This window comes from Phyllostomus discolor, chromosome 5, assembly GCF_004126475.2.
Source record: "Phyllostomus discolor isolate MPI-MPIP mPhyDis1 chromosome 5, mPhyDis1.pri.v3, whole genome shotgun sequence".
NCBI classification, from domain to species: domain Eukaryota; kingdom Metazoa; phylum Chordata; class Mammalia; order Chiroptera; family Phyllostomidae; genus Phyllostomus; species Phyllostomus discolor.
In genome coordinates, this window is record NC_040907.2 from 968996 (window position 1) to 1103851 (window position 134856).

A 134856-nucleotide genomic window follows, 5' to 3' on the forward strand; every position below is an offset into this window, starting at 1 on the left:
GTCCAGGGCCACCCGAGGGACGCCAGACTGTGAGAGGCACAGGGACAGGCACTGCCTGCGGCTGTCCGGCAGCACGGCCCTTGCCGGGGCCACCCACATGTGGCGCCGTCCCCTCTGGGCCTCCAGCGCCTCCCGGCAGGGCACCAGGCTGACCCGCTCCCTGGCCAGGCCGCTGCTGTGGCCTCTGAGCCCTTGCCCAGGCTACAGGGAGGTGAAGGGGCAAGGCTGGTCTGTCTCCACACCAGCCACCGGGGCCCCTGGTGGCCTGGGTCCTGGGGGGCGGGCTGCTGGGACGCCTGGGGTGAGGGGGCCGGGTCTGTCCTGGGGCATCGGGCAGCAGCGGGCTGGGGTGAGGGTCCCAGCATGTGAGCACCTACTCAGACCAGGTGGGGGACCCGCAGCCTGACTTCCCAGAGTGACCCCGCGAGGGGAGTGTCCCTGTGCCCATGTGACGGACAGGAACCGGAGGGCCACAGAGCGGAGGTGACTTGCCCGGGGCGGTGCGAACTCAGACGGCTGGCACCGTGGTGAGGGTGAAGGTGCCAATGAGGACGGGCGGACTTTCGTGAGCATTTGTGAGGCACGAGGCGCGCACACCAGTGTGGGATGGGGGGCGAAGTCCTCCCGGAGTGGCCCAGCCACGGCGAGGCCGGGAGGTGGGTGAGGGTTGGAGTTTGAACTTGGGTCGGAGGTGGCCTTTCTCCTTCAGGAGTAGCCGGGGGGAAGTGGGCTGGGGGCAGGGGGGGGGTGTGCTGAGCCCAGGCAGGGGCCCGGGGTGCTCCGTGAGGGGGTGCATGGCGCCACTGGGTCCCCAGGAGAGCTGGGGCGCCTGGGGAGGGGCGGCTGCTTCTCCCCAGCAGGCGCAAACCCAGGCAGCCTGCAGGGAGGGGCACAGAGGTGGTCGGAGCCGAGCTGCAGGCGGGGCTGGCCTGGGACGGGACAGCGGGTGCGGCGGCTTTGTGGCGGCCTTGGGGAGCAGAGTGTGGGAAACGCAGCCGCTCACCTCCCCCTGTGGGGGTGCTGGGGGGCGGCCCACCGAGGCCAGGAGGAGCCCCGGCCTCCACCCCCAGCCCAGCTTCAGCCTTAGCTCCCCACTAAGTCCTGGGGCTCTTGTACCTCCCTCCGCCCCACTGCGGGGCCCTGTCCCCGGCGGCAGCACCTGGGCTGAGGGAGATGGAGGCGTGAGGGCAGACATTGGGGCTGTGGGGTCCCCGACACACAGGAGGGAATCTGGGGTGCAGACGGAGCCCACCCCGACCGGGACGCTCTCCTGACATCGGCCAGGGAGGTGGGGGTGACGCCCCAAATGCTGACAGTCTTGGGGGTACGCATTTAGTTAGCTGTCCTCATGTCTGTATTTTCCCGATTTTCCTGGGCTTAGGCACACTGACGTTTTTTCAGAAGGGCACTGGATTTGGGGGATGGCAGGGGAGTTGGGGCGGCCACGGGAGGCCTCCCCGGGGAGGGGACAGAGAGGGGGCGTGTCCCCAGAGCAGAGAGGACCTCGGGGTGCAGGCCTGGCGGGGGGCTGGAGCGGGCGCCTGGGTCCCGAGTCTTGCTGGAGGCGGTTCCCTGCGTGTGTGCTCACGGATGGGTGCCTGTGTGCGTGCCTGTGTGTGCCCATGCGTGTGCAGCTGCACGCTCGCGGCCTCGAGTGTGCCCGGAGCTCCGAGGGCCCCGTGTGCTGCCCCGCAGGCGTCCTCGTCGGGGCGGCCCTGCCTGCCGCCCGGTGGTCCGGCCCCCCTGCCCCTGCCCCGGGCCTGCACCGCACTGGGCCCCTTCCAGGAGCAGGTGGGGCCCGGCCCCAGGGTGAGTGGGCAGGGAAAGGTCCTAACAGCAGCCCTTGTCCGTGCTGGCCCGGGTGGGGGTGGGGGCAGGGGCCAGTCCCTGCCCAGTGCCACACTGTGACCCCCCCGGGCTGCCAGCCACACTCAGGCAGGACACATCCACCCCATTTCACAGGTGATGAGACTGCCGTGCGCGGGAGGGAAGCAACTTTCCCACAGGCCCGTGGCCTCCACCCAGGGTCCCTGCTGGTCAGTCAGCAGCAGAGCCGGAAGGGGCCTGGGGGCTCAGGGGGTGGGGGGCCTCAGTGCTCGGACCAGCCCTCCTCCCCCCCAGCGTTATGCCGGACTCCGCAGGGTCGGGGGGGGGGGAGCGGCAGTTCCCTCAGAGCCAGACCGAGGCCCTAAGGAAAGACCTCACAGGCCACGGCAGCGCGGGGGCCGGGTCCTTCCCCAACCCTGCCCGGTGACCTCTCGGCAGAGGCCAGGCTGCAGGGAGCTGGCCGCAACCCTCCCCCCGGGGCAGCTGGGCCTGGCCGTCTGCGTGCTGCTGGCGGGCTCCTGCCGGCAGACGGACCCCTCTCAGCCCCAAGCACACCAGTACCCCCAGGGGGGTCTGCTCCTCCTGCTTCCAGAGTGTCCCCCACGTGAGGGTGTGGAGGGCGGGGCACCTGGGGGGGGCCTGGGTCTCCAGGTGGGACTCCGCCTGCCTCCCCGGAGGCAGGGGCTGCCCCCTTCACTCGGGCTAAAGGAAGGCCGGGGTCCCTGAGCGCCATCAGCTCTGGCCTCTGGGCGCCCGGGTGGTCACCACCAGCCCCGCCCGGGGCACAGAGGAGGACACGGAGGCTGTGAGAGGGGAGGCCAGGCCCAGGGCCACCGTCAGCCAGACAGCCGGGGGGGGGGGGGGTTCCTCCAGCTCCCCCTCCCCACGGTCAGAGGAAGCCTGAGCCCAGGGCGGGAGGTGGGGCAGTTTCGCCTCCTGCACATGCCTCCTCTCCACCTGCCCAGTCAACTCCTGCCTCAGTTTCCCCTCTGGCACCCTGAGGCCCAGAGCCCCCTGCGCGGGGGTCAGCCGCTCGGCTCCCAACGGGCAGCTGCTGTGTGTTCTCCGGGCTGGGGGCCCCACGACCACCTCCCGGGGCCTCCTCTCCCCCATGTGAGGTGGGCGGTTCCCAGACCCCCTCTAATTTCCAGGGGCGCTGTCCAGAGCCACCACCAACACACACAGTGTCGCCCCGCTGGGCTGGGCTGGGTGGCTCAGGGCCTCCCCTGCCCCCACCCCGGCACGCGGCGGGCGGGGCTGGCACGGGCGGGACACAGCTGGACCCTTGGAGTTTCCCCTCTGAGCAGGCTCCCACAGGGAGGCGGGGGGAGGGGGGAGGCAGGCCCTCGGGCGTGGTGGCAAGGGGCAGTCGGGGCGGAGGCTGGGCTCTGGCCTCCCTCTCTGCCAAACACGTGCTGAGCCTCTCTGTGCCCGAGTTCACCTGTGTGAGACGGGACTTTCCTGCCAAGGTCACCTTACGGAGGGACTGGCTCCAGGCGGTGGAGGCGGCAGAGGGTGGCCGGAGAGCAGCTGGGTCATTGCTGAGAAGAGAACAGAGTCCCCCAACGGGCCTGCTCGGCCCCGCCCAGAAGGGACCCCCACTGCCGGGGCCGACTGCTCGGGGCCGCCTGGGATCCTCCCTGGAAATGGGGCCGGTGGACTGAGTCAGGGGACAGGGCCCTCCACACCCCCCCGTCTGCACCCCAACCTCTCCTGCCGCCTGGGGGAGCCCCCAGGGCTCCGCTCAGGAAGGGCTGTGTGTGCGTCCCCAAGGAGGCGCCAGCCGGGGTTCAGGCGCCCCATTTTCCAGGCCGGCTGGGTGGGCCTCAGGTCACACTCCTGCTGACCAGTCTGATTCTGTGACTGGGGGGGCCTGGCCCCTCCCCCAGAAGCTGCCCTTGGGGGGTCACCCAGCCTGGGAGGGCAGCCTCACCCCTCACTCACAAGGCCCTGGAGAGGGGGCCGTGCCCCCATTTCCTCGCCGCCGGGAGGCTCTGCCCTGGGACCCGGCTGCGGGGTGTGGCAGGGTGCCCTCCAAAGTGAGGTGACCCAGGGGCCACAGTCCCCCCTCACCACCGCCACCGGCTCCCATGGAGGAGTCCCCAGGCTGGACTGAGAAACCCAGCTTTTGTGGATCAAACCAGGCCCCACGTTCCCGGACTCCGGAGTAGCCGGGCACAGACCCTGGGCCAGGACAGCCCCTGCCCCGAGCCTCGGTTTCTCCGGTGGGTGGCCAGGGGAATGCGCAGCCTCACCCGCCCACGTGGCCGCGCCCCTCCCGCCCCAGCCCCACCCCGCCCGCGCGGCGGGGCAGGGCCGGGTCGCCCCCGGAGCTGGTTAAAAACCCCGCGGTGTCAGAGAGCAGCCCGTTCCCAACCTCTGAGGGCAGACAAGCCCTTTATCGCTCTATTATAGCGCGGAGCCAGATGGTCTTTTGGGAGGCGCCCCCCGCTCCGCGCCCCCCGCGGCCGCCCGCATTCATTCAGAGGCAGAGCCCGGCACTAACGCCGCGGGCCCCAGGCACGCTTCCGCGGCCCCCCTGCGCCCAGCGTGGGAACGGCCTGCGCGCGGCCACAGCCCCGCCTCGGGGCGCTCCCGCCCCCTCCCCCCGAGAGTCTCCCCACCGGGTGGCCTCTCCGTGCCTCAGTTTCCTTATCTGTGAACCGGGGGCAGGCCAGTGCCCCCTGCTGGGTGTGAGGGAGCGGAGGCCTGAACGCGGAGCCGCGGCGGTGGGCCTGCTCCGCGCGCCCCAGAGCGGCTGTCACGTTTCCAAAGGGCTGAAACAAATGCGCGAGGAAGAAGAATCTTTTGTGATTTCATCATGGAAACGCGATGAAATTCCGACGTCGGTGCCCATAAACGTTAATGCGAGGCGACGGGAACACAGCCCGGCTTCCTCCCTGCGGGGGGCGGGGTGGGGGGGGCTGCTTCCTGACGGGAGGCAGAGCCGGATGGGGGCGCCGCGGCCTGCGATCCGAAAACACCCTAAAATATTTACTGTCGGGCTCTTTCCGGAAAACGCTTGCCCACTGCAGCCTCGGGCGGGCGGGCGGGGAGAGCGGGCTCTGTGAGCTGCGTGAACTGCCGCCCTAACCCCCCGCCCCCAGCCGGGGGCCTTGCCCACCCACCCTTCTCAGCTGGGGCTACTGGGGGAGCAAACAGGCCCACGTGCGCCCAAGGCCAAGCTGCCTGCGGGGGTCGAGCCCAGGCTGCGCTCTGGGGTAAGGACAGATGGATGGGGCGGCTGCCCCTCCCCCAGAAGGGTGGTCGCCGAACCGAACCCCGGGCTAGCCACCTGTGCTTCCCCCAGGGCCCAGGGGGCCTCCCCTTCCGCGCCGTCAGGGTCTGCGCCCCCAGAGCAGGCTGCGTTTCCGCCCCCGGGGAAGACCAGCGCTGCCCTGAAATCACCGGCTCCCCTCCCCCGCTGCCCACCGCCTGCCCCTCCTGCTCGCGGGGGGTCTGGTCTGGTCTGGTCTGGCGGGTGCCTTCCTCCCTCCACCCAACCGCAGGCCTGCCCAAGGCTTCGGCTTCCCGTCTGCTTGTCCAGGGGTTGGCCTGGCTGACCCCTCGCTGTCCGCTCAGGGCCTTGGCGGCTCCCCAAACCAGCATGGGGTGGGCGCACCCCGCTTTCTTGAGGGGCGGTAATGTGGGACAGCAGCAGCCCACGGGCAGAGGGCTGGGGGGCGGTTGGCAGTCGCTAGAGTGCGGGAGCAGGAGAGGGCAGAGCGCCCGCCCTGGGGGAAGGTCCCGGAAGCATGGGCTGGGGCAGAGGCACCTGTCCTCCCTGGGGGTGGCTCTGGAGGTCCCTCCTCTGACCCACGGTGCGGATACAGAGTGCCTGTGACCCCCAGGCTTGGCTCCCCGATCCTGTGACGGCTGACCGGGGTGACGCACCCAGCTCTTCGGGGCCCACTGCTTCCCGCTGCCCACGCCCCACACTCGGGCAGCCCCCAGCCGCCCTGGGGGGAGAGTGAGCACAGCCCCCTTGGGCCTCCGCTTCTCTGAGTGTTGGGTGGGGGCGGGACCCTGGCTGGTCTCCCTGGACCCATGGGCTCTGTCAGTCAGTGCCACACAGAGGGGCCGGCCCAGGGGTGCGGGACTCCCCCCAGGCGCGGCCTCAGAGCCCTGCCCCCCCCAGCCCGGAGGCGAACTCGGGCCTCTCAGGGTGGCTTCCCACACCCCGCCCCCGCCCCTTCCCGAGGGCATTCACCCCGCACAAAAGGTGCGTGCCGGTGACAGGCTCATTGGAGGGGCCGCGGTCTTTGTGTGGAGCTGCGGCCCAGAGGCCATCTGGGGACCAGTCCTCCCGGCGGGGCGGGGCTCCCCAGGTGGCCTTTGAAGGTTGGGTTCTGGACGCCACAGCAGCTCCCCAGCAACGCCGGACAGGCGCACATCTGGCCCCGCCAGTGCCGTCCGTTCCCACAGCCCCCCCTGTCCCCTGCACGCCCTGCCCTGACGAGGGGACAAAGGGGACTGCCTGCCTCCTGCTCCTCCCACCCCCCGCCCTGCTGCCCCCTGCCCCGCACCGGCTTGGGACTGCAGCCCCTGGGTGCCCACCGGAGACCCTCTGCAGGCAGCCTGGCCCCGTGGGTGGGACTGTGGGCTCAGTGGCTGGGCTCCCCCGGCCTCAGTTTCTACCTCCGTGAACCCAGGCTCACACCAGCCCGTCCCGGGCACGTGCCGAGGACCAGGGACAAGGGAGCGACCGCAGGCAGAGCGCGCAGGCCGCCCCAGCACGCCGCTGCTGGCAGGCCCCACCCAGGCGCTGCCCGTCTGCGGGTTCCTGAGAGCTGGCCGGCGCCGCAGGGACCGGATGGCTGCCTGGGGCCCGAGCGCATCAGAGACCCTGTGACCTCTGCCCGCGGCTCGGTGTGGGCCCGACCCCTGCCCCGCGTGCGGGGGTGGGTGTGGCCCCGCTGTCCACTCAGAATTCTGAGCGGGTCTAGGGGAAGGCCCTGCTCAGCTCGCGTGCAGCAGGTGCTCAGGAAGTGTGTGGGCCCCGCCCACCCTCCCCAGCCAGGCCTCCCGAGCACCCCAAGTCTGGCCTCAGCCCCGGACCTGGCTGGGGTCAGCCCAGCCCCGTGAGTTGCGGGGAACGGCTGTGGGTCCCCAGCAAGCCCTTCCACTGACCAGCCCCTGAAGGGCCAGGGGCTGGACAACCAGGAGGGGCAGACGGGAGGGGCAACGTGGGCAGGGCCCCCCTGGAAGCCCCGCTTGCCCTGGGGGCAGCTCCGAGTCCAGGCAGCTGGACTCTGGGGGCCGGGAGCAGGGCGACGAGGGTCTCTCGGCTCAGGGGACCCTTCCTGGCCCGGGGCTCGGCAGACAGGGCCTCCGCAGAGGCGCCCCCGCCCCCGCCCCACTGGGGGGATGTCCTTGAGAGGGTGTCCTGCCGGCCAGGGCGAGATAATCCGGCTTTTGAGAGGCTGTGAGAGGCTGCTCGGAGACTTTCCCACAGCCCCACATAAAGGGCCGCCAGCTGCTCACCCACAAAGGGCTCCCAGCCATTCAGGGCAGGGCGGCTGGCGGGGAGCAGGGGCCCAGCGCGCCCTACCTGGCCACCCCCAAGCAGGGCCTACGGCCACGGGGGCGGCCCCTGCCCAGGGACCGCTGCGGGCCCGGGAGGCCCCCAGGCCGGGCACTCGGGAGCAGTCTCGGGCAGCGGCCGGGGCCAGCCACTGGCCTTCTCCCTGTTGGCCCGAGGCTGGCCTAGTTCTGGGTCCCTCACCCGTCCCGGGTGCCTGGGGGAAGGGCCTGGGGTGGGGGGACCCTTCTCATTCTCGCTTTCCCCTCTCCCTCCTCCCCACCACATGTCCTGGCACGCTGGGGGGGGGTGCGAGTCCGGCTCCCAAGCCTGGCCCTGCTCTGCTTACCCCACCACCACCAAGTGCTCCCCTTTACTTCCGTGTCCCCCACCCCCAGCAGCCCGTCCCTTCTGTCACCCCGCACAGCAGGAGGGCCGCTCCCTGGGCTGCTGGTGGCGGAGCCCCTCGGGGCAGCTGTCCAAAAGCGCTGGATCCTGGGGAGCGGGGGGGGGGGGGGGGCATTAGGACCCTGCCCCAGGGCACCTGTGGTGATGACTTACAACACAAAGACCAATCTGGGGAAGGGAGGAGGAGGTCAGGGGGGGCTTCCTGGAGGAGGTGGAGGCTGAAGCCTGGCTTTTCAGACAGCCAGGCGGAGGGTGGGGGATGATCGGGGTCAGCGACCCCGGCCCGTAGGGCGTGGACCCCTCTCTGCAGCCCCAGCGGTAAACCCCCCTTCCCCCATGTCGTGTCTCCATGAGGCTTCCACGGCCCGGGCTGACCCTGCGGCCTCTTCTGCCACCAGGGAGGACAGCCAGGCCGGGCCACTCGCTGGGAGCGCTCTCTGGGTGGTGGGGAGCACCGGCCAGTGTGAGGACTCGGAGGGGCCCAGAGGAGGGACCAGGTGTGGCTCAGGGGGACAGGCCAGGGGAGGCCCAGTGGGGACAGGTGTCCTGTGCCCAGAGCACAGGAGGCAAACCCCAGGCCCGAGGGCCGGATGCGGCCCTCCACCTGGTTTTATCCAGCCCGGCACCTTGTAATTCTACCCGGCAGCGGCGCCGAGCTCACGCTGAACTGTTAAGGAGTAATTACATTTATACAGTCCTGAAATCCCATTCGACCCTTCGAAGACAACCGTGAGGCTGATGTGACCCCCGGAGAAAATGAGTCTGACAGCCCTGGCCTAGAGGGCAAGGTGGGGCGTCAGGGAGGGAACTCCTTGGATGCTCGGTGGGCAGGGATGGCCACTTCCTCTGGCCTCTGCATTCTGGGCCTCTGGGGGGATCTGAGAGCAGAGCTCGGGGGCAGGGCACATTCCACCCGCCGACCCCACTTGTCCCCGGCGCCCCTCCCCACCTGCTGGGGGCGCGGGCGCGTCTTTACCCCGGCCCCGCGGCGCCTGCCAGGGAGTCGCTCTTTGTCCGGCCCCGGCCGCTGATTGGCTGCTGAGCGTGGGAAAGCGCGCGCACCCGCGGCCCCACCGCCCCGGGCCGCATAAAGGCGCAGCCGCCACCCCTCGCTGCCGCCGCCTTCTGGCGGCAGTCTCGGCGGTGGGCCCGGCTTCGTCCCGGGTTCCTGCCCCTGCCCACCCCGATGTGGAGATGGATCGGGGTTGCAGCAGCCGCAGCAGCAGCCGCAGCAGCAGCCGCAGCGCAGGGGGTGGGGCGCGCGGGGTCCCGGCAGGGTCCGTGCGGACGCCCCTCGCCACTTCTCTGCTCTCCCTCCTGTCTCAAGTTCTCGGGGCGCCAGCCCAGCTCTGAGCTGAGAAAGGGGCATTGTGGAGATGGAGGTGGCACTGTCCCCGGTGAGCGCAGCGCCGGGCCAGGCGGGGTGTCCCCTGCGGGGCAGGGTCCGGCGCGCTCTCGGCCCTGGGCTGACCCGTGAAGCTCCGCTCTGTCCCTGCCGCCCTGACCCCCGCCCCGCCCTCCGTGAGCACCTCGGAGGGACTTCCGGAAGGCGGAACTCTCCCTGCGCCCGGTGGGGATGGAGACCCCGGCCCAGCTGCCCGAAGACGACTTTCTGCCGCCCAACAGTAGCGAGCCCCCCGCCCCCGCCCGCTGGGGCTTGGGTGCCGGCCCCGGTGGTGGCGACTCTGCCAGGCCTGGGCCCTGGCTCCGCGCGCCTCCTGCATTAGGGGCCTCGTTCGCCTCCCATTTCGCGCCCAACGCAGGGCCAGCGCCCAGCAGCCCAGCCTGTGGACAGGGCTCCCACCTTGCAGGAGGGCCCTCGGGGCAAGGGTTTTGTGTGTTGCAAAGGCTGTTGGTGGGTGAGGTGGCCGCTGGCAGAGCGAGTGGGCAGCACCCCCGGGGGCCAGGCCGGCAGTGGGGTCTCTGCCCCTGCCAGGCTAGGAGAGGGCAGGGGGACGCTGAGTTTTTTTTGAAGGACCTGGCCGAGTGCTGGGCCCCAGGGTGGCTGCGGGGCCTCGGTGGCACCCAAGGGTGATGCAAGCGGACCCATCAGTGATGGATGTGTGGGGGGCACATGTTGTGTGTGCCTCAGAGCTGGACCCCAGTGGGGCTGGAATGAAGGTGCTGGCCGGCAGCTTCCCCCTAGGTCTCCACCCCCGGCCCCCACGGCTGGCTGCCACCTCTGAGACTCAGGGTCCCTGCCCAGGGTACAAATGGGGCCCTGTGACAAGTGGGACCCTGGCCCTGCTGGCCTCTTCCCTGGTCACGGCCCGGCCACCTGGCCCCCACTAACAGGGAGGCCTCGGGGATTTGGAGGCCAAGACGGGCCGCCGGGAGCCTCTGTGGTGGCCAGCTCCTGCCCTGGGTCCTGCGTCCTCGGTTCACAGCTGAGGAACCACGGCCAGCCGTGCTGTGCCTCACCCGGCACGGCCTCAGGGATGTGCCAAGGACCACAGAGGCAGGGGAGGGCTGGTGCCCCCGGGCAGTGGGGTCAGGCCTGGGCCTCCGTCGCCCCTCCCAGCCCCCGCCGGGACTGCTCAGTGTGGACCAAACAGAGCAAGGAGAGGCCCCCCCACCCGGCGCTGCTCTTCCTGGTCCCCCAAATCTCACCCCAGTGGACTCCCCCAGACAAGCACTTTCTTGGATGAGGCCTCCGATCCAGAGGACCCTTGATCTGGGGCCCAGCGGCATGCCTCACTGAAGCAGGACTGGTGGGGGAGCAGCCTGCCCCTGCCTGGGGCAAGGCGGGGGCAACTGTAAAGGGGGCGGGACCCCAAACCCATGCCCCACCCCTCCCTGATGCTGTGCAGGCCGCGCCCGAGCCTGGAGAGGAGAGGAGAGCACAGGGTCTTGGGTTTGCTGCCCCCTGGTGGCCAGCAGGAGGAGGGCCTGCCTGGCCTGCCTCCAGGCCTGCCCCAGCCTCAAGGGCGCCCACGCGTTGGCGGGGTGCGGGGGTGGGGGTGGGGGTGGGGGTGGGGAATGCCCAGGTGTGGGCGGCTGCGTCGGGGAAAGCACCTGGGGAGAAGCTGAGACCCTGCTGGGAAGTTGCCGTCTGGGGAAGCACAGAGACAGACCAGAGACAGGCACAGGTCGTCCGAGGGCAATGACCCCGGCAGCCTGCTGCTCCTGGGGCCCGGGGCTGCCCCCCTGAGTGGTGCCCCTCCGAGCCCCCTTCACACGTAGGGTTCTCGTTACCCGGTCAGCTTGGCCTCTCACGTCCAGGCCGGTGAGGGCAGGGTAGGGAGTCCTCCCTCCCATCCCCCGGGGTTGCCGAGGAGCCGCGTGGGCGGAGGCCCTGGGTGGCAGCCACACTTGGGCCACCACCCTGCTCAGGGCGGGGTGGGGGAGGGCACCCAGCATCCGCCCTGTCCTGGGGGAAGGGTTCCCGGGGCCTGCGGCGCCTCCCGAGTCTGGGGGTGTGCCCAGGGGCGCCGGCCTGTCGCATCTCCGGGCCGCACTGGAAGAGGGAGAGTTGTCTTGGGACCCACGGTAAACACATTATGTCACACAATCACAAAGCAGCCCCGTGGCGTTCTAAGTGAGTTTTTGAGCAGGTGCTGGGCCGCACTCACAGACGCCTGGAGCCCTCCCTCCCCGGCCTGCAGGCTGCTGGGGACCCCCTGTCGTTTGGGGTGACCTGAACGGCCTTCACCCCGCAGGCCCCACGCTCTGGTGGGCCGGCCGCCTTGCCGCCGAATGTGAGTAGCCAGTTCCTGGTGCTTCTCGTGTTATTTTTCGGTCGAGCTTTTTCCTTTTTTCTGAGATACTTCACAGGTTCCTGTGAGAAACAGCGCGGAAGGGCCCTGTGCGCCCTTCCCCAGCCTCCCGGGGGCGCTGGCCTGACCCCTGACCAAGACAGAGCGTGTCCCATCACCACAAGGGTCCCCGCCACCCCCGGCTGTCCGTTAAACAGGTTTTTAAAAAAGTTGTGAAAAAAACTTGCCCTGACTGGGGTGGCTCGGTGGGTTCGGCGTCATCCTGTCAAGCAAAAGCTCAGCGGTTCGATTCTCAGTCAGGGCATAGGCCTGGGATGCAGGCTGGGTCCCCAGTAGGGGGCGCTCGAGAGGCAACCACGCATCAATGCTTCTCTCCCTCTCTTCCCCTCTCTAAAAATAAATAAAATCTTTTCAAAAAATTGTGGTACAACCTACAGAACGGGTTGACCGCCGCACCTGCTTGAGGGCGGCCGTAAGCTCCTTCCCACGGCGGAGCAGCCATTCCAGCAACCTGCTCCTCTCCCCCAGGTGAGACCCGGGCCCGTCAAACACTGACTCCTCACTCCCCGCCCCTCCCCCAGCCCCGGGCACCTCTCTGCGGACCTGCCCCCCCCCCGCCCCCCAGGGGCCTCCCGGGAGAGCAGTCACACAACACCTGCCCTTTCTGTCTGGTTGATTTCACTCGGCACGACGTCCCCCAGCTGCGCCCACCTGGGGTCGGGTGTCGCGGCCTCGTCCCTCTCTGCAGGTGAGCGCTGCCCGCTGTCTGTGGGTGTCGCCTTTGGCATGCCCACCCGTGGGCTCTCAGGCCGCTGTGGGTCCTGCTGCTGGGAGCAGGGGGGGGTCCTTGTCCAGCAGGGGGCCCCTGGGGGCAGGAGCTGGGCCTGATTCATTTCTGAGCGGTGGCCCAGGGCTGAGGGGCGAGGAGCAGGACGCAGGGGACCCAGGGAGGAAGCGGGGACCGTTCCCCACTGCTTGCAGCAGACGGGAACGACTGAGGCAACTTCTGGGGAAATCACGGGTCCCGTGGGGCTGGCCCCGTGGCTCAGCCTTTACCAGCAGTGAACATTGATACGTTTCTGGATTAGCCTTTTTCTTATAGAAGTAAAACGTGGGCTATAAAAACCCCACAAAACGCCAAGGGGAATCAGTCAGAAAGTGGAAGCTGGCTTGTGATGCCCCCCCCCGCCCCGCCCCACCCCCCACACATCACAGGCTGAGCCTCTCTGTCCCTTTCCATGTCCTTGGGCTGCCCTGTCCTCCCGGCTGGGGTGTGCAAGTCCCCGCCTGTGTGTGTGGGGGGGTCTCAGGTCTGCTTGCAAGTCACTCCTAGTGACCTCACCTGAAGTCCCCAAGCTGCCGCCGATGCCGTGCAGCCAGGGCACACCTGCGTCTGTGAAGTTGGGGTGCTCGCCCGTCCCGGGGGCGGCACTGCAGGCCCAGGGGTCCTGGTGATGGACAGGTGCCGTCGGTCCCGGGGGTTAGGGGACCGGGCCGTGCTCCCGAGCGAGGGAGGCCAGGAGCCGGGGGAGCCCGTGGTAGGGAGCTGAGCCCGTGTACCGGGGATGCAGCCGCACGGGGGGCTGCAGCTGTGTGGGCGACACGGGGGGCGAGGAGTCCCCATGCGAGGTGGGGCAGGGGGGGTCCAGGGGCTGTGGCCTGACGGTCTCTGTGTTTTCACTGAGTTCATGCCTGGTCAGCGTGTCCTCGACGCCGTGGGTCCCCCGTGGAAGTCCTCCCATTTCGCTCTTCTTTTTCGGAATGAACTTTGGCCCTAACCTGTCCTTCTATTTCACGTAAATTCAAAAAGTCACCTTGCCTTGAACAGTGGGGCTGAGTGGGTTGGGTGTTGTTCCACAAAGCGGAAGGTCAGGGGTTTGACTCCTGGTCAGGGCGCGTGCCTGGGTTGCGGGGCCAGGTCCCTGGCGGGTGGTGTGCGAGGGGCAGCCCCAGAAGTTTCTCTCCCCCTCTTTCTTCCTCCCTCCCCCTCTCCTTAAAAATGAATGAATTAAGTCTTCAAAACCTATCTTTTTTTTAAAAAATTTCTTCCATTTTTTACATTTTTCCAGCCTTTTTTTTTGAGATATAATTACCATATATCATTGTACACATTTTTTTTAAAGATTTTATTTATTTGTTTTTAGAGAGGGAAGGGAGGGAGATAGAGAGAGAGAGAGAGAGAAACATTAATGTGCGGTTGCTGGGGGCTGTGGCCTACAACCCAGGCATGTGCCCTGGCTGGGAATCGAACCTGTGATGCTTTGGTTCGCAGCCCAAGCTCAATCCACTGAGCTACGCCAGCCAGGGCTTGTTTCCTGGTTTTTAATGCCGTGTGCTTGCTTTTCTACATGGCCCATTCCCACCCTATGTTTGAAAATACTGACCCTCTGTCCTGTGGCCCTGCTACATGAATTTAGTAGTTCACATGGCTTTTGAGTACATTTCTGAGGGCTTTTCTGCACATACACGGTCACGTTGTCTGCAAAGAAGTGAAATGTGTCTCCTTCCTTTCCAACGTCTATTCCTTCCATTTCTTTTTCTTGCTTTATTGTCATGGAAACGCAGGTTCAGATGCCTGTCGCTGCGAAAGCCAATACTCCCGAGACAGGTGCTGATGTACGGGAAAGGTGGGGGACTCCCATCTCCTGGAAGTCGGGGGACTCGAGTCTCGGAGCCCAGCCCCCCTCTCAGTGCCGCAGAGGTGCTTGTCTGTAAGGAGGGAGAGGGACAGAACAGACAGACGAAGGGAGGGGTTGCAAAGTTCTCTGCGTGCAGACGGGCACGGTCCCCTCCTCGGAGGCAGGTGACAGTCCTGTGAGTGTCATCCGGGTTTAGCCAACCCGGCTCCAGGGTTTCAGGCCAGTGCCTCCCCTGGAGCCGGAACACCGGCCGGAGGGTGTCCGTGCCTCCTGAAGTCCGTTCCCTGGATTTCTGTAGAACATGCTGCCCGGTACAAGCAGCTGCACATGAGTCCGAGTCAGCCCTTACGGAGACAATGTCAAAAGCAGGGTGCGGCGGGCTCCGGTGCTCCACTGGGGCCCTTTCCTGCTGCTACACTGTTGCGTTGTCCAGGAGCTCCAGCGCAAGGCTGAGTGGAAGCGGTGCAGGCGGGCATGCTTGATCGCTTCTGATCTTGGGGGAAAAGCACGCAAATCTTCACCACGACGTAGGAGGTTAGCTGTGGGCTTTTCTAGATGCTTCTGCAGACTGGGGGAGCTCTTTTTTTTTGCATAGGCCCCGTGTCTCTGGACCCTTGTCACGTCCAACCCCCATCTCTTTACTTTTAACCTACTCGTACCTTCAGTCGGTTTCTGGAGGTCAGCCTGCAGCTGGGTCTGGGTTTTGTATCCAGATGACAATTGGTGCAGGCACTTGGAGTATTTCGACAATTTACCTTCAATGTAACTTTCTGTATGGTTGGGAAGGGGCGGACCGCCTTGCTGGTTCTCGGCTGCTCCCTACTCCTGGTCGCTCCCTGTCCTGTCTTACCCCGGAGTGCATTTCTCTAGCGTTTTGTTTCGCCTGCATTATGGGCGCATGAGCTGCGCATCTTGGCTTTGGTTCTTCAGCGTTGCCGCGGGGCCCTCAGCAGGCATCCGTCCACGCCGTTCCAGCCCGTCTTCACACAGTGGGAGGCCACCGCGCAGGAGAGCCCTACAGTGTGCATGCGCGTGCCCCTTCCCGTCGCTGCTTTGGCTGTCACCGTCACGACTTTGGCTCCTGCACACTCCAAACACCACGACACACGACGATGCTCGCTTTAAGCTTTCCACGGGTTTCAAAATACGTTTTTGAAGTGAGAAAGAGATGACTCACGTTTACTCATGCACTCACCGTTCCACTTTCGCATTCCTTGGGGTGGAGGCAGGTTTCCTCCGGCGCCGATTTCCCGGCGCTCGAAGACAGCCTGTCATCATTTCCCACGATGCGCGTCTGCCGGTGGCGAATCGTCTGAGCTTTCGTTTCACGTCGTGCAATCCCGTCCTCAGTCTTTGTTCTGCTTTCCCTCTGGACAGACAGTTTCGCTGCGTACGGAGTCCTAAGCTGAAGTTTTCTCTCGGCGTCTCGTACGCCCGTGCCCACATCTTCCGGCAAGCACCCGCCCGGGCCGCACGCGGCTCCCGGGAGCCCCACCGTCGCACCCCGTCCACGCGGCTGCGTCCCCTCAGCCCGGCCGAGCTCTGCTCGCTACCCCCGTGCCCCCGGGGTCCGGGTCTGACTCCCCTCGCCGTGCGCCCCTCTCTGCTCATTTTTCCTGGGGCCCGTCGGCCTTCTTGCGTCTGTGGGTTTATAGTTCCTTCGCGTCTAGAGACGTTTCCTCTATTACTTCTTCAAACGTCGTTTCTGTTCTTGACTTTCTCTTTCTCTTTTTAGAAAGAACACTGCAAGTACATCTGTGTTCACCAGGGGGCTTGGAGACCCTGTTCGCTTCCCTTCACCCCTTTTTTCCCTCGGACCCCCACTTAGGGTCGTTTCTATCACCAAACCTTCATGTCCATTGACACCTCGTCGAAGCACCTGACCTGTCGTTAACCCTCCCTTTACGGCTGAGGTGTGTCCTTACTTGGGGGCCACAAGTTCTCACTCACAACCCTGAGCCCCAGCACTTCAGCACATGACTGTGTTTGGAGCCAGGGCGTTAAGAGGGGTCACCAAGGTCCAGCGAGGCCGTGTGGGTGGGCTTTAGCGCACTCTGACCGGCATCTGTTAAGGACAGGACTGTGGACGCCAGCGGCAGGCTCGTCGCTGGCGACGGGAGCCACGGGCAGCGGGCCCGAGTGAGGACGCAGAGGCCAGGGGAGGAGTCCCAGGGCCCAGAAGACCACCCCTGCCGGCCCCTGCAGCTTGGCCTCCCTGCCCGAAGAGCCGTGGAGTGTGAGGCTTGTGGGGCGTAACCCACCCCGTCTGTGGTTCTCTGTGGAGGCGGCCCACCCACCCACCCACCCGCCCGCGCTGCCTGCATTCCGCGTGAGATTCCCTAACGTCCCATTTGGTTCTTTTCTCGTATCTTCCGTTTTCCTCGTCACGTTTGTGTGTTTTCCTTAAAAAAGGAAACAGATGGAATGGATTTGGGGTCCTCGTCTGGTGACCCCATCATTGCTGTTCTTTGGAGGTCTGCGTCCCCCGGCTGGTGTTTTCCACGGCCGTGTTTTCCCGCCGCGTGGCGCGTTGGTGGTTTTGGACGGGGCGCTGGACGCTGCGTCTTTGCCCCCCTCGCTTTCCGGACGTTTTCCTTCCTTCGGTCGTTCGTTCTTCAGGGCGTCGCCGCTCGGCTGCAGGCGGTGCACCGCGGCCTTCCGGGGGCCTGTTCCCGAGCCTCGCTGGGACAGGTCTAGACCAGCCTCACGCCGCCGACCCCGCGGGGCCCTGCTGCCGAGGCGCGGCCTCTGGCGTCGGCGGGACGCCCGAGTGGCCCGCGGGGACGCCCGCCCGTGGCTGCTGGGCACCCAGCCGCCTCCCAGCCCCGAGACCCCGCCTGCTCGCCGCCTGCTGCTCCGAGCTGGCCGCCGAGACACGCACAACTTGTTTTCCGCGGGACACAAGCTGTTAACCGCCTGCAGGCTTCTGGAACTTCCCGTCTCTACGGCTTCCTCTTTACTGGAAGTCAGCCCCGGATTCCTGTCTGCGGCAGCTGTCCCCTGTGGACACATCTGTGCCCTCGGGGCTGCCAGCCCACCCGGCACCCCTCCCCGCCCCGCAGCGCGGCCGTGCCTCCCTGCTGAGCCGGCCCGACCCGGGCCTCCGTCGCCCGCAGCCGTGTGGCCCCACCCTCGCCCTCGGGGTCCCGGAGGTCCCTGCTGCCGCGTCTCTGAGGAAGGCCGACTCACTCACGGTCTTTCAGTTCCCGGCGTTCGCGAGAGGGGCGGAGTCCGGCAGTCTGCTCCGCCGGCCGGAGGGGACCGGTTCCCTGTCGGCGACCAAGTCTTAGGTTGTTTCCAGCATCCTGTGTTCCCGTAAAGACGCCGCTCTCCCGGGCGCTCGGACGAGGGCATCTGTGCACGCCGTTCCTCGCGGGACTTCCTGGGCGATTCCTGGGTAAACTGGCCCGCGGTCCCACTTCTTTTTTTTTAAGATTTTATTTATTTATTTTTAGAGAGGGAAGGGAGGGAGGGAGAGAGGAATATCCATGTGCGGTTGCTGGGGGTCATGGCCTGCAACCCAGGCATGTGCCCTGACTGGGAATCGAACCTGCGACATTTTGGTTCGCAGCCCGGGCTCAATCCACTGAGCTACGCCAGCCAGGGCGGTCTTTACTTCTAAAGTGCCTGCCTGCCAGGAAGCCTGCCCCCCGCACGGCCAGCCCCTCCCACTCTCGGTCAGGGGACCGGCTCGGCGTGCCACCCTGGCCCTGTTGGGCCTACTGTGCGCCCACCTCCACCCGAGGACGCTTCTTCCTTGGACCTTCCTCCCAGGTCCTCCGTGGGCCTGCCCACCCTCTCGCCCTCTCTGCCGGCCGGCCCCACTGCTTCCCCGCCCCCCATTCCCGGACTCCCTGCCCTGCGCGGCTGGTGGCCTCCCCGGTGGCGTTGCCACCTTGGAGGCAGGAGGCCCCCCGGTGCTCTGAGGCACCCACGCTGCGGTGGCTGGAGGCTCTCCCTGGGTGCTAGCCCCGCTCCGAGGCCCGGGGAGCCCTGTGCCGCCAGCGGTCGTCTGGAACGCTGCTCATTGGGAGCTGAGGCGAGGGAGGCGGCGGTTCTGAGCGGTGGCCGAGGGCTGTGAGTCCAGGCCAGGGCCCGGCACCTGCGAATGCGGCCTGGGCGCGAGCCGCCTGGTCCCTGGGACCACGGGAGCCGTTGGGACGCGTAGTGGCCGGGGAGAATGTTGTGCAGGGCTCCGAGATAGAGGGAGGGAGGAGAGCCCCAACCCCCAGGGACACAAAGGGGCTGGTGTGGCTGGGGCCGCGGGGCCGGAGGGGGCAGACTGGGGGGGTCCCCACGGGTGCTGGGAGAGGGGCCCAGGCAGCTGGTTTACGGGTGGAAAAGGCCCCCAGGTGCTGCCGGTGAGACAGCAGGGGGTGCCAGCAGGCCCTGTGTTGCCCCGGGAGGCCTGCCTGTGGCCGCTTGCTCTCGGCAACCTTCTGTGATAAGACAGGGTTACAAAATGTCCTTTCCCCACGTGACATTCTGCAAAAAAACCTTGATCTTCAGTAAAATGGGAACCAGGATGGTTGCACAAGAATTATTCTCCAGGCCCTCCGTGAGAAAAGGGCAACACTAGCCACGGGAAGCGTCTCGTGACCACCGCAACCACCCGTCCGGGTCCCGTGACCGTCCGGAGTCCGCTGACCTCATCCTTGCCCTGCAGCCCCAGGCGCCTCCCACCCCCAGGACCTTTCGAGAAGCCATCCCGGTGACCCCTGGGGCGTGCCACTTCTGCGGGCCGATGTCCTGTGCGCGAGCTCCGGTCGACGGCCGCCCCCTCCTGGGTCTGTGGTGAGGTTAGTGCTCAGACCTGCGGCTCGAGGACCTGAGTTGTTCCAGGTCTGACTGCACCCGGGCAGTGGAGCTGGGGGCTGGAGGGGCGGGCGTGGTGCCGGGGTGCTGGGCAGGGGGGAGGATGAGGGGCGGCTGGAGGTTGCTCCCAGGCCTGGAGGGGCCACCGTGTGTGTGCATGCAGGGAACCTGGGGCAGGGAACACGCCTGCCCCCCAGGGTCCCGATTTCGGGGGAGGAGGGCTCTTCCCGGGGCAGGGAGACTGCAGGTGGCGGTTTGGGAGTGGAGAGTGCTGGGGAGCCCTCAGCTTGGGGCCCTGGGGAGCTGTCTGAGTTAGCCACCCACACCCTGGTCTGCTGGGAGGAGCTGGTCTCGGTGGCGTGGAAGCCTGGGTGTTCCCCCCCACCCCCCTCCCGGGAGCAGGCTCCGGTTAGAGCAGGCGCCTGCCAGCCGGCCGTCCTCGGACCCACGTCCCCCCAGACCCCGACTCCTCTCTCTTCTGTCCCCTGGCCTCTCTGTCCACCCCTGCTCCACTCCATGAGACCTGGAGACAGGGCCCAGAAGGCACCTGAGCTGTCCTGTCTCCGTGCCCTGCCGGTCCTCCCCCTGGCTTCTCGGCGGTCCGCCTGCGTGACCCCGGGAGCCCCCTCCTCTAACTCCGGCCCGCCCTGTCCACCCTGTCCCCAGCCTGACAGCTGCACAGGGTTCTGTGCCGGGGACGCCCCTGGCGGCTCCAGCTTCCCTCCAGCTGTGGGCCTCGGCCTGCGCCAGCTGTGTCCCCTCCACACCCCACCAGGAGTGGACCTGAAACGCTTGTGACCACATAGCTCAATGCACGTGTGTCCTGCAGCCCATCAGGGCTGGCCGGGCTCCCGGGGGTCCGGGCAGACGGAATGAAGTTCGAGGAGCCGTCGGGGTTTCCGATGTGCCTTTGCTCCGGGTGGGGTGGTCCGCACATGCCCACAAGCCGCATGTCCCCCCACGGGAAGTCCCGACTCCCTTGTGTGCTGAGTGCACGCGAAGCTGTCAGGCCGCCAGAAGCACTGCATGACAGAGCGCGGTTCTGCGTGAGCGGGCCCGAGCCCAAGGCCATGGGGACGCTGCTAAGTCACAGCTGCCTGGTCGGACCCCGTTTCCCCTGCAGCATGCTCCTCAGAGAGGGGCCTTTCCCACTCTGTCCCCCCACCGGGCTCCTATTCACCCTTCAGAGCCCCGTGTGGCTTGTGCTGCCCACTGGGTGAGCCCTCGCCACAGGACTCTGTCCCCAGGCGGGCGAGGACCCGGCCGCCTGGCCTCTGAGCCCACGGCCTAGCCCAAGGCTCCCACGGAGCTGGGGCAGCTGAGTAGCCATAACTCCAGCAGAGGAGGGGGCCTTGGGCAGCCACCAGGACACCCCGCCTCTCACCCTCCAGGGTGGGGCTTGTTGAGCCCTGGGGCTTTCGTGGTCTCCATCCCACCCTCATGGTCCTGGGAATCTCACTGTCACAACGACAGAGGACGTGTGGTCAGGGGCTTCCAGGGGGCCCACGTGGAGAGGTCTTGCCAGGGAGGTGACCGGGACGCTGGCACAGCCTCTGCTCAGAGGGAGTGGGCTGGGACTGGGAGAGGATCTGGAGAGGACAGCAGGGTGGTGGGGGTGGGGCCCGGGCAGGCTCCGCCCTCCGGGGGTCCTTCTCCAGCTGCACCAGAGCCGGGGCCTGGACACCCAGCCTCAGAGGGTGGGCTTGTGGTCCCGGCCAGGCGCAGCCTCAGTTTCCCCTCTGCACTGGTGGGAGGTGGGCACCGGAGGCCCTCTGAGGCCCCCACCTGGCTCTCCCTTAAGCCCCTGGGGCCTCTGGGCGCAGAGGGTGGTTGGGTCGGCAGAGGGGTGAAGAGGTTCCGGGGTCCCAGTGCCCAGGGACACCAGAGGGCCCCAGAAGGAGAGGCCCCAGAATGTGGGCTCCACCGCCCCCCCCACCCCTGGGAAAGATGGGGAGGAGGAGCCCCATGGAGCTTCAGAGAGACATGGAGCCCTCTGGGGGCACTCCCCCCTCCTGCCCTGCCTGGGGTCCGAGCTGAGGGACGTGGCAGCGTCACACAGGCAGCGGTGGCTCTGGCTGCTTCCGCTGGCTTCTGCTGAGTCCGGCCCAGACCAAGGCCTGGCCTGAGAAGACACCTGCTGAGTGGGCAGGCGAGCAGATGAGGGGACGAGTGAGTGAGTGAGTGAGTGAGGGAGTGAGTGAAGAAGTGAGTGAATGGACAAATGAATGAATGAATGAACAAGTGAGTGAGTGAGTGAGTGGAGAAATAATGAGGGAACAAGTGAGTGAGTGGGTGAGTGGGTGAGTGGGTGAGCGAGTGGGTGAATGAGTGAGTGAGTGAGTGGGTGAGTGAGCGGCCGAGTGGCCCATGCAGAGATCTGAATCCAGGTCTTCGTCCCCCCCAACCCCGGGGACACAAAGCTCCCGTCCCCAGGGTCCGCCTCTAGGGCCCCGCGCTGACAGACTGACAGACGGGGGAGGGACCGGACCCCGGACCGGAGATCTGGCTGGGGGTGGGGACAGGTGTTACATCCTGCAATCAGAGGAGGCCTCCCAGCAGAGGCGGGGCTTCGGCAAAGACCCAGCAGGAGGGCTCCCGGGGGGGCCACTCCTCCCTCCCCACTGCGGCCTGACTCAGCTCCAGCGCTCACGCCCCTGAGGCTTGATGTCGGGGTGTGGAGGGAGGAGGAGGGTGGGGCGCGGGGAGGCCAGGAGTCAGCACGGCCGCCCTCCACTCAGGACGACACTCACTGATGCCTGTGGGTGAGTCCTGCTGCTAGCCGTGCCTCGGTTTCCCCGCCTGCCCAGGGTGGGGCGGGTGGAATGCCCTTTGAGGCTGTGTCCGGTGGGAGGGGTGCGAGGAGAGTCGCTGGGTGTGGGTCCTCGGGGCCCTGCCGGGGGAGGAAGCAGGCCCTCCTCCCCCGGACCCCTCTGGCCTGCTCACCCTGGCCAGCGTCCCAGGAGTTGGGAGGCGAGTGGGGGCCTGGCAGGGAGTGGTGGGGGGTCCCAGCACCCCAGAGCCTGTTCTGGGCCCTGCCCCCAGGGCTGCGGGCTGCTGGGGTTTCAGGATCATCGCACAGCATCCCCTTGGGTGTCCTGGGGCTCCAGGGACTGTGCAGACGGGGACCCCCTTGCCCTTTATTGGAAACCCCCTTGACCTGCGGGCAGAGAAATGGGGGGGGCCCTCTACCAGGCCCTCGGGGTGGGGACAGGAACCCATGCTGCTGGGACGCTTGCAGGTGCTCCCAAAGCCCCGAGTCCCACCCGACCCCCACCCCGGGGGCCTCTGAGCACTGGGGTCCGGGTGGCTGCGCTGGCCGTCCTGGGGGGTGGCGGCCGGCAGTGGACCCGGCCTCCGACACTCACAGCTCTGCCAGTGGGACGTGTGGCCCACCCCACTCCCGTTAAAGCACCCAGGCTCCCCTTGCCAGGGTCCCCAGAAATGGAATTAAGTAGCGGCTCCGAGGACGTTGGGCCCAGGGGGGCCCCAGCTCAGCCTGGGCTGGGGCGTGCAGGCATCTGCTACGGACAGGTGGCTCCTGGGCCTGATAGTGGCCCTCCCGGGGCCTGTCTGTAGGGCGGGTCGCCCGCATCGGGGGCTGGCCTGGTCTGATTAGACCGAAGCCGTCACACTTGATCAGGTTTGCAGCCCCGCAGACGAAAGAGGCACACGAACCAGGGACATGGGTGCGACGCGGCTGCTGAGGGGCTGGGGCCAGACTCCTCTAGTCAGTCCCCATTGGGGGCGCTGGGGGTGGGGGCTCGGGGCTGGGCTGCCTCCCTGGAACCCCCAGCGTGCCCCCTGGGTGTGTGGGGCCTCCCACTGCAGGCCTGCCCACACACGCCCCGGCTCCGGGGGCGGCCCTGGTGCTGGGAAGGCCGGGAGGGGAGCTCCCCTGGGGGACTCGGGGTTCGCTCAAGGGGAGGCTCCGGGCCGGGCCCCCTTCCGTCTCTCTTCTCTGTTGTTCAAGGGTCTCCACTCCCCCCTCGACGTTCCCCCGCCCCACCTCCATCCGCCCTCCTTCGGCTTTGCCCGTGGGTCCCCGATAAATGTTCCTGACGACCCTTCCCCCTCTTCCCCCCGTCACCCCCCCCCCTCCCCCCCCCTCCCCTCCCCTCCCCTCCCCTCCCCTCCCCCTCTGGTCACTGTCAGTGAGTCTTTTTTTTTTGTTTTAATTTTACTTATTTATTTTTAGAGAAGGAAGGGAGGGAGAGAGAGAGAGAGAGAAACATCAATGTGCGGTTGCTGGGGGCTGTGGCCTGCAACCCAGGCATGTGCCCTGACTGGGAATCGAACCTGCGACGCTTTGGTTCGCAGCCCGCGCTCCATCCACTGAGCTCTGCCAGCCGGGGCTTGTCAGCGGGTTCTTAATTTCCACGTCTCTGCTTATGTTTTGCTCATAAGCAGCTTAGGTCCCACTTATAGGTGAGATCGTACGGTGTTTGCCCCTCACCTCCTGGCTGCTTTCACTTCGCACAGCGCTCTCCAGCTCCGGGGCAGGGTGGCCCCGCCCCGCCCCGCCCTGCCCCGCCCCGCCCCTCCAGGGACAGGTGGGACTGTGAACGAACGGACGTGGCGGGAGACCCCAGGTGCTCCAGGGTGACAAGTGCCCCTCCCCTGGTGGGGGCGCCGGGCTCCAGTGTTTGGGGAGAGTGGCCATACGAGAGTTGGGCACCGCTGGACAGGGCCCAGCGGCCCCAGGTAGAGGTGGACGCAGAAGGACAGAGGACTCCGTCCAGTGGGGGAGCTGCGGATCAGCACCCTGGGGAACCGCAGAGCGACGAGGGACATGCAGATGTGCTTTGGGGGGGCACCCACGTCTACTGGAAACTCAGGGGGCAGCACGTGGGCAGGAGCGGGGCTGGGGAACTTCTCCCCCGGGCTCATGTCTTCCCACGAGCAGGAGCACGAGGAGGGAGCTGTGCTAGTTCCGCCCCTGCCCCAGCTCCTCCCCACCCCCACAGCCCCCCCAGCCCCCTGCTTCCCCGCCCCACCCCCTTCCTCACACACATCACATCCCCCCTTGTCCTGAGAGCCCAGCCCTCCTTGAATTTCAGCCTGACTCTGCCGCGGGGCCAGACCCAGAGGGTTTAGGCTTTTACGTGGCCTTTAAGTCTGACGAGCACATTGTGAGCCAGAGATCCTGGCAGCAGCTGCTTTCACTTTCTGTTCAAATCAAGCGGGAAGGAGGGAAAGGAGAAAGGTCATGGTACTGCTTCTCCTCTCAGGGGTCCTCAGACCGACGTCGGGGAATGAGGGGCCTTAAGGAGGGACATGGACCTTGTACAAGCCTGGGAGCTGCCCCGCTGGAGCCTGGAGCCCACGGCTGATGCCCTGCGTCTCGTGAGTCACCCTGAGCCCCACCCCCACCCCTGCCGCCACACTGCCCCCAGAGCCCCAGGCCTGCCCGGCCTCGGCGCCTGCCCGGAGCCCTGTCCCCGCTCCCTCGCTGAGCCCTGTCACACGGGACAGTGTCCCCCCCGCAGCCCACCCCTCTTGGGCCGTCCCTGCGTCTGACGCTCAGTTCCCTGACCCGGGGGCCGAGGGGACAGGCAGCAAAGCCATGTCCCTCCTCCTAGGAACTTTCCTCTGCGGACCGCCCACCCCCCTCGCCCCGCCTTACTCAGGCGCTAAAGGTGAGCGGCCAGCCCCCCCCCCCCCCCCCCGGGGTGAGCCCACTGGCATGAGTGTCTGGGCAGGAGCCCTGCGGGGGCTGGTCTTCGCCCGAGGCGGGCAGCCAGGCGCAAGCCGCAAGCCGAGTGCTAGTCCACTTGTGTGCGGAGCGCCGCCCCCCCCCCCCCCCCCCCCCCCCCGCCCCGGGCCTGCGTGGCTTCTGGGGGGATGAACTGGAATGTTTCCTTTTGAAGATTTGTATCCGTTTTTTAAGTCAGAGAAACGGGAGGGAGGGACAGGAACTTGGAGGCACTAACAACTGGTTGCCTCTCGCTCGCCCCCTACCGGGCCTGTACCCTGACCGGATGTTTACGCGGGTGTTCGCATCCTGACCGGATGCTCGGCTGTTCGTTCGCACCCTGGGCAGGGAGGCTGCCGCCCTCCTTGGCTGTGTGGTTTCTGGGTCAACCCCGAGGTCACCCCTTGGGACAGGATGGTGCCCTCATAGCCAAGGCCTCGGAGAGCCTGCGTCCCTGCTCTGCCCCCAGGGCCCCACGGTCCAGCACAGACAGGCCTGCAGGAGGCCTGGAGGTCGTTTGGGCCGGGGGAGCTCTGGCCGTCCCGTGGGTGGAGGGTGGGGTACCCACCCTAGTGAGCAGAGGGCTACGAGGCCAGAGATGGGGTGGCCCACCCCAGCTCTTGGGGCCGCCCAGGGACCCAGACGGGCAGCTCCCTGAGCCTGTCCTGGGACCCCCGCCTGCCGCCCCGGGGGGGTGAGGCTGCTGGCGCCTGTGTCCCTGAGGGGGAGGCTGAGGCCCCCGCCGCCCAGGTGGCACCTCTGCCCCAGCACCTCGTCCATCTCCCACAGGCCACGGTCCTCGTTTTCCTGGTGTGTCCCCACTACGCCCTGGTGATGGCCTCGTGTAAACTGGATGAGTACCCGGTGTGGGACTACTGTTGCCCCAAGTGCCGGCCAGGTGGGTGCAGCCCTGCGGGACCCTGTGTGAGGGCCGGGACCCCCCCCCCCCCCGCCCCGTTGCCAGCACCCAGCATCATGGGAGGCACGAAGGCCCCGCAGGGGCAGAGAAGGGCATCGGGGACGCCTGACCCCAGGGTGCCCCTGCAGCTTCCCCTTCCCACCTGAGACCCTCTGCTGGCGGCACAGGGGGCGTGGGCGGGGGGGTGAGGGGGCTGCCGCCCACGCATGGCCAGAGGACTGGGTCTCGGAGTGAGGCCTCGGAGGCCAAAGCAGGCTCGCATTCTTGCAGAACACGCTCGCTCCTCCCCGCCCCACTCCCTGAGGCCTGGGGAGCTGCCCGGGGGCACCTGGGGGGTCACGCCTGCCCGGCGCCCGAGGGCCGTCCCCGTCCTCAGCTCCTCAGCGCCTGGCCTCCCCGGGCTGCAGGTTACCGGGTGAAGGAGGCCTGCAGGAACTCCAAGGCCACGCTGTGCGTGCCCTGCGCTGCCGGGACCTTCACTGCCCACCTGAACGGCCTGGACGAGTGTCTACAGTGTCGGGTCTGTGACCCAGGTGAGCGCGCCGGCCTGGCCACCGCCGTGCCCGGCCCCCGAATCCGCCAGCCCGGCCCTCGAGTGGCTGCCGGGCCGCCTCCCTCTCCCAGGAGCGCTCCCTGCTGGGGGTCCTTCAGGGGCCCCTCGGGGCCACACCCGCGTCCTTCTTCTGAGAGGGGCCGGGCAGCCACCCCTGCCCTCCTATCGCCCTGGCCCTCCAGAACTCAGGGGCCTGTCCCCTTCCAAGGGCCCCTGGCCTGGGGCAGACCGCCACCCACGGGGCCTGGTGCCGGGCCTCCCCCGCTGCGGTACAGGCTCTCAGGACCCTGAGCCCCCGCACCCAGCCTGGGGTCCCTCCTCAGGCTGGGCCCTGGACCCTGGCCCTTCTCCCTGGCCCCTGGAGGAAGGCCAGGACGAGAGCAGAGGCCGTACGTAACTCGCTGGGGTTCAGCGAGGTACGGGCAGCGCACGCTGCAACCATGGGCCCCTCAAGGGCACGCCGGGCTGCACTGAGCTGGGGTCAGAGGGCACGGCGCTGCCCTTCAGGAGGACGCCCCTGCCCCACCTCGGGCCCAGGGGCTCTCACCGTCCCGCCGCTGCCGTGCCACTAGCCTGGGAGCAGGCCGAGGACCTGACCGAAGGGCGGCCTTTGGGTGGATGGACCGGGGCTGGGGCGGGCCCCAGGCTGCGCCCCATCACACACCGGTTCCCACTGTTGGGGACCGGGCTGGGAGGTCTCGGTCTCCCCAAGACCCCTGGACCCTGTTGAGGAGGCCCTCCGGCCATTGCCCCTGCTGTGGGCCTTCCCTGGCCTGCCGCCGGCCTCGGGGGCCCTGGGCCCCCCTTCGGGGCTCATGCTCTGCATGCGGACCTCCCAGGGCATGTTCCGGCCGAGCCTGGGGCACACCTGGCCGGGCCCCTGCAGGGAGCCCCGTTGCCTGGGGTCCCAACCCCCCCTCAGAGCCCAGGCGGCAGCCCCCCACCTGCAGGCGCCCTCCAGCCCTCCGCTGCGTTTCCTCTGGGCCGGGCCCCGCTGGCAGCCCGCGGCCGCCCTGAGCTCCTTCTCCGGGCACAGACATGGGCCTGGTGACCAGGAAGAGGTGCTCCAGCACCGCGAACACTGAGTGCGGCTGCGCCCGGGGCCACTTCTGCGTGTCCCAGGACACCGACCAGTGTGCCGAGTGCAGGCCCCACAGCGTCTGCGGGCCGGGCCAGCAGGTGCAGGACGGCAGGTGAGCCCCAGCCCCGCCGCGGAGACCGGCCCCGCCCAGGGCTCCGGGGGCCCCCGGGAGCCCCCGCCGACCTTCTCCTCTCTCAGGCACCGAGCACCAGGACACGGTGTGTGAGGACTGCCCGCCCGGCACCTTCTCTCCCAACGGGACCCTGGCGGCGTGCCAGCCCTGGACCCAGTAGGTGACCCTGGGGTGGCCTCGGAGGGGGCGTCTCGGTGCTCCCCTGGGAGATCAGGGCCCTCCCCCAGCGGACGCGGGGCCCGAGCTGCTCTCGCTCTTAAATCCGGCAGTTGCCCCACAACCGGCACCTTGTAGGGCCAGGAGCCCAGGGGTGCTGCCCCCAGGGACCCGAAGCCCTGCGGTCTGGGGTGTCCCCCGGGTCAGGTTCAGGGGCTTCCCTGCCACCCTGGTGTCTGGGAGGTATGTCGGGGGGTGCCCATGGTGAGGGCTGCGCCCCCTGCGGTGGGAGGTCCTGGATGCCCCAGTCTCTGGGGGGAGGCTGGGGGGGCCGGGTGCGTCTGCCCCGGGGCAGGGACCGGGGCCCTCTGTCTCCACGCTGCCCGTCTCCCTCTTGTCCCCACTCCCTCAGTCTGTCCCTTTGCGTCCACCCACCCCCCCTCCCCCCGCAGGCACACTTCTCTATGTCCTTCTCCTGACCTCCCTTGTCCCTTTCTCAGGTCTGTCCTCTTGTCTGTGGCACTGGTTTCGACAGCCTTCCATCCCCGACACCAGCTCTGTCTTCACCTTCTGTCACCTCCGCTGCTGTCCCTCTCTCCTGTGGACTGTGTCTGTGCCCCCTCGGCTGTCCTGCCTCTTCCTCCCGCACCCCACCCCGCGTCCCCGCAGCCGCGGGACGTGGAGGGTGCCACAGACCTGGGGTCCCCCCAGAGCTGCTCCCTCACCAGCCCCCCGCCCCGCCCGGGGCCGCTGCCTTCGTGGGTGAGTCCCGGCGAGCATCGGCCGTGGAGGGACCCGAGCCCGCCGCCCCACGTCCCCGCTGCTCCGCTCCCCTCCCCTAGGTGCAGCGGCCTGCTTGAGAGGCAAGTGGAGCCTGGGACCCGCAGCGCAGATGCCAGGTGCTCCTCCTGGGCACTGTGGCTCGTCCTGCTCCTGCCCCTCGTCCTCTGCGTGGCGCCCACAGCCGTCTGGCTCACAAGGAGGCATCTCCACGGTGAGCGGCAGCCCCCGGTCCTCTCGGGGTGCAGGTCCCTGGCCTTGTTTCCCAAACTGGAGGGCTGGCAGGGAGGGTGTGACATCTCCTCTGTGGAGCCCTGTGCCACACTGGTGGCCCACACTGCCTTGGACCCCGGAGTAGGGGCACCGATGTCCCGCCTGCCCTCAGGGGACAGAGAAGCTCGGGGATGGGCTGGGAGGCCCGAGGGTCCTTTGTCCCCTCCCTCACCGCTGTCCCCCCACCCCTGCCCTGGACGCAGAGCTCTGTGCCAGGCCCGGAGCCTGAGCAGGCAGGGGGAGCAGGCACCGAGCAGAGACGGGCCCAGGGGGAGGTGGGTGGGTGTGGGGGCTGCTCTCAAGTCCGCCCTGGGTCCCCACCTGGGAGATGTCAGGGCCCAGACTCTGAGCCACTGGCCAGTGACCTTTCTTGTCCGGTCCCCGGCCCCTGCTCCCCTGTGCTCAGCCAGCTCCCTGGCTGATGGCCGCACTGGGCTGAGTTAGGGACCGGGTCTGGCCGCCGGGACGTGGCAGGGTGCCCTGTCTTTCACCAGCAGTGGCCCCCCCAGAGACAGGCGGGGGCCGGGACCCGGGGCCGCACTGGTCTCGCCTGTCTGCCAGAGGCTCAGTGTCCCGGGCAAGTGCTCGGAGGGAACCAGGACTCTCGGTCCCCCAGCTGTGTGGCTCCTCCTGACACACGTGTCTCTTTGGCAGGAGGACCCACCCAGAAGTGCTGCCTCTGTCAGGTAGTGCTGCTCGTCCCCACGCTGGTGGTGGCATCGCCGGGCGGCCTGGGGTCCCCATTCGCTGCGGGTGCCGAGTCCTCAGCGAGCAGGCTCTAACTCGGGGGGCGGGGCCCCAGCTCCTCCTGCTGGCCACCCAACGGGCGAGCACCCCGGGGCAGGGGGCGGGGGTCTGGGCCGGCCACAGGGTCTGCAGCGGAAGGTACCTTGCAGGGCAACAGACAGCAGGCCGAAGAAAACGCCGCCGCAGCGGTCCAAACCCTGGGGGTCACCGAGGTCCTGCCTGATGTCACCACGGTGGCCGTGGAGGAGACGGCCTCCATGTTCCCCAAGACAGACCCGACCGCCGACCAATAGCCGCAGGGCGCAGCCACTTGAGCGACCCCCCAGGGCCTGCTGAAGCCGCTGGTCCTCGGGCGCTGAGCGCCGGCCGTGGGGCCTCGGGGATGAACTGCAGGGAGGCCAGCCCTGGCCAGGAGTGGGGGGTGCCTGCTGTAGCCCAGGGACGCTGGGGTGCACGGTGGCCCGCCCACCACTCTCCTGAGGGGCCCTGAGCCCTCCCCTCGCCCCTGCACCCTTCCGACGCCCCCACGGACACTCTTGGCGCCCCACTGACCTGCCCCTAGCCCCGTGACCCCCAGCTGCTCAGCCGTAGGGCTGGCCTGCGGGCACCCCCTGGGGGTGTGGCTGGACACAGCGGGCTGTGCGTGGGTTACCACAGGAATATCACACCTGGGATGTGTTAGGAAGTTAAGGTGTGTTCTGTTTTTCTAATTGGCCAACAAAAGCTGGTACCTGCTTTGGGAGTGTGTAGCCCCGCCCCTGCCAGACCTCCGGAGAAGCCCCGGGAGGGGAGGGGAGGGCGCGGCGCGGGCGGAGGAGGGGCTCTGAGGCTGCGCGCGCCCCCGCGCTCCTGCGAGATCCTCCAGTGATTCTCTCACCCGCGCAGCGGCATTCCCTGGACGGGGGCCTTCCTCACGTGGCCACGCGCTCATGCGTGTGTTGATACCGCCACGGCCTCCTGGTTTTCCGTGTCATTCCCTGGGTCCCAGCCCATGACTCCTGTTGGCTCTGCTGCTGAAACGTCCCTGACGTTTCCTGTGGGGTCCCCTCTCCTCCGGCTTCTTTGGCTGTGTCCCCGTGATGTCCCGCGCCCCAGCTCCTGGGCCAGCGTCCCTCCCGCCAGCCCGGCGGTTTCCCCGGAGGACGGTGTTGAGGAAACTGCCTTCGTGGGCTGGGCGGGCCCACGGTCACTAGGGGGTCGTCTCCACCTCTGTGGCGGCCTCACGGGCAGCACCGCGTGTCCATCCGCCGGCTTTGCTTCCCTTTTCGTGGGCGGAGCCTGCGTTCTCGGGTCCCTGTGGCCGCCCCCCAGAGCTCAGGCCTTCAGCACGGGAGCGCCAGGGGCCGGAAGACAGGCCTGGGGTGCGGGTGACGAGGGTCAGTGGGGTCCCGGGGGAGCCCGGCCTGGAGGGGTCGGGCCGGCCCTTGTGTCTGGTGGGGGCCCATGGCTTCCCAGGAGAAGGTGTCCTCCGTCCCGCCACTGGGTTTGGAAGGGTGGTCAGAGACTTGGACAGAACGGGCGGGTGTGCCCGAGGGAACTCCACCGCGACAACCCTCACGTGCCCCTGCCGGGGGTGGGGGTGGGGTTTTGGCCCAGTTTTGGGCCAAAACTGGGCCAAACCCCCCACCCCCCACCTGCCCTCAGGGACACACTGTGCCTCCCCACCTCACAGGTACAGCACCCACCTCCCAGGCCCCTTCCTCGGGTACCCTCTGGTTAGAGTGGGTCCAGGTGACCCTCTCGGCCTCCCCGCCAGGCACTCCTGGTTTGGGCCCTGATGACCGCAGTGGCCTCCTGGGGGGCCTTGCCCACTCCCTGCAGGACCCAGCCCTCCTCCTCAGCCGTTATTGAAAGCTCAGGGCAGCTGGCTGGCGTAGCTCAGTGGACTGAGCGCGGGCTGCGAACCAAAGTGCCTCAGGTTCGATTCCCAGCCAGGGTACATGCCTGGGTTGCGGGCCACGGCCCCCAGCAACTGCACATGGGTGTTTCTCTTTCTCTCTCTCTTTCTCCCTCCCGTCCCTCTCTAAAAATAAATAAATATTTTTTTTAAGAGGCACTTTTATTAAAAAAAAAAAAGCTTGGGGCAGGCGAGGGTGTCCGCTGGTGGTCCGGCCCGTCCGCTGGCTCCCAGGTCCACTGACCCCAAGCCCAGCTCCTGGCTGTGGCTCCAGGGTCCCCTCCCCCGGCTCTGACCTTGGCTCCGTCCTGCTAGTAGCTCTCCTCCGGAATGTGCGGTCCCTGAGGGCTAAGGGCCACCCTTTGGGGACATCCTTACCACTGCCGAGACCCCTGCACAAAGACCTAGGGTGGGGGTGCTTGTCAGGAGTGCCCCTCCCTCCCAGGAGCACCCTGCCGCCTCCTCCCTTGACGGCTGTCTTGCCGGAGGCCGCTGGCGGTCAGCGGTGGATCGCGGCGCAGGGGCGGACAGAACGAGCGCTCGCCCTCCAGGCAGGCAGCCCACCCGCGAGCGGCCCGGAAGCACGAGAAAGCGGATTTCTTGGAAGCGTTTACTCCGCTCGAGTCCGAAGCTCGTGGACTTGGGGTGGCGACGCGCTTTCAGTGGGGGCTCAATGCGTGTGCGGGGCTGAGGTGGGTGGCGCGTGCTCTCGCGGCAGCTGGGCGTGGGGCGGGGCCCCCTCACCCTTGGGTGTCCGGGGCGGGACCCCTGCTCCAGGCCCCGCACGGTGCTGGCCCTCCCGGTGCGGGGTGCAGGCAGGTCCCCATGGCCGCACAGTCTCTGGCCGCACCGTCTCCGGGCGTCGGGGATGCCTGGGACCGCGGGTGGGCGAGGGCCGCGCTGCGGCTCGGCCTCGGCTACCAGACGCGGCACCGCACCTCGGGGTGCATGGGGGTGCCGCGGGCACAGTGGAACGTTTTGGCGAAGGCGGCCAGGTTCTGCAGGGAGCCCAGCACCCTGTGGGCAGAGGGAGGGGCCTGAGGCTGCCAGCCATGCGGAGGAGTGAAGGAGTGAGGGAGCGAGGGCGCGAGGGCGCGGGGACCGCTTGCCTGTACTTTAGGGGACTGTGGACATCGGTCTTGATGGACTGGACCGCGAACTCCGGCCGGTAGGACCCGCACCACACCTGTGAGCGCAGGAGGGACAGGCTGCGGGGCTGGGGCAGAGGAGGCCCCGGGGGCTGGGTGTTGGAGCAGGGGCTAGGGGGGACCTGGCCCGGAGGGCGGGGCCGGGAGAGTGGGCGGGGCCAGGAGCCAGCCGTTCCCTCCCCCGCCCTCCTCCGCCTCCTCTCAGTTCTTCCCGCCTTCAGCCCCCCTCCCAGCCTTTCGTCCTGGAAGCCTTCCAGGTCAGTTAGCTCCGGTTCTCCCTGGCTTGCCCGCCCACGGTGTACCCCCCCTCCACCGTGGGTGCCCTCGAAGATGGGAGAGGGGAGCCACTTTGGGGGCGGGTGGGAAGGGGCTTCGTGGCTCCCACCTGGGCGTAGCTGATGAAGAAGATCTGGTCGAAGGTCAGGTCCAGTCCTGGCAGCTGCCGGTCCCTGCCGCCTTCTGCCCTCCACTTGAGGTAAGCCTGCGGGCACCGACCGGGGCTGGGCACCGGCTGGGGGCTGGGCCTGCGCGTGCCCCCCGCCCGCAGCGCCGCGCTGCCTGGCCAGAACGAAGGTCTGGCTCCAAGGCCTGCCCTGGCGCGGGCCCCGCCTCTGCCGCGTAGGGCCCTGCGCGCACCCCAGGGAGGGGCCTCGCACCTTCACGACGCGGTGGCCAGCCGGTCGCCCACACAGGCCAAGCTCTGCGGAGGCGCCGCCTGGACGGGCTCCCGACGCCCACAGGGCGCCAGGATGTACGTGGGCTCGGCTCGGGCAGGGGGCAGGTCCTGTCGGCCTGAGGGCCCCGCCCGCGCCTCCGGGACCCACCTTGTACGCCTGCCGCACCCCTCCGTTGTCAGCGATGTTCTCCCCGAGGGTGCTGAACCCGTTCACCTGCGCGCGGGAGACAGGACGGCGGGCAGCGGCTGGGCGCCCCGCCCCTCCCCGGCCCTCCCCGCCCCTCCCTGGCGCAGCGGCGCCCCTGGCGGCGGCGGCTCACGTTCTGCTGCTCCGCCAGGTCCCAGGAGTAGTTCCCGTACTGGTAGACCATGCACTCCGACCGCGCCTGGAAGTGCTGCGCCGAGAAGTTGCTCCACCAGTCCAGCATGTTGCCGCTCTTGTCGAAGTTCCGGCCTGGGGGCGGGGCGCAGGGCGGGCGGAACGTGGGGCCGCGCCGCTGCAGCCTGGGCCGCCCCTGCGTGTCCGCCGGGGCCCCAGCGTCGGAGCCCGCGTTCGTGAGCAGCGGATGGGCCCCGAAGGGCACCGGCCTTCTCTGAGGGGTTGGCGCACATGGTCACGGGACAAGGGCTCAGGCCCTGGGGGGGAGGGGCTTCGGTGGCCTCCCGCGCCGCCCTCGAGGTCAGGGCATGGAGTCTCGGGTGGATCCCAGGGCCCCAGGGGTGCTGTGGCCCAGTGAGCCCCGGCACTGGGGGGGCGTGGTCCCAGGACACGGGGCTGCCCTCGTAAGGTGCCCACAGTCAAGCTGTCTCCCTGGGCTGTGGGTGTAGACCCCGTGCTTGGTGACCGGCCACCAGAATCAGGCAGGGGGCGCCGCCCAGAGGAAGGAGGTCAGCGTGGAGGCTGCTGGCTGCCCTGGGCTGGCGCCGGGCTGGCTCCATCCTGGGCCGGGACTGGGAGCTCCGGCATGCCCTGGGCAGTGTCGCTGTCCGTGGTTCACGGGCCCAGGGAGGGGTGGCAAGCGCGGCGGGTCAGGCCCTCCATCCCTCTGCCTCCGGCCAGGGGCCCAGCCTGCCGTCGGAGCCCCCTCTGCCACCGTAGCTCCCCTGGGGGCCTGGCAAGGCCCTTCCCGTCCTCAGAGCTCCCGCCCGACCACACAGGGGGTGGGCCAGGAGAGCCCCAGGGCCCCCCGCCGGGATCCCAAGGCGCAGTCCCCTTCTGGACCTGCTCCGTGGGGGGGGCTGCGGACTCGGGCTGCGGCTCTGACCCCACTGAGCCCCTTACCGTTGTCGTCGAAGCCGTGGGTGATCTCGTGCCCGATCACCATCCCAATTCCCCCGAAGTTCAAGGCCTGGGGCTGCTCCTTGCTGAAGAAGGGGGGCTGCAGGATCCCCGCGGGGAACACTGGGGGGGGCGTGGCGAGGGAGGGGCGGGGACAGAGGAGGAGCTGTGAGCAAGCCCACCCGCTGTGTGCCCGGACCCCTGGGGTCCTGTCCTCTGCTCCCGCAGCCCGGGAGGTAGGGGTCGTGCCTCGCACCCACTTCACAGACGGGAACTCCGAGGCTCGGAGCCCAAGGGCAGCGCTAGGGCGTGGCGGGTCCAAGACCCAGGTCCAGGCGCCCCACACCTTTCCCTGCTGTGCTGTCCCCTGACACCCTCCCCTCCCTGACACCCACACGGGGGACAGCGTGAGGTTCCCACAGGCGGGACGGATGGCACCTTCCTGTCCTCAGAGATGGGGGTGCGTTGCCCGCGGGAGGAAGGGCCAGCCATCCCTGGAGCTCATCTCTGGCGTCAGAGGGAGGAGGGGGGCGGGGGCGGGTCTTACCGATCTGGTTCCGGTTCGGAGAGTAGAACGCGTTGACCACGGCGGCCCCGATGATCCAGCTGGGAGAAGTGAGCTGGTCGCTCGCGGTCCTCGCCCCCAGCGACCCTCCCTCTGGGCCACCCCTGGGCCGGCCAGAGCCCACCCCGAGGGCCCAGGTCGCAGCGGCGCGCACCCACTGCCCACGGCCAGGGCCCGGCCAGTCCAGACCGGACGTCTGGTGCCTCCCTCGGCCCAGCCCGCGAAAGCCGCGGTGGCCCTGAGTCGGTGTCCCCGCTCACAGGTTCTGGTCCACCTTCTTCCGCAGCTTCTTGAGGCTGCGCTGGGCCCCGGCCTTGAGGTTCTGCAGGCCGTTCTCAAAGTACCGGTGCTCTGAAAAGTCCAGCTGTGGGCATGGGGCCGGGGGCGGTGTCACTGCGGGCCGGCGGGCTGGGGCGGGGCGTCGGGGGGCGGGGCGTCGGGGGGGCGGGGCCTCGAGCGGGGAGTCCGGGGTGCGGGGACTGGTCACGGGACTGGCAGGGCGGTCTTGTGTGTGGCCTCCAGGATCCGGGTGCAGAGAGATGACGGGGTGGGGGGCACCCCTGGCTCTGCACACTGAGGTGTCTCTGAGCAAGCCCCTTTGTCCCCGGGGCCTCGGTTTCCCCTCCTGTAATGGGGTGATGCCGCAGCTGCACCCCCCCCCCAGGTGGCTCATTATTGACAGAGCCGCCCCTTCCCACCCGGGGTGATCAAGGGCCCGTGGGCCACAGGGTGGGCTCACGGGCAGATGGGGCTGAGCGAGGAGATTGGGGGGGGCTTTCGAGGGCCCCCTGGCTGGGGCGGGGCCCACCTTGGAGTACTCCTCGTCCAGGCGTCTGTTCCCCTTGTCCAGAATGTAGTCGGGGTACCCAATCTGCACCCTGATGCTCATGGCCTGGCGAAGAGGGGGGCATGTCTGCCCGCAGTGGGCACCCTGGCTCGGCCCTGGCCGTGTGCGTGAGGGACGAGGGACTGGTCCCTGCTGGTGGGCTGTGGGGGGGTTAGCGGAGCCGGAGCGAGGACCGGCTCAGCCCAGGCCAAGCTCTGCGCCCAGCAGCCGGCTGGGGGCCCTGGTGCCGCTCGGCTGGTGTCACACTGGCGCACAGCGGCTCCTGGCGGGTGCCTCCCTCCTGGGCGCCCTGCTCCCCGAGGCCTTGGTCTCCTCACCTGCTTTTGGGGTGCTGGGGCGTCTCCCAGGCCTGCCTCTGCCCACAGGCCCCTCCCGAGCCTGCCACCCCCAGCCTCACTGTGCTTGCTGCATCCTGAGCTCACCAGGGGTCACCACCTGGCCCGCCCCCGGCAGCCCCTCCTGCCTGCCTGCCTGCCAGCCAGCCCGGACCTCCGCCCTCTGGCCTCCCGCCCACCTTCTCCTGGGCCTTCTGCTTAGTGGCCTTGTCCATCCAGCTCAGCTCGTCCAGGGTCTCCACAAACGCTGCCTGCACCTTGTCGACCAGCTCTCGGACCTGGGGGGGGGGGCACGGCCCACGCTCGGCTGACGGGCCCGGGGGCCGCCGCAGGGCTCTGGTCCGAAGCCTGGCCCAGCCGCTGTCTGCTCCGGAGGTGGTGTGGGGGGCGGCCCTCCTGGGACAGGGTCCCTACTGCTGTACTTCGTCCTGGGGGTGCCCGGGGCCCCTCACCCCTGAACACACAGAACCCTTTCCCAGGCAGCCTGGGGGGGGTCAATGCCCGGCTGGGGGCCGCAAGCCCCCCGGCCTCCCCCAGCAGGCACCAGGGCAAACATGTTGCTCCCAACCCCCCCCCCATGCACCCGAGCTGCTGGGGAGCCCGCAGGGCCCCCTCCCTGAGGGCGCTCAGTTACCCCGCCCCCTGGTGGCTGCCCCCCTCAGCCCCTCAGGGCTGTGTCCCCGTGGGTGCTGCGTGGGGTCCGTGGCCGCAGCGGCCGCCGGGCACCCACCACGTCCTTGCTGTCCCGGGAGAAGGCCCGCTGCACGTAGAGGGAGCCCACGGCGCTCTCCATGTTGCTGTTGACGTAGCTGACGCACTCGCGCCAGCGCGCCTCCTCCTTGGTCTTGCCGTACAGTGCCTGGCGGGCATCCGTGCACGCACTCACTCACTCACTCCTCCCTTCCTTCGTTCACCCCGCTGCCCTTGCTAGCATCCGCTTCCCCGTGCTTGGCCTCGGCGTGCCCCCGGCCGGCGGAGGACGCTGGGCCACCTCAGAGACTCCCCTTGAATGTGGGGCACGGGTGCAGGGAGGGTGGGGGGTGCAGCTTCGGGGGAGGGGCTCCAACCCAGGCAGGGAGTTGGGGGGTGGGGGCCCCGCCCAGCCCCAAGCTCCTCATCCCCTGTCCTTGCCACCCTGGCCAGGCCCTGTGGCCCCGGACTCTGCCCTGTGGGACGGCAGCCCCGCCCCCAGGCCGGCAATGACCCCGGACTGGCCCTGGGGACCACGCCTGCTCAGCTGCCGCCGGCTCTTCCGTGTTTCTTATCACCTGAGTGGTGACGAGGGCATCTGCCCGTCTGTCCCCGGGGGCGCGGGGGCGGGAGATGGAGGAAACACGCCTCCTTCAGACTCCTGGCCGCAGTCCCGGCGGGCCCGGGGCGTGGAGCCGTGCCGCTGCCCTTGCTGGGACTGGGGGGTCCGCTGCCCCCAAAGAAGCCAGTGGGGCCGTCTGCCTCTCCTCAGAGCTCGAGGCTGGGCTCCATCCCTCCTGGGGGCTCGTCTCCGGCCCAACGAGCCCACGCAGGGGCGCGACCGGCCCCGACCACCGGGTCCCTGTGGCAGCGGAAGGCTCCGCCCCGCCCACCGCTCTGCAGAGACAGCCGGAGTACTCCCCCCACTCCGGGGTCCCCCCTGTCCCGTGCCAGTGCGGACACCTCCCCCATTCGTCTCTCCGTCCTCAGCACCTCTCTGTGGCCCTGTACACCGAGTGACGTTGCTGCCTCCCCTCTGACCCCACCCCCCCTTGAGTCACTGTCCCAGAGCAGTCGCCGTGGCCACAGGGCCGCCGAGGGTCTCCCGCCTCTATTACCACCCCCCCCCCCACCAGGCAGCCTGAGCGGCCACAGCAGGACCAGCCTCTGCCCATAGACCTGGGCTCTGCCTGGGCCTGAGGCCCGAGGGCAGCCCGGCCTCCCTCCCCGACCTCATGTGCTGCCCCAGAGGGCCGGGGCCGCCCCACTGCCTCCTTCTGCCCCCTGGGAGCCTGCCCTGTCCCTCCTCTCTCAGCTCTTCTGTGCCCCGAGGTCTCCATGGCCCGCCGAGGACAGCCCGCCCTGCCCTCCGGTCAGATTTGTGGGCTCTGAGACCGCACACCTCCAGCTCGCTCGCTGCCCGCGGCCCCGCTGCCCCGCTGCCCCGCTGCCCCAGGTGGGTGGGCGCCTGCCCGGCCTCCTCCGGGGCTCTGACCCCGAGACCTCAGCCCCAGCAGCAGGGGCTCGGTATCATAAACGGACTGCGCGGGGGTGGCGGGTGGGCTCCGGCCTGGGCCGCGGCCGACGGCGCGGGGCCTCGCGCACCTTACGGTAGTTGGTGCGGGCGTCCTTGTACCGCTGGCTCAGGCTGCTGATGCGGTCCAGCACCAGGCGCCAGACCAGGTAGTTCTGCATGGTCCTGCGGGCGGGGCGGAGGGCGGACGGGCGGTGGGAAACCCCCAGAACACCCCCAGACACTCGAGGGGGAGCCCGTACCTCTAACGTCTTAACGGGAGGCTCCACTGGCCATTAACCCCCCCCCCCGCTGTGCCCCCTCACTCCGCAAGGCTCTGCGGGCACAGTCCTGAGTGGAGGGGCTGTGGGGTGGGGACGGGGCAGGGGCACCGATGGGGAGCCCCCGGGGGCCTTCCCCGGGCTTCACCTGGCTGAGAAGGCACCGATGATGCCCTCCAGGTTCTGGAGGTAGGGGGCCCCGTAGACCACCACCTCTTCGTCCGGGAGCAGCTTGACCCTGACCGAGGACAGCACGGACTGTATGAAGAGGGTCCAGTTAAATCCCTGCGGGGGAGAGCGGCAGAGCTGGGCACCCGGGCCCCCAGCCTCCACCCGAGAACAGCCGAGAAGCCGGCGCAGGCCCTCAGAGTCGGGACAGAGGCGGTGACCACGCCACAGGCCCGCGGACGGTGACAGGGAGGAGGTCACGCCGTTACGTTTGAAAACCCGAGTGTGACGCAGGGCGTCCTGGAAGAATGCAGCTTAGCAAAGGCGACTAAGGAAGAAATGGAAAACGTAAGTGTGTCGCACGCAGTAAACCCACGTCGCCTGTGCCCTTGGCACCAGGCTGGGTGTCCCGGCCCGTTCAGTGAGACAGGACGCAGGCAAAGTGGGCGGGGCTCCAACGGGAAGAAGACAGACGGTGCTCTGAGGGCGTGGTTGCGGGTGCAGGACCCACACCCCGGGGGGGCCCTTGAGGTGCCGGGACCATGCGTGCATCGGGTGGACCCTCCGTACGCGTCACTGGTGTCTGTGGGTGCCAGTGGCGGAGCAGCCGCGTCACCCGACGACACCACTCACAGTGACCTGAGACACTCCGGGAGCGAATCTCGGGAAAGGTGGGGAAGGCCTCGCCACGGGAAACTCTGAAGCCCACGGAGAGGCGGGGCAGGACACGCAAACACACGGAAACACCCGTCAGGTCTGTGGGCTGGGAGACTCCACGGTAAGGAGGCCCGCTTCCCCCAAACGGATGCCGGGAGTCAAAGCAGCCCCCCGTCCAAACTCCGCAGGCCCGGCGGGGGGCTGGCGGCCGACTAGAGTCCTGTAGGAAAGTGCCCCGGACCGAGAGCGGTCCAGGGGACTCGGAGGGACAGGGGAGCTGGACGAGCTGTGTCCCACAGGGAATCATCCGGAGCGGTGTCGGCGGGTAGCTGGGGTCGGCACAAGCCAGGCAAAGGCCCCCGGGGAACAGAACACGCTCAGACACACACGCGGGAGCGCGCACACAGGCGGACACGCCACCTGACACACACGGGCGTTTGGTTTTAAGCACAGATGGCCGCAGAGTGGTGCTGGGGGGGGGTTCTTTCCAATAAAGGGCGCCCTGTCACCCGTCACCCAGCCATCGGCACGGAAGGAGACAGACGGATTCTACGCTGCTCTCTGTAAAAATGAGCTCAGGGCCCACTGCAGACCTGGGCCATCCCAGCAGGGGGGACACAGATTTCTCAAGCGAAACACGAAGGACACCAGCTGAGAAGAACGGGGGGGGGGGGCTGTCTGTGAGAAGTCAACTAACTGGACTGTTCTAAACTCCGGCCTGGGGTGTGTCCCAGCCTCCTCCCTCCGGCTGTGGTTCTGGCCCAGCGCACGCCCTCTGCGCTCCGGCCTGGCGGCGGCCGCGGGCAACAACCAGAACGGCACCTCTGCCCCCAGGTCTGCAGGGGGAGGCCCCTCCCGGGCTCAGCCCCTGGCGAGGGCGGGGCCCACCCGAGGGTCCAGCGTGGAGCCCCCCAGTCAGGGGCGGGCAGGGCCCTGCGGGGGGTCCGAGGGGGGCTGTGGAGGGGTCTCCTCAGCCCGATCAAGTCAGCAAACCCCCCCAGCTCGTGCCCTGCTCAGAGAAAGGGTTGTCACAGCAGCCCCCGCAGGGGTGCAGCGGCTCCCCCTGCAGGCAGCCTGGCCGAGCCCTGCTGCCCCGTGGGGGATGTCCCTGTGTGGACGACCGGTCACACGGGCCCCGCTCAGGCTGCGCAGCATCTCTGAGGCTTAAATGGGAGAAGCAGGAGCCGGGGGGCCTGAGTTGGGTCTGTGTCCCCCCTCCTGCCAGGGCCAGGCACCACGGGGCGCCCCCTCCACCCCCCTCCCCCGCCCCCCGCCCGGCCGCACCTTCAGGTGGAACCTGTCCTGCAGCTGCCGCACCTCCATCCTGTTGTACAGGGCGGTCACGTCGTGCCTCTCCTCCTGGGGGGCTGTGGCCTGCACGGGGCGGGCGGGGGGCAGGTGGCGACGTCGGGGTGACGGCCGGGGCCCAGGCGTGCCCCCTCCCCCATGTCCCCCCCGGGGGGGCCCGGCCTCACGTTCGCCAGCTGCGTCTCCAGCTTCAGCACCTGCGCCATGTCCTCCTGCACCAGGTGGCTGTCCTCAGGGAGGCCCGAGTCCCTGCGCAGCATGTCGGCCACCGCCACCATGAACTGCAGGTAGGCTCCGCGCACCTGGGCCGAGGGACTCGGGGTGGAGTCGGGTGGCCCAGGCCCCCTTGGTCCCCACGGGGCTCTCTGTGGGGCGGGGGTGGGCCCGTGACCCGGAGCGGGCTCCCGGATGCCTGTTGGCCAGCGAGCCACGGTGGCACGGAGGGGCACTGCCAACTGTCACGCCCTCCCAGGCCAGGGCCTCGGCTGTCGCCCACACTCCCGACAGGCCTGCCCACGGGTGGCCGTGCCCAGACAGCTTGGGGCTGAGCGCCCCACGGCCCCCCTTGCAGTTGCGCCCCTGTCCCGAGCGTCCACAGCCCCGGAGGCCCACACTGCGGGGCTGCCTGGCCGGCGTGCAGCAGGGGCTGGGTGAAGGTCAGGGGCCAGCATGAAGGGTGGGGCTGCCCTAGCCACGCTCGCCTCAGCCTGGGGATCAGGAAGGGGGCCCCAAGGACGCATGCCCACCCAGCTGGCTTCCCCTGTGCCCACCGTGACGGGCTCTCTGCATTGCGGGCAGGACCCCGGGGCTCCGCAGCCGCCGGGCCTGATCCGGGCTGCCGGGTGGGAGCCCTTCCCCGTGGCCCTGGGCCTGCTGCTCAGAGGGGCCCCACGGCCTCCCTCCACGGCTCCCTCTTCGGGCCACACTCGTCTTTCTTCGTGACCACCTGTGGCTGCCGTGGCCACATCGGGCCTGGCCTCTCAGCACTCTGCTCCGTGTCCTTCCCTCCCGGTCTCCCCGTCCCGCTGGCCCTGGCCTGGCCCACCTTCCCAGTGTGCGGCTCCTTGCTCCCTCCGGGGCCCCTCCCGGGCAGGAGCAGAGCAGCCGGGGGGCAGCCCCCTACAGCAGACAGCGGTGTGGTGGGCCTGCCGGGCTGTGCCCCTCTGGGCTGCGGGGCTGAGCTTATACCTGAGCTTAGGGAGACCCCTGACCACGGCGGCAAAGCTTGTCCCCCGCCCACAGCTCTGGCCACCACCTGTGCATGTGCTCACACAGGCTGGCTCTGGGGACAAGGGCCCAGCAGACGTGGGGGGGAGCTGGGCCTCCGGTGGACCAGAGGGGCTAGCAGCAGGGGGCCGGGCCCGACTCACCTTCTCGTTGCCGCCCTTCTGCATGTAGTACTCTCGGGACGGCATGCCCAGGGTGGGCTGGTCTATCTGGAGACACAGCGGGTGTGAGCCGGGGCCGGGCGCCGGGGCTCCCCACAGCCTGGTCTCCCTCCCCATGCCCCAGAAGCGGGGCGCTGCTGGGGGCCCTGCTCGCTGAGGGGCTGGCAGAGGGCTGCCGGGGCCAGGCTGCAGAGTGGGCCGAGGGGGGGGTGTGTGTCTGCCGCCCTCGTCCTCCCACGGGGTCTCTCCGGCCTCCGGCCAAGGCCAGCAGTGGCTCTCCGAGGTCAGGCCTGCGGCCCAGGGGCCAAAGGACTAACAGCTGGTCCTGACGACCCGCCCAGCACACGGGCCTCGGATCCGGACTCGGGTCATTGGCCCCCAAACCTCGGACCTGGACCAGAGCAGGGCCCTCGGACACACCCTGGGTTCATGCACTGCTCGGGCCCCGGCCCTGGCCGCCCCCCCACTGTGCTGTGAGCGGCCCCCCCCCCCCGCCAGGTGCGGGCGCCGCCGCCCGGCCCCGCCCCCCTCCGCGCGGCTCCTACGTAGATGATGTGTCGGCTGGAGTTCTGGTCGTCGCTCCAGACGAAGAGGTCGACGAGGATGCGCTTGTTGAACTGCGAGTTCATCACGGCCAGCTGCCGCTCCAGCGCCCAGCCGGGGCCTGGGGAGCCGGGGCCCGCGCTGGAGACCGCCCGGGCCTGCGGGTCCCGGCCCAGCCGCTCGGCGCCCCGTGGGCCCTGGTCCCCTAAGCCCAGACCTTGTGGGTGCGGGGTACGCCTGTGTGGCTCGTGTGTGGGCCTGCGGGCTGGGGGGTGTGGGGGGCACACTGGGGCCCGGGGAGCAGCAGTGAGTGCCGGGGTCTGCCAGCCCTGGGTGTGCCCTGCGCCTGCCCCCAGAGCTGGGAGCCCTGGGTCCCGGGGCCCGGGTCTGGGAGACCAGTCATTCCCAGGGGTCTCCTGAGCGGGAGGGGACAGCCCCAGGGAGCCCCCAGCCCCCAGCCCGGAAGGCCTCGGCTCCGAGGGGCCCCAGGCCCAGGGACCCCTGCCGGGGCGAGCTGCCCGGGCCCCGGCCTCACCTACAGTGTCGTTCCACCTGTCCATGGCCACCGGCCAGCCTCCCACCGCCTCCAGGACGTCCAGCAGGGGCTGGGAGTCTCGCTTCTCTATGATGCCTGGGGGACGAGGGAGTGGGGGGTCACCCGCCCAGACGCCGGCCGGCGCTGAGCCCCCCCCCCCCCCCAGGCTCCGCAGTGCAGGGCACGGAAGGTTCTGGGAACAGCGGAGACAGGATGAGGGTGTGGAAGGGGGCTCGGGGGCCCCCAGACAAGGAGTCTGGGAAGGGAGGACAGGCCTGGGAGCTGCAAACCGGCCAGCGGTGGTGGGCGAGCCCGTCTGAGGGGGGCCTGTGGCCAGGGGCGGGCAGGGCTCAGAGCCGCCCCGGGGGCCCTTCCTGGGGCAGACGGAACATGCTGGACGGGTGGTGAAGCGCCACTGTTCCCGGCAGGGAGGAGCCGGCGGGAAGCTCGGGACAGCGTGGCCCAGAGATGAGGCGAAGGCGGGGACCAGGGTGTGGGGACGCAGGGAGACACCCACGTGGAAATGTGGGGGAGCTGGGTGAGTGGTGGGGGTGAGCTCGGGGTGGGGAAAGGGCCGGGCGGCTGGGCCTCCCGAGAGCAGGCAGCTCGGTGTCTGCAGGGTAGGTCAGGGGCACCCCCGGCTCTGGCTGGCCCTGTTGGAAGCTGGGACAGAACTCAGGGAGTGGACAGTGACCGACAGGGCCCTGCGGGGTGGCTGCCCAAGACAACAGACTGGCCCCCCCCCCCCCACCCAGCAGAGCCTCGGGTGTGCACGTGTGGTCCGGCCCCTGTCCCTCTGCACAGGCCGCCTCAGGCCAGGAGCCCCTGCAGGTGGGGGGGAGCTCAGGAAGTCCCTTCCCGGTGGGGCCCGGCCAGGCCTGGCTAACAGACCCTCAGCTTCCACAAGGACGGGGGATGAGCCTGTGCCTTGGGGGCAGGCGGGGGGCTCAAGGAAGCACCCCCACACGGCCAGGGTCCCAGTGAGAAAGCAACCCACCCCCAGGAGACCCGGGGACACAGCTGGCCCTGCACCCCGGCGCCTCTGCCCTGAGGGCCGGGTCTGCGAGCCCCCGAGCAGGGGGTCCAGGGGAGACGGGACGAAGGTGCCCAGATGTGTGAGTCCTCGTGCTGGGAACCGGAGCGCTGAGAAAGCTCGCAGTGAGCCCCGAAACACACACTGACACGCACACACACAGCAACACACATGGGCGCACACAGAGACATGTATCTGTACACAGTCAGGCACACATAGGCATGGGCACACACCCACACACATGTACATGCACAGGTGTGCACATATACACACATGCACACAAACACACATGTATGCACACAAACACATGGCAAACACAGGCACACACACACATGGTTGCACATCTACACACATGTACCTACACACACGCTTAGACACACATACATTCTTGCCCAGGCCCGTCTGCACCCCCATTGCAGAGCCCAGTGAGCAGGAGCCCTGCTGCACCCCCTCCGTGTCGGGCCAGTGCCCCCCCCCCACTGTCCCCAGGTGCTGGTGGACCGTCCAGTCCGCCTCCTGCCATTGGGCTGGTGTGGCCGCAATCCCCTACCCCTGGCGGCCGCTCCTGGGAGGTTTCCGTCCACGCCCCCACCGGCTCCTGGGACACAAGGCCCCACTGGCCCACTTGGTCCCGGGAGTCGAGTCCTCACCCCCCAGCCCCCTGCAAAGCCCTGTGCTGGTGGTCCCGCAGCTGTCAGGAGGGCCCAAGTAGCCCACCTCTCCAGCACCAGCAGGTGCGAGGGGGACCTTCTCCTGCAACACACACCCACGTGCACACACACACACATGTACAGACACGTGCACACACATGCACATACAGGGGTAGACCCCCAAACACCGGAACTGATGTATAAGAATTGTGTGTTTATTCTCACATGTTTAACCTTCAGTCAGGGGCAAAGTCCTCTCCATCTGACGGAATACACCTGCTCAGGACGGTTTGAAAGCTCTGATTTGGATGCCTTTCAGTGCTTCTGCTATTTTTTGTTTCACCTCCTCTATGTTGGCAAAACAGTTCCCTCTGAGGACTTTTCATTCCGGAAACAAAAAGAAGCTGCTGGGGGCCGGACTGGGTGAACGGGAGGGTGGGGCTCGGGGGTCCTGCCGACTTTGGTCAAAGGCTGCTGAGCACTCAGTGCAGTGTGGGCAGGTGCGCTGGTAAACCACCCACCACGAGGGGGCAAATGCGTTGGAAAAGTCTTAAAAAAAAAACCACTCACTGAAGCCAAACGCAGCCTCTCACAACGACGCCAGCTGGTGCGGACACAGGTGGGTCCCTAGAGCACTCGCCTAGAGGGGGAAGCCTGGACTACAAGGGCCCTCCCTGGGAGAAAATTCTGGGGTTTTGGGGTCCCCCCTTGTACACACACACACACACACGTGGGCACAAATGCACGCACAGACACACTCTCATGTATACCTAGATGCATACACACACAGGCATATGCACGGACACACACACACACACACACTTTTCCGGGGGCTCCCAGCCCGGCCTCTCCCTGTCTTCCCCTTGCCTGAGCAGAGCGAGGCCTGTGCTGGGGTCAGGGTGTGAGCAGGGTCATGGTCAGCTGGCAGGAAGTCCATGCCCCTCGGGAAGCCGGGGGGCAGTGGCCAGGTGGCGGTGGGGGCACGGCCTTAGCCCCTCAGGCCTGAGTCCCGAGGGGCACCCGTGTCCCTGTGCGATGCTGCAGGGGTGGGGCCCCTGGAGCTCAGGTGGGAGCTGGCGGGGCGGGTGGGGGTGCCCGCCCCCACTCACTCTCATTCATGCAGGAGCGGTACAGCGTCTTGGCCTTCTGCACGGCCGGCCGGTCCTCGGTGGTGGCGTTCTCCAGTACCCCTGTGGGCCCAGAGGGAAGCTGGGGAGGCCTGAGGAGGATGTTGCGGGGCGGGGGGGGGGGGCGGGTCATGGGTCCTCACGCTCCCGCCACCCTCAGTGACAGGTGGTCCCCGCGCCCCCGCTGGCCCGTTATCCCAGGGCATCCCTGCCTCCCTGGGGGCGGGGGGGCCCCACAGCCGACCCCGAGGGGGGCGGGCGCCCACCTTTGAGGGTGACCTCCAGGTCATCCCGCAGGATGTCGAAGACGCTGTACCGGGAGTTGGTCTCCGGGACGACCTGGCGTCGCAGCCAGCCCCCGCAGGCATACTGGTAGAAGTCATCGCAGGGCTCCTGGGACGGGTCCATGTTCTGCAGGATCCTGGCGGCTGCCGTGCCCGGGGCGGGGAGGGAGGGGGGAGACCAGCCGTGGGCCCCCAGCACGGTGGGCACCTTCTCTGAGCCTCAGGGGGTTCACCCTCCAGAGCCACCTTGCAGCAGCCACACGGCCTTGACCCCCCACGACGGCCCCCATCCCTCTATTCCCTGCTCTTGGATTTCGGGGAGCCCGCACTCCAGGCAGAGCCCACTTCCTCGGCCCACCCGCCGCGGAGGCAGGGCCAGGGTCTGCCCTCTGTCCCAGTGGCAGCCCCTCCCGGGGCTGTTCCTGGAGCCGGAGCCGGGCTGGTGTCGCCGTCGCCGGCAGCCACAGGGCAGGGCAGGGCAGGGCGGAGGAAGGCCAGGAGGGCGGGGGCGCACCTGCTATCACGCAGCCGGGGCTGGTGCAGATCTCGTCCTGCTGGGGCACTTTGATGGCTGTGGGCAAGGAGCAGTGTGAGCCCCAGAGAGGCAGCGAGCCGGTGGGGCACGGGGGGGGGGGGGGGGGGGGGCAGGGGGGAGGGGCCCGGCCTCCACACCACCTCCAGTCCCTGAGCGTGGTCCGGCCGGGCACCCTGAGGACAAGTCCAGAGGGCAGCCGCCCGTCCTCCCTGGGGCCTTGAGGCCTTGAGTGGGGGAGGGTCTCGTTCCGGGGGACCCCTTCCCCCACAGCTGCCCCAGACCCCAGGGCTGAAGCCGGCCATGATGCCTTCCTGCCGGCCTGCCCGGCCAGCTCTCCCCCATCAGGGGCCAGCTCCTCCAGGCAGCCCGCCCTGGCCCCCAGATCTGACCCCCCCACCCCGTCCGGCTGGTTGTATCACCGTGTCCCTGCCGGGCCTCAGGGGCAGCACCCAGGCTTGGGGTCAGCTGACTCCGGCTGGTTCCCAGCACTCGGGGAGCCTCCTGTCCCCTGCCCCTGTCCTCTGCAGGTCCCCGCACTGCCCACACACCCTGGGCCTGCAGTGGACACGGCCCGGCCGTGGGCTGCCCGCCCGTCCGCCCAGGGCAGGCGTGCCTGGTGTGGAGGGCGAGACTACCTCGGGGTTCTCGCGCTACGGGGGTCTCCTCTTCCCGGGAGGAGCACAGCCGGCTGAGCAGGGGCGGCAGCTGCTTCCCTGGGGAGAAACACGGTGCTTGCTCCACCCCCGGCCGCCTGGGGGGTGCTGGGAGGGCGCTGCCCTTCTGCTCGGTGCTGGCGCCCTGCGGTGCTCCCGGGGCTCCCTGCACGGGGCCACCGCCCTCCCCTTCACCGTGAGGGCTCACCCCCAGGGGCCCGGCACACGGGGGCCCCAGCGGAACTCATCTCTGAGTGGGAGGGGCATGCAGGCTTCCCCCGCTTGCCAGCCCCAGGCCCAGGCCGCGCCCCCTGGGTGCCACCATCAGCCAGGCTCAGGCTGGGGTCCTGAGGCGGGACCCCCCTTCCCTTGGACTTCCTCTTCTGCCCACCCCCGCAGTCCTGAGCCGCCACCACGCAAGGTGGGCCGCCCTGGGGGTCCCGTTGGACCCAGTGGCCGCTCAGCTCCAGTCCCTCCGCCTTCACTGTTCCAAGCCCAAAGCTGCCCCTGCTCCCGGGGAGCGGGGCTGGGCCAGGTCAGGGCTGCGGGCGGGCGGGGCTGGGTCCGGGGCCAGCCCTGGGCACACCGGCTTCACAGGGGCGGGCAGCCCTGGAGATGCTGGGCACTCCCGGGTGGGGCGGGGGGCTCTCCCTCTGCCAGCCACCGCTCTGTCATCCATCAGCCCTGTCCGCGCGCCCGTCCGACAGCTTCCCCCGTCCGCGCACTCGTCCGGCTGGTGGCTGTACGCCGGCCAGTGCTGGGCCCCGGGGATCCCGAGGGGTCCCCCCCGGGCCTGCCCTTGGGGAGCAGCAGCGCCGCGGGAGCGGGAGCGAGAGCTCCCTGCTGCGTGTGTGTGTGGGTGGGAGAGGGTGAACCTGAACTTCAGAGAGGACCGTCCACAGACCAGAAGTGGACGTGCAGGGGTAAAGGGCCTGGGTCCCGGCTGCCCCGCGGTGCCTGCCCACCTCAGTAGCCCAGAGCCTTGGGACAAGGGGCTAGATCGGGGCCTCAGCGGGCCACCCCCTCGGGGACAGAGGGACCGGCCCTCCCGGGACAGCAGGCCCCGTGGCTGCTTTCGCTCGACCAGGCCAGCGCAGGGGGAGGTGCCGGCCTCCGCCAGACGGGCAGTGGGGCTGGGGGCTGGGGGCTGGGCGCAGCCCGCGGCGCCGGCACGTGGATGGCGTGCGGTCACGAGGGGGCGGCTCCGGAACGCTGGGAGAAGCCCCGCACGGGAGGGGCGGGCGGGCAGACGTGACTGACGCCCAGGAAGGAACCCCAGCAGCCCCGAGGCTCGGCGAGCGGACGCCAGAGCCCGAGAGCCTGGCGTTCAAGTCCCGGCTGATGGCGTGAAGGGCTCTGGAAGGGCGGGTGGAGGCCTCCGCAGGGCGGCGGCCCGTTTAGCAGACGGACGGAAACTGTGCGAGTCTGCGTGTGCCTTCAGCGTGAGAAGCGGAGGAGACCCTTTCCAAGCTAACGGCACACGCACACGCATCCCGACAAACCACCCAGGCCGGAGAGGTCAGTGCCCCGCACCGGCACGCCTGCCCCTCCCTGCCGTCTGCCCCCCGCCCCACGGCCCCCCGGGTGGGGACGGTCCCGGTCCCGGGGCGAGTGTTCAGACTACGGCTCGAGGCGCCGTGGGCTCTGGGGTAAATGTTTCTGGGGTCCACACGGCCCTTTTCACGGGCACGACCTGCCGTGTCTCCTGATCTCGGACGCTGGGCCCCTCGCCGCCTGCCTCTTCCCGGTGACAAATCCGTCGGGACGGAGGGCGCCACACCCGAGTCGCCGGGGGTGGGGGGGTGGGGGGTGGGTGGGCGGGAGACGGACGGAGTGCAGACTTCCGGCCCCACACTCCTGAAAAAGATGTGTTACAGGGTGCAGCCAAGAGGGGGGACCCCAAATAGGCATTTGAAATGGGGTCCAGAACTCAAGGTGTCCAGGAGATTTTAAGGTGTCTCCACCCCTTCCCCCACAGGTGTGAGTTGGGGGAAGGGGCACACAGAGCAAGAACATGCAGGGCAGCTTTGCAGCTAATCCATGGCGTGGTCATTTAGCACACCTATAGCCTTTGGCTGGTCACTTAGATATGCTAATAGCTATGGCCAGGCTCAAGGCCAGGGGGATGGAAAAGGACCTTCCCACCAAGATGGGACTGGGGGGCAGGTCCCCTGAGTTACAGTGCCTGCGTGGGAGCTGGGAGAAGATTGGCTCCATGACATGGGGTGACACCTGCCCAGACCCACGATGGCGACCAGAAAAGCTGGAGAAGACAGCAGATTGAGGGCAAGTGTGCCCAAGTGTAGGAGGAGTCGGAAATGGGGCTGCAGAGGAAGATTGGCGCGGGGATTCGAACCCAGACACGGCAGCCATTGAGGGGAGAACCATGCAGCCTGGACAGAGTGGGGACTCCCGTGGCCCTGAGAGAGAGGACCATGTGCCTGTGCCAGAGTGGGGACCCCCGCAGCTTTAGAAGGGGGAACCACCACCTGGTTTTAGCAGAGATCCCGGCGACTCAGCTGAGGGTGCCGGGAACCCAGGGAGGTCTCCCAGTCGAGAGGGAGTTCTAACTGGGAAGAACCAGAGGACTGCCTGAGCCATGGACTTCTATTTCCTTCCCTGAGATACGGTATTCTGGACTGGGCAAAGGGGGGAAGGAAGGAAGGACTGTGTTTGTTTGTGGGTGTTTTTAGGGACTTTAGGATTTTTGATAAACACATTAGGTCCCTACTTTAAGTTTATATAGCGTTAAATAAACATTTCCTTTCCTTTTCACCAATCTCTGGCATTGAGAGACGTCTTTCCTCAGGCAGCGGACATAACGGACCCGGGGGCTTCTTTCAATAATAGTGTATCGTCCCAGGCCCCCCCTTGTTGTTCTGTAACAGATGGAGCTATGCAACCTCCGAGCGAGCCCAGGGAAAAGGGCGTGAGAAACAGCAGCGCGGGCCGCAAGGAGGCCGGAGGAGAGGTCTGAGAAGCGGCCAGAACACGGCAGGGAAGACGGCCGTTTCTGGCGTCGCGGGGGATGCACACAGACCGAACCCTCCGGGTCGCACAGTGAGACCGCACCCCACCAGCCACCGCTGTTGCAAGAGCCGCTACATCGATCGCTAAAGACACAAAGTTGCGACAGAGAGGCTGGGAAAAACATAGGAAGCAGATGCTCGTGCACATTCGCGCCCTCTGTTCTCTCAGACCGAGGAGAGCTGAACGCAAATCAGAACGCAGGGCCACGAGCAGTGTGAAGGTAGAGCCAGCACATAATTACACGTATCGGAAGGCAGGCTAATGTCGAATTTGTATTCACATAAGGGTGTAACCCTAGAGGAGGTAAATCGATACTCAACTACAAGGAAAACGGACAGTTCTCTGGTGCAGCGTTTCAGCACACACACACCTCAACTGTTAAAAGACCCAGACGATGCCAAAAGCACACAGCAGCTTTGATGCATCTGATGGGTGTGTTCGTGTCTACGTCCCCGCCTCGTCGAGGTCGTGTTTGAAACCGAGCGCGGGCGGGCCCTGCAGTGAGACCCAGCGGGTGGCCAAGAACCCATATCCTATAAATCATGGTTCCTGACGACAAAGCAATTACGTTAGAAACCAGTGTAAAAGGGTAACTAAAAGAATCTCTATGCATTTGGAAGTGAAAACAGGACATTTCTAAATAACTCATGAGTCGATAAAAACAAATCACGGTGGAAATAAAGCGTAGACATGAAGAATAACAACCCCTCCCAGAAAACACTTGCAGCAGGAGCCCAGGCTGGGCTGCGCTCAGCTGGGGGTTGGTTCTGGGTCCGTGGGCCCAGGAGTCCCGATGGGGGGACCCTGGCCGACCCTGCGCTTGTGTTTATGGGACGGCCGGGAAGGGGAGGCAGCCCGGGCAGGGACAGTGCCCCTCGCTGGAGCGGGCTTCGCTGCTCCTCACTATGGAGGAGAAGCCGGGTCCCCGGGCGCCCACAGCTTGTTCCCCGGAAGCCTTGAAGCCAGGTGAGCAGGCTGGGGAGCCCTGAGCAGGGGTGCTCTGGGGTTTGGGCTCCTCGGGGGCTCTGTGCACCGAGCGACCCTCCCCCTGCCCCTCCCACACCCATGGAGGTGGCAGTGCCCGGCCACCCTGGCAGGAGAGCAGGAGGGGCTGGACCGCAGCGGCTGCAGCGGGTGGGGCCCCCAGCAGCCCCCAGCGGGGAGGCCCACCACATTCACGCGCTGAGCCTGCTTCTGGTTCTCAGGTGCAGCCTCGCCGGGGGTGGGCTTATGCTGGGGTGGCCCCGCAACAGACGGTGCAGGTGGCACTGCCTAGTGGGGGAACATTCTAGCACGAAGGCTGTGGTGCCCAGTGTTGAGAGGGATGAGCTCCTCTCCTGCGGGTCTCCTGAGCCTGTGGGAGGGGCCCGCAGCACCTGCCTGCCATGCCCGCCCGGTGCACGGGCCCCCGGGGGTGCAGCGGGGGCCTGGCGGGCTGCCTGGTGCCCTGGTGCAGGCACCTGAGCCCCTGCCTTGCCCCCTGACTTGAGAGGCGGACAGTCCCTGCCTCTCGAGGCTGGGGAGGGGACTGCAGGAGGGGGCCGCCCCTCCCATCTCTCCGGGCCCCCAGCCCGGTGCCTTCCCAGCAGCTTCCAACAACGCAGCCTGTCAGTCTGGGCAGCCACGGGCCCCCTGTCTTCCTGGGGCCTTCCTGGGGCACGGGGAGGAGGGGCCCGGCGGGTTCTTCCGCAGCGAGGCCGTGGGGGCAGCAGGAGATGCTGCGGGTCCCCAAGCGGGAGTTCGGGCTCCTGCTGCCGGGCCGGCCGGGAACTGCGGTGTGCGGCGGGCGGCGCCGGGCGGGCACGGGGCCGAGGGAGAGGCGGGGACCCGGTCTGCGCATCTCGGCGTCCCGCAGAGGCCGGCGGGCTCAGAGCCCACGGAGCCAGCCGCGCTCCAGCCCGCTCCGGGGCAGAGCCTGTGGGAAGGCGCCCAGGCTCCCCGCAGGTCAGTGGCCCCTCGCTGGGGTCGCAGCGCCGCCCTGCAGCCTCGGCGCCCCCTGCAGACCTCCGCCTGGCCCCCTGGAGGAGGCTGCCCCCCCCCCCCCCGCCCAAGCCCCCGCCCGGGTGGGCAGCACGCACACCCCTCAGAGGGAAGTGGGGGGGGACCTGGGCCTGGGGAGGGGGCCGTACTCACCCCGGCTGTGGGCATAGAGGAGGCCCAGGGCCACCAGGGCGCCCGTCCCCAGGAGTAGCAGGAGCAGCAGGCTCCCCTCCAGGAAGCTGGGGCGCCTCCGCCTGGGCCTGCCGGCCATCTCCACCGTCCCCACCGGGTGTTCGAGCTGCCCCATCGCCGAGTCTCTGGGCAAGAACAGTGCACGGCTGAGCAAGCCCAAGGCCAAGGGCAGGGGCGGTGCCCACCCAGGGCAGGGGCGGCACGGCGTGGAGCTTCTGAGGCCCTGCCTGAGGCTGGGAGGGCCCGGCGCTGGCTGGGAGCAGGTGCCAGGGCTTTTCGGGGAGCTCAGCCCTTCTCTCCATTGCCAAGTGCGTGCCCTCGCCCTGGCCCCCATGCCACAGGCTGCCCATGCCCTCCTGGGCCGGTGTCTCTGAGTGCCCGGGCCCTGGGGTGGGGGGACGCCCAGCCTGCTGGCCCTGATGGCAGCCTCTTCTGCAGGTTGGCCTCTCCCAGTCCCGGGTCTGGCAGGGGCTGGTCTGAAGACCCCCCATCCCCCCACCCACTGCTCACAGCTCGGGGTCCACATGGTGGGTCCAGGAGGCCCACCGCCCTGAGCAGGCCGGGGGGCTGCTGCAGAGAAACCTGCCAGGGCCACTCACACCCATGGGCACACCCACACACTCATTCTAGCTCAGTCACCTGAGTGTGCGATGAGAGCACGTGTGCTCCGTGTACATGCATGAGTGTGCGTGCAAGCACATGCATGCGTGTGTGCGTGCACCCCCTTTGCAGGGAGCTTCCAGTCGCCAAGACCCCCAGTGCCGACACCGAGGGCCGGTCTGACCTCTGCCCTGGCTCACGGGGAATCTCAGACGGGCTCCCACCCTTCTGGGTGTCCCCTGCCCCCTGCCCCGGCGTGAGGGGAGAGGCCAGGCCCGCACAGATCTCAGGACCCCGGGTCCCTATCACCTCCCACATGCCCCCCGCCGCCCTCTCCACCCAGACCCGCTGCCACCTTTAACCCCTACACTGGGCCCTCAGTGAGGTCCCCCCGGGGTTCGGTCTCAGTGCAGTCGGCCCCTGCACCCCTGCTCCCCAGGCTTATTTCTGTTTTACCGCCAGACCTCCACCCTATTTGTGTCCACTTCCGCCTGCCCCTCGGGGACGTCGGCACCACAAAGCAGGGACGTCTCCTGGGGCCCTGCTGCCTCGGCACCGGTCAGCATCTTTGACTGGACGGACGGTGAGTGAACCCGTGCGTTGGGCGGTGGGACCGCTCTGGGCCGTGGCTGAGCATCTGAGTCTGGGGCTCCGGTCCCACCAGTGACCGGGGGGTGGGTAGGGGTGGACCGGGACGAGGACTTCCCTGCCTCACTCTGAGGAGCCGCATGGCCCGTCCTGTTCACTCCGGGGCAGTGACAGCCTTCGGGCCCGGGGCTGTTGCAGTCACAAACACGGGGTCCTTACGGGATGGGCCCTGGGCCTGGGAGCTTCCTGCCCCAGGTATAGGTGAAGCTGCGCAGGAAATGCCCCGCCTGCCCTGGGCAACGGGCTCAGGGCTCGGAGGGCGCTCTTGGGGGCTGCTGGGAGGGCTGGTCCGGTGGGCAGGGCCCCCCTCAGCTCACCCACCGTCCCGCCGCTCAGAACGGCCGTCCACACGGGCAGGGCGGGGTCAGGAGGGCCTGGAGTTCGAGTGAGCAGGGCCGGGCGGGTGGGCTTCCAGGCGCAGGAGGCAGTGGCTTCGGGGTCGGTCAGGCCTGGTGGCTGCCAGGCCCCTTTGTGATGCAGGGGCCTCCGGAGTTCCGAGTTCCGACCGGCCGGTGTGGGGGTGGGGCCGAGGGCAGTTCCCGGGTGCCCCGGCTCCCTGCTACGTGGGTGGGTGTCCCCTCCACGGACTCTGGCCCTGACTCCTGGCCCTCCCTGCCTCTGCTCCTCCACCCCTCCATCCAAAGGGGCTGCAGAGACTGCTGGGAAGGAAGGTCAGCCCCTTCTCCCACACTGCCCACCTGGCTGACAGGTGGGGGGATCAGCACCCGAGCACCGGGTGGGCGGTGGGTTGGCGAGGGCTCCATCTCAGGCCTCCTTTCCTGTCGGTCCCCCAGGGAGGTTCCGGGGGCCTCGCCCGGGGCGTGACGGGTGCGGGCAGAGCGGCCGGCGGGGGGGCCCAGACCAGAGACACCCACGTTTGGTGGTGTGGGCCATGCTGCCTCCCTCGGCCCCTGGGGTCTTGAAGCTCGCTCCGCCACCCCGGCTGGGAGGCAGGGCGGGGGCTTGGGCTGGGCGAGCAGCCAGTGCTGCGGGATGAGACTCAGCTGCCCCAGCCCCGCCGATGGGGGCCGGGGGCCCGGGGCCCAGGCAGAGCAGGTTCCGGTCCGAGCTCGGACTTCCCTTCTTCACGCCTGACGGGGCTTCCAGCCCGGCTCTGCTTGTGTCAGAACCCCACGGGATGAGTGGTCCCCTCCCAGACCCCCGGGACTCTCCGAGGGTCTCTGGTGGGCCCAGGCCCCCGACTGGGTTCTTCTTTCTGAAAACTCGGGGGGCCCCATCACCGCTTGCGAAGGGGACGCTGCCTCCCGTCTCCCCGAGACTGAACTCCTCCCTTACGTGCCAAGTGAGCCCTCGCCCAGGGATCCCAAGACGGCCCAGACACCCGCCCCCACCCCAGTGGGACAGAGCCCCGGGCCCACGGCCCCTCTCTCCCCCCTCGACCTCCCGTGTGACCCCAGATGGGCCCCGCCCCCTCCAGGGCCTGTGTGGACCAGCCCTGCTCCCCCGAGCTCCCGCTGAACCGCGTGCTGGCGTCCAGTGGACCTTAAGGACCGGCCCAGCCGGCCCAGCCACGACCCTTGTCCCACTCGGGGACGTGTCCGCGGTGCTTGGCTGGTGGCGCAGGCCCGGAAGAGTGCCCCGCGCCCTCCTGGCGGGGAGCACCCCTGTCAACCAGTCAGGACCTCACAGCAGTGTCTCTGTGCTCTTCCCCGCCTTAAAAAAACAGGTTTATTCTCTAGGGAAGGGGGAGGGAGAGAAACCTGGGTCGCTGCCTCTCCTACGCTCCCCGATCAGGGACCTGGCCCACAACCCGGCGCTGCTTTGCTCCGAGGGCCGTCACCCACCGGCCGAGCCGCGGCGGCCAGGGTGCTTCTGCTCGCCGCCGGCTCGTCTGTTTCTCGGCACCTTTGAACGCCCGCATTTTGGACTGATTTATTAGCTCCTCCATTTCCCTGCTCCCATGTACTGACTTCCGCCATTCTTACTAATTCCCGCCTTTGGATTTCCTTCGTTTTCCGTCTTTTCCTTACTCCTCAGGCCGGGCATGCACGTCACCGCGTCGGCCTGGGCTGCTGCGTCGTGTGCATCCTGGCCGGAGCCCGAGCCGGGGCCGAGGCTGTGCCCCGGGCATCGCACCCCCAGACAGTTTTGTCACGACTGTGTTTCCGGAACCACAGTGCCAGATTGATTCCTCTTGAATCCAAGAGTTGTTTCGTGTTTGGGGGTGGGAAAAAAACCCTCATTGCCTGGAGGCTGGTGACGCATCCTCCGGACCCGCCCCAGCATTCTGCTCCGACCCCCCGCGGGGCCTGCCGGGCTTTGCCCACTGAGTGCCCGGTGTGGGGCTGGGGCTGTGGTCGGCTGTGGCCTCCACCTGCAGTGGGCTGGGGGGGAGCACCCCAGGCAGGCTGGGCCTGGGGCAGCACAGGACTTGCTCAGGGAGCCGGGGGGTGGGCTCCCCTGCAGGGTCCTCAGGCTGTCGTCTGCTGAGGAACCCGCCGCACGCTGGGTGTGGCTCCCAGTCACCCCCCAAGTTGACGGTGAGTGTGCGCTAATTGCTGGACCTTTCCAGCCCCCACTTCCCAAGTGGGACGAGGCTACTTTGGGGAGAAGAAAGCAGGAAATGCGTGAAAGCCTTTCGGGACCGCCACAGGCGCCACTGAGCTGGTGAGCTTGTTGGGAAGCGGTCGGCACCATCTTCCTGGCTTCTGCCCCCACACCCCCGCCCTGAGCCAGGGGTAGGACACCTGTGAGCAGGCTGGTCCCCAGCAGTGGGGGCAGAGCTGAGGCCAGGTCGCCAGGCTTCGAGGGGAGGGCTGCCCTCCAGCAGGACACTTCCAGTCCTGGGTCTTGCCGTCCTCCAGGTGGTCAGGGAGGAGCTGGGAGCGGGAGGCAGGTCGGGGGCCGCTCAGGAGCACGGGCGAGTCTGTGGAGCACCAGGTCCTGGGACTCGGACCAGGGCAGCCCCAGGGACACTCCTGCAGGCCGTGTTCCAGGCCGTGGTGGCAGTGGGGTGTCGGGGTCACTGCAGGGTGGTCTTGGAACCCTCCCAGCAGGGAGGGGGCACGGGAAAGTGAGGCCTGGCTACCTGCTTTCAGGGCAGACCCCAAGGCCAGGCCCAGGCCGAAGGAGAATGGTGACACAGGCGTAACAGAGCAGTGACAGGCAGTGCTGCCCCTTGTCGGGAGGCGCCCCTGGGTGGGGGGGCTGGGCAGGGCGGCTCTGATGTGGCCCTCCCTGAGTGGAGAGGTGGGGGCAGGGAGCCCTGAGGTGGGTGGCGGGGCAGCAGGTGCAAATGCAGGCAGGCGATGACGCCACCGGACTAGGTCTATTTCCTGGAGCTTGGAGGCTGGGCCTTCTCCTCCGACCTCGACCCCTGGGCCAGCCCCCACCTCACGGCCTTGGAGAGGACTTATCCACAGGAGCCACTGCGGGAAGGGCCGCAGGTCCAGGATTTCAGTGGCCTGTCCAGCATGGCTCATTCACAAACCCGAGAAAACCCTGTGACCGTGCTCTGGCCTCGGCCTCTGTGAGGCAACCCCGCGGCCACGGGCAGGACTGCACCCCTCGCTCCGCCCCGACCCCCGGCCGCCCCCAGCCCGAGAGGGTTTCCAAGCAAACTGAGGGCAAGTTTAATCCACGGCGGGCAGGGGGTGTGTGTACGTGCACCCTTTACACCCCCACAGCTTTGCCGGAAGAGCCAAAGAGAAGCCCAGCCTTTCTGCTCATTAATGGGGTGGTCTCTCCCTCTCTCTCTCTCTGCTTGGCAGGGGCGGGGCCCCATCGTCCCCAGGGCCGCAGTGGTGGGTTTGGGCCCTGGGCCCCCCAGGAGAACGGCTTCATCAAGGTTGAGGGGTCTCAGCAGGCAGGCCCCAGCTGGGGAGTTCTGTCCTTGGGGGCCCCACCTGAGGCTTAGGCCAGGATCAAAGACAGCTTCATGCCCCCTCTCCCCAGGGCCACCTGGGGCTGACCTCAGTCCTGTCCAGCCTGCTGGCCCCACGCCAGGGCCACGAGGACCCAGCTTTGGGGATCAGGACGCCGCTGCAGTGAGGGGTCCTGGGCCTCCCTGGACAGTCGCTCCAGGCCAGTGGGACTCCCTTCGCTCTGCTTCCCAGGGCTGGCTGGCCACCGCGGAGCCACCCACCCTGGGGCTGGGAGTGTGGGAGGGCGGGGTGACCACCCCATGCTTTGGGGGACAGTGACAAGGGGGCCCTGTGTCTGGGCCTGGCGAGCGTGGGGTCAGTGGAGCCGGCAGCCCGAGGCCGCCTCCCTGCGGATCCTGGCCTTCAGCCGCTTCAGGCCGCTGTGCTCGGGGTCGAGCAGGAGCCCACCCTCAGCCGCCGCCCAGGCCTCGGCGTACCGCTGGCCCTGCAGGCAGCGCTGCCCCTGGCGCAGCAGTGCCTGGGCGGCGGGGGCCCGGCCTGGCTGCGCCCACAGGCTGTGTTGGGCCGGGGTGGGCGCCAGCCTGAGGGCCTGGGAGAAGGCCCCGGCGGCCCCAGCCTCGTCCCCCAGGCTTAGGAGCAGGCGGCCCCTGGAGCACAAGTCCTCTGCCCTCATCGGGAGGTCACCACCCCCTGCATCCTCCCGGAGCACGAGGTCCAGGTCTCTGAGTGCCCGGCCGAACTCCTGCAGCTCCGCCAGGCAGGTGGCCCGCAGGCGCAGGTGGCAGGCACTGCCGCCACCGGCCAGGACAGCCAGCGAGCAGTAGCCCAGCGCCCGCCGGGGCTGCCCTGCGGTCAGGAGGCTGCGGGCTTCCTGGACGGCGGCCTGCGGAGGGGGCAGAGGAAGGGAGCGCAGGTCAGCCCGGAATGTCACAGCCCCTCCCTGGCCCTGCACAACCTGCTTCTGGCTTCTGCGGAGGAGCTGCCCGAACGCTCTGGGCTGGGGGCACCTCCACCCGGCCTGCTCTGAGTGTCTGCCCGGCCCACCTCCCCACTGCCACCCCACCGGGGCGCGCACGTCACACCAGGCAGGCCTCGGTGGAACTCGCGGACATGGTGGTAGAGGTCCTGGGCCTGCAACCCTGCTGGCCCGGAAATTGTGCATGCCCCTGGGGGTCCTCCTCACTCCCCTCTCCCTCCCTGACCTGCTGCTGTTCTCACCTGGGCACCCTCTTCCCTGCGCTCCCCTCCTGAGCCCCCTGCCCTGCAGGCCCCTTTAATGGGCCTCCCCCACTGCCCACCCTCCCGGGGAAGCCCGGCTGCCCCTGGGGACAGTGGCAGGCACTGCATCTGCCCAGCCCGGTCCTTGCACCCCTCCGCGGCCCGACTCGTGTCAGGAAGCACGAGTGGGCTTCTCGCTATGGCCCTGCAGAGCGGGGACCCCCACAGGTGGGGACAGGCTGCCCCCGCGAGCCCCGGGGCCTCGTCGGCTGCCTGCCCTCCGGACTCACTGTCCCTCCCTGAGCGTGGCCGCAGCCCGGCCTGCCCCTGGGTAACTCGGCCCGTGGGTAACTCCGCCGGCCTCCTAGGGATCCTGCCTGCCCCCGTGGCCCCCACCGGAGAATAAAGCACATCAGGAGCCCCCCTGAACCGCCGTCCCGCCCGCCCTTTTCTCGATGCGGTCTGGTTGTTGTGCCGACGCCCCCTCCGCGCCCTGTCCCCAGGGGAGGCACGGGGCGCCCCGACACTCGGCGGGGACGCTTGTCGGGGAGCACAAACGCCGGGTTGGGACGCAGACGTGAGCGCCTGGCTGGGGGAGGGAGGCCTGGCTGGGGCAATGTCCGTGGCGTCGCTGCTAGGGCGCCTCCCCGCCAGACCCACAGCGCCCAGCTCGCCCTAAGCCGCGCGACGCTAGCCCGCGGCCCCGCCTCTCCGGGCCGGGCCGCTACGGGGGCGCAGCGCCCTCCCGACAGGCTCCGCGCGGCCCCCGCTCAGGGGAGGTCCCACCAGCCTTGCGCAGGCGCAGTACCGCCACCGGAAGCGGGGCGCGACCACTTCCGACTCCTTTCCCGGAAGGCTTCAGTCATTGGACAACTCGCGGGTTGCTCCTCCCCTACCCCCAGCGGCTGAAGTCGGCCTCCAGCGCGCCCCGCGCAGCCCCTCTCTGCCAAGAGACGTCCCTCTCGGCGTTCTTGGTGCGCGTGACACCGGCTCACTCTGGCTCCCTCGGCCCCCGGTGGCAGCGCCCCCCCGCAGGACCCATTGCCCTTTGCGTGTAGCCAACTCTGTTAAGCCAACCCCCGTTGAAACACCTAGAGCTGTGTCTCCCCCCTGCAGACCCTGCGTGCTGGGGCCCACGAGAGCCCTGGATGCTGCAGGCCACACGGGCGCGAACCCCGCGTCCTCCGACCCCAAAGCATGCTCTGCCCTTGGGCTCCCTCCCTCCCTGCATGGGCTCAATTCAGCCGCGCCGGGGAGCGCAGTGTTGGTGCCCATCCTGCGCCCCAGGCCAGGGGAGGGGCCGCGGTGGTCAGACTGGACCAGGACACGCTGCCCTCGGCGCGGGCCCCCCAGCTCCCGCGAGATGGCTCCAGGAGAGCTTAGGCCGAAAGCTTCTCCCACCCCAGCCCCCACGCCCCATCAGCTGCACCCTGAGCTCTGCCCTCCGTTCAGGCCGGGCCTTGGCCTGTCTCTCCCCACCATGGCTTCGCCTCCAGCGCGCCCGCCCTCGGTGCGCCACGGCCCTGTCCTAGGGCCTCTGCAGCTCGGACACTCTCTGCAGTGAACCTCTGCTGTCTCCCCTGAGATTTGAGGGTCGCGGGGCGGGGCTGTGGCTCCACCCAGCACCTGCTGGAAGGTGCTCCGGCCTTCTTGTCAGATCAAGAGTGGAATGACAAAATCAGCTTGCAGAAGAGGCGGTGAGCCCGGCCTGACGTCCCTTTGAAGGCCCCTCTGGGCTCCGCACCTGCCCTCTCACTGGGAGGGACCCATCTCTCCTGGCCTGCCCTTGGGGTGGGGCGGGCTTCCTGCAGGAGCAAGGTGCTCCCGGCTGGCTCTGCCTGGCTCTGAGGGGGGGTCCCCTCCCTCTCCCCTACTCAAGACACTTGCTCCTCATGCAGAGAAGCCAGAAAATTTGGGGAGTGGTCAGGGCTGGAGAGGGCGAGCCTGGGTGCCCCCTGCTCACACACCCACCCAGCCCACCGCCACCTGGAATCAGCACCCAGGGGATGCAAAGCAGCCCAAGTCCCTGGGGTGCTGGGGAGGGCTGGCATGGGGCTCCCAGGGGGGCACAGGCACCTGGGCCAGGCTCTGCCGCTCCGAGGCCTCCAGGAGACGCAGCAGGAAGCCGAGGTCCTCAGCGTCCGTCTCCGCCAGGCACTGCAGGTCCCGGGAAGCAACTGGCACGTCTCCCTTCTTGAGCCGGAGCAGGCCGCGCCGGGCCCGGGCCGCCTCCGATGGCGGGTTGGGGTGTGGGGCTTCTTGTAGGCGGGCTCCAGCCTCCTCGTAGTGGCCTGTCGGGGATCCGGGAAGGGCAGTCAGGGTGGCTCTGCGGCAGGGATGCAAAGAAGTGGTACTCAGCGGCCACGGCACCAGGGAGCCTGCCACAACCTGTCCCGCTCCGTGCTGGCTTGGGGAGCAGTGGGCCGACAGAGGGGCTGGGCGCCGGGAGGAAAGCCAGGAGCAGAGGGGCCTGGTGACACCACGCTGGTCACGTGGACTTGCCTGCTACCAGCAGCCCCGTCTCGGGGTGGGGGGGTGTCACCGGAGTCCATGACCCCCAGGCCGAGCAGCATGGCTCTGAGCCCCTCACCGTGGTCATCACACGGCTCTGCTCTTTCCTGGGCGGCCTGGGGAGCAGGACAGGAGGGGACAGGAGCCGGGGAGGCCTGGGTCCGGGCACCTCTGAGGACTGGAAGGTGAGGACGGCAGGCAGGGGACATACAGGCCACACAGAGACCTTCCCTTTCAAGTACGTGCGGATGCACGTTCAGACCGTTTCAGGAGCGGCTGGCGTTTGGGCGCCTGTGGGTGTAAGGCGGCCCCACCTGCTCAGGGCCTGGGCCCCGGGGGTACCCGGTCCTCTGGGGCTACCGTGGAGGCCTGAGAAATGGGCCGCAGGAAGCCCCATTTCTCCCCCCTGCGGGCAAAGCCACACAGGTGCCCGGGAGCTGCAGACGTGCCGAGCACACCAGGCCCACTCGGGGACTGGGTCCCAGGAACGGGATTCAGGTGGACGGGACCGTGGAAGCCCCCGAGTCTAGGGTCTCTCTCCTGTTTTACAGAACAGACTCCGGGGCTGGGGGAGCTGGGACGGACACCGGTGCCCACGCCGGGCTGCTGCGCACCCATCGCGGTGAGCACGTCCACCAGCAGGAGGTGCCCCCTCAGCTGCCCCGCCTCAATTCGGATCAGGGCCTCCCCCACGGCGAGGAGGCCCTGCGCGTCGCTGTCACCGATGGGGGCCCCGGCGTCCAGCCGCTGGCTCAGGAGGTCCCGGCAGCGGGACGACAGGCCCCGGGCGATGAGGGCCTGGGCCTCTGGCTTCAGGGAGCGGATCTCGGGGACCCCCGTGCGCGCGTCCAGCTGCAGGGCCAAGAGGGCGTCGTCCACAGCCTCCTGCAAGGGCAGAGCGCAGAGTGGGTGGCGGAAGGGGTCCCAGGGGGCGCTTGTCCTCCCAGGGGACACTGGGAGGGGTGGGCAGTCCAGTCCCTTCTCTCTCGCAGCTGGGGTGGGTGGGTATCAGCCAGAATGAGGTGCTCCTGGCCGGGTCCCATTTCGGCTTAATGGGCTTGTCTCCGCAAAGCACGTTGCTTGCCAGGCACAGGCAGGGGTGTCCAGGGCCTGGGCTCTGACCCCAGGTGTGCCCAGGCTGGGACACACGCGGGGCTGCTAGCACCCTTGGGGGAAGCGGATGCCCTGAAGGGCAGGAGCAGGAGCCGCCCGAGGTGCCCCCGCGCCGTTTCCCTGGCTCCCCAGGGCTGCAGCCCTGCAGCGAGTGCGAGAGCCCGGCGGGCAGGCTGCCTCCGCGCCGCTCTCTCGCCCAGCGGAGCTGCAGGCGGACGGCCAAGTGCAGTCGCTTGCCAGTGACCTTGCTCTTGGCTGAGAAGTGGCTTGTCGCTGGGCTGTGGCTGCCTCTGGGCATGTCTCCTCCGAGATAAACACCTGCTCCCGGCCCCTGGCGGAGGACCCCTCCCGCCCGGCCCTGCCCTGGCCCCGGCACACTGATGATCCGGAGCCACAGGCCCTGTGTGGACAGGGCAGGGTGGCAGCCAGGGGAGCTCGTGATTTTCAGCTGAGGGCCCCATGGGAGCCCTGAGGGTTGGCACGTGTCCCTGTGCCGACGGAGGCTGGGAGGCCCAGGACCCCTCAGGTGACAGGGAGGGACTCTGAAACTGGGGCTGTGAAGGGTGTTCTCACGGTTAGGACGGCCTGACCCCCTGCTCCCTCTCTTCTTGGGGGTCGAGAAGGAAGGCGGCACCCCCCCAGAGCACCCCCCTGCTCTGCCCGCCCTGGGCGGGCCGGTACCTGCCGCCGGTCCAGGGCCAGGTGCAGGAGCGCACGGCCACACAGGGCCCGCACGTTCCCGGGCTCGGCCCGCAGCAGGGAGTCGAGGTCGAACAGGGCCGTCTTCCTCTGGCCCAGGAACCCGTAGCACCGGGCTCGGGCGAGCAGGGACTCACTGGCCTGGCCCCCTGGGGGGGAGGGAGGGCTGGGTCAGGACCGAGCGCCGACCTCGGGCGGGCACAGCGCATCTGTCTGCATCCAGTGTGGACGGCGCCCCTCCTGGTGCCCCGTGGGGGAGAGAGACCCAGAGGGTGTGCCAGCTGCGGGGCCCCCTCACGGAGCTCACAGACCCCTGGGCACCAAGACAGCGAGCAGCAGCGGCGGCGCCTGGGGGGGCCGGTGGGCAGCAGAAGGGGCTTCGAGAGAAGGGGCGTGTCCCCTGCAGCCGCGTCTGAGGGGAGGGGCCGGGAGCAGGAAGGGCCCCCGGGGTGGGCATGGAGCGGCCACGAGCGTGAAGGTGCCAGGAGGGTGGGGAGGGGCCCCCCGAATCCTGGGCACAGGAGTCCGATCCCCAAAGAGGCCGCCACCACCGTGCTGCTGCTTCCACACGTGTGTCCAGTGACAGGCACGGAAAACGCCGTTCCGGGTCCTGCAGGACACGCGGGGTGTGTCCCCTTCCCAGCTAACGTGCGTGGGGTGTGAACTCACACCGGCGGCCACCCCCGGCTGTCCAAGAACCAGCGCACCTAACCCTCGCTCCCAACCCACTCGGGAGCCCCCATCACCCCCCTCGGAGGGGAGGCGCCCCGAAAGTGCACAGCCTGAAGTCTGCTGGCATCCTGATCCCAAGTCTGGGCCAAGTCCCGGGCACCCCAGGAGCTCACTGTGCCCCCTTGGGCGTGCACCTCCCCTTGTCACCCTGCGGGCCCCTGGCCGGCACCCTGTCCGGTGAGGCCGGTGGGTTGGCTGGGAGAGCGGGGAGGCCGGGCGCACACTCGGGGAGACACGCCCACCGCTTCCAGGGGGGGCTTGCGGAAGCTGAGCCCTAACCTCCCGGGCTGGGCCGGGGGGAGGTGAGCAAAGCCGGCAGAGGAGCCTCAGCTGGCCCCCCCGCCCTCAGGGCCCGGGTGTGCTGAGGCCCCCGCAGGCTCCTCTCCTGGGCTTCAGCCAGGGCCTCAGTGCAAAACGCCCCCCCCCCACCCCCGGGCGCACGGCCCTGGGACCCTCGAACCAAAGGCGGGCTTGGGCACCCTTGGCCCCACCCCTGGCTGGGCAGAGGCTCCCGGTGCTGCACGCCCCCGGCACAGGACGGGGGACCCGTGGGCGGGCGGGCAGGCAGCCCCCACCTGCAGCGAAGATGGCCAGAGAGAGGTAGGCGATGGCCTCCCGGGTGTGAGCCTCGCCCTCGGCCCCGCCTGGCTGCGCCCGCAGGATGGCCAGGGCCCGAGCGTGGCAGTGGCCCCGCAGCAGCTGCCGGTCCTCCGGGCGGAAGACGTCCAGGGTGGGCTGGAGACAGGTCGTGTCCCCGGACTGGACGACCTTCTTCACCAGCTGCAGGGGGCAGGGGGGTCACGGCAGTTCCTCCCCGCACCCCAGTCCTTTCCACCCCTCTGTTCCAGGCCTGGCTCACGGGGGCGTGGCCAAGGAGGGCACAGCCCACAGGGGGCTGGGCTGGGGGGGGTGTGTTCTGCAGGAAAGTGGGAGGCGTGGCCCACAAGGGGCGTGGCTCAGACTGGGAGAGGAGGGCCTGTCTCCAGTGTGGAGCCCGGGAAAGCTGGGGGTCCGGGGGTGTGGGCGCCCTTTAGGGCTGCTCCTCTCCCTTGTGTTGGGGGGGCGGTTTGGGGTGTCCCAGTGTTCCTGATCTGCACCCCGTCCTCTGTACATGGGAGACAGGAGCAAAAGTCCTGGGACCAATGCCTGTGCAGGAGCAAGACACCCGACAGACATGACCCTGGAGCTCAGAGCAGCTCCACTCCAGAGAGGTCCGATGGCGCTCCTGCTGGCTGCCCGCTGGGGACACGGGTCCGAAACCACCCTTCCTTCCCCCTCGCATCGCCCGGGGCAGGGGGGCCAGACACCCGAGGTCAGAGTGGAGGGAGGATGCCCACAGGCCGCACAGCCGCTGCCCCAAGCCCCGAGTTCTCCCCTGGACGGTAACCTTCTGACCACGTCCTAGCAGGAAGCTCCTGCGACACCCAGAGGAGGTGGAACTCTGCTTTTCCTGAGAGCAGGGCACTCTCAGAGGGAGACGAGCAGGGCCTGAGGCCCGGGGGGCCCTCCCTTGTCCCCCCACCAGCTGTCCCAGGGCAGGGTCCCGTCAAAGCCGGGTTACGAGGTCACTCGGGAGATTTGGGGCGAAGCTCCACCTGCATCGGACTCTTGGCCGCTTTTCCTCACGACACGACACAGCAAATGTGGGAGACCTACTGCGTGCGGGAGGCCTGCTGGGGCCTGCTGGGGCCACCTCCTGCAGCCAGCTCCTGCGCCGACCCGCAGGACCAGGGCACGGGTGCGCGGCCCGGGGCCGGGACCAGCTGGGCCTGCTGCCGAGTCCAGGCTGTGGGTGCAGAGCCGGGGCCCCGCCCTCACCTGGTGGGCGTCGTAGGAGAAGCCCCTCCGCAGCTGCAGCAGGGCCAGCCGCGCCAGCACGGGGGCCGCCGGGGGCCTCCGGGACAGGACCACCAGCAGCACCTTGTGGGCGTCGTCCGGGCGGCCCAGGCGGTACAGGGCGTCGGCCGCCAGCAGGCGCGAAGCCTCGTCCTCTGCGTCCAGCTCCATCAGGAGCGCGGCCAGCTGGTGCACGCCCTGGGCGTTCCTGCCGAGAGAGCAGCCGGCGGAGCGGGGGCCCCTTCCCCACGCCCCTCCCCCGCTCCCCATCCCGGTGGGCCGGCTCCGGGCCAGTCCCGGCCCACGCTCCTGGGCCAGGGTGCTGCCTTCCCGCCGAGATGCGGGGGCCGGGGCGCTGCTGGAAGGACCCTCAGCCCTCCCCCATCCGCCCGCCACCCTGTGGGGCAGGCGTCTCGGGGAGGGCAGGATGGAGGCTGCGTGTGGACCCCAGCCGACCCTGCCTGACTCTCCGTTTCTGCAAAAACAAGGTGGCAAAGGTGTGCGCCAGCGGGCTCGGGGGTGCGTGTTAGGCAGAGAGCTAGGAGACAAACGGGGTGCCCTCCCAGTGCCCCCAGAAAGGGAGGCGGACTGCCCCTGGGGGAAGGGGTGGGCAGCCTGGCATGTGAAGACCCCCAGAGAGAGCGAGCGAATGTACAGGGGCTCCCACGAGAAAATGCCTCCCCACCAGCAGATCACAGGGATGCAAATCAGGCAGCCGGGGCAGCGGAGGAAGTGTGTGCGAGTGTGAGTGTGCGCGCGCGTGTGGTGACATCAAACACAGCCCCTGGAGGCCCCGCGCGGGGCCTGTAGCTCAGAGCAGCCGCGGAGCCGCCGCAGGGCTGGCGGAAAGTTTGCAGAGGAAACCGCGGGCTGGGCGTGGGCCCGGACGGGCGGGCGGGCAGCTCTCAAATTCCGGGGCCTCCCGGGGCCACATTCGCTGACCCAGGCGCGCCCCCTCGGCCTCCGGGGTAAGGGCAGACCTCGGGGGCGACGGGACACCACTAGGGGGCGTGACAGCGAAGGGCAGAGCTGCGGGGCCACGGTGTGGTCCGGGGCCACGGGGACACGAGGCCCGGCTGGCGGCACAGGACACGTGTGCAGTCCACCGAGGGGGGAGCCCAGCGGTCCGAGCAGCACACTCAGCACACGTCCCTTTGCGAACCAGGTTCACCCGCGCACCGAGAGCCAGCTAGCGGGTGCCTGACGGTGGGGTGATGGGTAGCTTTTACTTTCCCGTTTCCGCGCTCGAGTTCCTAATTTCCTCTGAGTCAGCCCTTAGTGCGTCGTCACAGGTAAGGACTGAGCTCTGGGCCCGGCGCTAAATCCGCCACCGATGACTCAGAGAAACCACCCGCTGCTCCCTGCCTCGGCTCACGCATCCGCAAGACCCAGGACACACACCTGGCCACCGCGCAGGAGCCCAGAGCGACGCAGCCCAGGACAGCGCACGCACGCGGGGGTAGTGTTTACCCTTCTGGCGCCGCCGCCATCGCCGGGCTGTCCGCGTCCGCCGCCCGCCTCCGGCGGCCCTGCGCGCCCGCGGGCCCCGGGCCGGGCCTCCGCTGCAGCATCCTGCGGCCCTCTTCCCGCAGCACGGTCAGCAGCAGCCCGCGCTGGTTCCAGGGCACGTAGGCCTTGGCGACGAGCAGGGCCTCGTCAGGCCGCAAGCGGCAGGCGGTGACGTAGTCCAGCGCGCCCAGGAACGCGCTGCCCGCCAGCACGCGCAGCAGCCCGCGGCCGCACAGTGCACGCACACAGCCGCCCGGGTGCGGCGGCCCTTGCTCCACCACCTCCTGGAAGTCCTCCCGGGCACACCGCGCGTCGCCGGTGTGTAGCGCGCAGAAGCCTCGAAGCGCCAGCAGAGGCGCGCGGTCCCCGGCGAGTTCGCTGGCACGATCTTTGGGGCGCGTGGGCCGCAGCAGGCGCTCGCACAGCGCCCGGGCGCCCGCCGCATCCCCGGCCAGCAGCAGGCACTCGGCCAGGCGGGCTCCCAGTGCCGGGCGCGTCCCGGGCGGCGCCACGCGCAGCAGCACACGCAGAGCGCGGGTCACCGGGGCCAGCAGCTCGCGGTCCGAGTCCTCGCGGAGCTCGGGGCGGCTCCGCACGGCCTCCTGGAAGTGGGCAAACCCCACATCCGCCACTTCCTGCGCCTGGACCCTCACGCGCTCCCGGTCCTCTGCGGAGAGCACGGCCTCGAACTGCCTCCGCGCCCCCGACGGGCTCTCGCGGAAGGCCTCGTGCAGGTCGCGAAGCAGGTCCTGGGCCCCGCTGTCCAGGAAGAAGGCGGCAGCGGCGCGGGTGACCAGCAGGGCAGCCAGGCGCTCACCTGGGGCAGAGAACAGAGGACCTGTGGGGCTGGGTGCTGCTGGGGTGCCCGCGGTAGCGCCCTAGCCCTCCGGCGCTTTGGACCTTCCAAAGCGCATCTCCCAGGACTTGGCGGCCCCAGGAGGAGCCGGGCAGGAGGCCGGGAGCTGGTTGGTGCTGGAGCAGCATGGGAAGCAGGCAGGACAGCGCGTGTGTGTTTGGGGGTGGGGGTGGGGCAGCTGCCCTGGAGGCCCCCACAGCCCTGTCCTCTCAGTTTGGGTCCAGTGCCGGTCTCCGGCTCTGCCAGCATGGAGATTTAGTTACAACACCTCCTCCCCAGCCCCCAGCCCCCGGCCTTTTAGTCATAAACCCGAGGGCCGAGCTCCTCCTCCCCCCACCAGCCCCAGGCCAGAGCCGAGGCCCCACGGGGTGACCTGCGGGGGGCGGCCGACAGTGAGATCCCCCGTCTGTTCCTCTCTGGGCTGCGTGGGGACCCCACGCTTCCCTCTCCAAAGCAGAGACCTCGAGGTCCAGCCCAGGGAAGGCAGGGCCGCTGGCCAGACAGGGGCACTCGGGCCACCTCCTGTGCCCCCGTTTCCTCTTCTGCTCTGAAATGGGGCGCTCGCTCCTGCGCCCGCAGCCGCACCCGCTGGACGACTCCGTGCTGTCCCCGGCACGAGGCCCCGCACACTCCCCTTCTGTGAGTCCTCGTGGGTGAGCTCAGCGGCCTCTGCCGCCCCCAACAGGCCGCGGAGTGTTGCATTTGCTGCTGTGCTTTTCCACTCCGGAGTTTCTTCAGAGTTCCCACTACTTGCTGAGACTCCCCGTCTGCTCATTCATGACGACCACGTTTTCCTTCGGTCCTCGCGTGTATCATGCACAGTTCCTTCAAGGTCCTCCGTGTGCCGACTCCGGCCCGCGGATCATCTCGAGGTCGGTCTCCGGCGACTTTCTCTCCGGACTGTGGCTCACATCTCCTTTTCCCCGTTCTTGGCCCGTCTGCACTTCTTACAACTGCACCCCAGACGCCGGGCTGATGCCTGGCAGAGCCCGGGCCCAGCTGCATGCCTCTGAGGAGAGCAGAACGTGGCTTCAGCAGGCGGGCGAGGGGGCAGAGTCACGCCGGCAGCTGGGGCGTCCGTGAGGTGCTTGTGGTCAGTCTCCAGCTTCTGCATTTTCAACCCCCCGGTCCCTCCCTGGTCTGCACAGCTCGGTGGTCAGCTGAGGACGGAAGTGGGTTCAACTTTGGGTTTCACCCCGACCGTGGCTTCCTCCTCTCTAGGACTTTCCCTTCTACCTTGCCAGCCCCTCCCCCCAGCCCTGCACCCTGAGCTGGGACACCCTGAGCTGGGGCAGCGCACGCCGGTGAAGCTGCCGTGTCCTGCTTCACATGCGTGGACCCCGGAGTGAGGGGTTCCCTCAGCAAAAAGCTGCAGACATGGGAACCTCACCTCCGCAGCCCCCGAGGGTCCAAGGCCGACGTCCGGTTCCTGGCTGCATTGGCTCGCCGGCCCGTGCCTGCGCACGGCTGCCTGTAGGTTCTGTCCCGACCTCATCACCGCCGTCTGCGGGCACCCGGTCTGGTCCGGCTGCTCGGCACGGCGGCTGCACCCAGCCTCCTCTGGGGTCAGGCCTGCAGGTGTTGGCCGTCTGGGGGGACGTGACATGCTCCGCCCGTGTTGGTTTGGTTTTCATTTCCCTGATTGCTGGTGAGGCTCGTGTGTTTAAAAATAGGTCCCCTCCCAGTCTGGTGGGGAGCAGGGGTATCTCGCTTTCATTTGCATTTGTATCGTTACTAGGATGTTGGAGGTTTCCCGCACGGTCGTTAGCCATCTGTACTTGCTCTGCAGGGCCATCCGTGGGCCCCAAGGGTTACTGTTTGCCTGTTGCCACGCAGGGATTCTTCAAATACTCCGGTTATGAATTTCTTGCCCATTGTATACTTTGCAAATATTCTTTCTTTGTTGTGGCTTGTCCTTTCATTTTCTGTAGTTATGGGCCAAACAGAAGGCTAAGATTTTTAATTGCATCACATGCCTCAAATTTCCCTTCCTTCTTTCTACTTTTCTTTTGTGTGTTAATGAGCCCAGCTGCTCACAGAGGTCCCGTGGCTATTTTCTTCCACTTTCATTCCCGCAAACCTCAGCTGCCGACACGGTCCCTGTGGACACCCCTTTTCTGCGCGGTTTGAAGTGGGGTATCGGCCCCCGGCCACTGAACCAAGGTCCTCCCCTCTCCCTGCAGGTCTGCGGTGCCCACGCTCGCATATCAACTTCCCGGTGGCTCTGCTTCTGGCAGTTTGTTTTCTTGGCCCTTCTGGCTCCCCCTTGAGTCTGCACTGGTCAGTGCAGCTCTGCACCAACTGGTAGAGCACACCCTTGCAGCACCGCCTTCTGCTCCGTCTCCTCCCCCTCTCCGTCCCCCCTTCCCCCTCTCCTCCCCTCCTCCCCCTCTCCTTCCCCCTTCCCCCTCCCCTCCCCTCCTCCCCCTCTCCTTCCCCCTTCGCCCCTCTCTCCTCCCCTCCCCTCCCCTCTCCTTCCCCCCTCCCCCCCTCCTTCTTCATCTTGTCTGTTACTGGTCCTTTGCTTTTCTATTATACTATCAAGTCTTTCTGACCATAGACATCTAATATCTCTCTACCTATATAATTATTTTTTATTGTCTTTTAGTAAAGTTTTACAATTTTCTTCATAAAAATCATTTGATTCTGAAATCAATTATTCTCTATTGCTAGAGTAAATGGTAGGTATTTAACCAACACAATTTGTAGTTCTTGCTGGTGTCTATAAATGTAAGTGCTTTTTGTATAGGCTGTTAAATTCTGTTCCTGTATTTGATACATTTTTATTGTTTCTCTTGGGGTTTCTATAAAGCTACTTACGTTGTGTGGAATAATAACTTTGTTCCTTCTTTTCTGTCATTACCTGTTTTTCTCCCTTCTTATCTTATTGCATTGGCCAGCATCTCCAGCATAATGAGGGATAAATGGGAGAGCAGGCAGCCACCTCATTCTTGGTTTTTAATGGAAGGCTTCTAAAATATCACCATTAAGTATTATGTTTTTGGTAGTTTTTTTCAAAGTTATTTTAACCTGGCTGGCATAGCTCAGTGGATTGAGTGCGGGCTGCGAACCAAAGCGTCGCAGGTTCGATTCCCAGTCAGGGCACCTGCCTGGGTTGCAGGCCATGGCCCCCAGTAACTGCACACTGATGTTTCTCTCTCTCTCTCTCTTTCTCCCTCCCTTCCCTCTCTAAAAAAAATAATAAATAAATCTTTAAAAAAGTTACTTTAAAAAGATTTTATTAGAGAGATGGGAAGGGAGAGACAAACATCAATGTGTGGGTGCCTCTCACACACCCCCAACTGGGGGTCCGACCCACAACCCAGGCATGTGCCCTGACTGGGGATCAAACCGGCGACCCTTTGGTTCACAGGCTGGTGCTCAATCCACTGAGCCACACCAGCCAGGGCTAAGTACAAATTCTTAACGAACAGTAGCTGTGGGCAATGGGCAGTACCGGGAAGTCACAGTGGAAGGGCACGCATGCGGCTCCCGCACCAGCGTGTTTTCGACACCGATGGCCTTTCTGTGTGGTTGTTAATGCAGAACGCTGAGCCCACGGGGGGTGGCTGCCCGGGGGCTCTGGGAGGGTAAGTGCTCGGGAAACCGAGGCGCACGTGGGCTCACGGGCCGCGAGACTTGAGCTGAAGCTCCTCGGACTCTGCATCTCGTCCCGCGTGTCCGCTTTCGGAGAGGGGCAGTGCGCTTCCCACACACAGGGAGGGTGTCCGGGGTTTCTGAGGGCTTTCGCTTGGCAGCCTAAGGCTCGAATGCGTTTGTTATGGGAATCGACATTCGTAAGAGGCGTGTGACGGGAAGCTTCTTTGTTTCCGTTGTGAGCCACACTTGTGCTGCTGGTGGTGACAGGGGACTCCCTGTGGCACAGATGACTCAGGTCCAGGGGACGCCGTAACCCCCAGGGGAGGGGCTCCTGCCCAGGTCAGAGCCGGGTCAGGACAGACAGGCTTCCGGGCAGCCTCCCCTCTTGGGGGGCGGGGCACTGTTTTTTTTTTTTCTTTAGCACACTTGTCTGAGGCTGCAGCTCTTTGGGGGGCTCTGGACTTCTGCAGGGTCTCTACTGGTCAGTAAAGTGGAAGACCCCCACCCCGGGAGTCACACCGAGTGCCCCCTACCTCCTGCCGTGGCACTGGCCCCTGCTCAGCAGTGACAGCACACTGCTTTTTGGGCAGGGAGGGTCCCTGCTCTTCCACGAGCTCAGGATTCTTTGTGGTTCTGCCGAGCGTTTTTATTTTATACCTTTTACAGTGGGAGGCTTTTAGGGTGTCCGGCCCAGCATATTTCCAAAAACAACCTGCCCACTCACTTTTCTGTCCTCTCCGGGCCCCTCCTGCACTGGGGCACCCCCTCCCCCCAAGGCTCACGGCACAGACACCCCTGTCCGGGCCTCAGGGACCCCCAGAGGTGGCTCCCGCACACGGCACCGCTCTGTGTCCTGCCGATGCCCCCGCCAGCGCCCTGCGGGCTCCCGAGTTCCCTCCTCCTTCCTGCCCCCCATCCCCTTTGCTGGGCCCTCTTCTGGGGGGCAGTGTGACAGGCGGTGAGGAGCACCCAGGGGGCCAGATTCCAGCCCACCGTGATCACCCCGTGTGGCCTCGGCAGCCGCGTGGGCCCCGGGGGTGCGGCCGCTCCCGCTCCGAGGGCCGCTGAGGAGACTCCACGAGAACGCGGCGTGTCCAGCCCCCGGCAGGGGCTCTGCCCGCTGCTCGTGGGTGGCGAGCGGCCCCTCACCCTCACGCCCGCACCTGGGAGCGTCCCGCTGTCCCGCGCCCTCCGTCTAGACGCCTGACTCTAAGCATCTTCTTCTCTGAGCGGACGGTTCCGTACCCCTTCCTCAGACCGGGCGTCCTCTCGGCGCCAGGCCCGCGTGCCCGGCGGCCCAATAACATCCACCCGCCCGGCGCAAGGGCCCTCCCTCGGAGCGCCTGCGGGGGGCACCGTTTCAAGGGTGTGGTGTGCACATTTCTTCTTCTTCCTCTTCTTCCTCTTCTTCTTCTTCTTCTTCCTCTTCCTCTTCCTCTTCTTCTTCTTCTCCTTCTCCTTCTCCTCCTCCTTCTCCTTCTCTTTCTTCTTCTTTCTCTCCCTCTCTCTCCCTTTTTAAAACCCAAAATGCGTTGATTGGGGTGGTTCCCCACTCATCCTGACTTGGGGTGCTTTCAGCGCTGCTTCCTTTTGAAGGGGCACCCCTCGGTCAGCCTGCGGCTGGCTCCTCCTGTGGGTGACGGAGGACAAGGGTGCGGCCGGCACACGAGTCCGGCACCCGTGCAGGGCGAGTTTACGGCATCCGGGGCACTTCCCGTCCCCGAGGCCCGGACTGGGGTTCGTGTCCCCTCCTCTCCTCTCCTGCGGAGGGACGCAGGGGGTGCTTTGAGAGAGGCACGGTGCCGTGGGGAGGGCGTCACTGCTGGAAAGCTCTCTCTCTTTCTCTCTCATTCTTTTTACACACACAAGTCCTTGCTTTACTAACCCCGCCAGCAGACCCCGCGGGGTCACCGCCGAGGGTCACCTCTGGGGCGCCGACTCTGTTCCTGACGCCTGCTCTGCCCGCGGGGCCGGGGGGCGTGCACGCCGGAGCCTGGGCTCGTTTTCCCTCGCGTGGCCCCAGGACGTGACAAAGCCAGCGGCCTGGCCGCCACCCGGCGGGGTTCTGACTCAGAACACGGAGAGGATGTCTGGTGGGGCCCGCAGGTTGGGGCGAGTTCCCCCGCGTTTCCGTCCCGGGCACCACTGCCTCCCCGGGCTGGGCGACGTCGGCCCCCCTTCGTTTATGCTGGGGTCGCCCGTGGCCACGAACTCCCCCGCCGAACCGTCACTGTGTCACCCCCGATGGGGACGGCCCTCCGGCAGGTGGGGAGGACAAACGTGTGATGCACCTTTCATGGAACCCCCACAGCCAGGCGGAGGGGTGGGCGTGGCCGAGGAGAGGCGGCTGGAGAGGCCCCTCAGCTGGGACCGGCTCCCAGTGTCCGAGGCAGGCTGGGGTGTGGCTCCGGGGGGCTCTGGGCGCCCACCCGGCTAGCTGCCCCAGCCCCAGGACCAGGACCCGGCACAGGGGCCGGGCAGGAGCAGCGCCTCACACGGGGTGTGTGCGTGTGAGCCCCGGCACCCCCGTCTCCCCGCCTGCCGCTCCCCTGCGCTCTGCATCCCAGCTGCTAGAGGTGAACCCTCAGAACCCTTCCTGACCTTCCCCCAAACCCCGTCCCCGTCTCGGCCCTTAAATCCCACCCCAGTCTCACTGTTTCTGGTCCAGTGACGGAGCCTCAGGCCCGCCGTTGGGCTCCAGCGCTTCCCCCTCAGCCCTCCACCGCGTCTCTCCTTCCCGCCTCCCGGCCCGGCCCTCCGGGCCCCCTCCTGGTCGCCCAGGAGGCTGGGTTCTCCCCTGGCTCCCGGGGCACCTGCCGCCCCCAGCAGCTGGGGGAGACTGTGCACAGGGAGCTCGGAGCACCTCACACTGCGGTTTCAGCCCCCACCCCCACCCCCCATCCCCAGCTCTCGCTCCTCTGAGGGTAAACTCGGAGGGTGTTCCCGGTCAGGAGGACTTAGCCACGGCTCCGGTCTCCGGGGCCTCCGGTCACCCGCCACCCCTCCTGCCACCCCAGCTCCATTCAACGCCACGGACATGCCAGGCTCTTTCTCCTCCAGCCTCCCGGCACTTTCGGTGTCTGCTGTCTGAATCCTCGTCACAGCTGAAACAACACCTCCTCCCAGAAGCCCTCCCTGACTGTCTGGCTAGAGGCACGCCTTGCGTGTCACATTTCCCAAAGCACTTGTTTTGTTTGCGTCCTTTCTCGGGGGCTCTGTCCGGGCAGGGCTTGTCCTCCTGGTCCCCGCGGTGTCCCCGGCCTCAGCACGGCCCCCCGTCCCCACCACAGGCAAGACCTAACTGTGCCGTCAGGGGCGGCTGGAGCGACTTTCCCCCTGACCTGACCCCCGGGAGACGCGGCCCGCACCCCTACCTTGGGGTCCGCCGCCGGTGGGGTCGGACTCGAGGGCCCGGCTGCACGCCGCCTGGCAGTCTTCATACCGGCCGCTGCGGAGCAGAGCTTCGGGGGACAGGGCGCTGCCCCAGCAGCCCCCGGGGTCCAGGGCCGCTAGGAGCCTCTGGCAGTCGGAGTCCCGCTGCCAGGCGCTGCCCCTGGCCGGCCGGCTCCCCGAGATGTGGCCCTGCAGGACGCCGACCAGCGCGGGGAGGTAGGGCTGCTGGTGGGCCAGGACGAAGGCCACCGTGCGCTCGGGCCTGGAGGCGAAGGCCTGAAGGTAGTCGGCCAGGCCGGCGTCCACCTGCTCCCCGGACAGGACCCAGGCCAGGGCGCGGGTCAGCCGCAGCTCCAGGGCCTGCTGGGAGTGCGCGTCCAGCAGGGCGCCGCACCGCCGCACCACCTCCCCGTGGCACCCGTGGGCCAGCAGCCCGGCCAGGGGGTGCAGGACGGCGGCCGGGTGGTCCGGGCACAGGGTGGCCAGGAAGGCGGAGGCCAGGGTCCCCGTCAGGGACACCACGGCCATGCCGTCCCAGTGGATGGCCGGGATCTGGCTGTCCCCTCGGCACCAGGCCTCCAGGGTGGCCACCACGGGCGCCCCCCGAGCCTCGGCCAGGGCGGCTCGGACGCTGCGCACGGCGGAGGGGGCGTGGCAGCTGAAGGCAGCCAGGTAGAAGGCGGTGGCCAGCGGCGGCTCCCCCAGGGCCAGGTGCCGGTCGCCCTCCCGGCAGAGGCAGGCCACGAGCTCCTGGGCCGACATCACGCCCGTGCCGCCGACGGGCCCACGTCCGGTCCGCACGGGCACCTGCGGCGGGGTGGGGCGGGGAGCGTGGTCAGGGCTTGGACCGCGGGCAGCCCCTCGGCCCTGCAGCCCCCCGGCCCTGCAGCCCCCAGCCCTGCTTCGGAGCAGCCCCTGGCCCCGCCCCACTGAGACCCCTGTGCCAGCGTGGAGCCCGGTTGAGGGAGAGCAGGGTGTGCACTCAGCTGTGAGGGTGAGTGTGCTCGGTGGGCGGTCTCCCTGGGCTGGGGGTGTTGACCCGGCTCTGCCTGGCCAGGCTCCCAGCCCACCTTAGCCTCTGGGCCTCAGCCCCCTCCTCTGCAGAGCCGGACGGGCCGCTGCCCAGCAGCTGACACGCTCCACAGGATGCCCGGACCACCCCCTGCCCCTGGCGGCACAGCCCCTCAGGAAGGCGGAACCCCCGGACCCCCTGATCAACTGGGGTCACACAAGCATCCCCTGGCCTTGTCAGCACTGACCCCACAGACCTGCCCAGCCTTGGGGCCACACCCCCGCCCCACTGCCTCACCTGTGCAGTGTGGGCGGGAGCGGGTGCTGGGTCGCTGAGGGGCACCTGCAGGCTCTTGGGTGGTGGCGAGGAGCCACGTGCCCAGGCCGGGTTGGTTCTGAGCTGGGGGACCAGCCCTGTCGTGCCCTCTGCCCTCCCACACCCCGAAGAAGTAGCTCCCGCGCCAACAGCCCCGCCCCTCGCATCTCCCAAAGTGCCCGCGGACCAGCCCGCACCCCGCCAGCGCTGACAGCCAGACTCCCGCACGAGCACACGGGCTCACGTGCTCACACACGCACATACTCACACGTGCACGCACAGGGTCGCTGGCTTGCACAGGGCGCACAGGGAGGGCAAAGGCTCACGCGCCCCAAGCTGGCTGGTGGTGGGCGGAGCAGGGGCGGGCGCGTCCCTCTAGAGGGTCCGCGGGCTGGGCTCCCAGGTGCTGCCTGCGCGGCGGGCTGCGGTGGCCGGTGCGTTTCCCTGGAGAGCGTCAACACCCGCCACCCGCGGCTCAGCGGCGCCCCCAGCGGCCGGGCGCCCCGGCCGGCCCCACCTTTCGGCCCGCCCCAGCCGGCCCTCGGCCCCGCCCCCTGGCCGGCTCCCCGGCTCCCCGGCTCCCCAGCCTCAGCGCGGGGCGGGTCCAGGCTCCGCGCAGCTTTGGAACCGATTTGGGGGGCTCAGAGTGCGGGGGCCACTGGACGCCAGGGTGGGGCTGACTGCGCTGTAGGGCGCCCCCTCTCCCCACACCCTCGCTGTCCTCACCGAGGACGAAGTAGCAGGGGGGCGGGTGGGGTTCGCCTGGGCCTCTGCTGCCCCCGGAGCTCCGCCGGGCTGCTCAGGGCGCTTTCTGCCGGCCTCCTGAAGGCTGCTGCCAGGGGGAGCGCCCCCAGGCCGCCGGCCACCCGCGTTACTCGGGTCTTCCCAGCCGCGCTGCGCCCTCCCCACAGGCTCCCCCCCTCCCCGCTCCGGGAGGGCAGGCCGCACCCCCTGCCTTTCCAGCCCTTTCTGGCCAGCTTCCTCCCTCTGGCCCCGTTCTCTCCGTGGGGCGGGGCCCAGAAGGCGGCTCCGAGGAGGGGGTGACATGAGCCTGCAGGCTGGGGTCACCTCGCCTGTAGGTGAGGAGGGGGCTGCCGCGTCAGGTGGTATTTTAGGAACCCTGCACCCGCCCCCCAAGAGCAGGAGGAAAGGTCCCTTCACAGGAGCTGCCCCGGGGGCCCCTGGGGAGGGGGTGGCAAGTCCCCGGGGAGATGGTGCTGCTTTGGGCAAGGGCGCCTCCCTGCTCGGGGCGCCAAGGGCCCTGGTACCCGCAGGGACCTGCAGGGACCCAGGCGGGTGCCCACGGCGGGGGCGTGGGTGCAGCAAGGCAGGCGTGGGGGCGCTGGGAGTGCGGGCGCTGCGTCTCCGCGGGCCTTCCTGGGGCCGGGTCTCCTGGGACGCGGCCCCGTGGCCTGTCGGGGGTCTGGGTCAAGGTCGGGCTCAGCAGGCCCGTGTGGTCAGCAGCGCCTGGTCCTCCTGCCCGGCTCCTGGCCTGCGCTGCAGCCCCTCGGCCTTCGCGGGGGCGCCGCGCCCGAGCGGTGGACGCAGCGGGGACAATTTATTAAGAGATGGCCCGTTGCTTTGATGACGCTCATTTTAATTACCCGAATGAGGCCCAGCGGAGCGGTAATGGAGCGGGCTGTCACCCAGCTGCGGGAAGGGCCTGGGGCAGGCGGCAGGGCTGCCTGGCACTCGCAGCCACCTTAGCCCGATGAGTCCCCGGAGCCTCTGCCCGGCACGCGGGGCCGAGGACCCGCAGGCACCGGCCAGATGAGCCCGGCGGTCCTGGCACGTCATGAGCTGTGGTCGCAGCCCCCGCCTGGACACAGGTGACCGACAGCAGGGCACCTGCTTGTGCCGTGGGGGTCGGGGCGCAGGACCCCGAGCGGCTGCGGTGGGCGCTGACATGCCTGCCCGGCGAGGCCCGGATTTGGAGGGGGGCCGCCTTCCCTCCCCCACAGCGGGAGGCTCCCCCGCTTCTGCCGGGTGTGGGCCCTTGCCCTCCACACTGCCGTGCTCGCCACAGCCTGGACGGGATGGGACGGGGCAGGCGGCGTCCTGGTGGGAGGTTCGTGGCAAGCGCACAGCTGCCCAGCGTGAGGGGCAGGCGGAGTCCCCTGTGCAGGGCGTGTCAGGTTCCGCCGGACACACTTGGGCTGAGGCCCCTCCTGCCGTGCCTCGGCCGAGTGGGAGCCGGGCCGGCGGAGCCAGGGGAACAGGGGTGCACACAGGAGTGTTTCTGGGGCCCCGGAGGCCGTTCCTTGTGCTCCGGGTGGTCTGCCTGCCTGTGGACGTGGTCACACCTGGCTGGGCTCAGGGGGGGACCCCCGAAACAGCAAGGGCACGGGGTCCCCGCTGCAGAGGCCAAGATGCTCCCCGCCCCCCCGCCCCCCCCACCCCCCCGACTCTGGAAAGAGGGCTCCCAGCGCCGGCATGAGCGCTCTCGTTGGACATGGAAGGCGTTTACGAGAGTGGCCGGTCGGCAGTGGCCTTGTAGCGACCTTACACTTCTGTGGGTTCCCCCTAGCTCGAGGTGCGGGGGGCAGGCTGCTCCTGGGCCCCGTCCACAGGCGCACTGAGCTGGGTGGCCCCCCCCCCCGCCTGGGCCAGGGAGCTCCTGCCGCGTCGTCACGACCCCTCAAGGGCTCCCCAGGGGGACCAAGGCCGTCGCAGGGGTGCCGCCCCCTGCCCACGGCCGGCCTCCTGCCCTCCAGACTCCCAAGGGCCGCTCCAGGCCGGCCCCACCCCGGCGCCAGGTCCAGAAACCAAGGCGTGGCTGCGAGGTGAGGCCCCTGCCTCCAGACCCTGCAGCCGCCACGGCCCCGGGCGGCCAGGAGAACAGCGCCAGCCCCTGACACCCCAGGCCAACGTCACCGCCAGGGCCCAGGGTGCGGCTCCCCCACAGGGGCCCTTGGCACGACCCTGGAAGTGGATGGGTGGCCTCGAGCCCCCGCACCCCCAGGGGCACGGGAAGAAGGACAGGGCCCGCGCAGCCCGGGCCTGAGCTCACCCTGTCCCGCTGCGGGCTCCCGAGGGCCCCGCCCTCCCCCCTCCACGGGGCGCAGCCAGGAAGGCCCACTGGTGTCCTCGGCCGATCCCGATGTCGGGGGAGGGCGCTCGGCAACCGCCCCGGCCCCGACACCCCCAGGGGTGACCTTGGACTCTCTCAGGGTGCCCCCACCCCGTCACGGGGTGCAGCTCTGGTTCTGCCCGAGCAGCCTTTCGGCCTGCGGGGGTGGGGATGGCCCTTACCTGAGGCTGCAGTGGCTGGGCCCCTGCAGTGGCCCGGGCGTCACCAGATGAAATCCCCGCCCCCGTCCCTGCCACCGCCGGACGGGCAGGAATTGTAGGGAGAGTTCACTGTCCCGGGCGGGGGGCACGGCACCTGAGCAGGTGGCCTCCCCCCTCAGGTCCCGTCCTCCTGGCCCCACCACCCCGGCCTGAACCCCTCCCTCTGCCTCACTGGCCTGGCCCAGCGAGCTTCTAGCAGGCTGGCTGGCGGGCGAGTGGGTGCCCGCACACCTGCTGTGGGCGGCTCCCCGTCTGTCCCTGATCAATAAGTAATGCAGCGGGGGCGGGGCGTCCCCACCACAGCCCTCGCCCGCCTGCCCGCCCACCTGCTGCTCTGGGGGCGTTTGCATCTCGGTGGCAGGGCTGGTGGTTTTCCGAGGGCCTCCTCTGCCCCAGGGGCGGCATCGTGGGTTCAGCTCTGTCTGAGGGGCGCAGGTTGTAGGCACGATGCCCCGGGTCGGGGAGATGGCCCTGGGCTTCCGGGGCCCCCTCGCACGCTCGGCTCACTTCCTGCCTCTGCCGCCTTCTCCCATCCCCTGGGCCCCGCCGCCCCGCCCCGCTGTGCCACCCACCCCGTGCCCTGACCGTCCTGTGTCTGCCCCAGGACCTTTGCACGGCCCCACACTCCCTCCCTCGCTTCCTTCCGGCCCATCGTCCCTCCTTGAGCCCCTTGCTGGGCCCTGGCCTGCAGTAGCCCCTTCCTCTGGGTCCCTCAGCCGCCCCTCCGCCGCCACTGGCCCCCGTCTGTGGCAGGCTTTTCTCACTGGGATGGTGGCCCCAGGAGGCGGGGTCAGTCTGCCATCGCCCCCCCGCCCCCTGTCCCCGGCAGGCCCTGGCAGGTGAAGAGGGGGGGAGGGAGGGAGGATGGAAGCTGGGCCCCCTGGACCTCAGCACTGCTACTCTGGGCCATCGGACCCTCCCCGGGAAGTTGGCCTCCAGCCACCGACACCCCCATATTCAGCCCCCTAAACAGGCGCCGTCTGCTGTGGCCCTCAGAGCAGATTCTGGGGAGCCCAGAAAGCAGGGCTTTGGGAAGCTCCCTTCCGCCGACGCCACCCGACCCTCTCCTGCGCCCACCGTCCCTGCCTCTGGGACGCGGGCACCGGCCGGGCGGGAGGTGGATGGGCCGGGCCCGCCGGCCGCTGGGCGCCCGGGCCTCCGTCGGCTCGCACTAACGAAGTTTACCAACCAGGCACGGAACCATTCATCACGCAGAAAAATAACACAGCAAAATGACTTTTCAAAATGTCGTTGGTATAATTATCATCATGCCCGTTACACTAAATGCCGCCATTTGTATCTGCAACGTTAAGTATGCAAACAGTAATTAACGTGGTAATGAACCGGGGGCCCCGGAGCCTCCCCTCCCAGAGCTCATTTGCATGTTAATTATCATTAGTGACCAGGGAAACAAGTTATGAACAGCCTAATTAGCAGCCGGTTCATTTTTACCAGGAGCTGTGTGTACTCTGACACGCGAGCGAGGGTTAGATTAATGAAGTGAGGCGAGCGGCCTCTCCCGGGGGGGCGGGGGGCTGTGCACTCGATGTGGTGGCTTCGGTGGCCCGGCTGGCCTTGGCGGTGTCGGCGGCAGGAGGCCGTCAGGAGTTGGAGCCGCGGCTTGCTGCCTCGCTCGAGGGGAGTGGGGTGCAGGTGCGCCCCGAGAGTGCGGGCGAGGCTGAAGGCGAAGGCTGAGGTGTCAGGACCCCTGCACCCTGCCACCTCGGGCTGCAGCCTGGGGGAGCGAAGGGTCTGGCCTGCGCCGGGTGACTGGGGGTGGGAGGGGTCGCTGTAGAGGTGACATCACCCCGACACCTGGGAAAGGATAAGGACGTCTTTGTTCCGGGCGGCTGCGCCAGGGCAGGGAGCGTGGGGGTCGCAGCCCGGGAACAGGGTGAGGGTGTCAGGGCGGGTGGAACACTGTGGGGGGGGGTCCTGCTGAAGGCAGCCAGGCAGGGCGACTGGACCCCACGGGTGGGGACGAAGAATTCGATCCGCCCCCGAGCGCCGGGGGAGTGCGGCCTGCCTGGCTCAGCAGGGTTCCGGCTACCAGGCCAGGGCCCGCGGACCGGGCCCGCAGAGCAGGGGGCGCAGGAGCCTGTATGTGGGGAGCGGGGTCAAGGAGGGAGTCTGCCACCCCCACGTCCACGTTCTCCGACTCTGTGCCTGCCCATCTTCTGGACCTGCAGCTCCTCGGCCATCACCGGGTCTGGCTCCTCGCGGGGAAGACGCGGCGCCAGCTCCGATCGCGGGTCTGGCTCCCGGCCGGCTCCTCACCTGCAGAGCCGCCCGGGAGGGGCGGAGCAGCGTCGGGGCGGAGGGTGTCGGGGGCCTGCCCCTCGGACGGCACTGTGATCTCCGCCGTCACCCTCGCCCCCGACTCTGGGGAGACGAGACCAAGTCCGGGGAGTCGGGAAAGGGCCCCGCTGCTCAGCGTAGCGAGGTGGGAGACCCTTGGGTGGCAGCAGAAATAGCTGTGCCACTTAGACATGTCTAGAGGTGACATTGCCCAGCTGGATTTGGGTGCTGTTCCCGGCCGCGCGGGCCGCATGGGGCAGGTTCTGCTGCTGGGTCACCGCAGCTTCTCCGCGGCTTCCGGCCCCGGCGGGAGGGCCGGCAGCTGGTTCCCTCCCCCGCCCTCGCCCCCCGATCTCCTGCCCTTGGCCCGCCTCTTGGTCCAGACCCGGCCGCAGGTGCGCCCCTGTCGGGCGGTGACGGTGTCCTGCGGAGGGGTGGTGGGCGGAATGGGGGCCCGACACTGGTGCGCACACGGGTCCCCGGAACCTGTAGCTGTGGGACCTCGCACCGTATAAATGAGGAACTCTGGAGACGGGGTTAAGGGAAGGGTTTCAGGTGGGGGCTGTCCTGGACCGTACAGGCGGGTCCCACATCGCCACGAGGGTCCTCAGGGACCAGCCGAGTCAGTCAGAGAGAGCCGGGGTCAGGGAGGCAAGAAGAGGCCGCGAGGCTGGTGCTGCCGGTGGAGGAAGGGCCGGGAAATGCGGGCTGGGCCGGGAGCTGGGGAAGGCCGGGGCAGATTCTCCCCGGAGCCCCCAGAAGGGACCTGCCCGCCCGCCTGGATGTCAGCCCCGGGGAGACCGTCTGGACTTGACCTCCAGACTGCGAGATACTGAATTTCAGATGTTTGAAAAAGTTGTCTTGTTTGTGACAGTTTTGCAGCCACCACGGGAAGCTGGCGGAGGACAGAAGGGACACGGCGAGCCGGAGGGGCACACTCCCTGGGGGTTCCAGCCCCGCCCCACCGGGCGCTCCCGTCCCTCTGCCCCGGGCACCTCCCGCAGCCCCGCTGGACCCCCGCTGTGGACACGTGCGTGACGGACACGCAGGGGAAAGCCCCTGGCTGGCGGCCATCCCGGGGTCCTGCCGGAGGCGTGGCCCTCCCACTAGCGAGCATGCGGGGCGGGGCCGTTCGGGGAAGTGGGGGCAGTGTTTGCGCCCTGCTGCCCCCGGCCCTGCAGCCGAGCTGCGCGGACGCATCCGTGTCCCCGAGCAGCAGCACCCAGCGCGCCAGGCGGCGCTGCGGCCGAGCGAACCGGGACCCCACAGCGGCGCATTTCTCGGGCACGTTTCTTGGGCACAGGGCGTGAGGGCGGAGGGCTGACTGTCCCCGACTGGTCCCGACAGCCCGATTCCGGTCGAGGCTGGTGAGGGCCCCCCCATCGGGGGCACTGGACGGTGACCACGTTTAAACCCGCTGGGACCGTGAGACCGGCCCTTTATAGGAGCCCCGGGCGCGGGGGCTGTAAAAAGCGGGCCCGGGGTCCCGAGAAAGGCCAGCCGGGGGCGGGGTGGGCCAGCCACTTCCCGGGAGAGTCCCCGTCTTGTCCCCTGGAGGCCTGCCGCAGCACCATGTTCGCATGTGACGTTCCGCGTGGACAGAATCCCTCCGCGGGGGCGTGCCCGGCCCCGGCCGGTCAGAGAGCTGAGCTGAGCTGGGCCGGGCTGGGCCGGGCCGGGCTGGGCCAGGGGCCCGGCAGGCACCGAGCTCCAGGCCCTGTGACTTGCAGCTGAGCAGCATAAGAAAACCTCGCAAAGTTCGTGGGAGTGTCGGCTTTTTGTGAGAATGAAAAGGCTTCTCTGTGCTTATCAGTTCTGACTCCTCCGAGCAACAAGTTCTCTAGCAAGTCCCGGCGGGAGGTGTTTCATCAGAGCGTGGGAGTGTCGGAAAGGGAACTGACAGGCACTCCCTCAGAGAGGTCCACAGCGTTTAAAGGGATCTGCTCTCCTCCTTAAAAATGATTACAGATTTAAAACCAGGAAGAGGGGAGGACGGTTTCTGCGCGTCCGTCACGCAGGAGCTTACCGGAGAGCTGGGGCCATTAGGGCCTCCGGCTGCACGGCCCACACGCCGTTCGCATCCTCCTCGCCAGGCGCCCTGAGCCTCTCAAGGAGCCAGAAACGCAGGAGCTGCACGCACACGTGGGTGTGTGTGTGCGTCAGTGTGTGCTGTGTGCCTGCACTGGAGTGTGCATCACGCAGGTGTGCATGCATTGGGTGTAATCACGCACACCCATTCGTGCGTGCCAGTGCACACTGCCGTTCATGCATGCACACACACATCATGTACCCATGCATGTATGGTGGCACGCACGTGCAGGAGCTAGGCGCAACCATGCACACACACGTGTGCCCACACGCCCCATTCACATGTGTATGCAAACACACATGTACATGTTCTTTTGAGCGTGGGCATAGGTGTGTATGCACACACCCAGTGCATGTAATTCACTCATGTGTAAATGTGTGCGTGTGCCGCACGTGTGAGTGTGTGCATGTGTGTGCTAGTGTGCACGCACCAGTGACAGTGGACGTTGCCCTGCTGCTGTGTGCCGCCGGGGGCCGGGCCCGAGCCGATGCCTCAGCCCTACGAACCCCGGGCCGGCTGCGGTGGGGGAGCCGGGGCCAGGGGCCCACGGACCAGGGCAGACCGTGGCCTGGAGACCCCTCTCCGGGTGGGCACGCTCCCCCGTGGCCGCCATGCAGCCTGGCCTCTCCTGGGGACACTGTGGGTCCCCTCCCTGAACCGGCCCCAGGCCCCCATCCCACTCAGGTTCACCCTCCTCGGGGCGCAGCCTCGCCTGCCCCGTCCGGCCACCTGCCCGTGTCCCTCAGCGGCTCTGCTCTGGGCCCAACCCGCCTTATTTGAATGTGGGGGCATCATGGCCCCCTCCCAGGAGGGCGTGAGGGTCACTGGGATGATTTGCTGGCTGCCCCCACTGCCAGTTAGTGGTTCATGCTCCCTGCTGACCTGCAGGAGCGCTGTGACCTGCCCTGGCCCCGGTGGCCTCCACTGTGGCGACCCCGAACGCACAGCCGGGTGCGGAAATGAGGCTTTTCTGGGAGGGAGTGTGGGGCAGTGGCTGGGGGCCGTCTGCATGTGGTTCCTGGAGGGGCTGGGAGTCTGGGGGCTGGGCCATGGGGACCCCGTCCCCCCAGTGAGTGGGGCCTCCGGGAGGGGTGGAGGCGGACTCCTTTCTGGCTGGTCCTGCCAGTGTCCCGTGGCAGCTGCCGCTCAGGAGCGACGGTGACAGAGGACAGGAACCGCCCAGCCTTTGCTGCAGGGGCAGATGACAGCCAGCCCCGGGGTCTGTTCCTGCTGAGGCCGTCAGGACCCCCCGGGTGACGAAAGGACCCCCGGGCGATGAAAGGGGCCCTTTGTCTGCCTGGCTGGTGTGTTTCACAGCCGCCCGCCGCACCCTGCTGTCTTGGGGGTGGTGGCAACAGGGTGGCCAGACTCCGTGTTCGACTCCAGGGGGCAGCACAGCCAGACCAGGGGGCCGGGGAGGGGTGCTGGGGACTCCGGTGGCTTCTGTGGGCGTGAGCAGTTTGGAGGCTTGGGTGGTGCTGGGCACTGGTAGGGGGTGGAGTCAGGCCTTGAGCCTGACACGAGGGGAGGTCCCGGGAGGCAGCCTGGGGAGAGGACATCTGGGGGAACCTGTGGGTGGTCAGGGCCGGGAACCTGGGCTCTGGGGATAGGCCTGACCCCAGGGGCCAACAGCTCAAGCTCACCACCCACCCTGGGCTTGCCGCCCTGCCTGCAGCAGCTTTGGAGGAGAGGTCTTGTGGGATGGCAGGGCGGCATCCTGGCCCCAACACTGAGGCCCCATCTGGCTCCTACTCCTCCTCCGCCCCGTCCCCAGGTGCACCCCTGGGGGTGCTCCTCCTCCTCCAGGTCCCCAGGTGCACCCCTGGAGCGCCCCGGACCAGCCGCCCGCACAGAGAAGGGCTCCAGACAGGGTGTGGGTTACTCGGTGCCCATGCCTCAGTTTCCCCATCTGGGCAATGGGTGACAACCTTGGTGCTTGTGTGGCTCTCTCCACCTGCGCCTCAGTGTCCTTCGTGACTCTGAGGCTGGGGGGGCTCCGGGAGCCGTGCCCTGGGATGCTCAGTGCTGGCCCTGCTCACAGCCAGCGCTCAGTGGGCGCTGGCTCAGCCCAGCACCGGGCCTTGCGTGGCAGCAGAGTCTGCTGCTTTGGCCGGGATGGCAGCGTCTGCATCCCAGGCCTGCGGCCGAGCCACTGGGTGACGGCCGGATTCCCGCCTGTGGTCATTGCACTCGGGCGCCAGCAGGGGGAGGCCGTGCTCCACGCACAGATGGCCGGCGCACAGCGGCTCCCTCCCAGGTGGTGCTGCGGGAAGGCGGGCCTGGTGGGGGCTTGGCCCGAGCTAGGGACCGGGAGGCGGTCGGAGACCACAGGCCTCCAAGGCGGCAGGTCACAGTGAAGGGAGAGAGAGGGCTGGCCTGTCCTCCTGGGCTCTGCCCGCCCTCAGATCAGAGTGTCCACCTGCCGTCCCGCGGAGTGTGGGCTGGGGGACAGTGTGGAGGAGGGGAGACCGAGGCAGGCGGGGCAGGTGGCCTGCTTGGGGCCAGACACCTGGCTGGGGGAGGGAAAGCAACAATAATAAACCCAAACGGGACTGGCTTCTAAGTCCCTCAGGGCAGCTGAAGGGATGGCCCAGGTTTGATGAGGACGAGGACGCAAGTCCAGGGCAGCAGGCTGTGGGGGGGCCCCCCCTGGACGGCGCTGGGGGGCAGGCAGGCGGCTTCTCTCCGAAGCTCTCTCAGTGCCGCACGTGCTTCCGGAGCCTGAGCACCTCCGCCCAGCACCCTCTCACTGGGTGGCCCCGTTTTTCTGCTGGAACGCTTGGTGGCTGGGAGGGAGGTTCTCTGAGGGGCCTGTGGGGGTCCTGGGGTGGAAGGGTGGGGGGTGGGGTGGGGCAGGGGCTCGGGGGCCGAGGGTCCGGACCTCCCTGCCTCCTGCAGACCAGGGCACTGGAGCTCACAGGTCCTGCCCCGAGGAAGGGCTCTCCTGAGTCTCACCCGTGTCCCTCCAGCTTCCCTGCCCCGAGGCTCCAAGCTCGGGGCCTCTGCGTCAGTACCCCTGGGCCTGGAGGCGTCCAAGGGGTCCCCAGTGGGTCCATCCGTGTCTTGTCCTCTGGGAGAGCTGAGGGCGGTGACTCGGTATCCCCAGAGCAGGGCCCAGCGTGGCCCCAGCCGCTCAAGGACGCACCCCACTGTGCGCGCTCCTGCTGGGCACTGGAGGTCACCGTGTGGGGTCCCCAGTCCCCCAGGAGGGTGGGAGCGACAGCTTCTTCTCAGCTAGGGGGTCTCTTCAGACCCCTCCTGCTGCCTGGGACCTCACGCGGGTCCCTGGGGACCAGATGAGGCCCCGGGCGGTGGTCCCAGGGTGGGCGCCGCCACGCGGGCCTCGGCTTAACCAACAGCACGTGTGGCCCCGGCGTCCCGCGCGGCCGCATGCCCAGGGGACGGCTCTTTGTGGCGACGGAAGAATTTGGCTCCTTTCCCGAGTGCCTGCCACAGGGGTCTCCGCCCGGCAGCGAGGGTCTTGGCACGGGGGTCCCCCAGACGCAGCCAGGGCAGTGTGGTGGCCCTGGGCGGGGGGGGGGGGGCGCACCCTCGTCTGGGTGGAGACCCGGGGGCAGGAGCAGCGTGGACGGAGAAAGGGCCACAGTGCAGGAGCCATTACCCGCCAGGTAACAGATTTGATTAATTTTGTGCCTGGAGGGTTTTTTTTTCTTTTCCCAAAGAATCAGAGAAAACAAAATATTTTTCTAATTAAATAAATCTACGGTGCGCGCTAATGGGGCCCGTCTGCGCGCCTGTGACAGAGCGGGGGAGACGTGGAATAATGATTTTATTTTTTCATTAAATAGAATTATAGGCAGTTACTCAAAGCAACGCCGAGCCTAATTGAAAGAAACCCATTTCTCCTTAATTTACTTTCACGGTTTTGGATGATAAAAGAGCGTGTTCGTTGGAAAATTAAATAAAAAACACAACTCGGGGAGAGAGGTTTCTTCAGGTGTGCTGCTTGCGCCTTCCAGCCACACGGCCCGGCCGCCAGGCTCAGGTGAGGAAGGGGGCGACTCGGGGGTCCTGCCCGGGGGTGTCCGGGTGGAGAGAGGGCGGCAGCGGCCAGCGAGACCCCCAGACCACCGGGCTCTGTGGGGTCACGTCTCCCCTCCGGGGACCTGCTGCCGTCCCCCGTGGCACACACAGCCCGGGGTCCCTCCTGGACGCCTCTCCTCCTGCTTCCGTGGGGTCTGGACCTTCCTCCCAAGAGCGGTTCTGCTTGGCAGAACCGCCGGGGAGTCTGGGGCCGTCGGACTCCGGCCAGAGTGTGTCCCTGAGGTCTGCAAACGCCTTGGTCAGCGCCATCGCTGCCCGGTACCCACGGGGGGCCGCCCCCTCCAGGGTGTGTGCTGTCACCTCTCAACGGCAGCCCCCACCTTCCTTCTCCACTCACTCCTCAGCGCTCACTGCCACCCCACTGCCTGGCACACCGCTTCTTCCAGGAAGCCCTCCCTGACTACCCGCTCCTGCTTGCATGTCCCACTGTGCCCGGCTCAGGGTGTGGCCCCCACCGGCGCAGCAGAGGAGCGTGCAGCGCTCGCAGTGTGACTGAGCTCCTACTGTGTGCAGGAGTGCCCCGGGAGGCCCGGGTCGGGGCGCCGCACCGCCTGCCTGGAGCTCCCTGCAGGGCCCGAGCGTCCCGAGTCTGCACCACCCAAGGGTGGCTGCTGACCATCAGAGGCACAGCTAGTGTGGCTCAGGGGCCGAACCTCAGGTTTCATCTGCTCCAACGTATTCAAGCTGAACTCGCCTCGGCCGGCTGGGGGCTCCCGAGGGTCTGAAATGCTGGGGACAGCCTCCCCAGTCAGCCCTGGACTCTGACACAGAGGGGGGTCCCAGGCCCCCATAGCGCCCACATGTCCTTCCTCACTCAGTTTTGGGGTGAACAGCCTTTCTCGGGTGAGAGAAAGAGGCTCAGACAAGCGAGAGTGTATGTACTTGTAATTGCATCGTTGCTTTGAACACACAGCACGGGGAGTTCAGGATGCACCGGGTCCCCCGGGAGGAGCAGGGCCCCGCCCCGGCTGCCAGCCGCCCGTGCCCCTGTCTGAGTGCCCCGCCCGCCAATCCCCTTCTGTCCCTCCACTCACGGGAAAGGGGTCAAGTGCCCCGTGGCACGGTCGCCATGCTGCCGGCAGCAGCGGGGTGACCCTGAGCCAGCCCGGATCTCCCTCCAGGTGCCCCCACCCCCAGGATTTTCCGGGTGGGGGCCCAGTGGGGCTCCCTCCCTGTCACCAGCCCCTGGAGGCCAGGGCTGCCCGGAGACACCCAGGACCTGGGGGTGGGTGGCCCAGGCGGAGGGCCTTGCCGGGGTCTCTGGTATTTCTTGCTTTGAGGATTCTGTTTGCACCCCGAGCTGCCCGAGGCCAGGGGGTGCTCTGGAGCAGCCCCCGGGTCTGCCCGGAGTCTGTCCCAGGGCTCTCCAGCCAGCACCCCCGGGGCCCCTGCCTCCTCTTGGTTCGGACCTTGAAGGCCTGGCCTCTCAGGGTCCCTGCCCTGCCGGGAGGGGCCTGCCATGCTCTGGGGTCAGGGGTCACCTCCAAGTGAAGTCACCCCCCGGGGGGGCATGTTGCTGGGGGGGGCCCGCTGCTGCTTTGAGCGCCGACCCGGAGGGGCTGTGGCCGTGGGCAGTGGCTCCTGTCTGCACAGCCTCCCCGGGCGCCTGGCGGTCCCCTCTCAGCCTGTCCCCCGAGGGGCCTGAGCTCCCTGGGGGGCACTGACAGGGTCCTCGCTGCAGCCTCTGGCCCCGCTCTGGGCAGAGGGCCTGCCCTGGGCCTACCCGGATGGCAGCCGTCTGCCCCCAGGGACCCCCTCCGGGCCTCGGGCCTCGCTGGGCGGGAGGCAGACGTGGGGCACAGGCTCCCGGCTCAGGGCTGGTTGCAGCCACCCTTGGGCCCTCCTGGGCACGGCCGGGGCCCAGCTGCGTGCCCCTGCACCCTTGCTTCCGCCCCAGGGGGGAACTGAGACACTCCACGCTGACCCCACCCCTGGTTCTCCGTTTCCCACGCACAAGTCGGGCCTCTGGCCAGATTCCAGCTCGCCCACCACTGACTGACCAGCTGGCCTGGCTGCCTGGAGGAGGCCGGGGAGGTTCCGGCTGGTCCGGGCTGCACATCAGCCTCAGGCGTGCGGTGATTGATCCGTGATGTCTGATCGATTAGTGATGTCTGCCCGGTGTGTGGGCTGGGGTGCCCTGGAGAGGCAGGTGTCTGCCCCCTGCCGGCTGAGTCAATTCTGGCCCCGCCCTGCCCTCGCCACCACTGAGATGCTGAAGGTGGGTGCTGCTGGGACCCCTGCCCCCCCCACCCCCCCCGCCGGCCCGGCACCGGCACTTTCCGCTCCCAGCTCCCAGCAGCATCTCCCCGGGTGCCTGTGAGTCTCGCCGACCCTCCCCTGCCACCAGGTGTGGCGACCAGCACCTTGTGCAGGAGAAGCTGCGTGTGTGTGTGGGGGGTGTTGGGATGGGGGGGCGCCCGGAGCTGAGCAGGCTGTCCTGCCAGGTGTCCCGCCAGGTGTCCCCGCAGGTGGAGTGGGGCACGTGCAGCCGTTGGGGTGGGGGAGGGAGAAGCGTGAGGGCGGGGCGGGGGGAGCCCTGGGTTTGCAGGCCGGGCTGCAGGGCCCGTCGGGGGCGGGGGCGGGGGCGGGGGCTGGTCTGGGTCTCAGGGTCTCACCTGGAGGCCCTGCATCCCAGCTCCTCTGCCCGGGGTGCTGCGGGGGAGGGAACGTGGCCGTGGGCGGTGCCCTCCCCTTTCCACAGCCTCCGGCAGGAGCCTGGCTCCTGCGCCCCACTCTGCCGTCTCTGTGGCCAGGGCCGGACAGAGGGGGGCCGGTGCTGTCTGGGGGGCTCGGCGCCCCTGCCTCACGCGCGCTTCCTCCCCGGTGGCCTCGGGTCCCCGGGTGGAGGCTGTCCCGGCAGGAGTGCCCCAGGGACAGGGCCGGCATGAGGCCGCCTGGCCGCCGTGGAGGCGGGTGATGCCTGGGGGTGTGATGCGTGGGGGCCCCCGTCCTGCGGGGCCGTGACAAATGCCCCTCTCTCTCCCAGGCTCGCTCCGGAACCCTCTAATACTCCTCGAAGGTGAAGTCCCATTTTTCCCCTGTAATCACAGTATTAAACTTTAATATCCGGTATTAATAAAACATGCTCTTCCTAATAGAGCCAGCCGACGCTGGGGCCGAGCGAGGGCGGGGGTGGTCCCCGGGTGACCGTGCTGGGCTCTCCCCCACCCACTGGGTGCTGGGGCGCAGCGGTGCCGAGGGGTCGGTGTGCAGGGCGGGGGCAGGGCGGGGAGGAGGGGCGGCCAGATGGGCGTCCCCTCAGCCCTTTTCCCGCCGGCAGCCTGGCCGCCTTCAGCGGGGGCGGTGGGCTGGGGGGACCAGGTGCGGCCTGCTGTCTCCTTCAGTGGTGTTTCATCTGGACCCCTTTACCTTCCAGGTGAAGGTGCTCCCGAGGGTGAGCCCCGCCCCTCTCGCTGCCCGCTGAGCGGGGGCCGGGCTGAGCCCCTGCCCCCTTCCCACCCAGACCTGGGTTCTCGCACACCCGGCGGCCTCTGTGCCGCTGGCGGGCGCCCCTGGCCATCGGGGCGCCCCGTGTCCCCACACGAGGCTGCAGCTGTGTCAGGTCCGAGACCCGTCACGTGCCGCCCGATGCACCTGCTCCTCCCAGCTTGTCGGCGAGTCCGGAGGAGGCGACCTGGACCGTCCAGGGCTTGTGCTCGCCGACCGCCCGCTTGCTGGCGGCGCCAGACACGAGGACACGCGGTCGTTCACACGGGCACCCACAGCCGTGGGAACCCGGGGTCGGGGTCACCGCTGCGTCAGGGGTCACCTTCCGCCGCTCGCTTCGGCCCGGACGGCGCACGAGGCCGCCCCGCGGTCTGCTCGGTGCCGCGGCTCCCCCGTTCTCCTCGGTGCCTCCCGTGGGGAGCGCCCTCCAGCCTGGGACTGCCGCCCCACGACCGCTGTCCCGGGGACGAGTCTGCCCACCCCACCGTGCCCACACACGCCCCGTCTCAGCAGCCCCCCGACGGCCTCTGAGGAGACAGGGCCCTGGGCGCGCAGGGAGGCGGCCGGTCCCCTCCCCGGAGTGCCTGGGCGGACGGCCGCCAGGACGAGGGTCAGTGTCCCGGCCCCAGCCCTCTCCGGCCGGCCTGGCCTGGTCCCTTCCTGCCTCCCTCAAAGGCCAGCCCGTCGTGGGCACCCAGAGCGGTGGGGGGGGGGGGGGCACAGTTCCTCGGGGTCAGCGGGCTGACGGGGATGGGGGGGGTGGGCACGGAGCCCCCAGCCCCCACAGCCCCTGCCTCAGAGGCTTGAGGTGTTTATGGAGGCGGAGGCCAGGCAGGAAGGGGGGACAAAGAGGCTTTGCCGGGAGCCTCGGCCAGCGGGGCGGGAGCCCTCATGGAAAATGTGGCTTCGGCTCTGCCGTCTGCGGAAGGGGGGCGGCGGGCGTGGAGAATGGGGCTTTGTGTGCGCACCCTCTCCCCGCCGCCTGGAGCCTTCCAGGAGCTCGGCCTCCTGCGGCCGGAGCCCGGCCGGGTGGGTGGCGGGCGGGGCCCTGGGGACCCTGGGGACCGCGGGTTCCAGGCGTGGGGTTTGGGTTCAGGGTCAGGGCGCCCTCTGCGCTGGGACACCTGCGGGGGTGCAGGGCGGGGAGACCCACGGAGAAGGGGCTGGACCGTGGGGGGGACGGTGGGCCACAGGAAGTCCGGCCGCCGAGGGAGCCCCTGGGACCCCCAGCCGGGGCCCCTGAGGACCTGGGACGTCATCTGGAAAAGTCACGCAGGCCCCTGAGGGGGTCTCGCTGTCCCCACGGGGTGCGAGCCGCCAGGTCCCTGTGGCCTCCAGGCTGTTGTTCACAGGGGAGGCTCCAGCGGCGGTCCCCGCCTGGCGGCCATCCCCCGGACTCCCCCAGGTGGGCACCCACATAGCCGCGCCCCTCTGCCGTCACGCCGGACGGGGCACCGCCAGCCTCTCCTCTGTGTGCTGCACCGCAGACCCCGGCCACGTGGTCCTAGCCGCCCCGAGGGGCCTTGGGGCTCGCGGTGGCCTGGATGGCGCCGGCCCTGGGTGGGATCTAAGAGGAGTGAGGACTAACGGACAGAAACCCCCACTCCGCCAGGGACCGTCACCCCCCTCCCAGGTGGCGCTCGGACCTGTCTCCTGCCCCCAGGTGCTGGGACACTTGGCCAGAAGCTCGGAGCCCTGGAAGCTCCGGCATCTTTTCCTGAGCGGGCCGGGGACCTCGGGCCTCTGGTGCTGGCTGCCCTTCCCTCTGAGCGAGCGCAACTGCTTTTCAGGGGCGCGCGGGGGCCGCGGGGGCTGCGGGGGCTGCGGGGGCCGTGGGGGCCGAGGCGGGGACCAGAGCTCCGAGCAGAACGGTGTGGAGTTGGTGCTCTGCCCGGAGGCTGAGCAGGTCACGGGAAGCTGGCCGAGGATGGCGCGGAGGGGCCCTGGGGGAGCCCTGGTGCCTGGGACTCGGTGCCCTGCCCCTGTTCCAGGGCCACCGGATGCTGGTGACAGTGTGCCGAACCTCAGAGACGTTGGGGACGAGACTCAAAGGGTCGCTTTACTGTCGCGTTTCAGTCTGCGTGTCGGGGAGGCTGGGAGAACCGGCCCAGACTCTTACGACTTGGCCCAGCGCGGGCTGCTCCCTGCCCCAGGCTCAGTCTGGTGGCCTCCAGGGGCTCCCTCCTGGGCGTCCCCAAGGGGCATGGCAGAGCCCCAGCTGCTCCCTCCTGCTCCCAGCCACACTGACCAGCGCTGGGGACCGCGGACGACGTCACCGCTCGTGTCACTGGCGAGCTCTGCGGCCGGACGGGCCTGGGCCGCAGCCAGGAGCCGGGAGGGCGGACTGGGAGGGGGGACGCAGGCTGGGCGCGGCCCTGAGGGCACCACTGGCTTTAAGCTTTTGGCCATGGGAAGCGCTCAGCTGAGGCCTGCGATGGCGTGAGTGTGCGGCGGTGGCTTGGGTGGGGGGTGTGTGTCCTGGCTTCCAAGTAAGGGAAAGGACCGCAGCCCCCAAGGTACGGGGTGGCTCGTGTCCCCTCACATTCCCGTGCAGAGGTCTTGACCCCCCAGGACCTCGGGACGGGGCTGCATTTGGAGAGAAGGTTTTAACAGAGGTGACTGAGGGAGAATGAGGTCACAGGGTGGCCCTCGTCCAGCCCGACTGCGGTCCTTACGAGGAGAGGAGGAGAGGACACAGTCACACACGGAGGGGCGGTCACGGGAGGACGCAGGGAGGATGCAGGGAGGAGGCGGCCATCCACACGCCCAGGAGAGAGGCCTCGGGGGGGACCAGCCCGCCCACCCAGCCCTGGGGCTCGGGCCCGGGGGTCACCAGAGAGCCAAGTCCCGTTGTGGCAGCCTGTCCCCACCCCTCGTCCGTGGTCCTTTGTCCGTGGTCCTTTGTCCACAAAGTGCACCCATCAGAGCGCCTTTACCGGGCCGGCGGCCCCAGAGCGGCACGCGCTGGCGAGGACCTGGCGACGCCGGGGCCCTTCCGCCCGCTGGTGGGGGTGTGCACGTGTGGCCCCCAGGGAGGTCCCGTGGCGGCCCTCAAACGATGGAACGTGGCACCGTCTTCAGTTCCAGCAGCCCCTCTTCTGGGTACGGACCCCCCAGGATTGAAAGTGGGGCCTGAAAGGAGATTCGGGGCCTGTGCTCACGACCCGTTAGTCCCAGGAGCCAAGAAGTGGTCAGAACAGCCCGAGGGTCCTTCCCGGGTGGGTGGATGCAGAGGCACGGGCACAGAGGGGACTGTCCCCCAGCCTGAGACAGGAGGGCGGCCCCGCCCCGTGGGTCGACAGGGGCTCGCCGGGCGTGCACTCACACTCACGCTCACACTCACACAAGCCTGGACGGCCGGCCCTGCCGGATGGCCGCGCGGCTGCCATGCTGCGCTTGCATGTGGCCGGCTCGCTCACGCCGCCGCCGGCCCGGACACACGAGGGGGTGCGCCGCTGCGGTGTGAGGGCGCTGCCTCGTCACGGGGCGATGGGCGTTCCGGCTCCTTCCCGATCTCGTGGGCCTCTGCCACGCGGGTGGCCGTGGGCCGAAAGGTCCTCACACGCGTGCGGCTGAGCCGCATGCCCACGCTCACACGCGGTCCCCGGCCCACTCTGGTTCGTGAGACGGAAAGCAGCGGGGTGGGTGCCAGGCGCTGGGGGGTGGGGTGGGGAGTGAGGGGCTCGTGTTTAGTGGGGACGGCGCTCCAGCGTGGGCAGATGGGAGGTCCTAGAGGTGGTGACGGTGGTGGCACAAGAACGCACCTTCATGTCACTGGACGGTGAGCTTCGAATCGGTTAACACGGCAACTTTTAGGTCGTGTGTATTTTGCCACAGTTAGAACACGCAGGCAGTGAAGAGTCCTGTTAGATGCATGTAGACAGATGCCGCCACCGTGTAACCGTCCCCCTACTCAGGTCGGAGCACACTGCCGTCTCCCCGGAAAGCCCTCTCCCACCCCGTGAGGACGGAGCCCCTCCCCCCTGCCCCCAGTGGCTCTGGGTCTGATTCCCGTCTCCGCAGACTGGTCTGGGTCCTTCTGGAGCTCTGCCCAGCGGGGCACGAGCGTGGGCGCTGTTGGTCTGGCCCCTTGCTCTCCGCACACTTGTTCTGTGCTTCCTCTGGGCTGCCGTGCGGACCAGCGCACCTCATCACTCTCGGGGCAGCACTCAGCCTACGAGTCCGCCCATTGTGGCCGCTGCAGACGCCGATACACTGTTTCCATCATGCACTGTGTGTCCGCTTCACGTATTCATTGCACATATCCACCCGCTGTGCCTGTTGACACATTGCATCCGCCTGTCCCATGCGTGGATACGTTGTACCCACCACATGTATCCTTTGTGTCTGTTGCATGGGTCCACTGGTCCCTTTGTTGCCTGCGTCCAGCCTGCACATGGCACGCTGCAGCCGCCGCCTGGGGGCGCTCAGGGCGTCTGGGGAGCTGCAGTGTGGCCGTGAACATTTGCTCACGGGTCGCTGCTTGGCCCCGGGCTTCCGTCACCTGGGTGAAGAGCTAGGACTGGAGGGCTGGGTCCTGTGTTAAGTTCAGGTTCACCTGGGCAGGAGCCGTCAGACCGTCCAGGGCACCGTGTGAGGCGGGGTTCCCGTCGCTCCGCACCCTCGTCAGCGCCTGGCACCCCAGTCCCTTTGATTTCAGCCGCCCTGACGAGTCGCTTTGTTTTGTGTCCCCGTTTTCCTCCCCTGCCAGGGTCTCCGCGGCACCTCGCTCCTCTCCACCCGGCCCCGGCCCCGCCCTTCCAGCCCAGGAGGCCAGCAGGTGGATTGGTGAGGCGTCAGCTCTGTGCTGTGGGGGCCCTGGGACCTCTGGCCGGGAGGAGACAGGGGTGAGGCCGAGTTTGGAAGCTGCAGACGGGGGGCGGGGAGAAACTTCTTTGGGGGACCACACACGTCCTGCTCAGGCCCGGGGCCCGGCAGCGTCGTGCTGGACACTCTCTGACGTGGTCCTCACCTTCCTGGGGCCGGGAGGTACCGCTCTGAGCCACCGGCGAGAAAGCCCAGCTCAGGGCGATGACCCCAGGTTTTGGCAGAGGACAGGCTGAGGGAGGGGGCAGGAGACTCGTGTTAGGGGGGCCAGCTCCCTGGGTCTGGGGGCCGGGCCTGGCGGGCAGCGCAGCGGGGTCAGAGGCAGAGTGAGGCGGGCCTTGAGCTGGCGTGCGGCGGCCCGGGCCCGTGCTCCCCTGGCCGCAGTCTCCCAGCCCAGCCGGGAGGCCGGGGCTGCGAGGAGCCAGCCGCAGAGGCCTGTGGCCCGGGGTCTCTGCGCCCGGCCCCCGAGGTGGAAAGAGGTTTCCAGGAGAGGGGGTCCCCCTCACTGGGGTCTTGGCTGGGAGGTTCCCTGGGGGGCGGGGGGAGTTCCTTCCTGATCTGTGGACTGTTCTAGAAAAGCTGGGGCTGCGGCCGGTGTGCACGACGGGCGTGGAGGCGGATACGTGATTTATACACCTCGAGTGTTAAGCCCCAAACTCCATAAACAGGCCCTAAATCTAGGTGGGCGCGGCAGCCTCTCGCTGGGGCGGCTGGTGGGCGGGACCCCAGGGCCCTGCTGGCTTGCGGCTCTGTGTCCCGTGGGCCGCGCTGGCCAGCGCAGGAGGGGCCCTGCGCGGTCACCAGCATCTCGGCCCACGTCACAGTTTCTTTCCCCCGGTCTGGGTGTGGGGACTTCAACAAAACAGCAACTGCCTTTATTAAATACCACTCAGTTTAGTCTCTCTTGTAGAAAAACGCGTCAGGGACACCCAGAGGCCACCCTGTGGTCTGACCCGCGCGCTAACGCGGCCGTGAAGGGACTCCAGCCCGGAGCTCGGAAACGCAGTGCTCCCTGCGGCCTGGAAACTCAGGATTTCCATTCGCTTCTGGCAACGTGGGGCCGGCTCCGGGGACCCCGGCTCCCGTTGGGCAGCCCCCCACGTGGCACGGGGGGCTCCGCTGGGGCGGGGGGGGCACCTCGCTCTTCTCTTTTCCTCCCTGCCCCTCTTAGAAGCTTCCAGAACCCCCCCCGGACTCCCGGCCAGGGAGCCGCAGCAGGAGCCCGGGACCCGGGCCAGCCGCCCGCCCGCCCCCCCGCCCCCCGGCCTGCGGAGCTCACCGGTTCTGCGCCCATCATGCCCTCTGTCGCCTTTGTGCACCACGCAGCCCACGGAATGCTTTCGCCGTAACCCTATCCGCGGCGGCCGCGATAGCATCTCGCGGCCCCGTGACGGGCAGGAACTCGCAGGCATGGAGTTAATAATGCCGGCGTTCAAAAGCGGAGGCTGGCAGAGGGAGGCCGGGCGGGCGGGAAGAAAGGGCCGGTGTGCTGTAATTGGGACCATGTGAGCTTCCTCGGAGGAGGATTAGGGGGAAGAGACAGGCCTTGCCCGCGAAGATTAGTTTCAATTAGGCGGGCTGGAGGCGAAAGGCCGGCGAGGCGGCGGAGATTAAAACAGGCAGGCGCGCTTCCGCGGCCGGGGCTCCGGGCCCGCGCGCGGCCAGCCCCTAATTGGAGGCGGCGAGTGCGCGGCAGGCCCTCGGAAGGCCTGGCGGTCATCGATTCCACGCTGGCGCTGCTCCCCGGCCTCTCCGCACCCCCCCTCCCCTCATGCCCTTTCCGCACAGTCATCGGGGCCTCACACCAGTGGGGTGCAGGCAGCAGGCTGGGGGGGCTGAGAGGCAGTGGCCTGTGGGTCCCCCCCATCACCTGGGACCTGGGGCACTTGTCTTGGGCCAGATGCCGCTGCGTTGGGGTCACTGCTGGCTGGGGTGCGGTCCTCCCACTGCTGCTTCTGCACTTGGGAGATTGTACCCGGCCTCTTGCAGGGGCTTTTGGGAGCTGCTCGGCCCCCAGGTGAGGGGGCCCTGAGCACCCTGTGACCCCCCTCATCCCGAGAGGGGGTGTCCTGGTCCCAGACAGGGGGGTCCCTGTCCCCCCTTCTGTCCGGGCTGGGGGAGAGGCTGTGCACTGTGAGGTGTGCATGGAGGCCGAGCCGTGTCCCGGCCGGGCAGCCGGCGGCAGGTGCCAGGGTGGGGCCGAGGGGCCGTGCCTGCGCACGTGGGGGCAGGGCGGGGCCAGGGCCGGCGCCCCGGGCGCTTCCTCGGGCGGCGGCCGCCCCCCGGGCCCGGCCAGCACGCAGAGTGCGTGTGTTTGATAAATCCTCCCCGTCGTAATGACAGCTAAATTATGGAAAATGCATTTTCACAGCTGGCGAGGAAAGCCATTAGCATTAATCAAGGGCCCAGCCTCGCCGGGACCCGCGGGCTGAGTCCCGTCGGCGAAGCTATGGACGTGCTAAACGGTCGTTAGCGGGGCTCGTCCGGAAAGGGGCCGGCCGGCCGTCCTCACGCCGCACTCGGGGAGCCTCCTTGCTTGGGGCCACGGGCGGAGCTCTCGGCGGGCACCTCGGGGTCACTCTGTCCCTCCTCCGCCCCCACCTGCACGGGGCCTCTGGTTCTCAGGGACCCACGTCCCCCCCGCTGGGCACTGCCTCTCTCTCAGGAGGGGGGGGACACGCAGTCCTGGGGGGCCTGTGGGCTTGGGCTCGGGCACCGGGCGGGGGACGGCCCTCACGGAGCCGGTGTCCCCTGGGCCTGCCCACTGACGTGTGGCCGGGAGCCTCCGCATCTCCGGAGCACAGGGCCCTCACGGGTCCCTTTAGTCCTGCCCTTGCAGTCCCGGCAGTCCTGGCCTCGGTGGGTCCCCGGGGCACCGGTCGCCCTGCACTGGCTGGCAGGGGCTCAGAGGCCCGCAGGCGGGAGCCGGCGACAGTCCGGCCGCCGACGGTGTCCAGGTTCTGAGAGTCGGCTGCACCAAGGTGCCGTGTTGGGGGCAGCTTTGGAAGACCAGTCTCCGTTCTGGAATGATCCGTGACGAGCAGAAACGGCTCGGAGTCCAGGAGGTTTTGGTGATGTTGTCCCTCCAAACCCTGTCACCCCAGGGCCCTCTCAAGAGGGGCGTGAGTCGGCCCAGACCGGGGGGGGGGGTCCTCGCCCGACACCTGGCTGCCCTCCTCCTTGAGGTGGTCCCCCCCCGCCCCGAGTGATGTGCTGGTATCACTCGGACCACACGCATGTGGATGCAGGCGGGGGGCGGGCAGCGGGAGAGGAGCTCCCGCTCTGCCCAGACTCACCTGCCAGGGCGTGAGGCCCCCCTGGGTGGCTCACCCAGGGTGCCAGGGTGCCTTCCCGCCCGGGACCCCGTCCAGGGACACGTGACATCTCCTGGTCTCCCCTGGGCTGTGGACGGACGCCTCTCCCTTCTCTGGTTTCCATGACCTTGGCATGTGTGCACACAACACCCATATGTGCACACGGGCACATCAAACCATGCATGTACACGTGTGTGAACCAACCCATGCACGCACAAACGTGCACACCAAAACATGCATATACACATGTGTATAATAACCCCCACACGTGCACATCGGTGCACACCAAACCAAGCGTGTACATGTGTGCACCAACCCATGTACTGGCCCACACATGTGTGCACAGACACATATGTGCACACACATGCACACACCAATCCATAGACACACGTGTGCTCGCTCACCCATGTGCACACACATGCCCATTGTCTGGGGGTCAGTGTGTAGGCCTTCCTGGGAGGGAGCAGGGCAGGGTCGGGCCTGGGGGTGGGGTCAGAGGAGGTGTCCCGAGTCTTCCTCAGCATGCCCCCCCCAAAGGGGGCTGCTCCTGCCCGGGGCACGGCTGGGGGGGCCGAGGCGGGGGCTGCGGGCTCTCCCCCTGCTCTGCGTGGGGAGACGAGGACGGGCCAGGCCTGTCTGCTGGGACCAGGGGCGCCGCCCTCGCCGGCCTCGGTCGGGCGTTCTTCTGCTGCCCCGGACGTGACCGGCCACCCGCTCCCCCGGGCCCTGTCCCCGGGCCTGGCAGGATTCAGAGCCCAGCAGCCTGCGCTTCCGCTGGTCTGGCTGCCCGGGGCGGCTCACCGGTAGCCACGGCTGCCCCAGCCTGGCCGGCAGCAGCTCCCATACCCCGGGCGCTGGCTCCCACGCAGCAGGCTGCTGGCCTGGGCCTCCTCAGGTGACAGCTGCTGTCACTGAAACACTGAACTGCAGAGTCTGAGGCTCTGGGTGGGGCAGTGCCCCGTGTTTCTGGGTCCAGCCAGTGGCGAGTATGGGGGCGCCCGCCCACAGATCAGGGCTGGGCCCCCCCCAGGGCGCCTCAGACCCACTGCTGGGGTCCCCTGGCCTCCGTTTCCTGCTCTGTGAGGGGGGATCATGCTCGTCCTCCAGGCTGCAAGGCCGCCGGGGGGCTGGGGTGGGGGGCAGAGCGCAGGGCAGCTGGTCACGGGGACTGAAACTCGAGGGACGGCGTCCGTTCTGCCCCATGGCCCCGTCAGCGGTGACCGTGCGAGGGCAGTGAAGGTGTTTCCCCCCTTTGTCCGCCTCGGAGGGAGCACAGGGTTCCATGGTTCCTGCTGTCCTCCCGGTCCCGCCCCGGCATGGGCCGCGGAGCCGGGCCCTGCCCCCCAGCCCTGGCCGCGCCTCTCCCCGCATGGCCCGGCGCCGCCGCAGCCTCTGCAGGCGTCTTCCCGGGCTCAGGGGCGTTGCCGGAACCACGCACTCCGCCCCAACCCGGCGGGGACACCTCCGCTCTCCCTCCCAGGGCTCCTCTGTCGGGGCCCAGGCCGGGCCGCTGGGCGGAGACAGCAGGGGCGGCAGGAGGGTGCCGGCCGGCCCAGTGGCGTTCCCCTGTGCTGCTCGGGGGGGCCGCCGAGGTCCTGGGCGCGGCACTCTGGTCTCTGCAGACGCAGGACGTGCGACCTCGTGCAGGTGGGGGGGCTCCTGGGGCCGTCCCCGGGACGGGTCCCTCTGCAGGGCCCCTGCCCTCCCTGCTGATGGCGTCTCCCCCGAGCCCTGCTCCCCCCTCAGTGAGCTTCCCCGCGCTGGGCCGGGAGGGCCCGAGAGGTCCCCGTGTCCCCGTGTGCCTCCCCTGGGGCTCCAGGACCCGTGGGCGGCAGCTTTGTCCCAGGAGTGTTCCTCGGCCCCCAGGAGGGTCAGGGCGGGCGGGGGGCCCTGCAGAGCGGCCGGCTGGGGGAGGAGGAGGAGGCCCCGGAGCTCCGGGGAGGAAGCCGCCGCTCTGGCGGGTGCAGCTGATCCGGGGGCCAGGGTGGGGGGCTGGGTCTGGGCAGACAGGCGCTCCCCAGGTGAGGACCCCCCGATCCTGGGTGAGGCCTCCCTGGAGAGGCTTCCAGAGACGAGCTCCGTGAAGTCCAGACGCCTGCGCGTTTGGGGACAGTGGCCCGGGGCCGAGTCCAGACCCCGCTCAGGGCCCGGGCTCCCGGGTGCCCTCCCCGGGCTGGGACGTCTTGCTCCTTCATCACGTCGGCGCTGCCCGGGACGGACGGCGTCAGAACCCCCGGCCTCCCAGGGGCCGTCAGAGGGAGCCCCTTGGGGACAGACAGGCCCTCCGGCCCCCGGGGGAGGAGGGTCTTGGCGGACCTGCCCTCGGGGCCACTGGCGGGTGCAGAACCCCCGCCCCACCCATCTGGCCACTGCCCAGCAGGCAGGGCTGTCCCGCCCATCCGGCCGCCTGTCTCTCACTCAGCCCCCCACCCCCGGCCCCCTCCCAGGACCCCCTAGTGGGAACTAGGCTGGCCGGAGGGGGACTGCAGACGGAAACCCACCCGCACCGACTGTCTCCCTGAGCACACCCCCCAGGGAGCCCCTCCCCCTCCCCCACGGAGCTTGCTGGGCAGTGGGTGTGGCCGCAGGGAGGGGCTGGAGTGATCTGAGCGAGGTCAGAGTCTGTGGGCGGAGGAGCCTGGGGGATGGATGTTTTCTGGGGCAACAAGCACCACGTTCTTTACGCTCCATAAACTCAGCTGCCTGCCCTGGTCGGTGCGGCTCAGTGGATTGAGCACCGTCCTGTCAACCAAAGGGTCAGGGGTTCGAGTCCCAGTCAGGACATGTGCCTGCGTTGCAGGCCGGGTCCCCAGTAGGGGGCGCATGAGAGACAACCACACATCAATGTTTCTCTCCTTCTCTCCCTCCCTTCCCTTCTGTCTATAAATAAATAAATAAAATCTTAAAAAAACAAAAACAAAAAACACCTCAGGTGCCTCCCCCTGAAAGGCTGGACCGGCCCCCCAGGACCCACTGAGCTGGGAGGGATACCGGTTTCTTTATCGGCAGGATGAGAGGTTCCCGTGCCCCCCGAGGCCGGGACCAGCCCCAGCGCCCAGCAGGCGCCGGCCGTGGGGTCGAGGCCCCTCCGCCGAGTGCACGGGCCGGAAGCAGCGTTTGTGTGTGACATTCAGTGCAAACTCTCGGGCCCGGCCGACCGGGGATTTCGGAGGCCCTGTTCACAGCAGCGGTGGCGGGTGGGGCTCGCAGGGGCCGCCTCTCCCAGGCGAGCGCAGTAACGGCCGGTCCGTCGGCCGCAGAGGCGACACATTCCCGATGCCTCGTCTGGCGAGGGGACCCCGGGGCTGACCAAGGGCACGGGCCGGCCCTGGGGCTCGGGGCCAGTGCTCCCGCCCCCACCCCTGCCTCCCTGGGCCTGGTGCCTCAGGCACTCAGGGTCCTAGGCCGAGGTGCACGGCTGGGACCCCCGGCACCGCCACGTGGACCCACAGAACCCTCCCTGGACCTGGAGGACCAAGGCTATTGGGGGCGCAGGGGGCGGCGTCTGCTCAGGCTGAGGCTCGGGCACTTCCCGGGAGGTCAGCCTGCGGGACGGGCCTGCTTTCTTCCTTCTTTCTGCAGGCGGGTGCTCGGGGAGGGTGGGGGTCCTGGGAAGGGGCCGTCGGGCAGGCCTCCCGTCTGCGGCACTGCCCAGCTGGTAGCCGCTCTCGCGGTCCTGCTTGGGGCTCTAACTCAGGCGTGCCTCTCGCCCCGGCACCAACGGTGGACCCCAGCCAGCAGGGTCTGCCCACTCGCCGTGCCTCTGCCGCCCCCGGTCCCGGAGGGTTGGGTGAAACCTGGGGACGTGTTTGGTTCTGGCAGGACAGTCACCCAGCTCGGCCACGGGGCGGCCAGGTGTGCCACAGATGGGCAGCCATGACCTTCCCCAGGGCAGCTCTGGCCCGTGGCCCAAGGGTCCCTGTGGGCCCTCTGCCCTGTGGCCCAAGGTGCCGCTGAGAAGTGAACCCTCAGATGCAGGGAAGTGACGGCAAACCCAGGCCACAGGTGCCGCCAGCTGCCCGCTCCGGGGCACCATGTGTATGGGAGGAGCAGTGCTGGGGACAGGGGAGGAGCATGTCTCTCTGGGGACCCCGGGGACCCTGGGGACAGCCCCCCCAACAGTGAGGCTTGTCCTGGGGAGGAGCTGTGGCCCCTGGCCAGGCCGCCCTGTGCTGCCCCGAACCCGGAACCCCAGGTCCTGCACCCAGCATGGCCGGTGATGGTGCCCCTGGGCTGGGACCCGGCTCCCTGCAGGGGCATGGCCTGCGGGCAGGGTCTGGGACATAGGACACACCATCCCCCCCACCCCCCTGGGCTCGGACGGTACAGGAACAAGGCAGGACCCTCGTCCTGGCCTCAAGGGGGCCCGTGCCGAGAGCAGGTTTGAAAATACAACTCGGACGGACCATGAGAGGCAGCCGTGCGGGGACAGGGGCCCCGGTTCAGGCGCCCGGCACCCCAAGGTGCCATGCTCGGCAGAGCCCGGGTGGGGCCGGGCGGGTGCCAGGGTGGGGCCCCGCAGAGGCGTCCGTGGGCCCCCCACCCACTGGGCTGGGAACCCTCAGGGGCGGGGGCTCGGGGGCCCCCCACCGCTGATTCCGGCTCGCCTCCCCGAGTCAAGGCGCGCTCAGTTCCTCCAGGAGGGGAAATGGATATCAACAAACTCCCACCCGCAGATCAAACCGCTTCCTCCCGCCGCCCTGCCCCCAGCCCGGTCCCAGCCCACGCCCTCGTGGGGCGGAGGCCTGAGGGGGGGGGGGCGCCTGTGCATGCGGGAGCCTGCGGACCTCGGGGGTCAGGGCGCGGAGACCCTCCAGTTCCCAGCACTCGGGCCGGGCCCCGTCCCTCGGGCCCTGAACACCCGGCCACAGGAGGCGCCTGGCCGAAGGGGTGGGCACCCCGCCCTCCTGTCCGCAGGTGGGGTAGCCTGGTGGGGTGGCCCCTGCACCCCGCTGAGCCTGGGGCTCCGGAGCCGCTGCAGCTCAGCCCCCCGGGGGGCTCAGCACAGGCCTGGGTTCCCAGCCCGGTGCCTTGGTGACTCACTTCCCCGCTGTGGGGCTGGAGGGTGGAGCCTCGGCCCCTCTGGTTGTGGCTGCCCCGTTTAGAAAGCCCAGCAAGTGTGGGAGGTGTCGGTGACCCCCTGGAAGCCTTTGTGACCACTGTCCAGGAAACACTGGTGTGAGGGACCCCGTGCAGGGCTCAGGGCCGCACCCACGCAGGTGGCTGGAGGTGACCCGGCCCCGCCTCCCAGCTGCACGCCCGTCCCCCTCCGAGGGCCACCGGAGGGGGGCCCAGCGCCAGCCACCCTGTGCCGGGGCCCCGAGGGACGGCCGAGGTGCACGCTGGGCCCTGCCTGCCCCTGGCCGGGCTGCTGGACTGGGCTGGGCTGGGTCTGGTAGCCCCCCGAGCTCTCTGCGGGTGGAGCACAGGGCGGCAGGGCTTCTGTGGGGCTGCCCCGCCCCCAGTTTTGGGGTTGGGCTCCTGAGCAGGGTGAGGCCTGGTGTCTCCCACCCGTGGGTGGGGGCCCCGGGCAGGCCAAGGGGAGGACGGGGTGAAGGGGGCATCAGGAGCTCCTCTCTGAGGAGGCCTGGGGGGGGCTTCCGCGGTTTTCCTCCCGACTCTCACAGCGCCGGTGCGGTGAGGACCAGCGCCGCTCGGGGGTGCAGTCGGGCCGGCTTCAACCCAGGCACGCCCGCCCCCGAGGGAGTGGGCCCGTGGTGCTGAGAGTGGGGAAGTGGGGGCGAGAGAGGGGGGAGGGGGAGAGAGAGAGGTAAGCTACCCAAGGGGTAGTCCTGAGACCCTCATTCAGGGTCCGCCCAGCCCCTGGGTCCCCCTACTCCCTTGACCTGGCCTCCCTGGGGTGGTGCTGCCGCGAGAAGTCAGAAGTAGGGGTCCACGCCGGGGCAGGGCGGGGCCCTGGGGGTGCAGGGAGCCTGTCCCCTGGCCCTGTGTCGCAGTGAGTGGGCCTGTAAGGCAGAGGCTGGGCTGTGTCCCCCCGATGGCCCCCGCAGCCAGGTGGCCCTGGGGCTGGGTGCTCCGGGTCACCTTCCCCCCACCCCGCAGGCTCTGAGGGGCCTGAGTCTTACTGCTGAGGGAGCCAGGCCCTGGGTGGGGACCCCTCCGGACGCCCATCCCTGGGGCCAGCTGGAGCCGGTGTACGGGATCCCACCTGCCCACAGTGGCACGCAGTGGACACCAGCTGGTCAGACGCGCTCCCAGGCCAGCGGGGCCCCACCTCGTCCCCCCCCCCCCATGGCTGTCTGGCACCCTGAGAGGGTGGCCGCTGTCCCTGCGGCCCCACCCCCGGGGGGCAGGCAGGGCCGTGTCTCGGGGCCACTGGCCCTGCACCCAGGAGGTGAGTCCTGGCGGGGGGGCTCACGTGGCCCCCGCGCCCTCGGCCAAGGCCGCCGGCTGCCCGCAGGTTGACGGGTCGGCCGGATCGCCAGCCCTGCTGGGCGTCCCCGCCCCCCCCCCCCCCCCCACAAGGCGGGGGACGGCCAGCTCTGTTTATTTAGACTTCCTAAAGCTGACAGCTCGAATCAGGCTAATTCACCTGAAGCACACCAACCGTCCTGTGTTTACGTTACGGCTCTCCACCCGCGTAACCCAACCCCGCCGCTCCCGCCTTGTTTACGCGGCCCCGGGCGCATCTGCGCCCCACATCGCCCGTGCCGCCCTGCCCCTCAAGGACACGAGGGGCTTTCGCCCTGGGGACCCGGGGTGTGGGGTGGGGGGGCCCGTGGCAGCAGGGGATTTGGGGTGCAGGCCCTGCCTCTGTGCCCCCTGGGCCTTGGGAGGGGACCTTCCACCTGCCTGCCGGTCCCGCCTCCCCTGGCGTCGGCCCAGCGAGGGGCCTGGTGGCGGTCCCCACGCGGGACACCGTCCTCTCCTGGGCGTTCCCCAGGCCGAACGCTCTGCGTGCCCTCGTTGGGACATGCCCGCCGGCCCGGGCCGCAGGAAGGAAAGGCGCTGCCCCGAGTCGCACACACACAAGCCCCCCCTGAGCGGGGCTGCAGCTGGGGACAGGTGCTGGCAGGGCCAGCGGGCTCTCGGGGCACAGCCCGGTGGGCGGACGGGCCTCCCCTGTGGCGGGGCCAGGCTGCTGGAGGCACTGGCCGCCTGGGGGCAGACGGCCCAGCTGAAGGCCCGGCAGCCCCAGCTCGGGAGCCACCTGGGCGGGCTCCGGCCCGAGGGGTCTCCTGCCGCCAGTCCCAGCAGAGAGGAAACAGGAGACGGAGGCCGGGGTCCATCTGGGGGGCGCGGTGGTTGTCCACCCTGGTTTTAGCGGGGCCCCTGGAGGACAGGCGGGGACGTGCAGGAGTGAGCCTGGCCCATGTGGACCTCTAGGGCCCATGGGCGGGCCGAGGCGTGGGAGACTCTCCGGGCCTCGGACTCGGCCTCCAGCGGGGGGGCTGCCAACAGCGAGCTAGCACCTGACAGGTGGACACGCGCCTTCCAGAGGGGTGGTTGAAAGACACAGCACAGTGAGATGCTGGGGCCTGGGTGTCCATGGGCAGTCAGGAGGGGCTTCCTGGAGGAGGAAGGTCTGGGCAGGAGCCTGGTGGAGGAGCTGGTGCAAAGGCCCTGGAGTGAGGTCGACTTGGTGTTGGAGGAACAGAGCTTTCTTTCCCCAAAGTGTCACAAACACCCCCTCCCCCCAGCGCCCCCCCCAGCGCCCCTGGGTCCCTGAAGCTGTGGTCCTGGCCAAGTGGGTGCTCTGCCTGGGTGGGTCACCGCTGGGTGGCAGGGCCCAGCCCACACGCAGGACCCCTCGGAGCCCTGGGTCCTGGCCAGGGACGTCTGGCCAGAGGGAGGTCTGCCTGGTTCTCTCCCACCTGCTTCAGACACCCGGGGGGGGCCCGGGAGGACGGGCTGGCCTGGGCAGGACGTGGGCCCCCTCTCCTGGCCCCAGGGGGCTGGTGGCGGCTGCTTTGGAGAGAGGGCTTCTCAGTGGCTCTTCCTACGGCCGCACGGCCCTGGTGGTAGGGACAGACCCCGAACCTGGGGCTCAGCTGGGCTGCGCCCCCTACCCTGAGGGCCTCGCCTCAGCCCCGCCCTGCCGACCGGGCCGAGGTCCTGGAGCAGATGGGGGGGCGGCCCAGCCAGCGCCGGGGTCAGGCCGGGCAGGGAGGCGGCAGGGCCTGGGCCCCCGGGGGGCCCCGCCCGGCCTGTGTGAGCGCCCCTCCCCTGCGCGGCTCGCTCCCCCCGGGGAGGGCCGGGGCTGCTCGGTGCCATACGTCTCTGTCAAAATCTCTATGAATAAATTAACCTTTTTAAAGATTAGTGCACTCTAATACCTCAGGGTTTTAAAAACAGAACAAATGCTAAAAACATTTTGACAGAGCTTGCCGAGTCTGCAGGACGGCTCGCCGACAGGGCCCAGGGCCCGGGACCCGCACGCCGGCCCTCCTGGGGCCGGGGGAGGGGCGGGTGGTGCCGGCCCCCAGGGGCTAGCAGAGGGGGGCTCGGCTGTCCTCCTGGGAGTGGGCGCGTCCGGCATGTTGGTCTCTGCGTGGATGTGGGGGGCTGGTGCCACCGCCACGGGCCCCCCGCTTTCTGTCCAGGAGGACGGACTCGGCGGGAGGCAGGTGGGCCGCAGAGCAGGTGGGGGCACAGCCGGGCTGGGGGCCTGCAGCCTGCTTCTCCCCGGTGGCCAAGGAAGGGACTGGGTGCTGGGCCGGGGTCAGCACGTGCGAAGGCCTGGAGTCAAGAATAGGGGTGTCAAGGGAGCGTGGGGGGCCTCTGCCTCAGCTGTGGGTGCCCATAAGTGGGAGGGCGTGGGGTCCCCAAGCCCGGAGGCGGGGTGCCTGGAGGTGGGGCGCCCGGAGGTGGGAGGAGCTTGGCTGTCAGCCTGGGCTCTGAGGAGCCACCGGAGGCTGGGAGAGAGGAGGGCAGGTGGGAGCCAGCGCAGGCACCGGGGGAACAGAGGTGGGGGTGGTCCAGGTGGGCCACGAGGCCTGAAATGGGGAACATGGGGCCCCCAGGCCCCCGAGTTCTGTCCGGGCCCTGGGAGCCTCTCACTGGTCCTCAGTGCCCGGAAGGAGCACGGGTGCGTGGGGGGGGGGGGCACTCAGGGGGTAGGACCCGGGAGAGTGTAGGCTGGGGGTCCGTGTCCCCCGGAGCCTCAGGTCTGCCTGTCCGGGCCCCAAGCGCCTGGGGCTCCTCGAGGGCCCAGGGGTGCAGTGCCCGTCTCCTGGCTGAGAGGGGTGTGGGCGGGAAGCCCCTGCAGGGCAGGAGTGTGCGAACCCCCTCCTGCCCTGCGGGTCAGAGCCGCAATGCAGACCTCTCCAAGTGCCCCCTCTGCTGGTCCTGGAAACGTCAGGAGGGACCCCGCCTCCCAGCGAGCTGGGGGCCACCCCTGGCCACTGAAAGCAGAGTGCAAGGGCTGGGCGACTCGGGGTGGCCGGGGTGAAGGGAGGCGTCTGCTCTTGGGAGCTGCCAGAGCCTGGGGGTGGGGGGTGGGGGTGGGGGGACTCGAGGGGCCTCAGAGCAGGCCGGCAGGTGGCCCGAGCCCGTCCCCTGAGGGCCGGACTCCCAGGCTCTGACCCAGGAGGCACTGCTCCCTCTCCCTGCAAATAAATGCTCTCCGTGTGTCCGCGGCGAGCAGCTGGGCTCCGCCCCACCCTCGGTGTCCTGCCGACCCCCTTCTGGAGGAGCTGAGGCTCCAGCCCCCACCTGCTGGGAGGCAGAGGGCCTGGCTGGGCCCCCGCTCTCCTCCCTGCTTCTCCTGACCCCTGGGGACCTGGCAGCTCTTCTCAGACCCGCCCTTGAGTGCCTCTTCCTCCAGGAAGCCTTCCCTGATCCCCCGAGGCTAAGTTAGTGCTGCAGCGCCTCTCGGGCAGGGCGGGGCCTTCCCCTCCCACCAGCCTCGCGCCCTGGACGTGCTTTTCCTGGGGAAGCACGGGTGTGGTCCTGGCCCGGCTGCCGCCTCAGGCTGGACGCGGCCGAGGCCACAGCATGGGGTCCCTCTCGCTCCTCTCTGTGCGTCCCAGGGGCCTCCTGGAGACGGGGACCGCCACCCGGGCAGAGAGGGGGCGGTGACCAGCACCCCTGGGTGGGCTGTCCCACAGAGACAAGCGGGCGGGGCAGGTGCGCCGGGAGTGAAGTTGACACCATGCAGCCGCCCCCCCGACCCCTCCCCACCTCCGAGTCAGGGACCCTGCCCCCCCCTCCCCCCCCCGACCGCCCCTGCCGCTGAGCATGGCTTCCCCTGCTTCTCCAAGGCGGGCCCCGGGCAGCTGGGGCGGTGGGCCATCGCTTCCCATTTTCCCAACCGAACCGCACCCCCTGGGGGTGGGGGAGGGGCACAGTGGGGCTGAGGGGGAGCTGCTGGGCTGGTGGGGGTGTCGTTTGCTTTGGGAAGCTTCCTGTCCCCCCCCAGGTACCAGGGGCTGACACTTGGTTTTTCCAGGTGTCCCTGGACACCCCGAGACTGGACCGGCTCCTCTTCTCTGAGTCCCTGCTCAGTTGCCCCCTGTCCGAGGGCATGCCCCTCCATGCCCCTCCCAGGCTGCCCTCCTGGAGGACAGAGCAGGGAACCGGAGGACCCTCAGGTGCGTGCTCCACGGGGTGCGCCGAGTTCTTGCCCGCCTCCCCCCAGTTAGCCTGTCACCCGGAGGACCTGTCGGCGGGGCTGCTGTCCGAGAACCCCAGGGCGCAGGGGGCAGAGGGGTGGTTGCCCAGGTCGGCCCTGCCCTGCACCACCGGACCTGGTGGGCAGTAAGGTCCACTGCGACAGCCACGGGGCACCACAGGGCAGAGGGGCCGCTGTAAGACCCCCAGAAAGTGGCCACAAAGGTGGCCCCCACCTGAGAGTCCCTCAGAGCCAGGGTGCCGGCCGGGGTGCCGGGCTGTGCTGGGGTGAGTGGGCGGGGCCCGCATCCCCCCGGAGCCCACCTGAGGCTGTGCCAGGGTCTCGGCGGCGCTGTGCTAGGTGGGTGTCACAGGGTGAGTGGGGCCCACACGCGGGGCCGGTGTCAGGCCTGTGTTGCTCACGGGCCGACTCCCACTCCAGCCGGAGTTGCTTTACTGTAAAGATGCGTCCAACCCTTTCGTAGGTGGTGGTGACCCGTCACCTTCGCCTGTGCTTTCTGGGCCAGTGACTGGGGTCTGGGCTATGTGGCGATGGCGGGGGCCTCAGAAGACGGGGAAAATGAAGACGGCCCGGGCCCCACCCCGGGGTGGCTTGGGGTGGGAGGGAGTGCCCAGGGTTGGGGCTGTCCAACCAGGGAGACTTCCTGGAGGAGGCGGCACTTGTGCTCAGGAGCAGGCAAGTTTTACTCCTGTAGCCTCCGATGCAATCCCCTCCCACGGGGAAGTTTATTCCCCAAGGCGAAGGGCGGGCTCTCTGCCCCTGTGGGGAGTATTCGGAGATATGGCGAGGGGAGGGGAGGGGAGGCAGGTGGACAAGGGGACATTGTGTTTGCAGAGGTGCCAGGGCGGGGCTTCCAGCGCCCCCAGACCCTGTGGGGCGGCATTCATGGGGCCGGGGGCCCCTGAGGGCGGGGTGAACGAGTGAGTCCTGGGGAGGGCGGGCAGGGGCAGGGAGAGGTCCTTGGGTGCTTACATTTCTGTTCTGTGACGTCCTGTGACCAGGGACTGACCGGTGGGGACGAGCCACCTGCTAGTGTGTGCTGTCCTGCGGGCCCCTCGCTGGGGGGAGGCCGGCACCCCAGAGACCCACTGGGACCGAGTGGGGGGGGCTCCTACTCTCTGAGGAACCCCGGGCATTTCCCATCATCCACGCTGTGGGCAGCTGGAAGGGGCCGGTCTTGGGGGACGTCGGGGGTGGCCCGACCAGCTGGCTCTCGTCCGTCATCTGTCCCCCGTTCCCTCTGTCCCCACCTCGCTGTTCGTCGCCGGGCTGAAGCCGGCGTGGCGCAGCCACGGGAGTCTGGGTGCTGGGGCGGGGTCCCCCTGTAGCCGGAGCCGCCTGGTGGGCCCTGTGGGGTGGGGGCTCACGGGGGTCCCCCCGGCCTCCCCCACCACCGAGCCTCCCCCGCCGCCGACCCCCGTGACTGACACAGAGACACGGAGTTTGCACAAAAGGTAATTCAACGAGCTCTGGACCAAATCCCGATATTTGCTTACAAGGACCTCTATTTATAGAGCCCCCCCCCCCGGGGTCGGTCCGCCAGCCATGCATGTTCGGGAGTTTATAACTCTATTATTAAATTTAACGTTGGCTGCGGTTTTAATTCAGGGCGAAAACTGCATACCGGAATGTGCTTCGGGGTGACTGCCGGCGTGTGTTTCCAGGGGCTCCCCCCCACCTCCGAGATGGCCCAGGTGGGTCTAGGAGCCCCCCCGACAGCTGGAAGGGGGCTCCCCGAGCCCTGGCCGCGCAGGCCCCCCAGTGGCCCACCGTGCCCCGCGCCCGTGGCCCTGGGCAGCTGCGAGTCTGTGGGCCCACGGCGGTGGCTGCAGCCCCAGGGAGGTTGCAGCGTGGGCATCGTTGGCTTTCCCCTCCTTGCGGTGGAGGGGGGCTGCCCAGGGGCCGCCTCCCAGGCCCAAGCGTCAGAGGTCCCGGTGCCCCCTCGGGCGGGGCAGCGGGTGGGCTCCAGGCCGCTGGGAGTGTGTGTGCATTGTTCCGAGACAAGGTGGGCTTTGCGTGAGGTTGATGTGGAGGTGAGGGGTGGAGCTGTGGCCCTGGGCGTGCTCAGTGGGGCCACACCGGGCCATTCGGACCTGCGGGGCCCTCCTCCCGGCATGCCAGCCCCCCCCAGGAGCCCGGCTGTCCAGGGGCTCCTCCAGCTGCTGTGGTCTGGGCAGGGAGGCGGCCGGAGAGGCTGGGCAGGCAGCAGAGGGGCCCGGCCCCACCGACAGCCGGGCTCGGGCAGCGTGGGCAGGGGGCCGGTCCCTCCAGCCCACCCCCCCGGGCGCCGGCCCGAGGCCGCACGGCCCCCAGGCAGCGGGCGCGCAGGGCCGGGCCCCGGCCGGCCGGTAGGGGGTGTTCCCGGCCCGCTTTCCCCCGGCCTCCGCCGCCTGCAGCCGCAGCCCCGGCAAGCTGGGCGCATCTGGAAATGTTTGATTTGATCGAGTGTCGCTTTACATTGCAGAAATGAGCATAAGCGGTTTTTGACCCACCAAGTGAGAAACGTGATCTGGGTTTACTGCCGACCCTTTAAATAAAAAACAGATCGCTTATTAAACCATTATCTATCGGGGGCGGGGAGGGGCGGCGCGGCCGAGCTGCTCGGACGGAGCCGGATGCGGCTCTGTCTCCGGGCCGGGGCGGCGGGCAGCGGGGTGCGGGGCCCAGGTCACTCGGCCACCCCCGGCCCCAAGGGGCCTGGCACCCACAGGCGGCCTCAAGCGGGCGCCCCTCTGCCGGGCTGGCCTCCGGTGGCGGGTCGCCGCTTCCCTGCTGGAGGGCAGGGTGTAAAGGTCACGGCACAGAGGCTGCCTCGGGCCCCCGGGGTGGGTGCTGCCGTCGGGGCCCCGCCTGCTGAGGTCGGGCCAGGGGCCTCTTCGGGGGCAGAGGGCGGGGGCCGGGCCGTGCCCTGGGGCTCCCGGGAGCCGGGCCTGCTGCTGAGATGCCGGGACAGGAGGCCGCCCTCCCCTTTGTGCCTCCCTCCCAGCGACCCCGGGCCTTGAACACCTGGCTTGCAGGGGAGGTGTGGACCGGCCCCTGGGCAGCCCAGTCCTGCGCCCTCCTGGCCGCGGGCGCCCCTCTCAGTGGGGACCTCCCGTCGGGGGTCTCGGCTGCAGGGCTGCTGTGCGGGAGGGGCCAGGGTGTTTCCTGTTTCCGAAGTGCACTCCTGATAACGGCATCTCTGCCCCTCGCGGCGGTGTTTTCTGGAACGAGTCTCAGCCCTGGCCCCAAGCCACGGGAGCCCCTGGGGGGGGGGGGGGGACAAAGGCAGGGTGGACAGGAGGAGGTGGGGCCCGGGAGACTGCAGTGGGTCGAGGTGCGGTGCCAGGGCTGACAGGTGACACGTTCCAGGGACACAGGCCACAGGCCATGAGAAGGGGACGGTGCTGAGCTCTGGGCCTGGGGTCCCAGCTGCTTGACCTCTAAGGGGCCTGGCAAGTCCCGTGGCCGGGCACAGGTGCCGTCCACCTCGGGAGGAGACGGGCCCTCGAGGATGGACCCTTGCTGGGCCGTGGCCCTGTGCTGGGGGGGCAGCATCCCGGAGAGGGGATCCCTGGGCAGGGTGAGGGGCGCATGGCGTGTGCACTCTCGGTGGCTCTGGTGTGGCTCAGAGCCCTGTGGGGTGGAGCCCTGAGGCTGGTACGTCTGGGACGTGGGAGGGACCTGCACACGGGTCCTCTGGTGTCCCCTTGACAGCAGGGACAGTTCCTGGGCGCCAGGTGGTGTCGCCCACCACGTGGGCTGTGCAGGCCGCCGGGGGTGCTGCGCCGCGTCTCAGCCAGGGGCGGCTGGGCAGAAAACAGAGGGGCTGGTGGAGCCCGGAGACCCGGGTGTGGGGGTGGCACATGCTGCGGTGGGGGCCTGGGGTGGGCGTCTCACATTTCCGGCTGCATCCAGTCAGACGGCCATGGGGTGGGGAGCGGTCACCCCTTTCCTGCAGGTGAGAAAAAGGAGGCCCAGAGAGGGTCAGCGACTGGCCACAGCCAACAAGCGACGGCCTGACTCGGAGCTGCAGGGCCCCAGGGCTCTGGCCCCCGAGGTTGGGGACCCCGAGTCCCCCCCAAGCAGACATCACCGCGGAGTCAGGGAGGGTGGCAGGAGGTCGCAGCCCCGCAGTCTGGGTCCCGCGGCGCCCGCCACGGCCCGCTGCCCCTGGCCAGGGCAGATTTATCCGCGCTGTCAGAGCCAGCAGAAATACGGAGGGCCCGGCTGCGGAGCCGCTACAGTGGCGGCCGGGCGGTGCGCGCCCGTGATGTATGGGTGGACGGCACAGGTGGCAGCGGGGGTCCCGGTACTGCAGACCCCATGGCTGCTCTTGACCTTGAACGGGGGCTCAGTCTGCCATGGGGTTCCTCGAGGGCGGGGGTAGGGGAAGTGGGGTGTCAGGTTGCCCAGAACCAGGGGGCCGTGGGGGCTGCCTCTCTGTGGGTCCGTGGGGCACCCCGGGTATGGGGTGGCCGGGGTGCCAGGTCTCTGGGTGACGGCTTGGACCAGCGAACGGCTGGTCCCTGGGGTCCTGGCGGCCAAGTTCTGGGCATGAGCCCAGCAGGGAGGCCCTGGCGCCTGCCCCCCACCCCATGCCCTCCTTCCCTCCGGCCGGGGGCTCTGGCCGCGGGAGCGGGGCCACCCTCTGTCCTCTCCGGGCCCCCCCTGAGGGCCCCTGGAGGGCTGCCTGCTGAGGAACCACAGGCACAGTGACCCAGGGCCTGGGACCCCCGGGTCCTGGACTTCCTGCCTGCGTCCCACCTGGAATCGGAGGCACAGAGAACAAGGGTCGCTCAGCTCACACCTGCACCCGCCTTAGGCCGGGGGGGGTGGTGCTGGGCCCGGACGCTGCCCCTGGGCATGCGAAGGGGGTCCGTGCACTGTGACGTCTGTTCTGCCGGTCACGGGAGGAGGTGGACACTGGCCAGTCCAGGAGGCTCCTGGGACCCTCGGAGTCCCCGTGTCCCAGCCAAGCCCTCGGGGGCCCCTCCGGTTCACGCCCCGAGGAGTAAAACTCTGACGGAGGCGGCGCAGCTGGGACGCTGCGGCTGGACCTGGGTGCTCGGCCGGGGCCCGGGGCGGGGGCAGGAGAAGGGGCAGAGACAGGCCAGCCGCGCCCACCCAGGCAGGTCTGCCACGTTCCCTGCGGCGGGGCAGGGGGCTGGAGGCCAGGGGTGGCTGTCCCGGCTGACACACGGCGAGCCCTCTGGCCCCCGGTGAGCTGCTGCCGGGCGAGCAGGTGGGGAAGCTGGTCACCCCTGCCCGGCGGGGCAGTGGCGGTAGGTGGCCAGAGAGGTGGAGTGGCTGCGGTCCCCAGGGGAGGGGGGACTGGGGGCTCACTCACGGTGCTGGCCCTAGGCAGCCTTGCCCCTGCACCCTGCCCCTCTCCGTTCTGGCCCTGACCCAAGTGCCAGGCCCAGCCTCAGCGTGCTCAGGGCGGGCCACTCCCATCGGGACGAAGTGCACCCATCTGGAGAGACGCTGCACCCGGACAGGCCCCGCAGGGCGGGAGGGTGGGCTCCGAAGGGCGAGAAGAGAGGACAGGCGGCTTTGGTCGGAGAGCCCCGGGTGGGGGCACGGCCGGGGGAGCAGCCCGAGGGGCCTGTGCAGGGGCTGGTTCAGTGCATGCGTCCAGGCTGGAGCGGGCAGGGACCCAGGACTCACTGGCCGTTCCCGGGGAGACCCAAGGCTGCCGGATACCTGGGAGGGCCCTGCAGCGGCCTGCCCCCCCCCCCCCCCCCCCCCCGCCGTGGGGCTCCTCCACCAAAACCTCATTGCCGTGGGTTCTGGGGCCAGAGTCACCGAGGCTCAGGGGAGCGCGTCCCATCCCGTCCTGCCACACCCAGGGGCGGCACTCGGGCCACGCTCCTGGGTCCCGGGGGCGGGGGGCTGGTGTCGGGCTTCTCCCCACCGGCCCAAGTGGACAAGCCTCAGAGCAGGGCCCAGGCAGGGCCCACCCCTGAACCCCCGCCAATCTCTTGGGGCCAGCTCCCAGGCGCGGCCCACAGGCGTCTCTGGCGTGAGGCCCCGAGAACCGGTGGGAGTCCGCCTCCATTCCCCGTGCGCAGCACGTCCCGCCAGGACGGTGAGGGTGGCACAAGCCCGCTGAGGGTGCGCAGACAGGGGGCCCAGACCAGGCAGCGACCTTGACTGGACGCGCCAGGGCTCAGAGCAGGGGGTCGGAGGGCACGTGGCGGCTTGGTGACTCCTGAGTCCCCGTCTCACCAAGGGGCCTGGAGAACCGTGGGGGCTGCATGGGGGCCGCGTGGGGGCCCACTGGCTCTGCCTGTCCCGCGGGGTCCAGCCGCCCTGTGGGACCAGGGCCGCGTGGGCGCCCGCCCCCCCCACACCCGCCCTCCCTCCCGCGGGTCAGCAGTCCTGGGTCTCATTACCTCCAAGTCCCCCAGCCCCGGAAAGTACCCCAGATGGGAACCATGCCCGCCGTGCGATCGTATCAGCCCCTGCTGGGGCTGCAAACCTGCTTCCTTCCGCTGGGTTTCACGCTCCACAGCCGTGTGGACGTGGGCGGGAGGCCGGTGGGCGGGCAGGGCCTGCAGCCGGACGCTCCCCCGGCCAGCCAGAGGGCAGCGGGGGGCACCGGGTCCTCGCCCCTCTGCCTGCAGCACCTTGGACACAGCAGGTGCCGGAAGGAGGGAGCCTGAGGGGCGGGGAGCCTCGCCACCCGGGGGTCCGTTCGCGCTGGCCACGCATTTGCAGCGGGTCAGCAGGGCACCCCCCTCAGTGCCTGCCTCGCACGCAGACTCCCGTCCCCCCGGAGGAGGGGACACTTTGGGTCAGGCACGAGTGGGCGGGTCGCAGGCCACGGCTGGTCCCACCCGTCACCGCGGGCCCCTTGATTTACTGTCCCTGTCCCTTTAACGGTCCCCCTCGGGCGCGGGCTGCCAGCCCCTCCCCGGCCCAGGCTGCCCCGTTCGGCTGAGCTTGGGAAAATCTATTACGGCGGAGCCATTAATCTGGGCCTGCCGCCGCGGGCGCCCGCGGGCCCTCTATTTAATGGGCTGCTTCCTGAGCTCCGGAGCCGTGCTGCTCGCCGCTCTTGATCAGCTTTGTTTAATTATCAAAATATTTGATGCAGAAAATTGACATTTAGTTCTGAAGGTCCTGCCCTCCCCCCCCGCCTGGCTCCCGGTGACGCCGTGCCGCGGCCTGCGCCCTCGGCCTCAAAATAGCAAGTGGGCCGTGCAGCCCGCGCTCCGCCGGGCGGACACGCGGGCGAGCGGCCGGCCCAGGGCCCTGGGAGAGGGTGCCGGGCCCCCTGGCCCTGCCAGTGGCCCACCGCGGGCACCGGGCTGCGTGGGGAGGGCCGTGTCCACAGCCGGGGAGTCTCGGGGAGCAGCTGGAGCCGGGCGCGGCTCTGCTGAGCCTCCGTGGGAACCCGGCGCCTTTGGGTGTTCGTGCCGGCCCCGCACACCCGGGCCGGGGGCCGCTCCTGACTGTCAGCCGCACGGGGCCCCTGGCCGGGTGCCAGCCGCTGTGTCCTGCCTTCTGGGCCGCTGTCAGGGCATCGTCCCCCTCTCTGGTCAGGAGCTGGGCCGCCCTGGAGAGCAAAGCCCCTCCCAGAGGGACAGGACGGGCCCTCTCGGCCGGCTGCCCGGCCCACACCTGTGGCAGAGGCGAGCACAGGCCTGTGGACGCTGGAGTCGCAGCACGGCCAGGGGCTGCCGTGTTGCTGCCCTAAAGCTCAGGCCGTCCCTTCTACATCCTGGCCCGGAGGCCCCCGGGTCCAGTGCCCAGGCTCGGCCCAGGGATGGCAAAGTGGTCCTTGTCACTCTCCTCCTCTCTGGCCCACGGCGGGGGGCTCACGGCAGGCCCTGTCCGGGCCTCAGCTCTGGTCTGGGGCTCTGTGTCTGTGTGCGTGTGCCCCATGAACGCTGGTGCGAGTCCACACGTGTGCACATGGGGTGCCCCGTGTGTGTGTGACCACAGTGCCTGTGCCCGTGGGCCCCATGTGTGTTGTGGGCTGACCCAGGGCGCCGATGTCAGCCTCCGGAAGTCCCCCCTTCGTCCCCCTGACTGGATTCCTGGGTCTGGGTCGGTCTGTCTCTGTGGGCCAGTCTTTGCGTCCAGCAGTCAGCGGCTGCCGGGTTTGGTCCTGGTCCGAGTGGCCACGCTTAGGACCCCGCCCTTGGTGCTGGGGACAGGGGGTGCCACGGCAGCGCTTTGGATCCGGGGCTGGGTGTGCCCGAGCCTGGTGAGAGGCAGGAGCCGGGCCTCCCCCGCAGCCGGGGCAGCAGACCCCGAAGTCATTTATTTGCTCCCGGCTCCTCAGCCGCGGCTGTGCCGGCCAGCGCCGGCCGGTGAGTGCGGCTTATTTTCAGATGGCAGATAATTTCCTGAGCAGAAAGCAGTTTCAAGGTTGAGGAGGTACCATTACGGGAAACAAACAGTGGTCAGGCTCAGCCTCCAGGTTTCCCTCGAAGTCGGGTCCCCCAGCGAGCCTGGGGGGGGGCGGGGGGTGTCGCGCTCTGGCAGGCGGCACACAGTGACGGCTTCGGGGCTGCCTGCGGGAGAGGGAAGCGGCGTCGTGGCTGGAGCCCGGAACGAGGGGGTGGCTGTGGCAGCTGGCGCCGGGCCCCTCTGGTTAAAACCCTCCGTGTCCCGGTGCTGGCCCGGACTGCGTGTTCTGTCTGGTGATGGACACGCATCCGGGGAGAGATGATGCATGTTCTGCCGTCGGAAGCTGGGGGTGACGCTGCCTTCTTTGTCCCCTGTCCCCCGCTGACGGTGCCCACTGTCACCTGCCGCTTCCTGTGCCTCCCGTGGTAACCGTCACGCCTGCCTCCGGCGTGGCCACACATGGCCTGCCACCCCCGTCAAGGTGAGGCCGAAGGCCAGGAGTGCCCGGCCGCCTCCCCAGAGGGGCCCTCCAGGGTGTGACAGCAGGCTGGGGTCCAGCAAGGGCGGGGGGGCCCGTGTTCTGGGGAGCGGAGTCTTGGGCTTCTGGAACAGGAGCCAGCCGGATCCCACCTTCCGCCCTTGGGGGTGATTTTTCCTCAAAATGATTCCGTGAGTCTTTGCTGATTTCTGTGTGATGGGGGAGGGGTGTGTCCTGTGTGGCCAGCCATTGGCGGGGCTTTGGGGACCCTGACCCTAACCATAGGCTCACATTTAAGAGGCAGGGACAAGGCCAGGTGGGTGTGCGGGGTGGCCTGGGCCCCTCAGCTGCAGGGACCACTGTCCGGGCCGATGAAACAGAGTCCTGCCAACTGAGGGCTTGAAGTTATAGCGACAGATTCTCCCCGGGGTCAGAGGTCAGAGATGCAGGTGTGGGCAGGGCTCCGGGGAGGCTCCTTCCTGCCCCTCCCAGCTCCCGGGGCTCCGGGTATCCCCAGGCTTGTGGCTACCCACCCCCCCATCTCTGCTCCCTGGACACACGGCCTTCCCTCCTCCTCCGAGTCTTCTCTGGGTGAGACCACCCTAAATCCAGGGTGGTCTCCTCTGAAATCCTTACTTAAGTCCACCCGGGAGACCCTGTTCTTAAATGAGCTCACATTCTAGGGTTCAGGGTGGGCACGGATTTGGGAGGACCCTACTCAGGGGGACGCGGTTTCCCTGTTTGCACTGAGGAGCCCGGCAGGGAAAGGCAGTCGGTGTGATGGCTGGTGTGGACCCACGGGGCAGGTGGCCGGGACCCAGACAGAGGGAGGCTGGAGGTGGCTCTGAGGTGGGGGTGGCTCCGAGGTGGGCATGGCTCTGAGGTGGGCATGGTGTGTCTATTATTAGTACTGCACATGGTGATCACCTTTTTTCTTTTTTTAAGATTATATTTTATTGATTATGCTGTTACAGTTGTCCTGATTTTCCCGCCTTTGCCCCCCTCCACCCAGCGTCCCCCACTCCCTCAGGCCATCCCCCACCACTGTTCGTGTCCACGGTCATGCGTGTAGGTTCTGTGGCTGCTCCGTTTCCCACACGGCACTGTGCATCCCCAGGGCCGTTCTGTGACTGACTGTTTGTGCTTCTCGGTCCCCTCACCCCCTCACCCATCCCCCCACACCCCTCCCCTCTGGCAACCATCAAAACCCTCTCCGTGTCCAAGACTCTGTCTCTGCTCTGCGTGTTTGCTTGATTTGTGTTTTAGACTCAGTTCTTGATAGGTTTGTCATTTTATTTTTGTTATTTTATTGTTCATAGTTTTGGTCATCTTCTTTTTCTTAGATAAGTCCCTTTGACATTTCATATAATAATGGCTTGGCGATGATGAACTCCTGTAGTTTTTTCTTGTCTGGGAAGCTTCACCCGCCCTTTGATTCTATGGCCTTGCGGTATAGAGCAATCTTGGCTGTAGGTCCCTGCCTTTCGTGACCTTGAATATTCCTTGCCAGCCCCTTCCAGCCTGCAAAGTTTCTTTTGAGAAATCAGCTGACAGCCTTATGGGAACTCCCCTGTAGGTAATTAACTTCTTTCCTCCTGCTGCTTTTAAGATTCTCTCTTTATCTTTGACTTTTGGCATTTTAATTACGATGTGTCATGGAGGGGGCCTCTTTGCATCCATCTCGTTTGGGACTCTCTGTGCTTCCTGGACTTGCCTGTCTGTTTCCTTCACCCAATTAGGGGATCTGGTTTTTGTTCATTGTTTTTTCAACTAGATTTCCAATTTCTTGCTCTTTCTCTTCTCCTTCTGGCTCCCCTATGATGTGAATATTGGAACACTTGAGTTGTCCCAGAGGCTGCTGACACTATCCTTGTTTTTTTTTGGACTCTTTTTACTTGTTATTGTTCTAATTGGTTGTTTTTTGCTTCCTTTTGTTCCAAATCATTGATGGATTCTTGGCTTCATCCACTCTGCTGTCGTGTCCCTGTACATTGTTCTTTGTTTCAGTTAGTGTGTCCTTCATTTCTGACCGGGTCTTTTTTACGCTGCCGAGGTTCTCACTGAGTTCCTTGAGCATCCTTACAGCCAGTGTCTTGAACTCTGCGTCTGATAGGTTGCTTATCTCCATTTTGTTTAGGTTTTTTTCTGGAGTTTTGATCTGTTCTTTCACTTGGGCCATGTTTCTTTGTCCCCTCATTTTGGCAGCCTCCCTGGGTTTGTTTCTGTGTATCAGGCAGAGCTGCTCTGACTCCGTGTCCTGGTAGTGTGGCCTCATGTAGCAGGTGTCCTGTGTGGTCCGGTGGCACAGCCTCCGGACCTAGCACCCAGGCTGGGTGCTCGAGGCGCACCCTCCATGGAGGGCCAGCTGTGCGGGGGCAGGGTGGTGGTGCTCGGGCACGTCTGTAGTCCTCCACCCCCTCCCCCTCTCCCCTCCTCTGGGTGCAGAGAGCAGAAAGGGGACGGTGGCCTCTGCTCTCTGGGTGCTCAGGCTCCGGGGTTTCCCAGATGGTGCAGGCCAAGGTCGGCCCCTCCGTGTTCTGCCGGGGGCCATGCTGCATGAGCTGTTCAGCACCCAGCCATGAGATGGCTGCTGCTTGTGTGGGGCTTGGAGATTCCCGGGCGAAGCCAAGCTGTGCATCTGGGCTGGCTGCTGCTGGTGCCGGGCCTGGGGCCGCTTAGCAGGAGGCGGGGGGCCTGGGGGCTCACTGTTGCTCGTTTGAGAGGAGTTAGGAAGTTGGGAAGCAGGAGCCAAGACCAGCCACTCCTGTGGAAAAGTCACCGATAACAGCTCGGGTGGGCCACAATTTGGGTGGGAGGGGGTCTCGGGGGGTCTCCAGGCAGGTCGGGTTGAACAGTGTCCGCCAGGCTGATGGACCCTCAGATTGGGCGCCTGCCTGCTGGCTCTGTGGCTCTGTGGGGGGAGGGCTCCGAAGGGGGACGGTGGCCTCTGCTCTCATTTTTGTCTGGGAGAAAACTGTCCTCCAGCTCTCGCCCTGGTACCAGACACCCCAGTTCCTCCCTGCATGCCCCTGGTGCCCTTCCAGCTGCTACCCCGGTGCCGGAGCTCAGGGGGAGTGAGCCTGAGTGAGTCCGTGGGTGGGCTCTTTAAGGGGAGCTGCTTGGGGCTCCAGCTGTTTCTTCCACCGACTCAGTCCCCTCTGGTTTTTGCAGCCAGAAGTTGTGGGGACTTACCTTCCGGGCACTGGGACCCCGGGCTGGGGGGCCTGGTGTGGGGCTGGGACCCCTCGCTCCCGAGATACCCCTCCCGAACGTTCACCCACCGCACGTGGACGTGGGACCAGCCCCTTCCGTGTCTGCACCCCTCCTGCCGGTCTGGACAACGTGGTTTCTCTAATTCTGTAGCTGTCAGCTTCCGTCCAACTCAATTTCTGACGGTTCTGAGCGGCAGCTGCTCTGCAACTTGGTTGTCATTCTGACGTGGTCGTGCACGGAGGCGAGCCGTGTGTCCCTGTGCCGCCATCTCGACCGGGAGTCGTGGTGACCACTTTTTAACATCGCAGTTGAACTCGGCGGGTGGGGGCGAATGATTGGACCAGTGGGTAACCATGGTCACAGCCCGCCACGCCCCACCCTTGGCCGGGGGCCTCGGTCTTGTCATTCCAGGAGTTGCTTGCAGGTGCCGGCCAGGTGAGCCCTGCAGCCGCTCTCGGAGGCCTCGGGGCGTGCCCGGCGGAGGCGCCTTCTCCTCGGGGCGCTGGGGCCTCTCTGGGAGGCCAAGAGGGGCGGCACCCCTACTCGTCTGACCCAGCCCCCTGTTCGTGGGATGTTTGAATTTCTGGCTCCCAGAGCGACACCCCAGCTGCCCGCAAGGCCTGGCCTCTCCCGGGAGCAGAGGCTGGGGCGCGGGGGGGGGGGGGGGGCCTGTGGCCGCCGTCCTGGGCAGGGCAGGGGTCCCCGTCTGGGCGGCTGTGCTGGTGTATCCTGCGGCCACCTCCGGCAGGGCTGGTGCTCTGGGCCAGCCGCCCGCCGCCCGGACTGGCAGGGGTTAAGCCTGCTCGCATCGGCGCCGGCGCCCGGGGCCATGTTTCCCTTCCTACTTGTTTGTGGTCAGAAGCCGTCACAGGCCAAGCTGGAGACCTTGACTTCTCCCTGACACTTACAATTATTGCCGCCCCGGGGACTCATTTGCTGTGCGGCCGCCCGCTGACCCAGCCAGACCCGTGTCAGCCGCCACCGCCAGCCCCGCGCTGTCCTCAGCGCTGGCCCCATTGTCCCGCCCTCGGAGGAGGACACGCCTCCCGCCGCCCCAGGGCCCGCCACTGCAGCTGGGCGCCCACCGACCCCAGCATCCCCCCAAACTTCCTCCCGTTGAACCGCTGGTGTCTCCCCACTCCGGGGAGCCACGGCCGGGGTGGGCGAGCCGCTGGCCACGCAGCCCTCACCGCCCAGGCCCTCGGCCGCCCAGGCCAGGAAGACTTCCTGCTGATGTCGTGAGGTCTGGGATCTCCCGACCTCTGGACGGGGAAGGGGGGAGGCGGGGGATGGGGTGGACCCGCCATTCTTTCTCGACGCCCCTCATGCTGTTTCCTCAGTGACACCCCCGAACCCGTTCAGAGCCCCCACCCCAGCCCACCTGGCCACCCTCGGTCCTGCGCCCCCACATGTCCAGGTCCACGCCCACACGCCCACACGCCCACTCGGACACGGCCTCCCACCCCCGCTGCCCCGGGCTGGGGGGTGGTGCTGTGCTCAGGGCTGCCCGTCCCGGAGCTGGCCTGGTGGCACTGGGACGGGGGGCCTCCCCGGGGTTGGGCCCTCTCGGAGGAGTGGCTGCTGGGGAGGGAGGGAGGGGGTCTGGGCCCCGCTCTGCACCTGCCCTGCACGGCGGCCGACGAGTCCCGCCTGGCTTCTGTGGGTGCCCCGCAGGCCAGTCTGGGAAGTGCTCAGGGTCCCTTCCGGCCTGGGGGCTCGGGGCGAGAAGCCCCCTAACCGTACGCCCCACCCCACAGGCCCTGTGAGACTCCAGGGACAGGGAACCCCCACAGCCACGGCCCGGGTCCCAAGTGACCGTGGAGGGAGTGGAGGAGGGCCCCCTCTGGGAGACCGGGCTCCTCCGGCCACGCCTCTCCCCTGTGACTGTGACGTCCCTGTACCCTTGACGGACAGGCCAACCCCTCTCACCAGAGGTCAAGACCCCTGCAAGGGACCCTGGGGGCAGACCCTGAGCCTGACCTCAGTGCCCCCAGGGCCCTGACCCACCCCCGCACTGAGTCCCCCACGTCCCAGGCTGAACTCATTTCTGCCCCAAACGCCCCTCCGAGCCTTCCGGAACTCTCGCCGCCCCTCCCCGCTGCGGGAGTCCAGGGCCTTGGTCCCCGTCCCCTGACCCTTGGGCCCTTGGGTTTGGCCGGTCTCTGAGTCCCGTGGTCTTCTTTGCTGCTCGTGGTCCACCGTCCAGCCATCACGGTGGCACCAGGCCAGCCGGCTCCCTGCCCAGAACTCGGCCGCCCTCTGGTCAGGGCTGCCAGATGCCACCCTCCCTCCCTCCCCCACCCCCTGGCCAGACCGCTCAGCTCCCCCAGAAACTGGCAGGGCCCATGGGGTCTCTAGGGGCAGCCCCAGCCCCTTCCTGCCTCATTCCCACCGTGTCCCCCCGGCCTGATGCCCAGCCTGGGGACGGCTTTCTGTCCTGTGTCCCCCACGCTCCGCCCCCTTCTCCCCACGCTCTGCCCCCTCACCGGCCAGTGCACGCTGAGCGCCCTGCACGCACGCGGCTGTGTGACGTGGGCGCGGTGGCGCGGTGGCCCTGTGTCCTGGGCACGCCCTGCCGCTGACGGCCTCTGCCATGCGGTGTACAGAGGAGGCCCACAGCCAGAGCAGGGCCCCCAGCCCCACGGGGTCGGGGGGAGACGTCCCAGAGACGGGGGACATTCCGGCAGACCTGGCAGGAGGCGCAGCCCCCGGCTGGGGACAGCGGGAGAACGGGTGTGCCTGGGGGGGACAGGGAGCAGAGGCTCTGCAGGACCCACAGCGTCTCGTGGCGTCTCCTGGGGGGCGTGGGGGGGGCTCCTGGCCACGGCTCCGAGGGCTCCCAGGCCCGAGAGGTCCCAGGCACAGGGAGGGAGAGGCACGTCCAGGCTCCATCTGGGACGTCGGCCGCGGGGGGGGGGGGGGGGGGGACAGCTCCCTGGGAGGGGCCAGCCTGCGGGGGGTGCGGGGGGCTCTGGCTCATCACTGCGCCGGCACCAGCCACCTGCCCCCTCAGCCTGTTTTGATTTCTGCTTAAAGCTCCGTGGTGCGGCGCCCCGGGCGCCTCCGCTATGCTAATAGAGTCATGCATAGTCGATGAGCGCGCCAGCGTGGGGCTGGCGGCGGGTTCGACCTCGGGTAATGAGCCCGGCGGGGCTCCGGGTGGCCCGACGATCCGTCACTGTCCGGGGTGGTGGGGGCCGCGGGCACTGCAGCCCCCGGGCCGCAGCTGTGGCTCCGGGAGGAGGCCTGGACGTGCACCTGGTCCCAGAGGTGAGGGGACACACCCCGGCTGGGAGGGGGCTGAGCCGGGCCGGGCGCTCAAAGCCAGTGGGTGCTCTTCACCTCCGGGCCGGGGCCTCGGCTGTGTGACTGCGGCTCAGCCACTCGGCCTCTCTGAGCCCCCGCCCCCGAGCTCTGTGCTGTGCTGAGGTTGAAACCGGAGGGCCCACGTCCAGCCCGGGCCCAGCCCCAATGCGCAGTGGGGAGGAGGGGGCGCCGTGTCTGCTGGCCACGGAGCTGCCGGTGTCCCACGGGACGTGGTTCCGGAGGGGCTGCCCAAACACGTGGTTCTCCGCAAAGCAGAGAGCGACGGCCTCCCTGCTGGGCCCTCTCGGGGCCCCAGTGACACAGGGTGGGGGGTGCCCAGGGACGCTTGCATTTCGGGTGAACCACCAGCCACACGGTGGGGTGAGGGTGTCCCCAGCTTCGTGGGGGCACACGCACCAAGGACACAGCTTGCTGCTTGTCTGGAAGTCACACGGGCTGTCGTGTAGTGTTTCAGCCCTGGCCTGGACTCGGGCGGCACCCTCGGGACCCCTCAGTCCCAGTCCAGCCTCCCTTGTCCACTCAGGGCCCTGGGGGAGGGGGCTGGGCCTGGGGCGAGAGGCCGTCCCGAGTGGCCGTGTGCTCAGGGTCCCCGAGGCAGCTCTGCTCCCTCCTCCCAGAGTCCCCGTGGATGGACCTGCATGTGCCCCCTGCTCCGGGGCTGGCAGGTCGGTCTTCCCACTGGGTCCCTCCCGGTGGGGTGACAGCGATGTGGGGTGGCGGGGCCGCCTGGAGCGGCTGGCAGACTGGGGGCTGGGTGGCCGCCCCTTGCTCGGGGGCCCTCAACAGCTCCCGACGCCCCTCGGCGGCGGCCGCCCCAGCTGCAAGTCAGGGGCCGGGCTCCCACAGGCCTGGGGGGTCGTGCGGGGGCTCCCCTCGCCTTACATGGCTCAGGGCCTGGGCCCTGGGGTGGCTCCCGGCATGAGCCCGTCGAGGCCTGGGCGGTGGGTGCCCGCTCGTCCGGCGGGCGGACCTGTGGGCCGGCCCGGGCCCCGCCCCCTGGGCCACCACCGGCTGCCCGGGCTCGGGGGGCAAGCGTGGGCAGGCGGGGGCGGGCAGCCCACCCACCGGCCGGCCTCTCGGGGCCCCCGTGCAGGCGCCAGGAAAACGCCTCGGCCGTGGCCGCGGCCCCGAGCCGGGCGGGCTCCCGAGGCCGCCGCCGCTGACCCGTGGAGGCCGGGCCGTCCCTGGGAGGGACATGTGGAAGCGATTACCACGAGGGCCCCGGTCTGGGCCGCCCCGAAGAGACTCCGGGCCCGGCCGCTGCGGGCCCCGTGCGCGCGCCCTAATGAAGCAATTAAGGCGAGGGTCCTCCGGCTTTGATCTCGACGGGGCAGTTTCTACAAAAACATCACGGAGTGATAGATACCCATAACTCGGGGTCCTTAATTGTACTTAATTTGTTTGGAATACGAATGTGCATTTAATTAGGCCCGGCTCGGCCCGCACGCTTCAAGCGGGGCTGTCAAGGAAAATTAAGGCCCAGTTTGCTTTCAAAGTTACTGGTTTCTATCAGGCAAGGACGGCGGTCTTGCCGCAGGAGGTTGGGGTAATTAGGCCGAGGGCTGCTGCCGCCCCGGAGCGTGGAGGGAAGGCCCCGCTGTCGGAGGGGGCGGGGAGGCCAGTGGGGGGGGTGGTGGGGCCCCGGGCGCATCCAGACACGGGAACTCGGGGCGTGGGTGGTGTCCGCAGCCGGGGTCCACGGGCCCCAGAGGGTCGCATCGCACAGGCCCTGCCTCTCGGCCCCGTGGCCCCAGGGGAGTCTCAGCCACCAGGACGCCCACGAGACGGGGGGCGTGACCCAGCCCGCCCTGGAGGTGGGAGGCAGAGGAGCTGAGGACGGAGCAGAAGCCCGTCAGGGCCCACTGCCACACGGAATGTTCTGGCACAGCGGCGGTGCCGCTCCCACTGGTGTCCATCCTGCCCACCCGTCTGCCCACAAAGACCTAAGAAGGGCCCCCAGCCCCGACCCAGGACTGACCTCACTGCCCCGGAGACCCGCTGAGTGTCCACCCTCGCCCCGGGGTCACCGAGGGCGGCTGCTGCCGGGCTGACTCGGGCGTTCCCACCCTTGGCCTGAGGGCCCCACGGGGCCTGCCGGTGCCAGGGTCCTGGGCGTCCGCAGCCTGGACCTGGCCTGGCCCCTGTCCCTGAGTCCTCCCACCCCCCCTCTGTGACCGCAGGGGACGGTGGCAATGCCCCGCGGAGGCTGCCGAGGAGGCGCCAACCCACCTGACCCCTCTGTGGGGGCGAGCCTGTCTCTTTGTCCCCCAGGGGCTGCTGCCCCACTGGGGCCCTGTCCCCCCAGTGGGGTGGGGTCTTGCTGGCAGCGGCCCCCGGGGGTGGGAAGCCCACACCTGGCAACTTGCAGACACACGGTGAACTCAGGGGCTGGAGACGCTGCCGGTGAGGAGGGGCCGAGCTCAGCGCTGTCCCCGGCTGGGGCCCCGCCCCACCTGGGCCTCGACTCCCTGCGTGCGCATCTGCCCAAGTTCCTCCTTCCCCAGGGTCGCCAGTCCCACGGGGCAGGAGCCTCCGACTCCGCCGTGGCCTCACCTAAGCAATGACACGGCCATGACCCTGTCCCCAAATGCAGTCACATCCAAGGTCCTCGGGGGGACTTCAGCATGTCGGTTTGGGGGCCTCAGCGGTTGCCGAGAGGGCGAGGAGCTGGGGGTGGGACACAGAACCAGCCCGGGGGCCTCGAGGTGCAGGGCACTGTGGCGGGCAGGGCGGCTGAGCCCCCACCCCGGACGGCGGCAGGTCAGTGTCTGCGGCCCCTACAGGCTACCTCTCTCCACTGCCACCAGCCGCGTGTCCCGAGGAGGCGGACCCACGGGGACACCATCTGTGGTGCTGCCTCGGGGCCCCCGGGGGTCTGGCCAAGGAGGCCGGAGGGCAGGAGAGGCTGCCGCACCCTCCACCTGCAGGCCGGGGCGGCCACCACCGTGGCTGTGTCCCCTGGCTGCTCAGCCTGCCGCTCCCCGAGGGTGGCCGGTCAGAGCCCCTGGCGGCCTGCGCCCGCGCGCTGGGCCGTCTCTGTCCAGCAGGACTCCCAGGAGTCACAGCGGGTGTGCAGGCGGGCCAGACCCCGGGGACCCTTTGGGCCTGGGCGAGCCCCGACCTTCCTCTTGACGTGGCTCCCAGGGCAGGCGGGGCGGGGGCTGTCGGGGGGGGACCCCTCGACGGGAGGGGGCTGGGTGCCGTGTTTGAGGCCTTCTCTGCCTCCACAGTCACGGGGCCCCGGGGCCCCCACCTCCCCTGTGCGCTCGCCCGCCGCGGGCGTCCGTCTCCGCCGCGGGCTCTCCAGGGGCAGCCGCACGCTGCCACCTGGGCGTCGTCCCGGCGCGTCGTCCTCATGGGTGCCATACCGCCGTGTGGGGTCCCATGTGCAGGCTGTTTTGTTCCCAGGCGTCGCCCCGAGCCCTGGTCACGCCCCGAGGGGTGAGACCGGAGGGTCTCAGAACGGTGACTCCGGAGCAGGTGCCATTCCGGCCGGAGCGGCCCTGACCTTGGCTTCGCTGGGCGGGGGGCAAGGGTGCGGCCTGCGGAGTTCAGCTGCCATCCCCCCGGCACCCCCCGCCCCTTCCGAGGCTGCCACGAATCTTCGCCCTCGGCCTGAGGCGTGCCCCAGGACACAGCTGTGTGGGAGCTGCCCCGGGACCCAGCCGTGTCTGGCCAGGCCTGTGCACCGAGTCACCCGGAGGCCGAGGGAGAGCAGACGGGTCGGACCCAGCGTCCACCCCGGCCCCACCCGGTCCCCCGTGTCCCTGCAGCTGGGTTCCTCTTCCGTCCGAGTCTGTAAAATGGGTTCGACCCGGAAACCTCCCTCAGACCGAGGCCACCCCTGGAGTCCAAGGAGCCGGCCTGGGAACACAGCAGCGGCCTCGACGCCGACCGCCACGTTCTGGAACGGTCCGGCCTGCGGACGGAGACGGTGGGAGGCCGGGGCTGCGGGCCGGGTGGGGGAGGGGCAGGGGGCGGAGAGCTGTGCTGGGGATGCGTCCCGCTGCGCTTGTGCAGGCCCGCGGAGTGGGCAGCGGGAGAGGGTCTCCGACACAAAGCGGGGCCCCTGGGTGGCCATGACCCGTCAGCGCAGGTCACTGGTGGCGCCAATTGCGCCCCCCACGGGGACACTGGCGGTGGGGCGTGGGCCGGCTGTGCGCATGGGGGTGCGCCGTGGGCTGCAGACGCCAAACGGCTCTGAAAAATGAAGTCGACCGAACAGAGAGGCACCTCGTCAGGGGCTGGCGAGGCTGGAGGGGCTCGGCGGGTGCACGCCGCGTGCCCGGAATAGCCCACCGGCGGGAGGGCCACACGGCACGGCTGCCAGGACCCAGGTCTGCGGTGGGTGAGCCCGTGCAGCCGGCAGGAGGCAGCCTGGAGGCAGGCAGGACGGGGACACGGCCCCCCTGTCCATCGGGAAGCCAGTGGGACTGGGCCGGGGTGCTGCTCAGACCCGCCGGCGGGTCCTGGTGCGTGGGAGGGCGGGAGGGCCCCCGCCCCGCCCCGGAGGCCCCCCCACGCACTCTGCCGAGAACAGGCTGCCGCAGGGACTCCCCCGGGGCCCGGGGGCCTGTCAGCCCTCAGAACCGAGTGTGGAATCTTTGTTAGCGGCAGACATACATCTTTTAAATTATAAATCGATACATAGTTAATTCAGGAATAGAGCTCTCCTGAATATTTCATGCTGCCTGCGCCCCACGCCCTCGGCCTGTGTGCCAACGGAGCGGCGCAGCGAGCCGGATGCCCCCCCGCCAACTCCTCCAGGGAGTGCGGCCGCGGGCTCTCGAGGGGCGGGCACGTGTCCCCTGCCCTCTGCCGTGATGCCTGTGAGGTGACCCTGGGAGCTGGCGCCTGGTCTGCCACCAACCCTGCCATCAGACGAGAGGCGTCCTGGGCTGTCGGACCCAGCGGGGGCCACCCGGGGGCCACGTGTGGTCCCGGGGGTGAGAACAGCCCTGCGTTCAGGGCACCGGCGGTGGCCGCAGCTCCAGCCTGGGGCGCCGGCCTGACAATGCCCCTGTGTGCGTCCTGGTGCCCACCTGGCCCTGCAGGGGTCCCTGGGTGATTTTCCAGAAGGCTAGAGAAGCTGGGCCTGTCCTGACCGCGCCCGCCAAGCCCTCCCGGCTGCGTGGCTCTGGGTGGGGACAGGCGGCGGGCGCCTGTGATGAGAGGCCTGTTTGCTTGCACGCTGGCATGGCTGTCCCGGGTGCTCACCAGGCTGGGAGGCCCAGGGGGCGGGCCCGGCTGGTGACCAGAACGCCGGGGGTGACAGCGTCCAGGGTCAGCAGAGTGGGGGGGTGGGGGAGCTGTGCTCTGTGAGGGATGGTGCCGCAAGTCGGCTTTCTGTCCAGCCGGCACCCTGGCAGCCACACTGGGTGCTGTGCTCTGGTGCGGGTCCCCTGGGCATCGTGCCCTCAAGTGGCCTGTGCCGACTGCCCCTGAGTTGGCGCTGGCTGCTTAAGATGGGGGGGGGGGGGGGCGATGTTTGGGGGCTTCTGGTGAGCTGAGCGGCCTCGCCTGGCGGGCTGGCCCACGGTGGCCACAGTGACATCCGTCCAGCTGGGCATGGTGGGCCACGGCTCAGTCGCTGAGGTGGGGGAGCATCGACTCAGGTGGGGGAGGGACAGCGGGCCCTGGGCACTGCTTCACCGCCGGACCCCCTGCCCTGAGGGGCATCTCCCTGGGGTGCAGGACACCTGGCCCGGGAGACGCTCCGGGGGAGCTGGGTTGGTGCCGTGTGCAGCAGGCTCCGCATCATTGCCGCGTGTGGCTCCTCCAGGGCACTGCAGACCTGGGGGTGGCGGAGGGGGGGGCTCCGGCGCCCAGGGCTCCGGGCCAGCGGGCTACCACGGCTCCACGGGGCCTTTGACTCGGGTTTCTGAGCGTCTGGAGACGCGGGGCTGTGGCTGGGGGGCCCCCCGGGTGGCCTCTGCGTGGGTGTGCGCCCACAGGAGCCTGTGAGGCCACTCCCACGGTCTCTCCTGAGGTTGGCCCCGCCCCTCGTCCCTGTGGCCAGTGTGGACCCCAGTCGGTGGGAGAGGGGACGGCTGTGCAGGAGGTCCCCACCCTCCCCCTGTGGGGAAGGGAGGCAGGCACCCCGGGGAGCCTTCCAGTTGAGGGGCACAGGCCTCACTCCCAGAGACGCACAGAGGGGGGCCTGGGACCACGTGGCCAGAGGCTCGGGGGCCCTCAAGGCCGAGAAGGACGGCCCCTCGGGGACCTGCGGTGTCCCCGGAGCACAGGGAGGCCCCTTCCCGGCTCCGCCGGCCTCACACGCGTGTCCCCGGCAGCCTGGCCTCTGCTGCCTGTTAGCTGCGCGGACAGAGGCGGCTGTGGTGACAGTAGATTAATATCTCTCTAATCAGCCAAAATGAACATGGCACGCCGGTGACAGTCCAATTTCCTGCTGACAGATTGTGGCCCATCCAGACCCCGCGCTCAGCTGATTTTTATTTCTGCCGGAGATAATTCAGCGCGGGAGGACCAGCCACCGCCGCCCTAGCTGCTGCCGCCGCCGCCGCCCTGCTCAATAAATCTCACCGCCGAGGCGTCTCGCAGGCACCTGTCAGGCGGCCGCCAGGGTCTGGACGGTGGTGGCATTTAGGGGCCGTCACAGAGCTGGGGGGGGCACATCTCCACAGCCAACTCCGGGCCTGCATGAGCCTGGTCCCGGGCGTGGGGCCGGTGTCTCCGAGGCCTTGGGGATGGGAGGGGCTGTGGGGGTGTGCCCTGTGTGTGCATGTGCGCGCGCACACATGTGTGCAGTGCATGCTTGTGCACACGTGTGCGTGTGTGTGCATGCGGGTGAGTGAGGGTGTGGAGCGTGCACATGTGTGTGCTCGTGCATGCATGAGCTTCGTGGGAAGCCCCTTCCCTCTCCTGCTTTCCCTGTGGGGGGCAGACGGCCACCCTGTCACACGGGCTCCGGGAGCAGCGTCCAGCGGGGTGGCAGGTGGACGCTGGCCTGCAGCTGGCACTGGCCTGAGGACCCCGTGGGTGAGGCTGGCAGCCCCGGCGTGGATGGCTGGCCCTGGTGAGGGACTCCGCTGGGGGCTCTGGGGGCTGCCGGCGGCTCCTTCATACTCGGTTACACGGCCGGCATGGCCCCTCGCCCGCTGGCCTCTGCCTGCAGGTGGCCGGTGCACCCGGCCTGCTGGAAGCCCCTCCCGGGAGCCCCTGTCCCAGGAGCTGCGCCCCGTCCAGCTTCACCTCAGACCAGGGACAGCTCCAAGCCCGGGCCGTGAGAGCCACGGCGCCTGGTGGCTGCCCAGCCTCTGGGATGCCCACACCGGGGACTGCTCGCCTGGGCCAGCCGTGCCTGTCCACTCGTGGGCTGGGGACCCTGCCTCCTGGCTCACTCTGCCCTCCCCCTCCCCCCGCATCCCCACTGGCTGAGCCACAGGGGGCGGGGGCTGCTGGGGCTCAGCTGTTGCCGGGCTGCCTCGGTTCCCAGGCAGACAGTCCCTGGGCTGCTGCCCCTGACTGGTCACCATCCCAGGTGCATTCACACCCCGGTGGGGAGCGGCACTCTGGCTCCAGAGCCAGCTGCTGGGGACGTCTCCAGGCACTGACGCCCCCCTCCTCCCCCACATAACCAGCCGCCTGGGACCCCACCTTCCTCAGAAAGGCACTTGGCAGGACCACCCGGGGGCACCGACCCCGACCAGACCCGGCAGGGTGGAACCCGGGGTGCGGGGCGCTCGGTGGCCCCCGGCCCGGAGAGCGAGAGCGGGAATAAGGGGAGGGCACCCGAGAGCTGGCACAGGAGCAGGGCCCCCGGACCCGTGCGCTGCTCCTGATGGTCCGCTGCCGGGGCCGCCACTGGATGGAACCTTCTGGAAGTGAGAGGCCACAGTTCCCACTGCAGCCAAGGTCACGGGGTCAGGGCAGGAGAAGGTGGGGCTCGGGCCCGAGGGGCAGGGTGACGTGGCCGGTGGCCGGCTGGGGCTCATCCCCCAGCTTCCTAGGATGGCTGGTGGGCATCCAGCATTCCTTCGGCCCCCGCCTGCCTGTGGCTGGTGGTGCCTCCCTCGCCATCCCAGGTGGGGTGTCCCCAGGTCGGCCTGGCCCCACCTGGCATCTGTGCCCACCCCGCAAGGGACACCCTCCAGGGAGGGTCTCGTCGTCTCCCTGGGAGCACCAGACCCATTTCCTGTTCCAGCCCACCTGCCTGGCCTGTCCCAGAGGGGGGTGGCTCTGGTGGCCCCAGGAGCACGGGCAGTGGGGGTCCTGCTGTCCCCTTCATCCTGGGCCGGGCCCGCCCGCCCCGCCCCGCCCTCCGAGGAGCAGCCTCCCAGGGAGACGGGGACAAGGCCCAGACTCTGTCCCTGCTGCGAAGGGCCCGGCGCTGGTGCAGCCTCCGGGCAGGCGTGGGGGTTAGGGGTTGGGGACCCCGTTAGGGCCAGCACCTCGGGGCCAGGCAGGGCAGCCGCTCCCTGGAGGGCTGGTGGGTGGCCCGGGGTGCAACCTGGGTCCAACGGGGTGCAACGGGGCGGGGAGAGGCGGTGGGGACAGGACGTGTCAGTGTGCCCACAACCTGAATCCAGATCCCAGTCCTCCCCAGGCACTTCAGGGTGTCTGTTCCGGGGCCTCGGGAAGGCGCTTGCGGAGTTGAGGTCCTAGCCTGGGGGGCGGGGGAGGGCGGCCTCCGGACCCTGTGTTCGTGGTGTCGTGGGGTCCCAGAGGGGTCCCAGAGGGGTCCCGGGGCCCAGCCTGGCCACAGCTGCCTGAAGCTTTCCGAGTCTGGGGGTGACCCCTGGTGACCACCTCTCTGCCAGACTGGCAGCCTGCAGCCCGAGGCACAGTCCTGCAGGGGCTGGGGCCTGTCTGCCCCAGTGACAGGTTCACACGCGCACACACGTGTGCACTGTACATGCACGCACGTGTGCAACACAGCTGCACGATGCACAGGCACGGCCCCTCGAGCACAGAGGCACACACAGTCGCCTGTGCACTTTCGAGGAGCTCACCCCGGGCCCTCCAGCCCTCAGATGGCACGGCGCCGCGGCCTCTGGGGGCCGCCTGCCACCCCCAGGTGGGGGTGCCCCTGGTGGGCCAGCCTCAGGGTGCCCGTGGGTGTCCGGCTGCAGCCGTGCTCCCGGCGGGC

At 68.6% G+C, this 134856-nt stretch overlaps 3 protein-coding genes across 3 annotated transcripts; 1 reads left to right on the plus strand and 2 right to left on the minus strand.

Annotated features, from left to right (window-relative positions):
- Positions 1 to 24094: 24094 nt before the first annotated feature.
- Positions 24095 to 29574, plus strand: TNFRSF14 (TNF receptor superfamily member 14). The gene is given in 8 exon segments (XM_028511743.2): positions 24095 to 24269; positions 25408 to 25516; positions 25945 to 26070; positions 27127 to 27279; positions 27367 to 27460; positions 28303 to 28454; positions 29171 to 29199; positions 29410 to 29574. Coding segments are annotated over 8 exon segments (897 nt in total). The 5' UTR covers positions 24095 to 24200.
- A 2196-nt stretch (positions 29575 to 31770) lies between these two features.
- Positions 31771 to 52896, minus strand: MMEL1 (membrane metalloendopeptidase like 1). The gene is made up of 23 exons (XM_028511739.2): positions 52536 to 52896; positions 47352 to 47432; positions 46699 to 46755; positions 46167 to 46328; positions 45883 to 45963; positions 43091 to 43186; positions 42558 to 42676; positions 41995 to 42060; positions 40792 to 40926; positions 40601 to 40690; positions 38640 to 38776; positions 38303 to 38396; positions 36738 to 36866; positions 36187 to 36285; positions 35634 to 35717; positions 35086 to 35189; positions 34808 to 34866; positions 34264 to 34383; positions 33302 to 33435; positions 33130 to 33195; positions 32691 to 32786; positions 32267 to 32343; positions 31771 to 32174 (listed from the first exon to the last, which is right to left on the minus strand). Exons 1-23 carry the CDS (start codon positions 52687 to 52689, stop codon positions 32075 to 32077), a joined length of 2340 nt encoding a protein of 779 aa, XP_028367540.1. The 5' UTR covers positions 52690 to 52896; the 3' UTR covers positions 31771 to 32074.
- A 4089-nt stretch (positions 52897 to 56985) lies between these two features.
- TTC34 (tetratricopeptide repeat domain 34) lies at positions 56986 to 76887 on the minus strand. Its single transcript, XM_028512570.2, has 9 exons — positions 76730 to 76887; positions 75116 to 75941; positions 67247 to 68102; positions 65759 to 65984; positions 64516 to 64720; positions 63191 to 63357; positions 62011 to 62281; positions 60962 to 61176; positions 56986 to 58550 (listed from the first exon to the last, which is right to left on the minus strand). The coding sequence occupies exons 2-9, from the start codon at positions 75894 to 75896 to the stop codon at positions 58023 to 58025; spliced, it is 3249 nt and encodes a 1082-aa protein (XP_028368371.1). The 5' UTR covers positions 75897 to 75941; positions 76730 to 76887; the 3' UTR covers positions 56986 to 58022.
- Between the last annotated feature and the right edge of the window lie 57969 nt (positions 76888 to 134856).

What these genes read in the sequence shown, in the direction of transcription:
- TTC34 (XM_028512570.2), bottom strand. Translation starts at nt 75,896, where the DNA reads ATGTCGGCCCAGGAGCTCGTGGCCTGCCTCTGCCGGGAGGGCGACCGG. An exon ending in CACCGGCGGCGGACCCCAAG is followed by an intron (nt 68,103 to 75,115) that starts GTAGGGGTGCGG and finishes TCTCTGCCCCAG; the next exon opens with GTGAGCGCCTGGCTGCCCTG. An exon ending in TCTGGCCATCTTCGCTGCAG is followed by an intron (nt 63,358 to 64,515) that starts GTGGGGGCTGCC and finishes CCTCCCCCCCAG; the next exon opens with GGGGCCAGGCCAGTGAGTCC.
- MMEL1 (XM_028511739.2), bottom strand. Translation starts at nt 52,689, where the DNA reads ATGGGGCAGCTCGAACACCCGGTGGGGACGGTGGAGATGGCCGGCAGG. An exon ending in CCTCTATGCCCACAGCCGGG is followed by an intron (nt 47,433 to 52,535) that starts GTGAGTACGGCC and finishes GTTTCTCCCCAG; the next exon opens with GGAAGCAGCTGCCGCCCCTG. An exon ending in CCTGGAGGTCACCCTCAAAG is followed by an intron (nt 45,964 to 46,166) that starts GTGGGCGCCCGC and finishes CTGGGCCCACAG; the next exon opens with GGGTACTGGAGAACGCCACC.